This window comes from Polyodon spathula, chromosome 17 (assembly GCF_017654505.1).
Source record: "Polyodon spathula isolate WHYD16114869_AA chromosome 17, ASM1765450v1, whole genome shotgun sequence".
NCBI classification, from domain to species: domain Eukaryota; kingdom Metazoa; phylum Chordata; class Actinopteri; order Acipenseriformes; family Polyodontidae; genus Polyodon; species Polyodon spathula.
The window spans coordinates 11,571,740-11,700,226 of NC_054550.1; the positions used below are offsets into that span (position 1 = coordinate 11,571,740).

At 40.1% G+C, this 128,487-nt stretch overlaps 1 protein-coding gene across 2 annotated transcripts; it reads left to right on the top strand.

Moving 5' to 3' along the window:
* Positions 1–59,239: 59,239 nt before the first annotated feature.
* Positions 59,240–121,460, top strand: hrasb (HRas proto-oncogene, GTPase b). Of its 2 annotated transcripts, none has more exons than XM_041276736.1 (6): positions 59,240–59,482; positions 100,484–100,622; positions 106,592–106,770; positions 114,107–114,266; positions 118,864–118,988; positions 120,570–121,460. In XM_041276736.1, the coding sequence occupies exons 2-5, from the start codon at positions 100,512–100,514 to the stop codon at positions 118,981–118,983; spliced, it is 570 nt and encodes a 189-aa protein (XP_041132670.1). In that variant the 5' UTR covers positions 59,240–59,482; positions 100,484–100,511; the 3' UTR covers positions 118,984–118,988; positions 120,570–121,460. The 2 variants fall into 2 exon arrangements, with proteins under 2 accessions (XP_041132670.1, XP_041132669.1); XM_041276735.1 differs by having other exon boundaries at positions 59,241–59,482; positions 100,481–100,622.
* Positions 121,461–128,487: the final 7,027 nt, after the last annotated feature.

Sequence of the window (128,487 nt, forward strand, 5' to 3'; positions counted from 1 at the left end):
CTGAAAAAAATAAATCACAACGATATCGTGCAAGGAGGAACGTGTGAGGAGAGTACTAGATAAGATCATTGTTCAAGCACTGTAAAAACAAACCAGCCTTAATCATTTTACTCTCAATTAGTCCCCCAATTATTTTAGTCTATATTTTCTTCCAATTTAGAATGTCTAATTAAGTTTCCTCACTGGCCCAATTCCCCACAACACTCAGGCGAACTGAGGGTCAGGTCAGTGGATGTCCTCAATGTCCCACGACCACACCAATTGCTTCTTACACCCAAGAACTGGAGAGCGGATGTCAACAAGCTACCGGCCTCTGGAGAACAAAGTCCAGCTCTGCAGGTGTCTGCTTGAGCTCACCAGGCGCCTGTCCAGTAATGGCATGTGTGACACATGACTGTCGTTTATGATTGGATTATTCAACCTGGATTATATGAAGCTCTACCTCCTCATAAACCACTGCCTTGGACCCTGTTTATGAAATAGATTTCAATTCCTAATAGCTGTTTGTATTGGACAATCAAATGTACCTACTGCACTGTAAAATTGACAGTATGTGATACATTAGAAAATCCTACTATAGAGCTTTGCACTGCCAGATCTCTCCCCAAACGTAGTGATTATTAACTCCTAAGGTTAGTGTTTTCAGACCTGCATCTAACCCGCGGGTAAGCAGCTCCACCACCTCTGAGCCAAACTGCAGGAGGTCAGTGAGCCAATATACCTGTATTGAGGTGCCAGGACTAAATCGGCCCTCAATCACACCTACAGTACTCATTATCAGGGACCAATCAATGATTGATTGCAATCAGTAACAGGTGGAAGTGACCATATGGCCACAATATCTACAAATGGGTTAAATGTTTCAGAACCCCCTGCAGTGTTTACAAGAAACACATTACTTTATCTTTGCTGTGTCCCGTGCCGTGTTGTCCATATCACAGTAATACATTTTTAGACATTTTTTTTTTTTTTTATCATTGGTAAACCAACTAGGGATTTGTTTCAGTTTTTTCCCACTAGGGAACATTTTCCAGGAGAAAGAATTTTCATCGCAGTGTATCCAGATCATGCTCCCTCCTGCAACAATGCTGGTGCTCTGATTGAAGTGAGTGGCATATTGTAGGGACAGAAAAACAACATTACGGCAGGAGGGAGGGATAGATACACTGTGACAAGAAAACGTCTTTGTCCTGGCAAATGTCCCAGTTACAGTTGGGAAATGTATTCATAATACTGTTTAGACTTATGATCTGGGGATATAAAAAGGGATGTCATTCAGTCATGTGATTAATGTTGGACGAGAATCACATTTTCAATTATCGACAATCAGCTAAACATTATCCTGTTAATCACAATTATCTTAAATCCTGTTTTTGCGAATTGTAACTTTCTCTGTAGTAAGTAGCTCTTTCTCTCGCACACTGCCTTTCACGTCCTGGCTTTTTAAATATAGCTACATTTAAAAAGTGTGCGAGGCCCTAAGTGCAGGGTCCAGAACATCAAACAAATGCTACAGTAACAACAGTTTGAAGTTTGTATATAGGTGCACCATGTAATAATATGCACCTACATATACTAACGTTAAGATACGGTAAATCATATTAATGATATTAAAATGTTAATGAATACTTGTTTCAGTTTGTTTGTTTATATATTTCACAACTTCAAAACTTTAGAATTCCAGTCTACTTCAAACATATCACATATTCACTTTTTTCTAAAATGACCACGCAACAGTAGGCCTATTGAAAAAATACTCTAATGTCTGACTATGGGTTCTGACAGGTCGGCGGTGAGAATAACCAGGCAGAAATAAATACATAAATAAATAATAACAACAAAAAAAAACCCTCTTTGACACTCTGTGCAATGCCACTTTTCACCCTCCCGTCCCCCCTTCAATTAGTTTTTAGTGTTTTGTGTTATAGTAATTTTTAACAAAATGTGCATACCCCCTCATATCTAATCACACTCATTTGTAATGTTTTGTAAAAAGGAAATTCTGCCACATCTCTCTCATCCATGGCAAGACTCCTAGCAGCCTGTAATATTATCTTAATTTTTTCTTACAAGTAAAATAACACATAAACAAGCATGTACTTATAAATAGGGTATTTTAGATGTTTTAAGATGTATTATTATTATTATTATTATTATTATATTATTATTATTATTATTATTATTATTCAGAAATTATTATTTTACTGGGTACAGAAATAAATAATATTCGTCAGAAATAAAATACTTGGTACAAATAAAAATGTTAATTTTTAGATTAATTGATACTATTTGAATTTTGTACAGATAACTGAGGTATGTACATTACAACGACCACGATGGTACCCATGGGCTCGAGATCTTAGCATCGTAGTATCGTGGACTGCATGCATGTACATTTCTTGTGTAAGTCAGTCTCGCTGTGACATTAGAGTCTCGACAGGTCAACTCCGTCCCGGGGATTTTCCCCCTAAAAGGTTTATATATATATATATATATATATATATATATATATATATATATATATATATATATATATATATATTTTGACCACTTTTTTAAACTTTTAAATTGTATTCCCTGCCTCAAGATGGCTTCCCATGTACCCGTATGAACCTCTCAGAAATGCAATTTAAAAGTTTAAAAAAGTGGTCAACATGTAAAAACAAAAAAATTAAAACAATACACACACCTTACATAAACAGTAGCAACACATTGGAACATTTAACACAATAAAATAAAAATGTCCTTATGTACCCTTTAAGCTATTCATTTATTCATTGTCGTGGCTTACTGTGACCTCTCTCTCTCTATCTCGCTCTCTCTCTCTCAATTCAATTCAAATGTGCTTTAATTGCATGACTATATTACAAGTATTGCCAAAGCAAATTATAACAATACAGCAATTAACTGGCTAAACATTACTAAACATTTCCCTCTCCCCTTATCTCACCTTCCCTCTCAAACTTTTCACCCTCCCTTTCTTAATCTTCTTCCTTCCTTCTCTCCCTCTTCCCTTCCCTCTTTCACCCTCCCTTTCTCTCTACCCATACGATTCCCAACCTCTATCCCTCTCCCTCACTCTTAGTTGCATAGTTGCAGCCCTGTGATGGGATTGTGGTGTGACCTGTTCCTTCTCTCTCTCTCTCTCTCTCTCTCTCTCTCTCTCTCTCTCTCTCTCTCTCTCTCTCTCTCATTTTTTATTCATGCCATCTTTATTGTACGGTTTTCGTAGTCCAATACGTTGCTATATAAGAACTAATACAACCCTGGTACTACAATTATCGAAATGAAATATCAAGTTTATGAAAAGCCTCTCTATAATTGTCATGCGACCATTCCACAACAAAATAACAAAACTCTTCAACAGTTTACAAAACAAAGCGCTGAAAAAGAAAGCAATCTTGCACTCACCCCTTGGTGCTACTATAAATCATATAAAGAACCGCTTCTCCAAATCCTCCACCTGAAGCTCTCCCTGTAGACGTGGGCCAGGATATGACACGTTCCTATTGAAATAACGAGGGTCTCTTTTTGTTGCCATGGATACGGATGCTTTGAATACGAAGGTCAGCCAATGAAAACGCCCTCAATTGTGCTCTCGCTTGAAGTCATGTGACAGCACTGTGTTGTTCTGGAAAAAAAGCATGGTAATTCACAAGGGAGAAGCTCAGCAGCCTGTCATTGTTCTCCGGGGAACAAACGCTATTCACTGCTCGCCGCCCTCAGCAAAGACTTTTCATACGTTGTATCTGGTAATAATGGCAAACAAAAGTTTATCATACACAGAAAATAAACTACATTAACTAATCTAAGCTAAAACTATCAGTAAGAATACACTGTGTAACAAAAAAACAAACAAAAAAAAAAATTGTTCCTGGGTAGTAAGTGTTATTTCAAAATACAAAATGAATATTTCTATTGAATAAAAACTAAAGTACTAATCCAATAAACTAGTATAGTGAGTAGTTTTCCGAGATTTACAATTATACTGTAAATACAGTATAATTGTAAATCTCGAAAAACTACTCACTTCTAAATCTTTTGTAGTCATCTTTGTATTACTTTAGTATAAATACATGTTAATTTGGATTCATATGTTGTTTTTTTCTGACTTTGTGTGAACGAAAAGACACACATTTGCCCATTTTCCTATTGGAAATAGTGATATTTTGAAATATCACTGTCCTGGTCACAAAAGCAAAGTTTGTGGGGAATAATAGCCATGTTCTATACTTTTGAGGCATAAGCAATTAGGAAATAACGCTTACTACCCAAGAACAAAAATTGTGTTACATAGTGATATCAATTGTATTTTAGATTTTGTAAGAATTGCCATCACTGATCCAAATCAGATTATTTTGAATGCAGAACTTCAATTGGGTCTAATGCGTCTTGATCTGAAATGATAAAATTACACGATTATCACCACGTGTTGATCTGCAATGATTATGATTTATTTTATTTTTTTCCCCGGAGGGGATGGATTTAAGTCAAGATTGTAAATCATAAGTATAAGTCATAATAAATAAGTGAAAACAACGAACGCACCTTTTAATTCACATATCTTTCATTACACCCCTTATTTATAAAATGTGTAAAACTCCGATCAGATTATGATATCAGAATTAGCAGGACTGCTGTTAAAGGTAACTGCATGGAGGCAAGACGATGTACAAAATTTGTACAAACTGCATTTTCACTTCAAAGGTGTAACCTTCTGGAATTCTTTACCAGACGACATTAAAGGTACTCATGAATTAAAATATTTTACTTATAAACTAAAACAAATTAAAAATTAAAACAAAAACAAATCTGTGATCTCTAATTGTAAATGGGCCTATACTAGTTTATTGGATTAGTACTTTAGTATGTTTATAATTAATAACTGTGGTATATTAGTAGATTTTGGCATATTGTTGTACTGCGATTATGAAAATCGTCTGGGAGGTATTATAAATTTGAGCTTTTTTCATTATTACAACTAGGCATTTGCTTGGATGGAATAATTGCATTATGTTAAAGTTATTTAAAGTCAATTGCTAATTGTGCCCTTCTGTTAATGTTACTTTATTTGTATTTGTAGGGTGTGGTTAAGGAGAAAATTAGCACCGAGTTTTATGAGTAGTTTTTATTCAATAGAAATATTCATAGCTTACAATGTCCTCATGCGGATTGGGTAGCCTTCTGCAGTACAGAGAACTACAAAGGAGTCGCCTTTTCATTTGATATTTATAGCCACAAACACACTGCACCCCAGACAACTCCTTCTCATACTTCATACCTGATAACAGGGATGTACCCAACACAATGTTCAAGAACACTTCACTATGCAAGTGGAAATACACAGGCCAAGCACTTCCAGCCCCGAAAGCAATGAAACCAATTTCAACTATCTGTGAAGTTTTACCCAATATATCAAAACATTTTCACAAACATTCTTCCCTTTTGCTGTCCATATGTAGAACTTACAAGCTCCAGCAGTTAATACACCCCCACATTTCCTGCAACACTCATTCAACTCTGTCCATACATGTAAATCGGCGCCAGCAGGCGTCACCATCAAGTCACCTCCTCTGTCCTGTCTGTGTATTTCATTCCTTCCAGGTTCTGACACCGCCCACTTCGGCCGTCTCTGTGACAGGGTGAAACACATCTTATGATATGTCGCGAATGTTTAACTTGTACATTATCCTTGCCAGATAAGTAAGTACATCTTAAAAATTGCGTTAAATTAGACACGGCTGTTTAGGGTGGTTAATTCCAAACCTATACAGTAAAACACCCCCATACTACCTCTATGTACAGTATAACTACTCTACTAATAAATAAGAACATTCAACACACTATTTAATATTTGAGAGATAAATGTTCAGATTTATAATATATTGTATTTTCCCATTGTGACATGATGAAATGTTTTTAATGTGATTAATTCCAAAACTGTACAGTAAAAAATCCACACATTACCTCTACATAGTGTACAAACTCTACTAATAAATAAGAATAGTCAAAACACTATAGTATCTGGTGCTCAGGAGGTGGTATCTGGTGCTCAGGAGGTAGTATCTGGTCTGCAGGAGATAGTATCTAGTGCTCAGGTGGTAGTATCTGGTGCTCAGGTGGTAGTATCTGGTGCTCAGGTGGTAGTATCTGGTGCGCAGGTGGTAGTATCTGGTGCGCAGGAGGTAGTATCTGGTGCTCAGGTGGTAGTATCTGGTGCTCAGGTAGTATCTGGTGCGCAGGTGGTAGTATCTGGTGCGCAGGAGGTAGTATCTGGTGCTCAGGAGGTAGTATCTGGTCTGCAGGAGGTAGTATCTGGTGCTCAGGTGGTAGTATCTGGTGCTCAGGTGGTAGTATCTGGTGCTCAGGTGGTAGTATCTGGTGCGCAGGTGGTAGTATCTGGTGCGCAGGAGGTAGTATCTGGTCTGCAGGAGGGAGGTAGTATCTGGTGCTCAGGTGGTAGTATCTGCTCTGCAGGAGGTAGTGTGTGGTGCGCAGGAGGGAGGTAGCATCTGGTGCGCAGGAGGGAGGTAGTATCTGGTGCGCAGGAGGTAGTATCTGGTGCGCAGGTGATAGTATCTAGTCTGCCGGAGGTAGTATCTGGTGCGCAGGAGGTAGTATCTGGTGCGCAGGAGGTAGTATCTGGTGCGCAGGAGGTAGTATCTGGTGCTCAGGTGGTAGTATCTGGTGCTGCAGGAGGTAGTATCTGGTGCAGGAGGTAGTATCTGGTCTGCAGGAGGGAGGTAGTATCTGGTGCTCAGGAGGTAGTATCTGGTCTGCAGGAGGGAGGTAGTATCTGGTGCTCAGGTGGTAGTATCTGGTGCTCAGGAGGTAGTATCTGGTGCTCAGGTGGTAGTATCTGGTGCTCAGGTGGTAGTATCTGGTGCTGCAGGAGGGAGGTAGTATCTGGTGCTCAGGTGGTAGTATCTGGTGCTGCAGGAGGTAGTATCTGGTGCGCAGGAGGGAGGTAGTATCTGGTGCGCAGGAGGGAGGTAGTATCTGGTGCGCAGGAGGGAGGTAGTATCTGGTGCGCAGGTGGTAGTATCTGGTGCTCAGGTGGTAGTATCTGGTGCTCAGGTGGTAGTATCTGGTGCTCAGGTGGTAGTATCTGGTGCTCAGGAGGTAGTATCTGGTGCTCAGGAGGTAGTATCTGGTCTGCAGGAGGGAGGTAGTATCTGGGTGCAGGCAGGGAGGTAGTATCTGGTGCTCAGGTGGTAGTATCTGGTGCTCAGGTGGTAGTATCTGGTCTGCTCAGGAGGTAGTATCTGGTCTGCAGGGAGGTAGTATCTGGTGCACAGGAGGTAGTATCTGGTGCTCAGGAGGTAGTATCTGGTGCTCAGGTGGTAGTATCTAGTCTGCCGGAGGTAGTATCTGGTCTGCAGGAGGGAGGTAGTATCTGGTCTGCAGGAGGGAGGTAGTATCTGGTGCGCAGGAGGTAGTATCTGGTGCTCAGGTGGTAGTATCTAGTCTGCCGGAGGTAGTATCTGGTGCTCAGGAGGTAGTATCTGGTGCTCAGGAGGTAGTATCTGGTCTGCAGGAGGGAGGTAGTATCTGGTCTGCAGGAGGGAGGTAGTATCTGGTCTGCAGGAGGTGGCATGTGGTGCGCCGGAGGGGGCGTGTGGTGCGCCGGAGGGAGCGTCTGGTGCGCCGGAGGGAGCGTCTGGTGCTCAGGTGGTAGTGTCTGGTCTGCAGGAGGGAGGTAGTATCTGGTCTGCAGGAGGGAGGTAGTATCTGGTCTGCAGGAGGGAGGTAGTATCTGGTGCGCAGGAGGGAGGTAGTATCTGGTGCGCAGGAGGGAGGTAGTATCTGGTGCTCAGGTGGTAGTATCTAGTCTGCCGGAGGTAGTATCTGGTGCTCAGGTGGTAGTATCTAGTCTGCCGGAGGTAGTATCTGGTGCTCAGGAGGTAGTATCTGGTGCTCAGGAGGTAGTATCTGGTCTGCAGGAGGTAGGTAGTATCTGGTCTGCAGGAGGGAGGTAGTATCTGGTCTGCAGGAGGGAAGTAGTATCTGGTCTGCAGGAGGTGGCATGTGGTGCGCCGGAGGGGGCGTGTGGTGCGCTGGAGGGGGCGTCTGGTGCGCCGGAGGGAGCGTCTGGTGCTCAGGTGGTAGCGTCTGGTCTGCAGGAGGGAGGTAGTATCTGGTCTGCAGGAGGGAGGTAGTATCTGGTCTGCAGGAGGGAGGTGGCGTCTGGTGCGCAGGAGGTGGCGTCTGGTGCGCATGAAGGTAGTATCAGATGTGCAGGAGGTAGTATCAAAGGGAGCTGTAATATATATAAATTTTTAAACACACTTGTAATAAAAGAAAACAGATGCAGGGGAAGAATGCAGACTACATACATATCTTTTAATTATATTATATATATAATGGGGTTAAAGCTGTTTGCTGTGTTGCTTAGTATAGGTCCTATACACCCATCGGAACTATGCAGGCCCATATATTGATGATGTGGTGGTTTTTAGCTCTACCTAGAGAAAGTGCCTTGCTAGACTTTCGGACGTCCTACAGTCTCTGGGGAAAGCAAAGCTGACAGCTTGTTTGGGTAAGTTCTCATTTGGCAGAAAAGAGACCCAATATCTGGGCTATATTATGGGTAATGGGTGGGTAAAGCTGGTAACCTCTAAATTCCAAGTCTCAGGTGAGATCACTATTGGGTTAGCAGGCTATTACGTCGCTTTATCGCAGGGTATTCCACCCCAGTTAAACCCGTGATCAATCTCATCTGTCAAAATGCAACACATTTTGTAAAGTGGACAGGTGAGTATCAGTGGACCTTTGATATGATAAAGAGGTGAATGTGCTGAGCCCCTGCCCTAATTACACCAGATTTCAGCAAGGAGTCCTTCCTTTAGACTGATGGCTCTGCCGTTCAATATTACTTATTGGGACTTTCCTTCCTCCTTGTTATGGACCACACCCCTGTTAAGTGGTAAATACGGTGAGGGACACGTACACCCGGATAACTCTGTGGTATCTGGCGCTGCAACCCTTCGACTTCCAAGTGAAGCATTGTGCAAGCAAAGTGCACTAAAATGCAGATTTCTTTTCTTGGGAGGGGGGACGGTCTGGGGAGCTAGGGTTAGCCAAGTGTTCCTTTGGCTCCACTCTGAGGGGTGGGATATATGAACAGTTGAGAAGGAATCTAAGCTGCAAATCTACCTCTGACCAGGAAGTGCGGTAGGTAAGGTTGGTGGTACGCTCTCTCAGAGATGGCCCGACTCGATGGTAGGACGGAACCGGAAGTCGGCCATCTTGGGGAAAAGGCCATAACAAGGACGAGTTTGGCAGTACAAAGGGGACGCAGCTACATGAGTACAGCCCCTTACGCTGCTAACAAGCTGGAACACTGTTTTTTGGTGTGCTGTTTTGTTTTGGCAGAAAGAGATTTGGAAGAGAGCTGAAGTTGCGGAGCCTGCACAAATACGCAGAGCACCTGCACTGCCATAGTACAAGCCACCAGCACACTCACCCAGATCACCTTTCCATGCATCGGGATTACAACTGTTTATTATTTGAAAAGTGTTTCTGTTTGGGACTGTAACCCGCCATTTTGACCCCCACGTCATTGCTGGTAGTGCGCTACAGATGAATGTAAGCAAAATCCATTCTTGCTTGTCCTTGAAAAATAATATCATCATTGCAAAAAATAATGGGTTCTGTCAACAGACCTCGAGAATGACACAAGTACATGTAAAGTGAGCAATGGCTTATTTTGGGGATCTGAAATTTGTGTGATTAAATTGGCAGTTTAAGAAATATTTTACCCCAACCAAACAAACTACTCCCATAATTCCTAAACACATTAGAATTTAAGAAATAATAAAATAAACTTTATAAATTCAATGACAAACATTTCAACAAGAATTCTTTGAAAAAGACAATTACACTGCAACTATACACAGATTGTAAGATAATAGAAATATAAGTTATCTGGTCACAGTTTAGAATCAGAATGTTTATTTGGAAAGGAATTGTTCCTATACAGTGCCTATAGAAAGTCTACACCCTCTAAAAAAAAATTTCACCATTTGTTGCCTTATAGCTGGGAATTAAAATGCATTAAAATAGTTTTTTTTTAATTTATTTATTTATATACACATCCTAACCCACAACTTCCAAGTGAAAAAAATATTCTAGAAATTTGTAGAAAATTAATTAAAAATAAAAACTGAAATAGTTTGGTTGGATAAGTGTCCACCCCCCTTGTAATAGCAATCCTAAATTAGCTCAGGTGTAACCAATCACCTTCAAAATCACACGCCAAGTTAAGTGGCCTCCACATGTGTTAAATTGTAGTGATTCACATGACTTCAAGATAAATTCGTCAGTTCCTGTAGGTTCCCTCTGCTGGGTAGTGCATGTCAAAGCAAAGACTCAACCACGAGCACCAAGGCAGTTTCAAAAGAACTCCAGGACAAACTTGTTGAAAGGCACAGATCAAGGGATGGGTATAAAAAAAATATCAAAGGCCCTGAATATCCCTTGGAGCATGGCCAAGACGATTATTAAGAAGTGGAAGGTGTATGGCACCACCAAGACACTGCCTGAATCAGGCCATCCCTCCAAACTGGATGACTGAGCAAGAAGGAGACTGATCAGAGAGGCTACCAAGAGGTCAATGGCAACTTTGCAAGAGCTACAGGCTTTTATAGCCAAGACTGGTCAAAGTGTGCATGTGACAACAATATCCCAAGTACTCCACAAATCTGGCCTGTATGGCAGGGTGGCAAGAAGGAAGCCATTACTCAAGAATCCCATTTGAAGTATGCAAAAAAACACCAGGAGATTCTGTAGCCATGTGGCAAAAAGGTTTGTAGTCTGACAAAATTAAAATGGAACTTTTTGGCCTAAATGCAAAGCGTTATGTTTGGCGCAAACCCAACACAGCGCATCACCCAAAGAACACCATCCCTACTGTGAAGCATGGTGGTGGCAGCATCATGTTATGGGGATGTTTCTCATCGGCAGGAACTGGGTCACTTGTCAGGATAGAAGGGAAAATGAATGGAGCAAAGTACAGAGAAGTCCTTGAGGGAAAACCTGCTGCCCTCTGCAAGAAAGCTGAAACTGGGACAGAAGTTCCCCTTCAGCATGACAACGATCCAAAGCACACAGCCAAAGCTACACTGGAGTGGCTAAGGAACAAAAAGGTAAATGTCCTTGATTGGCCCAGTCAGAGCCCTGACCTAAATCCAATCGAAAATTTGTGGCATGACTTGAATATTGCTGTCCATCAATGCTCCTCAAGAAACTTGACAGAGCTTGAACAGTTTTGTAAAGAAGAATGGTCAGATATTGCCAAATCTAGGTGTACAAAGTTGGTAGAGACCTCTCCTAACAGACTCACAGCTGTAATTGCTGCCAAAGGTGCTTCCATCAAGGATTAACTCAGGGGGGTGGAGACTTATCCAATTATGATCTTTCAGTTTTGTATTTTTAATACATTATTTTTATCTCAATAAAACCTTTTTCCCCTGAACAGTGTGGAGTATGGTGTGTAGATAAGTGGAAAAAAATCCTCATTTAAATGCCTGAAACTGAGGCACTGACATAACAAAATGTGAAAGAAGTTCAAGGGGTGCAGACTTTCTATAGGCTCTGTACATCAATAAAGGTTTTAATAATAATAATAATAATAACAACAACAACAGTAACAACTGGTACGAGTGTTGGAAGCACCAGCACTGTACTTGTTTTGTGTAGCGTTTGTCCACCCTGTTTGTTAGTGTCTGTTCGTTTTGTTTGTCTGTCTGTTTTGGCCAACACGTTGTTTTCTTTTACAAAGTGTTTTTGTCTGTTTAAACCGTTTATTTTACAATAAGCATACTGAGCGCCACAGCATCTTGGTTTCACCTGCCAGTACTGCCTGTCTATGGGTGTTCCTTTCTGTCCTGAGGGCACCCCGACAGCAAGCTTGGTCACAGTGATACATTTACAAATACAAGGAGGATACAAGGAGGTTGTGGTCTAGTGGTTAAAGAAAAGCACTTGTAACCAGAAGGTCCCTGGTTCAAATCCTAGCTCTCACACTGATGCTTTGCATGACTTTGAGCAAGTCACTTAACCTCCTTGTGCTATGTCTTTCTGGGGAGATGTAGTTCACACACCCTGGCCTCTGCAAGCCAACTTGGATAAAGGTATTTGTTAAATAAACATAATGAACTCCAGTGCATTTGTAATTAAGCTTAATTTGTAACCAATTACTTGTTCCTCCTGTTATTTAGTAACAAAGCAATAATATAAAAACTGCAGGATTGTGGATCTCAATAGTGACCAATAATGCTGGGAACTTGGCATATTCAGCTACCATTGTTTATTTTGAAACCCTGTTCTCATCCTCAATTAAGATCGTTGATACACTACAACATTAAGTCAAAATAGTCAATAATATATATTGTTCTTTTTTAATATATACCATAAAATTGCTACTGTGCTGACTGCATTGAAAATATATATATTAATAAGAAACATCCACTTGAAATCAAAGATTGCTGTATATCCCAGTAGCTCATCCATTCTGAGTGCAGGCTATCAAAAAAAAAAAAAAAAAAAGAAAACAATTTGCCACATTTTAGGCCTGCTTTTCAGTAACATATGTGAATGCACAAAGGCGCCTCAAACTGCAAATGTAATTGGGGTTGCAGACCTAAATATTCAGCAGCCCTGAGCCAGCCCCTGAGGCAGCCCTGGGCTAGCTCAGTAGTGTGAACCGGGTCTATGTTAGTTATCTGTTATTGTTATGATTGACTGCGACAGTCTCTATATTGCTCTTCTTTTACTATAAAGAAGAGCAAAACTATTGAAGTTGTCTTTTAATTAAATGTATTGTTTGAAGGAATAGTTAATTCTGTAATTAACTCATTTCTATGGTGTACTGTATGTAATTAACATACTGTATTTCAGCCTGTGGGAAAATCAGAACCTCTACTTATGTTTTATTATCCTTTCTGGAGATGCATATCCCTGATGACGGGGATATAGTGGAGGCGGGCCTACATATCTACAGTACCTCTGTTACACATTAGAGTTTTGTATACTTTATGTGGAGAACCACTTCCTAATCACAACTTACTCAGTGTAATACTGTGTCTGTCTTTTCAGCCATGTATTTTACCGCTTCTCAGACTTTTTCTAACTGGGACCCTTTTTGATGTGACTTGGGTTTGCCATGGCCCCCTTTATTTTTGAAAAATAGAAACATTTAATATACTCTGCGCAACTAACATAATATTTCCCAAAACATTTCTATAATGATACCAGGCACTTGTGCTGCTATACAAATAAGTAAGGTGTGAATCTTAAAGCTAGCTACCAATGTTGAGTCATCTTCCTCTATGCCTTGTATGTTTCTTTTCTTGTACATGCAAGTTGAGAAAGTAATTGAGCTGTCTGGCTGAGTCAGCTTTATAATTGTGGTTATTGTAATAAGGGCACAAAATGTACATAGACTACAAACTCGCATTTTTCAAAAAAGTGGTGGAGGTGGACAATAGTAGAGCTAACTTAAAAGGATATACCATCTACAAATTGATTTCTGTTAGAGATTTTCCATTTACTAAGTTGCTGTGGGTGGGTACAGTGTGCACCCCTAGTGGTCTTTTCTAAAACCACCTCACTTCATAAACATCAGATGCAGCCCCCATGATTTAAAAAATGATCTAAGCAGAAACAGCAATAGAGAATTATACAAAGTACACTTAGTGACTGGATATTTTGACTTGCAAGCTTTCTAATTGAGTAGTGTTCAAGAGAAATAAGAAAAAACAAACTGGTCATCACTGTGGTACCAGTCATTTAAACAGATAGACCATTGACTATACAAAAAAAGTGCTGTCTCTTCTTTTTTTATTATACAGTGCCCAATTATTTTACCCTAATTTCGAATGTTATTTTCCCTCACTGCTCACAACAGCTCAGGAGAATGAAAGTTCAGTGGGTGCCCACTGCTCCCAATGCCAAGTCTCTAAACCCAGGGGCTCAGAAATGGATGTTGGTGAGCTACCAGCCCTTGGTGGACAAAGGACAGCCCTGAAGATGCCCCCATCAGGTTTCTGGCTAGTTGAGGCCATAGTGGAGCGGTGAGGAGACTCAGTCCCTGCTGATTTTGCCTATGCAACACTCCATGTGAAATCTCCAGCAAGGATTGGCGACCTTACACAGCCAGATTGCAAACCTATGCTCTCCTAACTACCTCCCCTAAGTCACCCTGCAACCACGTAGCCAGGGATTTACCAGGGGAGGCACTCAGTCATAGCCAGACACGCAGGTCCTCTAAAACTTTGTTCCCTTGTTGCTGGGAACGAAGCTGGTCATAGCCAGACATGCAGTATCCCTAAAACTGATACTTTGAGTAATAATCACAACACAATATTTAAAGACTTACCTGACCTCTCAGTGAAGTCTATAAGTCTCTTTATCTCCACCACTTATCAGTTCACATGCTGGCCACATTCTGAGAACAAACTGCTAGACAATTTGGAGCTGCATGGAGAGGCAGAGCGTGGGTGTCCAGTATAAATGACAATGTTCTGAAAAATGTTTAGAAGCTCCAGGTACAGCACTTTGAGGCCTTATAGGCTTTAAAGGAATGGGCCCTCCCAGAACTTTAAATCAAAGTCAGAATTGGCCTTGCTTGAAATGGCCCTGCTAGAAAGATTTTTAAAAAATCAAGTTTGCAGTTCATGGAATGATTTTCAGCTGCTTCCCAGGTGGTAATTAGTTTATTCTCCTTTATAAAAAACACCTCCCGAGAATGTTAATAAACAGGGAAACAGTAGCTATACAATAGGTGTTGTTAATAGTGTCATCTCTCAGCTATGCTTTAAACAAGTGGAGAGCAGTATCTGCTTTCTATATAATGTACAATATTTTAACTTTAAAAATAAGAAAATGAGGTATTCCTCCTGTTGTTCCATTCATACCACCAGCCCAGAACTGCTGCCAGCCATGAATTGAGGCCAAGATTTCCCACATAGGCCCCTCATTAAAGTATGTACAGATGCACATGGCGCCAGTAGCACACACTGCATCAAAGGACTCATACTTGCTTGCTGGGTATGTTATTGCCAGTCCCTTTGTCTTCCTTTCTTTTTGTTCTTGTTGTTTTGCTGTGTTGGAGCCCTACTGGACCATTCAATTTTTTTTATAGTTTAAAGATGTAATGCTGTTTTTAAGTAATACTTGTAGCCTTGTGTCTTATGGTATGTGAATGTCTTTTTGGTCAACTATACAGGTCCAGTGTGTGCTCTGGACATTCTCAAGACATTGAAGCACCCATACAGTATGATGTATGGGCTAGTGCACTTCTCATCAGCAATAAGGTGCACAAGTCTAGGCAGAACTATGTGCATAAAGAACATTCCTTCTGCTGCCTGGAGCACAGTTTTTCGGGTTGTAAATCATTAATATTTATGGCTGTCTCAGAGATGTTGAAATATTTCTTTGCTGCGCTCTTACCTTCCTCTTCTGAGCCCATTAATCCTCAACATTTTTAAAGCATGGGTGCACTACAACAATATTTAGATAACATTGAAGCTGTGTTTATAAGAACGTACTGTATTTTGAAGAATTCTTTCTTTGGCCTAAACCCATGCAGATAATTTGGTACATACACACATTAGTACAAGGCTCCTATGTTCAGCAGGCTCCGAATAGTTGATTGATCCAAACATTTTGTCAAGATGGGTCTTAAAGGATCCCAGTGGTTTAGCATCAACAATACACTTAGGTAGCCCATTCAATACCCTCACCAGTCTGTGTAAAGAACTGTTTGCTACCCTCTGTTCTACTGTAAGTCTATCTCCACTTATTTTCCGAATGTGGACTCTGGTCCTAGTTTCTGTATTGTACTTAAAGTATTAGTCAGAGTGAAATATGTTTTAGAACAGATATCATTAATTACTAGTGTCATCTCAGATGTGCTTTATTTGACGTCCTGTTATTAAGTAATAACAGGATGGCTGACCTACAAAGAAAACAATGGGAGAGCAGTGTTCCACTGTTTATTAATTTAAAATTCTAGTGGATATTTAAATACATGTATTTGTACTGTTCACGATGCCCAAACATAATTTATAATTAAAATAAATAACCACAGACTGTGAAAAGTTTTTGGTAACATCAGTGCAAGTTCTTGTGTCATTACAGAGCCTGTAGAACGTAGCCTCTGACACTGCATAGCGTACCCCTTTAAGAGTCAATAGTTGGCAAGTACGGTAAAGAGACACAGCTATTATCCACCTGTGGGTAGTCAATGAAAGAGAGAGAGAGAGAGCTGTCATACTCCGGAGTATGTGTATATATTTTTTTATATTGCAATGATCTCATTATGTCAGAATTGCCTTCCACCATACTCTCTTAATTACAATGCTGCATTGAGGTCTGTTGTAAAGATAACTGTCGATTTGTATCAGTTCTTTACTGGTGAAAGAGGGTTGTCCACTGAAACAAAAGTAGAGACACAGGAAATCTGATGTTGTAATACCGCACAGGTGCCTGAGATGAGTTTACAAAATGTTAAATGTCTACAGTAGCTGCTGCTGGGGTACCAGAAATGATAACTCCTAGGGTGGGGTAAGACAGTAAGAACCACGTGACTATACCAGCAATGGTGCAGCACATGGGCACATATACACTAACTGCAGTGCAAAGAGAGACAAACGTGCAAAATGAAATGGATGGAAATCACAGCTACATTGCTGCTGTCACTTAAAGGGAGGTCCAACTGCAGGAATCTTCAATGACAGCCTCCATACAATTCCAGTGGGATTGATTCCAAAACCCCTAAACCAGGGGTCCCCAAACTATGGCCCGCGAGCCAAATCCAGCCCGTGCAACTTTCAATATCAGACACGTTAATATGGAAAAATTCTCTAAAAAATGACTCGGATTGAAAGCTATTAGATCGAAGCACTCTCACACTGCTAAGAACACACACAAGCAAGCAGGAACAGAGACAGAACGTTCACAGACACGCCTCTTCTAACCTCCATTCCCATTGGCTCAGCGGATAAACTTGTAGCATGCTCCATTCAAGTTGCTAGGGCGGCCAACCAATGAAAACACGCTCACATACAGGCAGTTATTATATACAAGCATACTTGCAGAATACTACTTATACTGCAGGTGAATACAATTATATAAATCAGATTAACAACCAGTGTCGAATATGTCATTTTTATTTTATAAATTTAAAATAGGTTCGCTTTATTTAGTAAATTAAAATAATTCAGAATATAAATATATTGCTTTGGGAATCTTTTTTTTTTTTTTTGTTTGTTTCCTTCATGTTTTCACCAGATTCAGATGGAGATACATGTGGTGTTTTGTTCCAACTTGTATCTCTGGGTTGATTCTGGGATCTCATCATATTCCAAAGAAAGTTAATAGTATAATGTCAGTGATAGTTTTTAATACAGCAAATATAGTAAAGAAATTAGTATTGACTACTTTAAATATATCAGTAAACTATAGTACATACAATTAAAGATGCTAGTTAAACTATAGTAAATTATGCATTATTAGCTGTAGTTTTCAATATAGTAACTACAGTAAACACATTAGTATGTTCACACTATAGTAAACTACTATAATTGAAAGTGTAGTATAAACTGCAATTACTATCATGCACAGTATAATAAATACTATAATGGTAAAACTATAGTTTCCACAAAAATACAATGGTAAGTTGTAGGTAATTGTGATAAAACTGTAGTTTTACTATAGTACTTTTTTTCTGGGCCGGCCTGTAAAGGTGAGTACAAATTTGTACATGGCCCTTTGGTAAAAAACTTTTGGGGACCCCTGCCCTAAACTAATCACTATACTAACATGTTTCTGCAAGTTCCCGTCACACAGTCCGTCATGCTGTGGATTCTTCATATACATCAATAAAGGTTTTAGTGGTGTATTTACAAATGTATACATTTTGCAATACAAGGAGGCTGTGGTCCAGTGGTTAAGGAATAGTGCTGATAACCATGGAGGTCCCTGGTTCAAATCCCAGCTGATTCACTATATGACCCCAAGCAAGTCATTTAACATCTTTGTGCTCTGTCTTTCAGGTGAGATGTTGTAAGTGACTCTGCAGCTGATAGCATAATTTACACACTGTATTCTCTGTAAGCTGCCTTGGACAAAGGTGTCTGCTAAATAAACAAATAATAAGTAACGTTTCAGTCATTTACTTTTTATAAGAATTGCTGGACTTTGCACCTAACCATATAGGCAGAACAGGGCGGCAAATTGAAGGGGGGGGGGGTTCACGTAGGTGTGGTGTCAAACAAAATCTGGTCTCCCTGGGAACAGGTTCGTGGTTGTTGTGCCCTTTGCTCCTCAAAGGATGCATTGAAGTTCCTTGTTTTCAAATGGGTTGGGGCATTATTGGATTTCATTTAATTACCCTGACAATGATTCTTATAAAAGGACGTTGCTAATATAGGACAATCGAAATGTTTTACCGATTCTATATCTCTCAAATTCTCTGATGACTGTCCTGGAAATCGCTAGATTTGTAGCTAGTTGTTTTTTTATTATTTAGTAATCACTAGTTATTTTATTATTTTCTCCCAATTTGGCATATCCAATTATTTTTAGGCTCAGGTCACCGCTACCACCCGACGCTGACTCAGGAGCAGCGAAGACAAACCGACCGCTTTTTTTTTCACACTGCAAACTCACAGTGCAGCCACTTCAGAGCTACAAAGTCGGAGCCGAGGGCTGCATTGTGTTCATTGCAGTTGAGATCATCAACAGCAGTATTTGTAGAATGCCATTCAACTAGTTCCAACGCTGTAGTGCTGTGTGAAAGTATTTATCAGCCACCAGATCCCGTCAAGTCAGTCACCTGGTACTGCAAAACTTAAATGTCTAGGCTATCCAGCATATTTCTAAGAACAGTTTATGGGAAAAGCATTGCAAGCTGGATGATGTCTTTGGCTACTTGGTTGAAGAATGCATATTAATTTCAGCACAATATTTAATTGGCATTCTTTTGATACTTTTCACTGCCATCACATAAGGTATAGGTATATGTCATTCGATCTGATTAGGAAAACTGAAAAGAAATACAATATAATATAAAGCAGATTTAAATGATTGTGTCTTTTATGCACAGTGATTTATTTTAAGCTGTGATCTAATAAACAGGACCTCTAGCTTCTCACCAGAACCAGATTTATTTGTACTTTGCTCAGAAGAGTATCAAACTCCAAACATGCTTCATCCTCAGGGGTCAGGCTCTCCTCTCTCCCACAAACTGCTGCCTGCAGGAATTATAAAGGCTAAAACACATGAGCATAGCAGTTGCTAATCAAATGAGAGTGGGCTCCCTGCATATGTTGAATCAACAATCACGAATCTGTCTTCAGCACCACAGGTGATAATTATTATTGTTTCTGTATGGAAGCATATACATTAATTTAGACAATCTGCCACAATGATAATTCCTGTTGGTATGTAATGGATGGAGTAATAATCTGATGTATGATTTAAGATGATCTGAGCAGTTTTAATGCCTTGTCCGGGTAGTTTGTCTTGGTCCAGCTTTTACCCACTCCCGATAATAATTAGAATGGTGCCCGCCCCAAATATGTCTTCAAGTTCTTAGCTATCCACCAATCATTGCTGATGTACATGTCATTAGAAGGTAGGGGGCAGGTGTGTCCTGTGCTGAATCCATTTGAAGTGTCAAGCTGTCAGTTCTTTGTGAAAAATAAAACCAAGCTGCCAGCAGATGGCGATCACAGACTGGGAATATTAAAGACAGACGCATAGCTGTGCAACCAGGGGAGCATCAGAGGAAATGTTTATGATTGTTTATGAAGGTTCAGAAAGATTTATATCTATATTGGACTTTATAGGCCAGATTCAATTTTTTTTTCTAATGCAAAGTTTGCCTAAACTTTTAACTTTTAAATTTCAACTAATATTGATATATACTGGCCACCCGAAATCAGGCCACCATTTGGTCCTGATCAGTCTGGACACCATGTGGCTTAGACTCAGCAAAGTGTATTCTGGAATGTTAATCCATTAGCATCTTGAAAGTAGTCATTGTTATTAGGGTACTAGTGCAGCATTGTTGGGTAGAAATAAAGTATGGCATTCTTTCAGCTTCCAGAGTAATCACTGAACCCAGGGTGTACAGGAGGACAGGCCCCACAAATATCCCCCATATTTAAACTAGGAAATGTATTATTTTTACCAATTTTCATCTGATTTAATTTTTATTTTTTAATAATAACTGATACATTTGACACTGATACTGTCAAGAGTGAAAATAAATTACAGAAATATGAAGCTACAACCCATTTATTAAAAGTAGACCCATATCACTGAAATTAGACAAATACATGATTAATAAATTACAGAAATATGAAGCTACAACCCATTTATTAAAAGTAGACCCATATCACTGAAATTAGACAAATACATGATTAATAAATTACTTGAGACCCCATTTTAAAACTTTTTTTTTAAAATTTAAAATAAATACATTCTGTAGTACAAGGTGTAAACAAAGCATTAACAAAAACATTTATTATATAGTCAGCATTTTAGTTTTTTTGTTAAAGTTCAAAAAATCTTTTTAAGATACAAAGTAAATATTTTTAAATGATCTGATATAAAGTTTACAAATTCAGATTTATTAAAATGGACTTATAAAACACAAACAAAATGTACGTGCCGTTCTACATGTTTAAGACCATACTGCAATAAACAACATACATGATGTATAAGTATAAATTGAATGAACCCAACCCCCCCAAAAAAATTGGCTTGGCTTTAGAAAAAACCTTGACTTAACTTCAATACCCAGGTATCCATTATGGTACTATTAAAATATATAGTTTAGCAGTACTTTTAATAGTCCAGGTTATTCTTTCTCATACAAATCACAATTGAAGTGATCAATGTGAATTACTGTTATCCCACTTTTTTTATCTTGTGAATAATCGCTATACACAAAGAACAAAAGTTGTATTAAACCCTCCAAAGTAGAATGCTACCTAGTCAAACAAGAAACAGTTATCTCCTGTACTGTCAAGCATCGACACTCTTCAAACAAGGGGTTTTGCAGTTTAAAATAGTGGGACTTATTAAACACATGCACCAGTTCCTTCAGTTATTAATAAAATTAAAAAAAGAACCACTAACACTACTTGTGACTGACATGAAACACCATTCACCAGTACACATGTCCTGCATGGTTCTGCAGGGAGGACCTGAGTCTATACTGAACTAAAGACTTTTGATACTCATAAATAGAACAAGCTCTGTATAGTCAAAACCCTACAACTAGTTTAAATACAACCAATATGTATGTGATATGCAGACAGTCCACAATGTCAAGATGATTTGGAGACAACCGCAATAGATTACACTTGAGCTTAATAACTTACTGGTTTTGACAGATTTTGTTAGCTACAAAGTGGGTCTATCAATCACGGGGGAAGATGTATATTTCTGATGGTTTACAATTTAATAAAGGGTCGATGCGCAGCATGAGAACTGCATCTGTATGTAATACACATCCTACTGAAAAGTCAACATTGACTCACAAACTACAGATGTTAAGAAATAAATGGATTAGATCACACAATATAGCATATCCATTGTTCATGATGCTGAGACCTGCATTTCTTACTCTTGACCCCGTATTCTTTTTAGTGTCATCACAGTCTAAAACAAGCCAGCATTACGAGCCCCCTTGTTCTTCTTGCCTGCAGGTTGTTGTGTTCTCTTAGCTGGAGTTAGTGTTTCCCCGTCCAGGAACGAAAGTGGGTCTGTTAGGCAATGTCTGTAGCGGAGCCTTTGCTGTGAGTGGGCGGATACAACGCGGTACCCAGGGTCTCGCAGGTGTTTTTACAGAAGAACGGTGATCAGCTGATGGGTGTCAGTGGGTTTTTGAGGGCTTCTGTCAACCACAGTTCTTTAATACAAAAAACAGCCATATCAATTTGACAGTAAACACTGGTATAACTGGCTCACCACCGCATAATAACGTCACCAACACAACATGTAATCCACATGGCTTGAAACTCACACTTGTCATATTCACAGTCCTTGGCTTTAGAACTACCTTCAATTAAGTACATGATCAGGAGCCAGTGATGTTAAATAAATTGCTCCTCCTTTATACTGTATATCCAAGCTCCTATTATTAAATCAGTACAGACTTAGGTGTGACCTATTCATGTTGTGATGCGAATGCGATCAATTCAGAGCAGATTTACCAGGCCTGAGTGTTCAAACTCCTGGTACATGGGCATTTGAATAATATACTGTGACAGAAATACAATGAGTTCTGGTTATAAATCTCCCTCTCGACATGTGAGGGTGCTAAATAGCGAAAGGAAAAGTATCTGGACGGGCTGGCCTGACAGTTCGTTTTCAAGGTCGGGAAGTCGGTCAGCCTGGATGGAAGCGAGACTCTGTTGCAGGAACGTATTGACCCGGAAGGTAAACAAGGTAGCAGCTGCAAGCTATAGACGCAGCTTAAATAGTTTACCAAGGGATCATGTGGGGTAGCATAAAAGGGGCCAGAGAAATGCTAATCTTTTCCTTCGCTTGGGGTTTACGTTTTAAACCTGGAAGGACTGAGAGCTGCAGTAGAAACTGCCGAGGAATATTCTTGATTGTTTGTTTGCTTTGAGTTTTAGTAATTGTCTTGTTTATTGTATCACTAGATGGCTAAACATATTCCAGAGCTGTCGCTTTTGGGCCAGCACAAGCCGGAACTGCACTGCATGAGCTGTCGCCAAATAACCTGTTATCACCCACCACGAGCACTACTACACGCACCTGGGACTGGTGACTGTGTTTTAGTATTGTGGGGCGGATGACGTTTATTGGTTGGGAATGTAAACCCATTTGTTTGGCTCTGCGCATTACACATTGTTGTGTATTGCTGCAGCGTTTCTTTTATTGGTCACCAGAGCTTGTAACTACAATTAACACCACTTTCCTACCAGATTACAATTAACACCACTTTCCTACCATATTACAACTGTCTGTGATGCCTTTTGCACCGGTTTAGGGCGAATGTGAGTTTCAAGCCCTGCAAACAGAATGGATATTACATAGCAATAATTTTAAACTGCATTATTTTGAAAGGAAGTTGGACACTTTAATTATTAATTTACAACAAATAAGTAACCTTATAAAAGAATATACATTTAGGATTTGTAAATTGATAGTCTTAATTTATTATAAGAACCTAAAAAAGACTGTACCACTGCCGGGTGACTCTTAGTTTTAACATCCATAAATATCCAATACAAAACTTATAACAACACTATACAGCAGAGTAGAATGTTAGGTTATTATCATAACTCTAGTTCCCTGAACTAGAAATGTAACCATTACCGAATGGGTATTTACCTCCTAAAGACATGAATGTGACAGAGAGCGAAGGTATTTGAGTTGTAAATCTCCTTCCCGTCCATAAAAGGCGCTGTGTAATGTTGGTTGTATGTTTTCCCCTTCACTGACGGACTTAACGGTAGGTGGAAACCAGAAGTCAGCCATTTTGGGAAGCTGCAAGTATTCTAAACAACTCCATTGCAGGGTAAACCATGATGCTGGGCTGACTGCAGGGATGAGTTTGGTGGTACAAAGGGGATGCAGTTGCGTGAGGACAGCCCCCTTACGCTGAATGTGAAACCTGAGCTGGAGAGCTGTTTTGTTTGTTGTGTTTGTTAAGTGTCGTTTGTCTTGCAGAGGAGGACTAAGGGCCAGGAGCTGCAGCCACAGAGCCAGCACCACACCTTGAGCACTACCCTCACTGCACTGCACAACACAGACACGCACCACGTCCTGTACCAAACAGCTCAGTTTTCGTGCATGGAGCATTGTGGCTATTGTAGTGTTGGACTTTTGTTTTGGCACTGAAACCCGTTCAACCTTGCCCTATACCATTGTTGGTATAGGGTTGGATTATTATCATTTTTGATTATTATTATTATTTCTAAACAAAGTGTAAAATAAAAAACTGACGTTTTTTCACTATAAAGTATTGTTTGGACATTTCCTTTATATCCACACACCACTCACATCCTGACAGAGCCTGTGACGCCGTCGCATTGTATATGTCCTTGACAGATTCACCCCAGAATAAAGCCCGTAAAGTTGCAAGGCCCCCTGTTGAATGAGCTTTTTTTGAGGGAGCAAATTGGCAAGCTCATAGGCAGTCCTGACCGTGTCTGCTAACCACTTGGATAGCCGCTGCTTAGACAGGTCTTGATCATGGGACTTTGCCCCATAGCAGACAAAAAAATGTTCAGACTGCATTCAACTTTCTGTCCTGCCAACATAATACGCCCGGGCCCAAACTGGGCAGAGCATATGGAGCTGTCGCTCCCTGTTAGACTGGACAGGAGGTAGATGGAAAGTCTTCAATTCCATAGACTGTTTGACATGGAAAGCCGAGATAGTGTTCGGCAAGAAGGCACGATTGGTACGGAGCATGACCTTTGTCCTAGCCTGTGTAAAAAATAAGCAGGCTTTCATGATAGAAAATGCCTGCATCTCACTCATCCGCTTTAGTAAGCAAAAAAGCCGCTTTAAACAATAACAATTTCAGCTCAGCTGAATGCATGGGTTCAAATGCAGGCTTCATGAGTGCGTTAAACACCACGTTTAGCCTCCAACGAGGGACTAAGTCCTTCATAGGCGGACGAAGTCGCCAAGCCTCTGTAAAAAATTGCCTCGCCAGTTTGTGAGCTCCTGGGGAGAGAATCTTGACATGGCAAGCTGAAATAGCTGCCAGATAGACCGTTAACATGGAGGTGGATTTCCCTTCGTTAAAAATGTCCTGCTTGTATCTATACTGGGAACACGTGAACACTGCCCTAGCATTCTGTAGGGCGTCAATAACCCTGTTTTATGACTAAAATGCAGCCACTCAGGGGCCAGACCCAGAGTTGCATGGGTCAGGATGCCATAAGGTCCCCCGTGCCTTGCTGAGCAGGTCGCGGCACATCGGCAGTCTCCATGACTGGACACACAGGAGCTGCATCAGGATTGAAAACCAGATTCTCCTGGGCCAATAAGGGGCTATATGGAGCAGCTTGGCCTGGTCCTGCCTGATTTTCTCCAGGCACAGTGGGAGCAGCGTGAGAGGTGTGAAGGCATATAACAGATGCCTTGGCCACTGGTGTGCCAAGGCATCTATTCCCAGTGGTTCCCTGTCTTCTATTATGGAGAACCAGCAGGGGCAGTGGGCTGATTCCTGGTAGGCAAAAGGGTCTATGTCTGCTCTCCTGAACCTCTGGGTGAAGCCTACACTATGAGCTGCTGGGTACTCCCCTTGACATCCGCCACCCAGTTCATCACCCTGGGCAGTTCTGCCAGAAGTGAGAGGAGGTTCTCGTGTGTCCACAGCAAAAGCTTGCGGGCCAAACGATAGAGACTGGGTGACCGCAGGCCACCACTGTTGATGTAGGCCACCACTGTTGGGTTGTCTGTCTGTTTAAGCACTTGTCTCCTGTAAAAAATTCTGCAAAGCCAGGTAATCTGCCTGCAGCTCTAAAACATTGATGTGGATACCCTGCCATGGGGGGGATTCCACACATCTTGAGTACCCCGGACATTCCACACAGTGCCCCAGCCCAGGCTGGATGTGTCCATGGTGACGACCTTCCCTCTGGTAACACTGCTCAGCACAATGCCTAGGCATAGATGGGCCGTCTGTTTCCACCAAGAGAGTGCTCTTAGACAGAGGTGGGACACTGTCAATAGGCAGTCATGTTCAATGCTGGCTGGAAGACTCTGTGGTTCAACCAGGCCTGCAGAGAACGCATGTGTCGGAGACACAAATGTAGGATCTGAGAAGCTGCTGCCATCAGGCCCAAAAGTTTCTGAATTTTACTACCATGATCCCTCTGTTGTGCTGAAAGAGATCCAAACAGGTGGCTATTCTCTGCACTCCAACAGAGTGGCAAGCATGGACCTGGAGACCAAGCACACGCTGAGATAGGAGGCTGTCTGGGAAGGTGTGAGCTGGCTCTTCACATGATTCACCATATGGCCCAACTGTTGAAGATGGCCAGTGACGAGTTCCATGTGGGCCTCTCCCTGTTCTGGAGACTTGGCAGATATTAGCCAGTTATCCAGATAGTTGAGTACTCTGATGCCTTTGAGTCTCAATGGGGAAAAAATAGCATCCATGCACTTCAAGAAGGAATGTGGAGCTAGGGAGAGGCAAAATGGCAAGACATGGTACGCGGTTCCCTTAAAGGCTGGTTTAAGCCTGTGTGCTGGTTTTATGGGAATGTGAAAATAGGCGTATTTGAACTTACTTGATTGACTGCAACAGCCATGGCATTGTCAACATCTTGAACCGCCGGCTCAGATACAGGTTCAGCTGTCTGAGGTCAAGTATCGGTCTTAGGCCACCATCCCGCTTTGGCACTAGGAAGTACGTGGAGTAGAACCCTTCCCCCAGCTCGAGGGGGTCTATCATGCAAATACCCTGTTTTTGCAGCATAACTGCTATTCCCTGAGACACCACAGCACCGGGTCTGTGGATCTGTGACTGATGTTGTAGTCACGCCCCAAAAGGGAGGGGGGCTGTGCTGTGATTGTAGTGAATAGCCAGTCTGAACAGTAGTAAGAATCCAGATGTCTGTGTGCACTGACGCCAATAGTCCAGATGGCTCCCTAAGTAGGGGTCCTGGGCCTGTGGCAGCAAACTCCTAGGGCTTAGCCTGTACCTTCTGTCTTTGTGCAGGGCGGTAGAATTTTTAGTCTCTGTGGCGAGCCAGTCCCGAGCATTACCTGTGGCAGCGGGGCAAGCTGGCTGTGCTGGTTTTTAGGGCTCCTGGGTCCTAGGGGACCGTTTGCCGTTGGTTTATGTGCCGGAGGTGATCGCTTGGGAAGCAAGCAAACCAGCTCCTTAGTGGATTCGTCCTCTGCAGGACCAAACGTATGCCTTGCAGTGACCGGGGCATCCAACAGCGGTGCTTTGTTCCCATCAGGCACCCGTGCTTGGGAAAGCCAAAGCTACCTGGGGGAGGCTACCAGAGCAGCCAGGTTTCTGCCTGCTCACCCTCGCGCTGGCCGGTCTCTGTGCTGTCCAGGGCCTCCGGGCTGATCCGGGCCTGAACGAGCGAGAATGCTGCCTTGAGGAGGGCCTTCCTGAAGCTACAGACTCATCTGTGGAGAAACAGGTCTTCAATGAGCACCTGCAAGCCAGAGCAAAGGCTCAATCCAACAACACTTCTCAACCTTCTTAATGAAAACAATGTATGATTATCTGTGTGCCTTAATCCAGCTAGGTCAATGAGCACAGAAAAAAACGGCTTGATGGCACAGTAGGTTTCTTATGCCTTGTACCACTGGAAACTGATTCTGTTGCTCCAATATTAAGATGTATCCACTACAATCAATAGCATACATTATATCTGAAGAGATTTTTTTTTTAATAAAAATCAGGGATTTATATCAAGATATTCACAGTAGCTTCACATTTCCTTTTCATATATATATATATATATATATATATATATATATATATATATATATATATATATATATATATATATATATAGTACAGGATGTAGCAGGACAGGGGGCCTGCAAACCAAAAAATGGTATGTTTATGGCAGGGACAGAGTTAAAATCTCCCTGCCAAGGTAATTACTTTGTTTAATTGTTTAATTATCACCTGCACCTGGCAATTATAAAAAATTTGAGCCAGGTGCAGCATATAAAAGGAAAGCAGTCAGTGTGCTCAGGGCTGCTGCTGTGGACTGTAGTTCCCGAATGGAAGTCGTAAAGGTCTGTGTAAAACATGTTTGGTTTTATAAAAATCTGTGTGTATTGTTTTGGTGTTATATGTCAGGCAAACAGCTTAGTTGTCCTGTGTGTTAGTCAGGGATCTGCATATGTTTACTTAGTGCTCCAAATAGGAGCTAGGTTTTTGTTTATTTCATTTTTGTTTATTAAAAGTGCGCGAGCGCCAAGTCTCACTATATATATATATATATATATATATATATATATATATATATATATATATATATATATATATATACTGTCCCCTTTTATGATGTTTGCAATCACTCTACACAAATACTGTGTTTTATATGTATATGTTAAGGTGCTTTCTAAATTCATGAGTTGCTCTTCAGTTCTAGTTGTCTGCCATAGATACATTTCACTAAGGCTAGGTCAGCCAAAATTCTAGATGTAAAGCTGGGTCCACACCTGAGTTATCAGTTGTGCAACTTAGTTGCATGCAACAGAGTCGCTTATATGTGGACGTCCCTGCAACCAGTTGCTTTAAGTAGCGGGCTCTACTTTCCAAGCAACCTCCTGAGCGACTTCTGTAGACATAGGCAATCACGTGGAAATTCACAAACTCTGACTGGTTCTTATAATGCTGACTGCACTGCTTGCATATCCTGTCATAAAGAAGAACTCGTTTTCTTTTGCAATTAAAGGTTTTATTAAGTTTAGCAGTATTTCGAATGATTGGGTCTCCATCTGTAAAAAGTTTTGGTACTTTTCTTCGTCTTCGAGCCTCATTTCCTGAACAAGGACATAACATCCCCCATGTTTCTGCCGACGCCTCAACCACGGTTTTGTCCAGCTTTTACGTGGCTTTGTATTTTCTTTAGGGTTTTATAGCATTTAAAATAACAACAGTTGAAAAAATAATTAAAGCCAACTCTTCCTCATTAATTACTGGACACATTACGACCTGACCAAAAAAAGTATCACCTCATTTGTCAAAAAATAAATACATTTCTAAACTTGTAGATGCAGGACAAAAAAAAAAAAAAAAAAAAGTGTCAACTCAGTTCAACTCAAAACCAAAAAAAACTACTTCACCTTCTAGATGGAATAAACATGTAAAATAAACCTGTCGCCTTCAGTTATCATAAAAAAAATTAAACTTGTAAACGCGGGAACTTTATTGCACAAGTAATTGCACAGATGTAGACACAGCAATTTCGGGAGCAATTGAGTTGCGCAACTGATCGCTCAGGTGTGGACCCTGCTTAAGAGACAGCACACCTAATGACCTGACACTTTGACTCATACTTTAAGTTTTTCTGACAATACACAGCAGTGCTGTAGATGGTGCTGGTCCTTATTAAAGGCTCGTTCACACTGGGCCGGCACTGGCAATTTTGTATTTTTTCATTTCCCATTATATAGATTTATCTATGTCCGATTATAATCATAATTTGATAAATAAATTAAATAAAAACAAAACAAACAAAAAAAACTAAAGCAAAACAACAAGGTCAAAACACTTCAATTTGTATGTATTATGATAAGCTGGTGGTGTGCTTCGGGCTATCACAATGGCAGGGGCAAAAATATGGGCCGTTCAGGAGGTGCAGTAAACTGAGGCCCAGGGTACATGGGATTAAAAACACTCAAATCGATTTGGTTTTCACATTCATACTTCTTTGGTATATATACTACAGATAGAGGCTGTATGCATGTAAAATAATGTAAATGTACAACAAACCTTTAGCACTCATTAAAAAAGTGATCACTTACAGTTAATCATCTGTACCTCCCATCCAATAGACTTTCTGAATGCAATAGCTGCTTTATATGCATTTACAAATATATAGAGTTCTGCAAAAAAATTGATTGTCTAGGGGCTCCCGAGTGGCGCATCCAGCAAAAGTGGTCTGTAGGAGTGCAAGATGCGCCCTGTAGCCTGGACGTCGCCAGTTCGAGTCTGGGCTATTCCACAGCCAAACATGGATGGGAGTTCCCAGGAGGGGAGGGGGATAAGGTCGGCCAGGGTGTTCTCGGCTCACCACGCACCAGCAACCCCTGTAGTCTGGCCGGGCGCCTGCATGTTAGCTGCCCGGGAGCTGCATTGTCCTCCGCTGTAGCTCTTGGGTGGCTGCAGGGTGAATCCACAGTGTGTAAAGAAGCGGTCGGCTGACGGCACGCGTTTCGGAGGACAGCATGTGTTTGTCTTCGCCGCTCCTGAGTTAGCACAGGGGTGGTAGTAGTGAGCTGCGCCTAAATAATAATTGGCCATATCAAATTGGGAGGAAAAAAAAATAAAATTGGCAACGACTAAATTATTAAGAAAGAGAAAAAAAAATTGATTGTCCATATGGTTTCTTGGGAAAAAAAGTAGTGCTTTTTATTTTCTACCTTGTCTTCCACTGCTGCAATGCTTGGTCAGCGTGACTAGTACAATGGAGAATCGCCAACATGACAGTCACAGGGGGCAGGTCACCCAGGGGGGCTTCAACAATACCCCCCCGCCAAAACTAGTGCTGGATTTAAAGCCCTACGCTAAACCATATTCTGGGGGCCCCATACATAGTATGGTGAATGCCGTTATTGGCATATTGGTAAATTAGGTACCACATGGGAGCGATAATTAAATCTCACTGTTGTTAATGATAATTATAATTGACATTCTACATTCTACTGGGGTTAATGCATCAGTGGCTTTGTTAGTTTAGCAGAAAGTCCAGCAACCATTACATATATAATAGCAGAAGATTATTATACAGAATCAGTGTTTTTTTTTCAAAACCTGTTTGTAGATCCCTTCTCCTGACCAGTTCAACAGAGTTGTAATCTGAAACAAGCAAAACAATCTAGTTTAACAAAAAAGGAATAACTTTTCTGACTGTCCTTTACTTCTTTTTTGTTTTAAACTATCAGTAAGCTATAAAGGGAGAGAAAAATACGCTACTTACTTAAACCATCGTTGCCGGCTGCGGACATCCATATTTGAATCCTCCTCTCCCAGTTGTGTACATTTGAGACAGGACAGGTTTTTAAATGTGCCCCTAAACTGAAATAAATAGTGCGTAAATTGAGCATCACTCATACATTTACAGTCACTTTATAATGCAAGCTGTAGCTAATAAATAATGTGGCATTCAGGCACCTAGTCCACAGGAGCGGAACTTTGGTAGGACAAGCAGTTCTCTCCAAGGAGGTAGAGGGTGTGGAGAATTTGGTATTGTACATTAGAAGGAAGCTGCTTGCGCGGCAGACTTACCAGGTATTCTGTAAGTAAGCAATAAACCACGAGAGGGTAAGACAGTAAGATATGTCTTACTGCACAGCCTGGTGTGGGTTATTACGCTTCTAAATTGGCTTTATGTTTATTTTATAAAAGGAAAACAAAAAACAATAACATTTTAAACTTTAAATTAAGTTTTATGTAATGTATCCTTCTGTTGGTGCAAAACAGTTCCTATACTTTGTCTTTAGAAGCTACACATTTCAGAAATAACATGCTATTGCTAGGTACATTTTATTTATTTATTAGATATTCAAGGGATTTTCTTTAAAGTTTCAACACAAACTTTTTGTTTTTACATATAAGTTATATATATATATATCATATATCGATATATATATATATATATAATATATATAATATATATATATTGTGTTATACACTCTGGTAAGTAAAGTTGATATTTGAAATCACTGTTTCACAATAATCGTGCTCTGCACATTTATTTCTTATTCCTCCAAACGCACTGCCTATGTTTCTTCTCAACACTAGATCAACTTTTCCAGAACCTCTCAGGTGGTCAGTGCGGCAGTGTGGCAATGTACCCTGCCCCTGTTAGTATTTTGTGTTATATGTCGCGTGTGGTGTGTAAATGTTGGTGTATAGGTATTAGTGCACGGGATATAAATGGGTCCGTGTACCACAAGCGATTTAAAATGTATATTTGTATTTAGGCACGAGGATTGCACAGCACTTCACATGCAGGTAAAATATAATAATATGTGAGCATGGAAAATTGCACTTAATTAATTCATGTGCAGTTGTACTGAGACTCCAATTGAATGATTGATTAGCAATCAAGTCTCGGTACAGCTGCAAAAAAGCAACATGTTTTCACTCACTCAGGGTTGTATGTTCAGTGAGTGGAGAACAGGTGTGGAGAAGGAGAAAGTAAAAAAGTAAATTAATTCAAGCATATAATTGCTATTTTGTGCTGGAAGGACCAGCAAGATACTTTTGTTTGATGCGTTTGTTCGGACCGTGTTTTGTTTGTCTGTTCGTTTGGTGTTAATCCGTTTTGTTTGTCTATTTATTTTGGCATCAAGTGCTGTGTCCTGTGTTTTTTCTTTCAAACCTTTTATTTTCTGCTTTTTTATTAAATGCTGAGCGCAACTAAGCGCTCAGCTTCACCAAACTCCACGTCTCTGTCTGTTCTTCTTTTGGTCCCTGTTTCTAGTATGACGTCACCCACTACAGTCGTCTTTGTGACAGGCAGTCATATCAGTCAACCTGCTCACTGCATTATAACACACTCTGATGTCTGCAATTACTGTTATGTATTTAACTTTGTATACTATTGTGACAAGGTAGCTGAGTGGATGCAGGTGCAGAGGTGAAGCAGTGCAGTAATGAAACAAACAGAGACTTAATCCGGTTTGGAAAAGAGTATTTTATTTGTAATCCCAGTTCTGGTGACCAGTAACAATAATACCAAAAACAATAACGGGTTTTGCACACCCAAACAACAATGAACACTCGTATCCGCCCCAAAATAATACGTACACAGTCACCAGTACAGGGTGAGTAGAGTAGTGCTCTTGGTGGTTGTCACAAAGACGGCCGGAGTGGGTGACGTCAGACCAGAAATAAACGACGAGAGAGGTGGAGTTTGGTGGAGCTGAGCGAATGGTTTCACTCAGCATTTAATAAATAAACAGAACAGAAAATAAAAAAAGGTTGTACAAACAAAAATACAGGACACGGCACTCGTCGCCAAAACAAAAAGACAAACAAAACGAACTACACAGACAACCACGGTGAGCAGATATTTTACTTATTTACTTTACGTTATTACCTCCATCTCCAATCCCATTCTCCACTCACCGAATACACAGCCCTGAGTGGGAGAAAACATGCAGCTTTTATGCAGCTGTACCGAGATTCGATTAGCAATCAATCATTCAATTGGAGTCACGGCACAACTGCACGTGAATTAATAAAGTGCAATTCCCCGTGGTCACATATTATTACATTTTACTTGCACGTGAAGTGCTGTGCAATCCTTGTGCCTAAATACAAATCTAAATTTTAAACACTTGTGTTACACAGACCCGTTTATATCCTGTGTACCAATGACTATACACCAACATTAACACACAACACAAAATACACACAGGGGCGGGCACTTTGCCACCGTGGGTGATACAGTTTAATTCTCTGTGACAATTAGAGCAGTGATGTTCCGGTTTTAGTGCTGGCCCTTGGCGACAACTCCGGAAATGTGTTAGCCGTATACTCTACCAACAAGATGATTATTACACAGACAAGGAACAGATTATGATTCTTCATACCCTTTTATTCTGTCACACATGACCCCTTGGTAAATGAGTGCAACCGCCTCTTCAATCTGCGGCTGCCACGTCGTTTCCCTTCCAGGTCAATATGTTCTTGCAACCGAGTCTCGCCTTCTTCCAGATTGGCCAACTTCCCAACCTTGGGAAAGAACTGTCAGACCAGCCCGTCCAAAGAACTCGTTGCTATTCTCGCTGCTTAGCCCCATTGTATTTCTGTCACATATCCCACCGCTCAAAGTGGAGCCGAAGAAACACTCGGCTGAATCTGTCTTTCCCATTACTCCCCCCTCCCAGGAAAAATAATCTGCATTTTGATGGTCTTTCCCGGTGGTATATGAAGGTATGCAATACTGGATACCACCGAGTTATCCGAGCATTGCTATCCTTCATTGTGCTTAACCACTTGAGTGGGGCATGGTCTGTGACGAGATCAAATCAATGCCCCAGCAGGTAGTAGCCCATTTAATGGTCAAAAACTCCTTTTCGACAACGGAGTTGTTGCACTCCCGAGGTAGCATCTTTTTACTTAGATACAGTATTGGGTGTTCTACTGTCTACCTTTTGGGACAAGACAGCATCCAAACCCACATCTGATGCATCGGAGAATGAATCTCTTGGTGAAATCAGGTGTGATACGGGTGGGGGCCTGGCACAGTTTACTCTTAATAGTATCAAACACCCCCTGACACTCAGCTGACCATTTAATTGAATTTGGAGCACTCTTTTTGGTGAGGTCGACTAAAGGGTTAATCACTGTGGCATACTCTGGGATAAAGCAGCGGTAATAACTGGCTAATCACAGTAGTAACCTCATCTGAGTCTTCGTTTTGGGGGTCGTCGACATTGACTAAAGCCTGGATTTTGGTGACCACAAGTCTCACTCTTCCATTTCACACTAAAAATCCCAAATATTGAGTCTCTTAGCAAGTGCACATTTCCTCAAGTTAGCTTTTAGCCAGGTTGCCCTTAGAGACTGAAGGACAGCTGTAACCCTAGCCAAATGCTCTCACCAGGTGGAGCTGTAAATCATCACATCATCAATATACGCTGCTGCATATTCATGATGTGGATGTAAAACCTGGTCAATCATTCTCTGAAAGGCAGCGGGCACACCATGTAGTTCAAACGGCATGGTTTTAAAGTGAAACAGCTCTTCTGGTTTTGCGGTTTTCTCTCTAGAACTGCGGGTTAAAGGAATCTGCCAGTATCCTTTTGCCAGGTCCAGAGTCGAGATAAACCTTGTCTTTCCCAGTCTATCTAGAAGTTTGTCGACCCAAGACATAGGGTACACATCGAACTTGGCAATAGAGTTTACCTTCCAGAAGTCCACATAGAAGAGATTGCTGCCGTTCTTCTTGGCCACCATGACAATCGGACTACACCACTCACTCCTGGAAGATTCAATCACCACAAGTTTGAGCATGTCCCATACCTCTTTGCGAACACTTTATCAACATTCTGGGATCAGGTAAGGTCTCTCTCGTACTGTGACACCTGAGGGAGAGACAATGTCACATTCAACCATGTCAGAAAAAAACATTGCTGAACTCTCCAATAAGCTTACGCATTTCCCGTTGCTGATCTGGAACCAAAATTGTTCCCCCATCAAAATGATTTTTGTGCTAAGAGTCTCTTGACAGGGGCCTAAATCATCCTCCACATTGCATAGGGCTATAAATAAGATCTCCCTTGCCTGCCAGGGCTTTAATAAATTTACATGATAAATTTCACATTCATTACAGTAATTGGGCTGTCTAACTTCACAATTCACCTTTTCTATAGCCCAAATCACTTCATATGGCCCCTGCCATTTAGCACACAATTTTGATTCTGAGGAGGGAAGTAGCAGCATTACCTTGTCTCCTAGTCGACGTGTTCGAATTAGTACATTTTTGTTGTAATGCTGCTGTTGCCGGTGCTGAGCTGATTTGAGTTTGTCCTCGGCCAACAACTGACCAAATCCACGTGATCTCTTAGTAGGAGCACATGGTTTACCGCATTTTTGGATGAGCCTTTGTGCTCCGCCCACCCCTCTCTCGACAGGTCGAGGATGACACAAGGCTGTCGGCCATACAAAAGCTCGACCCTGTTGAACTCTGCGGCACCTCTCTCACTGTGAAAAGGAGGTAGGGAAGAAGCGATGCCCAATGTTTTTGCTCTTGCGTTACAAAACATCTCAGCATCTGCTTTAAGGTCTGATTAAAGCGTTCCACCAAACCGACCGTCTGTGGATTATAAACAGATGTCCTGATGGGAAGTATTTTTTATATTTTATATACCTGCTGTGACGTATTTGACAAAAAGTTGGTCCCATGATCAATCAAAATCTCCTTACTACTCCCTACTCTCGCCCCAATCTGTAAAAATTCTGTGGCTATTGCAGCAGCATTAGTGGACCTCAATGGAACTGCCTCCGGGTATTGTGTTGCATAATCTACCACTACTAATATATGCATATACCCATGGTCAGAAGGTAGTAAAGAGCCCACTATGTCCTCTGCAATGCATTCAAAGGGAGTGGAAATAATCGGTAGTGGAACCAAACGAGCAGGGCGCATTCGACCCGGTGCTACTCGCTGGCAGTCTGAGCATGTGGTTACATATTTCGACACATCAGTATGAAGACCTACCCAATAGAATTGAGACAATATCTGCTCCCTTGTCTTGTCAGCTCTGAGCTGCCCCGCAAAAGTGATATCATATGCCAGCTTCATGACCTCAGTCCGACAAGATGGTTAAACAAATAATTGTGTTACAGGCTGTCCTGTGCCCACGGCTAGATTTACTCTATACAGTAATTGCTCCTTGATACTGAAGTGAGGATATACTAGCGCCCCAGCGCCATCAACATCCTTACCTTCAATAGACCGGACCTGCCCCCAAGCATGCACTAGTGATGGGTCACTATGTTGGCCACACACTATGTCCACGCATAAGTACCACATGTCCGGTATTTTGAGAGGGGTTGGAGTAACCTCACCCTCTCGGTCACACTGCGTTCCGACTCCTTTTGACTGCCGTTTGTTACTATCCGAGAGCTCTCCCATCAGACCCCAGACTTGTCTCAATGATGCTCCCTCCTATTTTGCGGTCCTTCTCTCTTTACTTGTTTTTCTATAACGGAAAGGAAATCACCAATTTGTTCCCTTTTCTTTTTTTCGGCCACGTTTACGTGTGTGGCTAAGACTGCCATTATTTGCATCAATTCTTTGAATTTTGGCCAGTCTCGGCCCAGAATAACTGGGTATGGCAACCTTTCCGCCACCTCTACTACCAGGTGACGTTTTATCGGTCCTACCGATAAATATACTTTTAATGTGGGGTATGCCGCCGTGTCTCCATGGATACAGGAAATGGCTATCTGACCTCATGGCCGCCACGACACATCGCCCAAGAGAATTGTTCTGGTATGGCAACGGGGCAGGGGCAGCACCTCTACCCCAGCTGGAGGCCAACCTTGGTCTCCTTGAAGAGGAGGCAAAGGGGCCCATTGGGGTCGGTGGTCTCAGAGGTCTGGATCCCGGGACTGACGGTGGTGGTGGTGGTGGTGGAGGAGGAGAGAGAGGTAAGGTTCGGCTGTTCCAAGGGGCAGGAACCGATAATATCCCGGTCCGGGAGGAGACTAGGGAGTCCTCAAAACCCTCGGCCAGTTTCACAGCTTCTTCCAGGGTGTCAGGGTTGTGGCGCCGTATCCAGGCTTGGGTATCGGCACTTACCATATGGCAGAACTGCTCCACAACCACTGCTTCCCCCAGGTTGGTTTTCACCCTGGGGCATGTCTCCGGGGATCTTCGGTACTCCCTGAACCGTACCCAGTGGATCTCTGCCGTAATGTTGAGGCGCCGGAGAATGGTCAGCTTGACCTAGTCGTAACTGGCCGTGTTGAGGTCGTTCATAGCCCGCTAGGCTGCCTGAACACAGCCATATTCTTGAAAATACGCATCTAGGTTTTTGTCATATGCTCCCTTCATTGTTAAGATCCAATGCAACAGATCTCCACCCCAATTGCAGATCCTGCAGATGTGCTTCTGTGCGTCTCTCTTCCCATGTGTGTGAGCCCGGCCACCCACTTGCAGGTTTTAGAAAATATCCCAAACAAACACCAACCTCTGTGGGCGCCAATTCAGATGGGGGTCCTACACTATAGCTTAATTCGGATCTGACCACAACAGTAAAACAATTATAGCAATTAATAAATGCTTAAGTAGTAAATAATGAAGATGATTAACAAATGATTAACAAAAAAAGAATTACACATCTTTTTGGTGTTTCTGCCATAAGAACCCACATCGATAATTGTAAAACCATAACTGCCAACAACAAATGTTAAAAAAACTATGGAAATAATCCCTTTATAATTAAAGTAATTTGACCCAGATAGCGAGGGTGCTTCCCATCCAGTGCTCCTAGCTCACAGTTAGGAAAGTTCCACTCTTTGAATCCCTCTGCAATGAGAACCACTTGATGATGAACCACTTCTGAGACCGCTGATGTTCCCATCCTGTAACTGAAGGCTATTGTTTTAAAATAATCAGCCATTAATAAGTTACTACAAAGGATCATAAATACTTCATGTAGCAATAAAGCATTTGATTATTTACAATGTTTATTTCTATTTACTTTTGCAGTCGAAGAATTCTGGGATAAATAGAAAGATCAGCAAGATACATACATAAAAAAAACAGAGCATTAAGAAAACTAAAAAGTGGAAATATTTGAGGCAAATGCAGCTTCTACTTCCACTAAAGCAAGACAGGGAGTAGGATTTTTTTGTTTAGACACATGTTCATGGCATATTTTCAAAAACAAAGTGATCATGGTAATTAATTACGTCACAAGTCCCAAAAGAACAGGCAACATGTTTCCGAAGAATGTGTTTTACAGTCTTTTACATATTTTTGTGGTATCTGATGATTACATTGCCATAATAATAATAATAATAATAATAATAATAATAATAATAATAATAATAATAATAATAATAATAATAATAATTTCACAAATTCACATCAATGCATACATTACAACCTTGTAATAGTTTTTTTTTTTTTTTTTTTTTCTGTTACATTTATCATTACCTTAAACAGCTGATCTCTTACGAGAACTGATGGCTTCTCTCTAGTTGGTATTCTTTTTGTGCAGCTTTAGTCCCACCATATCAAGCATCTCCTCATTCTGAAGTACTGGAGGAATCTTGCCCTGTCCAGTTTCAGTTCTTGAACTAAACAGTGGTAATCCCAAAACCCCTTTCTTTTTTTTTCATGTACCCACTTTCTTCTTTTTAGTTTTGTTTTCTGTTTAAGAACATCAGCAGTAAAGCCTCTTCATCAATTGGGTAAATGTTTTCCCGCTCCCTTCTCTGCTAAAATCTGCAGTGTCTATAAACCCAAAACAATTGCTTGCTCTGCGTGGCGCCCCAGTGAAAAATTCTGCTTGGGGGGGCACACTGTCCATGCCACCTGAGCCTTGTCCAGTGTGAATGAGCCTTAATTCTTTGGCTAGCTAGCCTATTTTACATGTCTATGACAGGCAATCACAACTGAAGAGCAGCTCTTGAACTCATTGTCAAAGCATCGTAACACAGACTTAACAAGCAATAGAAAGACAACATTTGAGTAATTGCAATAAGAACCACTTAGAATGATAGCAAACACCGTAACAACGTATAACAAAATTAATTAAACTTAGTTTTAAAGTTGTAAGATATTTACTCTTTAATCAAGGAGTGTGGTAAATTGGACAACAAAAGCCTCAACTTCAGTAGTTCTACATAAAATCATGTGTTCCTAACTAGGGTTTATGTGTATATATATATATATATATATATATATATATATATATATATATATATATATATATATATATATATATATATATATATACGATATATATAATAATATATCATTATATATATATATATATATATATAATATATATATATGGACCCTGCCTTCCATACTGCAATCCCTACCTTGGTTGTCAGCATCTTCTGTCGAATTGCTGTCTTTGATCGACTGCTTTACAATCATCCAGTCCTAATTAAGTTTACTACTGTGAGGTGCAGCACTGTGATCGGCAGGGATGTCATCCAAATACTTCGTGTGGGACCAGTTCATTCACTGCGGCTCTATAGCTGTACCCTGAGAACTGCAGGACTGCATGCAAAACAAAATCAACCAGTTTAACCAGATTAGAGGATATGGCATTTATTTCCATCTGTTTGTTACTGATATGCTCCATTATTCAAATGCACCCCCGCACAACCCAGATTTTGGAGGAACAGAGTAAGGACAGACAGATTTTAATCTTGTAGAATGTCCACAAAAAAAAGGAAAAGCCATAGAAGACTACTGTATAGTGTCTATGAAATATTAGAATAAATATTATGTGCTATATATCTTCAAAATATTGATGAAACAATCTTAATGCAGTTAAATTTCTAATTCTCCAGTATGAAACATCTGACTTCATAATCGTTTCTCAATAATCTGCAGGTTTACATTATAGCTCCTTTTTATAGTTTCTTTAATGGTCAGTGCAAGTCCCTGCAGATTCAAAGACCATGGGTTCAAGCCCAAAGGAAGACAAAACAGTGCATTCAGATGGTAAATAAACCCTAGCCGTCTTAAAAAAAAAAAAAAAAAAAAAAAAAAACACAACTGCAATAGGAGTTTATCTCTGGGTCCCCCTGCTGGCAAAGATATGGGTACAGTACCTACAACAATAAAAGCAAATTGAGACATGTACAGCTGAGGCCACTGTTAACTGTGGTTCTTGATGTCAAGCAGACAAATGTTTCATCAGTTTAAACATTTTTTAAACTGAATTTTTCTCCATATGGTAAGTGTAAATCTCACCCACCATTATTATTTTGCACATGCGAATGGTCAGGATTATGTACACCAGTGTTTGTCAACCTGCAGTCCGACACCCTTTGGGCTTCCAGGGCACATCACAGGGAGTCCTACCTCACACTTCTCAAACACATTATTTTTCCACAGCCATAGGAAATTTACCAAAAAGAAAAAAAACAAAACTAGTATATCCAAAACTATAAAGTAAAACTAAATCAAACATTTTGAAAGACTCCTAGTCAAAACGTTTGCTAAAGTTTTTAACTTGAAATATATTCTGGTTTTACTAAAGAAAATAATTAGTAGTACACAGTAGCAAAACTTTTAGATGGAGGAATATATACGTTTTAAAACACAAAAAACTACGTTTTACTTGACGGTATGAGTTGACAATTCAGAAAGACTTGAAATTGTCAGGTAAGGTGAGGTCTAAAACCACAACAGCCATGGTTATTTTCATGGTGTTATAGAATTATATGTAAATTGTAAAAACATTTAGCATATATATATATGTGTGTGTGTGTGTGTGTGTGTGTGTGTGTGTGAAAGAAATGCCGACTCTCGCCACTAGTCAGCCTAGTTTTCCCTAACAGGAACGGACCACTCGGGAGATTACAGACTGTGAGTACTTTTTATTTACAATATTTACAAATGCAAGAATTGTCCACCAATTGGAACTGGCCCTGTGGGTGGGCAGCTAACTACCTCACTTCTTGAACCCTCTCTAGGCTAACAAGACTGTTGTCGGTAGACAAACTTGTTCCGCTGGCGAGTGGGAGGATGGCTCCCTCTGCTGGAGAGCTGAAGTGACGTAGGTAAGTAGCTGTGTGGCTTTGGCCCACAAAAACAGGTAGACATATGCCGTTTTCCCAGAGAACCAGCCCAGAACAGCGGTCCCTGCACCTGGAGATCGAGGGACATCCACCCGGTGCACTCCAGAACAGTGTGTTGGGTTACAAATAAACAGTCCTTTGTATAACCCCACCCGGTTGTCCTGTGTGTTATTCCTGTCCTCCTAATCCTGGTTAATATCCACACTTTAGAAAACAGTGACGCGATGCTGTGCGTCAGGCCGTGTTTGGTTTCACTGACAGAATACAAAGTCCTGGTCCTACGCTGGTTTGGTCGCCGTAATATAACTTGTTGTCAGCAGACCAAACAAACAAAAATAAACAGTTCAAACAAAATACTCATTTCAACCAAAACAAACAGTTTAAACAAAACACACGGTTCAAACAAAACAAATTGTTTAAACAAACCAACTAAGCTTTCTAGGACTAGCCATTCAAGTATTGCGGATCGTACTTACTACAGTATCTGGAAGTTGGAACAAATGAAAAGCATGCCAACAAGCCTGGGAGCATCTCCCCACTGCAACAATCCAGAGTGTTCTGCCTGCTTCCTTTTATATTCCAGGCCCCGCTCCTCCCTGTGAACCATTAAAGTTGCTGTCACATTTTCTGGATAAAAACCCCACTGTTGAAGGATCATTGGTAAGGCTGTGAATCTGAAAAAAAATGAAGACCAAAGAGCATTCTACAGAAGTTAGAGATAAAGTAATACAAATGCATAGATTAGGGAAAGGGTACAAAATAACATCCAAGTGTTTGGATATCCCAGTGAGCACAGTTGGATCAATAATCAGGAAGTGGAAGCTGCATCACCCCACCCAGGCACTGCCAAGAAAAGGCCGTCCCTCAAAACTCAGCATTCAAACAAGAAGGAGACTTGTGAGAGAAGCCACAGAGAGGCCAACAATCACTTTGAAGGAGCTACAGAGTTCACTGGCTGGGAGTGGAGTAACGGTGCTCCAGTCAACCATAGCAAGAGCTCTGCATAACACTGGCCTGTATGGGAGGGTGGCAAGAAAGAAGCCGTTACTCAAAAAGTACCATCTGAAAGCATGTCTGGAGTTTGCCAGAAAGCATGAGAGTGACCCAGCTGTGATATGGGAAAAGGTTTTGTGGTGAGATGAGACCAAGATAGAGATTTTTGGCCAAAACTCAAAGCGCTATGTGTGGTGCAACCCTAACACTGCACATGCCTCAAGACACACCATCCCTACAGTGAAGTATGGTGGTGGCAGCATCATGCTGTGGGGATGCTTCTCATCAGCAGGGACTGGACATCTTGTTACAATTGAAGGAAGAATTGATGGAGCAAAATACAGGAAAATACTGCAAGAGAATCTGCTTCAGTCTGCTAAAAAACTGAAGCTTGGAAGGAAATTCACCTTTATCAGAATATAAGATTTACCTGCACTACAAAAGATACTTCATATCAACCATCAAATGTGAAGGTAGACCCTGTGAGACCATCAGATAGTTTATCATTCACACGGTGGAAAATCGAGGCCAGCATATTTTTCTGATGTTGGGTCGGAAATGTTTTAAACAAGCTGAGTCGATTAGATGCATTCCTATGGATCTTTAATTAATTGGAACTGCTCCCGGGGGTGGATTATTTGTGAAACTTTCCTTTCTTTAACAAACTTACTGGTTTCAGGGCAAATAAATGGCTGGTTCACACCCCTCATAGTGATTTGTATACCTAGCTAAGATGTATCCATGACTGCTCAAACAGTAATAAATTACACATGTCAAACATTATTTTATACCCATTTACACCAAAAGAATATCCCATGACTTAAATCTTAATGGCTGGACATAATTTGGATAATTAATGCTTTATTAAAATAACGTAGTGTTCTCGATCCATCTGGAAACTTTATTAACAATTTGAAAAACTGCTTCTACTATTGTTTGAATAACTTTAGCTTTTTTCCTGTCCACAATATTCTCTAAGAAGTCTGTCTAAAACATGGAAAATAAATGTAATACTGACAAATTCCCCCCATCAATTTGTGTAAAATAATAAATGAAAATATAGAGCACATCAGAAATCCATTAACACTGTAAAACAAGATTAGGTCAGAAAAGCCTTCTTCTCTTATGAGGTCTTGCTCTCCTAAGTGCAGAGAGAAAAGCAGATACTGAATCCCCTGTGAGGAATGAGATGCAGTAAAAGCTGATGATCTCATCCATAAGCTCTGACTTATAACCTTGAGGAAGGTTATTTCAAATCATAAAGATATCAGCTAGCGCACTCACTGACAAAACATGCAACTTCTTCAGAAATGTTAATATTGTGCTGAACCTTTAAATGTTTGTAAATCAATTTCAAACATGTGCCGTAACACTGGCAACAATGACGGTACTGATTTGATGTCAGGTATTTGAATGGTTACACAGGAGTAAGTGACCATTCTTTATGATTACCACATTTAAAACCACGTTTTACCACGTTGAAAATCTGCAGCACATCTGTTCTCCAGAGTAGTCATCACTTTTGAGACTGTTTCTTGTGAATCATCAGTAAGGCTGTATTTCATGGTTATCACGGATTTCTGTGAAATTTACCCATTGCCATGTAATACAGTCAGCATTCGGATATCTGTTAGTGTATTTTCATTTGCAAGTGAACTGTGACATTAGGGCCTCATCGAGCACTATATTCTGCAATTTTGAATACTGACTTTGGATACTGTTTCAATTCTGGAAACTGCATAGTTGTTTTTTTTTTTATTCTTATTTTTTAATTTTTTGCTAAATTGCCTTACATTTTATGTTGAATGCAGTTCTGTGCATGGGTAACATTTTGAGTTAAATATTTGTTATCACTTAAAAATAAATACAGCAAATGTTTGCCTTATTGACCTGGTACATTGCATTTAGGAACCTGACAGTTGGCTTAGGTTACTTCTGGTAAATGATTGGTACAGAGCTGCACAATTTCTTTAAAATTGTCCAATACAAGAAAGAAAAAAGAATGTCTTTAAACATAAAAAAATAAAAACTATTTAGCATCTACTGTTTTTCAGGTAAGTATTTAAATATTTAGGAACACATGTTGTACAATAACTAGGGAAAATGCTCATTTTGAATGTTACAACGCATTATTTTTTTTTGCTTTTTCATTTCCTGACATAACACATGCACAATCATCCTCAGCAACACGGTGTGACTGTGCACAGGGAACGTCCAAAATAATGACCATATTTCAACATCGAATTGTTCTGAAACTGATAGGGAGATAGAGTTTGTGGCTGAATTTGACTTTCCCACTCAGTGGTGTGTAGATGATTGTGCATGTGTTGTGTCAGGAAATGCAAATTAAATCCAAATACGAAGGATGAAAAAATGCAATATTTATTTTTTTAGGTCGGATCATCCTGAAAGACCTCATTCTGAAAGGAAATACACTGTTTCCAAATCTCATTAGGCAGTTTATTTGATACGTGTCCATTTTGCAAACATTCCGAATCAGCAGGACTAAATATCTGAGACTTTGGGGACGTCTATTGAAATAACACAATGCTGCTACAATTGTGGGTGGCTCCCTTCATTAGTTGGAAATGAGAACAACTCTGTCTTGGTTTTCTTTTCCCTGCAACCACTTACACAGCACAGACTTTTTTTTTCTTTTTATTCAATGAAACATTAATCACAGTAATACATCAAAGTACAACATGCAAAAGAAACATGTACAATGTGAAAGATGTCTACTGCACAAAACGAAAGCACATACAAATTCCTTCCTTATGGAAAATTAGACAGACCATGTTTGTCAAACAGACTAGTGTGTTTCCACATGGAGGTAATATAGCTTACACAACGCTTCATTGGGCATGCGCCAGTACAACTGACAGTACGTTTTTTGGGACTGTCATGGGCTGGAGTGCCTTTGGAAGACTAAGCATGGTTCTGAAAGGGAAACTATGCCTTATGCCTCAAGAGTAAAGTGCATTTGAGCAATGCATGCTGCCAGTGCTAACTTATGGATGCGAAACCTGGACCCTCAATGCAAAAATGACTCAAAAATGACAAACGACTCAAACGAGTATGGAAAGATGCTTGCTGGGAATAACAAGAAGAGACAGGAAAAGGAAGGAATGAATGCAAACAAAATTAAATGGCAGAGGGCCAAACATGTAGCAAGAAGAACAGACCATCGCTGGACCAAGGAGATACTAGACTGGATCCCAAGAGATATAAAGCGACCAAGAAGAAGACCTCCAGGAAGATTGCAAGATGAAATTAGGAAACACGCTGGAGCAACTTGGATGAGGAATGCAGCAGACAGGCTTTTGTGGAAGAATCTTGAGGAGGCCTTCATCTAGCAGTGGAATAAAAAGGCTGAAGATGATGACGATTATATACACATACATACACACACAGTATATATAAATTAAAGGCAGTTTAATCCTTTCTAAATCTATAGTGGGACCCCCACCTTCACATCCAAATAAAAAATGTGTTTCTATCAAGCCTGAAATAGATTTTATATTACTGCCTGGACAACAGTCCTTTTCAGGGGGTCTAACCTTCAAGCACCCTTGAAAAATATGTTCCGGCAAGAAGTGTGTCGATATAGCTGATATAGCTGACAGGTAGACCTTAAGTGTGGAGGGAGATTTCCCTTCATCAAAAAGGTCCTGCAAAAATGGCAGGGTCCTGCAATTGGGCACATTTGGAAGACACCCCATCTGTAGCCGTCTCGCGCCCCTGGCAAGTGAACTGCTGACTGAAAGCAGGTCAGATGAACTGCCCGCAGCTCCAAAACATTTATTTGGAGACTCTCCCTTCGGGGTCTCCACACGCCCTGGCCGTTCCAGACAGCACCCCAACTAAGGTTGGACGCGTCTGTGGTCACCACCTCTTTCCTCGTGATACTGCTCAGAACTGGGCCCAAGCACAGATGAGCTGGTTGTTTTCCCTATGAGAGAGCTTCCAAACAGTGATGAGGCAATATGAGCAGGCAGTGTCGATCCACAACAAGGTGAAGGACCCTGTGGTCGAACCAGCCTTGGGGGGTGCACATGTGCAGGAGCCCTAAAGGGGAGAACCGGAGATGCGGCTGCCATCAGGCCCAGAGGTCTTTGGAAGGTCAGTACCCTCACTGCTGCACTGGGCTGAAAAAGCTCCAAGCAGACAGTTAGCCTCTGGATCCTGTTGTCCGAGTGACAATCATGTTTACGGAATCGAGGCGTATGCTGAGACAGACAACCCTTTGAAAGAGCTTCACCCAGCTTTTTAAATGGTTCACCATGAAGCCTAGCCATTGGAGATGGCTGGTGACCAGTCCCATGTGCAACACTGCCTGTGTGCTGGTGACTCTGCACATATCAGCCAGTCATTTGGGTAATTGAGCACTCTGATGCCTTTGAGTTTCACAGGAGCCAGTATTTCCTGTGACTGGTTTTAAAGAGATGTGAAAGTAGGTGTCCTTGAGGTGCACCATAGTGAACCAGTCATCTGACCTGACTGCTTGCAACAGTTGCATTGTCAGCATCTTGAACCTTTGTACTCTCAAGTACAGGTTGAGATGTCTAAGGTCGAGGATCAGTCCGAGACCACAACCTTGTTTCTGCACCAGAAAATACCTGGATAAAACCCATCTCTTTCGTTAAGAGTGAGCCATTGCAATGGCTTGTTTCTGCAGCAGGGCCGATACCTCCTGAGACACTAAAATAGTGTCTTGAGGGTTTGTGACCATTGTTACAATCATGCCCTGAAAGGGAGTAGGGCCAAAATGAACGCTGGTGGGAACCATATCAAAGATGTGTTTGGGCTCTTTCTTTGTAGGCCAAGTCACCTGCAACTCCATGGTAGCACATTTGATAAGGGATGTGGACAGGGAGGGGCTTACTGTGGGAGCCAAGATAACAGATTCTGAGTCCACAGGTGGAAAGATGAATTCTTAGGCATCCATGTCCTCAGATGCAGCAAGGGGCAGGGTGTCCTCCTGCACTGGTGCTGGGTCAGGCAACGATTCTGAGACAACGTGGGGGGTGAGAGGTTCACAGAGGGACTGCTGCTGGTTCACAGCTTCCAAAAGCTTTTCCATTTGCCCCATAACCAGGTCTGTATTCCTAGAAGGCCTGCTATGGCGGCTTCTGTCCCTCTTCCTGGGCAGAGGAGAGGGGAAAAAGAGGAGAATCTAGAGGATCTTAGTCCTGATCCTACCCTTACAGGGTCGCTTCCTAGCTCCCAGTGTAACAGGGAGGGAGGACTCTCTTGAACGCACTGCAGGGAATGAGTCTGGAGGCTGCGTCAGTGTCAGAGATACATAACGGTCCCTAGAACAGCAGACCAGCCTGTTTTCTAGTGTTTCTCTTCTTGTGCTTACAAAAATGAGCACAGGACACACAACAGATGTCGTCTTTAACTGCTCCCTCAGCATATTCCCTTCCCAGGCTGGGCTTATTCTCTGCTGGAATGTTTCTTTTGCAAGCAGAAAGGGTGAAACCCAGGCATACTGCAAGCTTGAATAAACAGTTCAGCCGTGCAATTTATATGCTCACAAAAAAACAGACAGCAACGCTGACTGTTCTGTACACAGAGTGCACAAGAATAGAACTCTGGTAACGGCCTTGGTGCCAAACCGCATTGAACCAGGTCACTGGTGCCGATTCTGGTATGAACCAAACGACTGATACTTACCTTGGTACCAATAAAGGTGACTGGTACCTATTTTTGTACCAACCAGGTCACTGGTACCAGTTCTGGTACTGACTGGTACATACTTTGGTACCAACTTGGTCACTGGTACCGACTCTGGTACAGTAGAAGTGTCCTGGTACCAAACTTGGTACTGAATGGGTCACTGGTACCGACCGCAGTACCAAAAACAAGTGAGTGGTACCGGCCCTGAATAGGGTTACTGGCACTGACTCTGGTACGGTACCAGCTCTGTACCATGAGAAGTGGTGTGCAGGTGAAGGCCTGAAAGAGCCACTGGCAACTGCAAGCATGCACTGTTAAACAGATAGCGCCTGCTAATTAGAAAAAGCTACTAGCCTTCATTGGCAGTGACACAAAAGCAGACACAGCAACGGCAAAGGGACTCCCTGAACATTCTCCAGTCAAAAAAGCTCCTGCTAATTACACAGCACAGTGTAGTTAAAAAGCCATTAATACTGGTAGTGTCTCTGTACCACAAACAGCGACTAAAAAAAAAACTGACAGCTAGCGCAGGATACCATCTGTTTACAGAGGCAAACATAGTACAGGCAGACAGCCTATAAGGTGGGTTTCTGAAAGAAAACAGAAAATAATTAAAAACGTCCTCAAGATTATATATAATACTTTATTTACACTGAACAAAAATATAAAAGCAACATGCAACAATTTCAAAGATTTTACTGAGTTACAGTTCATATAAGGAAATCAGTTAATTTAAATAAATTCATTAGGCCCTAATCTATGGATTTCACATGCCTGGGAACACAGATATGCATCTGTTGGTCACAGATACCTTAAAAAAAAGGTAGGGGCGTGGATCAGAAAACCAGTCAGTATCTGGTGTGACCACCATTTGCCTCATGCAGCGCAACACATCTCTTTCGCATAGAGTTGATCAGGCTGTTGATTGTGGCCTGTAGAATGTTGTCCCACTCCTCTTCAATGGCTGTGCGAAGTTGCTGGATATTGGCAGGAACTGGAACACGCTGTCGTACACGTCGATCCAGAGCATCCCAAACATGCTCAATAGGTGACATGTCTGGTGAGTATGCAGGCCATGGAAGAACTGGGACATTTTCAGCTTCCAGGAATTGTGTACAGATCCTTCCAACAGGGGGCCGTGCATTATCATGCTGAAACATGAGGTGACGGCAGTGGATGAATGGCATGACAATACGCCTCAGGATCTCGTCACGGTATCTCTGTGCATTCAAATTGCCATCGATAAAATGCAATTGTGTTCGTTGTCCGTAGCTTATGCCTGCCCATACCATAACCCCACCGCTACCATGGGGCATTCTGTTCACAACATTGACATCAGAAACCGCTCGCCCACATGACACCATACACGCTGTCTGCCTTTTGCCCGGTACAGTTGAAGCTGGGATTCACCCGTGAAGAGCACACTTCTCCAGTGTGCCAGTGGCCATCGAAGGTGAGCATTTGCCCACTGAAGTTGGTTACGACGCCAAACTGCAGTCAGGTCAAGACCCTTGTGAGGACAACGAGCACGAAGATGAGCTTCCTTGAAACGGTTTCTGACAGTTTGTGCAGAAATTCTTCGGTTGTGCAAGCCCACAGTTTCATCAGCTGTCCGAGTGGCCAGATGTGGAGGTCCTGGGTTGACATGGTTACACGTGGTCTGCGGTTGTGACGCCAGTTGGACGTACTGCCAAATTCTCTAAAACGACGTTGGAGGCGGCTTATGGTAGAGAAATGAATATTCAATTCTCTGGCAACAGCTCTGGTGGACATTCCTGCAGTCAGCATGCCAGTTGCACACTCCCTCAAAACTTAAGACATCTGTGGCATTGTTGTGTGACAAAACTGCACATTTTAGAGTGGCCTTGGTGATTGTCCCCAACACAAGGTGCACCTGTGTAATGATCATGCTGTTTAATCAGCTTCTTGATATGCCACACCTGTCAGGTGGATGGATTATCTTGGCAAAGGAGAAATGCTCACTAACAGGGATGTAGACAAATTTGTGCACAGAATTTGAGAGAAATTAGCTTTTTGTGCGTATGGAAAATTTCTGGGATCTTGTTTCCTTTGACAATGTAGACGTTTTGATGCTGGTGATGCCCTTATAACATTTACCACAATAAATTTGCACAGTAATTCTGCAGTTTTCCCATGAATATACTATGCATTTAACCTTGTTTAGCATGGTTTGTCATGCTTTGTTTTTTTTTTTAAACGTGCTTTACTGTGCCTCTCGTGCTTTACAATGCTTATGTATGGTTTAACTATGCGCTATTGAACTTTGCTATGCTTTTACTATAATAAGCTTTCATAAGGATGTTATCAAGCTTTGAGTATCATCATGAAACAAGCATTACAAACCACCCAAACACAATTCCTGTGTTACAACTCTCATACTGTCATGACATGTGAGATAAATTATGCAAAGTGTTAGATGTGTGAAGATCTACAGTCAAACCCATTTACAATGTACCTGGGATATAACATACACACTGATATAAACAACCAGTATCATGGAACCGAATAAAATTGCATTAAATCTTGTTTAAATTCTCCTTTTCGTACGTACTCTGATCGTGCATACTTCCTGTTATTATGCATGTACCACGATGGCACGCAGTGGTCTGTGCTGTGCAAATACTGCATACTCATAGGCCAACTTCTTGCTGTTTGAACTTGACCTTGCACTATATTACTGTAATTTATGCAGTATTATCATGGCCAGCGTTAAACCATCATCAATTTCACTTAAGAATAAACTGTACATTATTGGAGAAATCTTAAAGGGACGAAAGCAATCAGAATTATGTTGTCAAAGAGCTCAAGTTTAAAAAGCAGCCTTGTCCACATTAGAGCAAAAAAAATCAACAACTGAGTTCAAAACCGATTTACCTCAGCCCTAGTCCATCTATGGAGCGTCATTTGTGCCAAAATTATCCAGCCATTAATTTGTCAATTTGATTGTCAATTCACAAATTGGTGAATTTGTCCAGCAATTCGTCCATAAATTAGTCAATTAATACAGTAATTCATAAACGTATTTGCTAGTTCATCTAAGAATTCATTAATATGAAAGCTGTACGGACCTGCAAATTTCCAGTCAACCAGACGAACTTCCCTGCAAACTTCCCAACAAACAGACAAACTTCCAACTGTCAATCTCGCACTGTGCCAAAAACGCTGCAACTTTTCTAGCCAATGGGAACACACACTAATATTTTAACCAATGTAAATCCAGCCTCACTCAAAACTGCTTCAGCCAATAATATTGCAGTTTATTAGAAGGGTGTTTCAAAAGACATTCTACTGTAGTATGTTAGCTCTATGTATGTTAGGTGTGCTTGAAATTAGGATGTTTGGAAACAGAAATCATGCAACTGCATTATCTCAAAGACCTAGCTTATTACTGTACAGTATGTCTACAGAACAGCAAAACAAGATAGTAAAGGGTGCTAAGAGTACAGCATAAATGTGCAAAAAACATGTGGTCATATTTTACCAGATTAGGCAAAAAAGTAATTTGTTTGGTTGTTTGTTAATTTATAATGCATGTATAGTAAATTGCTGCCTATGCAAAAGGATTACAAAAAATAAAACACAGACTGCATCCTTTTTGGGGTCCTCATTCCAAAAATACTCTGATCCTGTCTGTCTGTCACATTCTACATGGTGAATATGATAGCTGCCTTGATTTAGCACTAATCTGCTTCCAGACTCTTATAGATGTTTTGAGTTGCAATTGGCTGTAATCCAGTAAACTCTATTTTAGATATTTGACCCTTTAAGCTATTAAGTAATTATTAAGTGATTGTGAGGGCTCTTTGTATGTTTGTGCACTGGTGTTGTTTTGTTTTTTTTATCTTAACCAGAGCACAATCACTCTGTAAACCTCTCTCTTAAGCAATTGTGGAAAATTTTGAGTTTTTTTTGTAATGTGAACCAAAACCCATACTTTCAGAGGTGAAAGGCATAAGAGGCTAGAGAATAAACCAGCTGTGCCACTTAGCTCCATAAGTTAAAAAAAACTACTTTCTTGATGATAGAGAAATATTCCATGACTGTTTATTAATATATCCCCATTTTTTATTGCTGTAACTGAAGATCCAGCTAATGAACGCTGCAGGCAAAGGCCCAGCTTAGGAAGTGTACCCTGGACGGGTGGTAAAGTGCATCAGGAGCGCCAATGCATTGCTCCCTTTGGGCCCAAGATTGGTAACTCACTGAAGTTTCTAGTCTTAAAATACATTTGCTCCCTTCACTGAAATATATTTTACTGTCTACCATTCACTGAGCCTTTTGTCTCAACATAATCTAAATCAGACCAATGCAAAGTGCCAATAAATCAATTCTCTCAGCAGCTTAATGGCCAGATACCACTCAATGTACTCAGCTGGCCTTATTGTCGTGAAAGCAATCTTACAGAAGTGGTCTTGTGGCATGCCATAGCCAGCTGATTTATAGGCTGTCTGAATAATCAAATGAATGTGAAATCTGTCTTTTTTCCCCAAAGCAAAAGGACAACAATGCTTCTGAAAACGTGGGATCTAGTGCACATGATATTTAAAGAGAGAGTTGTTTAAACTCCTGTTTGTTAATGCATTGTTATTACCAGGTATGTACAGTATATGTTACAGATATGTACAGTATATGTTACAGGTATGTACAGTATATGCATGGGTGAGTTAGTCATCAAGGTGTTGAGTCCTATACAGTTTTGGAAGGCAGTTACCTAATACGTCCATGTAATCATTTCATACTGTATGTTTTTTTCCTGTTATTAGTCATGCTCGGGTGCATTTAAGTGGAGACACTCAGTACCTACACTATAAATGAAAAACCAAACATCCACTTAACACCTACATTGTTTAGGACTGATGAGGCAAAATGGTTTTAAAGAGATTTTTTAGAGAATAGAACAGTTTTCTGTTTACCAGCTTGTCAGGAGATAGATGCTTACCCAGTAGCAGCTCATTGTCTTCATATACATTTGGACTTGGGTTCCTTACAGCTGATCCACTGAATTCTGTTACCCAGACTCTGGCTATGCCTGGCCTCATGAGTGGCTCCTGAAGAGATTGCATTGCACTGTTACAGCTATTGGGATATAAATGAGGGTTGTGTTAGTGATTACAGCCACATTTACAATAGAAGTAAATGTATTTTGAATGTATTCTGTGGTATTCTAGTCATTTGTAGATGATCCATACTGGATAATAAGCTATCTCTTCGTAGCTTACTTAAACCTCATTATTATCCATGCATGGGATTTAGAGGAGGCTGTATGTCAGCCTATACTAACATTTTTACCTAGAACTCATCAAATTGTGATTAAACTTGATGTAGACATTCTGTTGTTTAGGGTATGAAAACATTTTGTAAGTTATGTCCACGAATTGGTTGGGCTATTGAAAGCTATATTCTTCAGAACTGTTCAACAATATTTTATGACACTTAGACACATGTCTGTGAATACACAAACTTGGAGTTTAGGTCATAATAATCAACTTTTTTGAGTACTGTAAGAGGCTTGGGGACTGATTTTATGATGAACTTGTACACATACACATGTAATGGTGATATAGATACAATACCGCTTTTTGTATCTTTAAATATGTACTGCATGTAATCTATATTGCTCTGACAAACCTTACCAAAAAATACCAGGATAACAGTGTAGTACAGACATGTGACAGAGATCGAATGATTCTTGGTGTTTGATCTCCCTCTCGACCTATAAGGGCGCTGTGTACAGGGAACAGAGTACCCTGGACTAAAGGCATGACAATTTATTCCCATGGGTAGGTGGAAGTCGGCCTTATAGAAAAGGGGTGGAGCTACAGAACCCAAACTCAAAGACCAGGAAAGAAAACGTCGTGGCATCCGCGGATTGGAGTAGCGGATGAGCTCGTTAACCAAGGGGCCATGAGGGAGGGTATAAATAGGGGTCGTAGCGTAAGTGATTTGTTCTTTTGTAAATGCTTAGAAACAACCTGAAAGGAGACCCTGTGTTACCAGTTAAGTGAGTGTTGTGTTTTGTTAGTTTGTCTAGTAAACTGTTTGTTTGACTGTTTTTCCAAGACTACTAACACCTATCCGGAGCTGTAGCCGCAGGCCAGCATCAAACCAGGACACCACTACTTTCCCTTTGTTCACGGAGAACTGTCTTTGCACCATGAGCACTAATATCACTCACTGTAAACTGTGTTTGTGTTTTGTGTTTCGTGTGGGTGTAATAGAACTGGACTTTCTGGTTACGGGTCAAACCCGGGGATTATAAATACCAAGTGATACACGCCGCTGTATCACTCCAACATCATTATTTACAGTTGTTTGCCGTCAGGCTCTGGACATTGAAAATCTCAATAAACACCCTTGCACCTGTATATATATATAATATATATATATATATATATATATATATATATATATATATATATATATATATATATATATATATATATATATATATATATATATTGGCACACAAAGAAAAACACAGTTTTACTTAACAATAACTATTTGTTTATTCAGAAAATGCTGTTCTTTTTTTGTCAAGCAACAGCTTAGACAGGTTTCCAGACTAACTTTTTGCCTCAGGAGCCAATGGCTTAGGCCAAAAAAAATTGGTCGCCAAATCCAATTGTTGGGTACCACTTTAGGAGCAAGTTGGTTGCTACCATATTCAACCGCTTAAAATACAACAACTTATTAAGACACTAAAGCAATACTAAAACAGAGACTTATGTTTGTACTCACTTGTTTGTTGTCTCATTTTGTTGAACAGTGTTTAAACTAACTGCGATCAATTGGTTGAAAAAGGACGAGAAGCTTTTAGAAATACTGATAAGACTGCAGTGGTTCAAAACGCAAGATGTAGACAGTGGCACTGGAACGATTTTTAAATTGGGGGTGCTGAAAGCCCTCACACCCCTACCACATGACCATAATACCCGACTAACCTTAGGGTTAGGGTTTGGTTATTGTTATGAAATAAACTTTGTTATAGTACCTAAATGTATCACCCTTATCATGTGATCAGGCTGTAGCATATAATGCGTCTATTGTTGCGCACGCAGCATACCCTGTGGTAGCCTTTGTTCTGCAGCAATACCCCTCTCAATACACCTGGTGTAGAATCAGAATGTGGTATGCATACCTGTTTAACACCATAAAATTGTACACTGTTGTTGTGACTGACTACTGCACAAATCACTACGAACAAGACAAACTATAGATCGCCAACAAAATCGTACATGTTTACAATGTTAGATAACCAAATGTGTGGCTCATCAGTTAAAGTCACATACATTTGCTGAATTGTGAAAAATATTATGTTAAAATGAACTTTAAGGGCCAAACTCAGTACCGCGTTCAGATGGTCATTTTCTTGTTTTCTGAGCTAAAATCATTTGCTCATGCCGACAGCATTACATGGTGTACCACATTTTAATGCGTAGCACAAAATAATACCACACCTAGTTTAGCACACTCTTTAGATAATTATATATCGATAGAAAGAGATTCAAGTTCCCTTTCAATTTGAATGACAACCATTACTAAATGGGAAGAGACTCTCTGACCGTCAATCTCTGAGCAAATAGACAAAAGCTGCCCTATCAGGGCCCTGCTATGAGGAGGAAGTCCCACCCACCTCCTGCTGAAGAGGGAAGTCCTCACAGTAGCACATCGCCATTTTCTCTCTGAGACAGGTCGTACATTGCTTATGCTTTTACGTATCGAATTTGGCTAATGTGTTGGATTTATCCACAAATTAAAGATTAATTCATAATAAAAATCTCGCTCAAGCATGTCTAAAAGAGTGCCCTTGCTTTATTCTCACGTCAGTTTTCTGGCTAGAGCTGGTTTCGACCCCTCTAAAGAGAGTAGCGAGCGGCCATTGCTCTTTTCACTACACGAGGCCTTGTGTAATTGTTACACCGTGTGAGAGCTGTTGTGGTGCTATAAGGAGACCCCGCGACAAAAAAAAAAAACAGCTCGGGCCTAGCGCCCCTCTCAATCCTCGGGCTTTCCTAGCGCGGCTGCGCTTGCACTCGGCGACCACAGCGATTAAATTGGCTGCATACCCCGGCATCCACCGCGTTTTTTCCCGCCGATCGCGAGGTTGAGAAAACAGCACCTACACGGTCCTGACTGACTCAGCACTGGTATAAACATCTTCTGCACCGCATACAGCTCGGCCCCGACCGTGCCTACCATTGACACTGACCTTGGAACAGGTCCACTCAGCGGCAACTGTCTCGGCATCGACAGCGCTTTTCTCTGCGCCGTTTCCGACTCCGATTGTTTCGGCACCCGGGAATAGCTTCGAGGCTGTCTACAGCCCGGCTCCAACCATGGTACATGTTGGCATTGAACTCGGCGGCGATCGACTCGGCTCTGCCCATTCGGGAGGCTCATGGGAGGCTCCGTAACGCCCTTGCCACACGTGTTGCAGAAGGAAGAGTTCTGGGACCTAGTGCAGCATGCAGCTGCAGCCACGGACGTTCCCTGGCTGGCAGAACAAGAGGGAAAGGGGAACCGCTTCCGCCAGCAGAAAGGGCACCCACAGCATGCCCTCCCCCTATGCCAGGACTTTCCTGAAACTGGTGCACTCCTCCTGGAGCAACCCAGCATCTGGACCCTCAGCCTCCAGAACAGCAGAGTCTCTGCTTCTTACTGCAGGAGCCCAAGAAGTGGGCATAGGCATATTCCCCACTACAATTTTGGTGCAAGGTTCCACCTTCAGCAAGGGGGATAAAGACCAAACCTGTCCGTCCAAGCCTTTCAGAACAACAGATGTGATGCTCAAAAAAGCTTACGCATCGGCAGCGGTGTTGCCCCGAGCAGCAATACCATGACAATTAAGTGAGCTTCATGTGTTGTGCATGTATGGCTTTCACTGGAAGTGACTCGCGGGTAACATTAAGAATAAATCCATCCTTTTTGCCAAAGGCGGTATCCTCATTCCATATTAACCAATCAATGGTTTTGGAAACTCAGACCCCCCCGCACGAGTCAGAGGAGGACCACAGACAACACACGCTATGCCCAGTTCGGGCTCTGCGCTGTTATTTGGATAGGACGGCGTCCTGGAGACAGTCCAACCAGCTTTTTGTCTGCTATGGGTCCCGCTCTAGAGGTCAGGCCCTATCGAAGCAACGTCTAGCAGACTGGGTGACAGATGCGATACACTTGTCATATGAACAGACGGACTCTCCGTTACAGGGGGACATTACGGCCTATTCTACCAGGGGCCTGGCGACTTTGGGGGCTTTCCTTCATGACGCCTCCTTAGATGAGTTATGCAATGCTGCTACATGCACAGGTAGTCAGACAATTGTGCGTTTTTACCGTCTTGATGTGACAAACCGAACGAGACCATCTCTGGGCTCTAGAGTTTTGCAGGCGGCATGCCCTTAGACGTCATGTGGGCTCTGTTGCTATCGCCGTGGGTCTGTACTGTCAGTAATCTGGTACCACGACAGCTTTGGTACAGCTTTCCCATTCGGTAATGGTTGTCATTCAATTGAAAGGGAACCTTAGGTTATTACCATAGCCCTGGTTCCCTGAAAGAGAATGACAACCATTACCCTTCGAGGTTGTGTCCCCAGCTGACCAGCGTGCCCCCAACTGATTTCGAAAGAAAATGGCGATGTGCTACTGTGAGGAAGTCCTTCTTCAGCAGATGGTGGGCGGGACTTCCCCCTCACAGCAGGGCCCTGATAGGGCAGCTTTTGTATATTTGCTCAGAGATTGCTAGTCAGAGAGGCTCTTCCCATTCGGTAATGGTTGTCATTCTCTTTCAGGGAACCAGGATTATGGTAATAACCTAAAGTTTTACACATTCCCACCCACCAGATCACCACCTGTCCCGGATGAGCCTCCCAGAAATGCGGTAGCCTTATATTTGCACAATTTAGCAAGGAGTGCTGCTGTCGTGTTAATATAAACTTGTCAAATGACAAATATTTCATAAACAATAGTGTACACACGTTGTTAAAATTAATTTAAAACATTATTATAATAACAGTAAAATGCGTATCATCGTGTAGTAAGTAAGCATAGCAAAAGCCCAGGCAAGCATGCTGGAATAACTGAAAAAAATACTGTGCAATATATTTACCCTGGTAAACGAAGGGTACCGGTAAATGGCTGTAACGTACAGATACAGATGAAACTTGTATTTGTGTTCAACTCATCAAAGTATTACGAGCAAACATAAACATATGCATTCGCTTAATATTAAATAACATCGCATTTTTTCATTAATTCTGAAACTTTCTACTAAACTTTTATTTTTTGAAGTTAATATTTTAAGAAAATACACTCAATGCAAATGTAATTTAAGTTTGCTTACCTTCAGAAAATAAATGACTCCTTATTTATACATTTTATTCATCCAATAAAGACCCAAACGTAACTCGGCACATAGTTTGGTTAGCAACGGGAGAAGAGCTTCCTGGAGACACAGCAGAATGCGAAAGGAATTATGGGCATTGTAGTTTATTCGCTCAGACTTGAGGGCTCTTCACCGATAGTTTCCTTCAAATACTTATTCATGACGTTACATCTCGTTGGATCTCCCATTGAAGGCTTGGGGATTAATTGTCATTTTTAATGAAACTATACATTGCCATTTATTATTTATTATGCGCTATTATGTACACACATCGAACATGGTCTAATTTGATAGCTCATAACATACATTTAAATGTGTAGAGGATGGTATTTTACTCACTTATCAGTACATGTTTAACATGGCAGGCTAGGTTTAAGAACGTCCCCCTTTCATCAAAAATTACTACCTCTTTTTTTTTTTTTTTTTTTTTTTGATGAGAAAATACGTGTTTTGTAAAGTTACATTTTACTCCACATGTAACTATTCGTTTTATAATAAATACAGACAGCTGGTGTTAACGAAAGTTAAAGTATACTATAGAGCGAGGTACATTTATTAAATAAAAAAAAGCAAAAGATAAAACGGCAACTATATGCTGACTGCAATTTGTTTACATTGAAGTAGCATTTTCTTGATACTTTAAATAAACTCTTAAGTACACCTTTGTAAAATTGTTTTGCAAATTATTATTATTATTATTATTATTATTATTATTATTATTATTATTATTATTATTATCATTATTATTTCCTTGTGTAAATTCTGATCAAGTTGTTGTTATTAATTTAAAAATAAGTAATGTTATATTCCATTATTTTAGTTCTGCGATATATTTTTTAGAATCTTTTCAAACTACTCTCTATATAACCACGAATATTAATTTTTGGATTGTTTTAACTTGACCAAAAGCAAATAACGTTTGGTACATGTAGCAGATTTTGACAAGGGGGCAAAATGTGACGCTTATATACGTCATATTTTGTTAACGGTAGCAAATTTAGACGAAGTAGCAAAAATTGGTAAAGTTGTTACCAGGATTGCCACCCATTTGGAAATGAATACTTTGTACCCGCGTTTTATTTGGAAAAGCCCTGGCCAATCAAATCTCAAAGGAACGCTGGTGTTAGCGGCTCGAGTGATGAGTTCACTGGGCGGAGATGAAGTGCAGCCTGGGCGTGGGCTGCCTGCAGTATTTACACAGCATTGTAAGCGACGGGTTAATGAATGATCAGTCATTGGAAAATTTCTGGGAAAAGTGCAAGCAAGAAAATGCAAAGTGATATATTAAATAAATAAATAACAGCAACATATCGAAGATTAATAAAATAACCATTCAGCCGCTGGATTATTCCATTTGATTCCAGCTTCCAGTGGACTGCATCTCTTTTACTGCTCAAGACGGTGTGGTAAGTACATACTGCCCGTGCTTTTTCTGGTTTACAAAGTCAAGACGACCCCAGTATCTACGCTATTGTTGAAATAGAAACAATATGAAGTTGTGAATGTATGTATGTATGAATGAGTATGCCTGTTAATGTATGAATGAGTAGCGTTGCAATGCCTGTTAATTTTATATATATATATATATATACTATAGATATATATATATATATATATATATATATATATATATATATATATCGGCTTATTTCCAAGTTGTTCGCAATGAAATACACAGTAGCCTATGGATGCTATGGTATAGTATGAATCGTTTTGTCTATGGCGTTCGCTATGATATATAACCAGTGTATTTTAAGAAGTCCAAATTGAAACTTTCTCTCGTAGCTGTGTTTTGCCTGGATTGTAGTCACAATTAAGCGAAAAGCTTAATTTGATTCAAATTATGTAGACATTTAATTAATTAACCATTTTACGTTGTAGCCATTGCGTGTTATATTTGCAGAAACCATGTCTTTTTGTTGTTGTTTTGCTATGCATTGAAGCGTTTCTTTCCTGACAGTTCGTATTTTCCTCCTGGTTGTTGCTGACACGACACGCAGCACAGATCCAACGGGCTAGGGTGACGCCCCGGCAGAACAAAACCGAAACCTTTCAATCGGGATCATGCGGAAGTAGCATTCCTATACATTTCATTTATTAAAAATAAACTCTTACTTTTAATATTGCAAAGCACATTTTTATAAACGGCCAGTGTTATTATTTGCAATGTAAATCAAAACAACGCTGATATTAGAGAGTGTTGTCCAATCTTTCCAAACTGCTTCTACATTTTTTCTCTTAATAATAAAATGGTAATTAATCATAGTCAACAAAGAATGTATGTATTTTGTAAACTGATTGAGCTTTTACTAAAATAGTAGCTCTTTATCGTATTTTTTTCTGTAGGAAGCGACATTATTATATAAAGGAGCTGTCATGATTGAGAAGAAACCTCATGAATTATTTTTGTTGACAGTTTTACCACTTGTTCAATGTAAAATATAGCTAATTTTAGACAGTAACAATCCATTCATTCCAAAATGTGTATTACCGCAATATGTGATTATGAGCTGGAGACCTTTTTGCTTATTTCAGTCCAGTAGTATGATGAAGTGCGATTTCAGTAACACAACAGTACACCACTGGTTATGAAATTATGCCTAGAAAGGTGAATAGTACAGGTGATTCAAGAATGGTAAATTGTATTTAATTCTTTCACATTAGAAATTTAGAATCGGATCATTCTTACCATTAAAATACAATTACTACAATTAGTGTGGCCTAGCAAATGGATACAACGACTTCTCGCACACAGAAAATGGAACTTTTTTTTTTCTAAAATTTGATGTCACCACACTATACTTTTCAAGATTTTGGAACTGCGCGTTCCAAGCGTGCAAGGAATCGTACGCCTTTCACCAGACGTATTGTTTTAATTTGAAAATGTATATTACAGTGTAGCTATTGATGCTGATGATCGCAAAGTAACCACAAAACACATAGTAATAGAACGTAGTTCAGAAAATAACCTTCAAAGGATTCAGTAGTGATAGCCATCGGCAATTTTCCACAGCACAGTAGCGTCGTGGTACAATGCATATTAATGGGAACATTTAACAGATAATTTCATTTAACCATCCTTGGAGATAAGGGGGGAAAGAGAGATGTCGAGAAGAGCTCTCCAGTTACACTTGCTGTAAACGCTGATGGCCACTATTTCTGTAATAGCGTTCTTAACCCTTAGTCGTTTTAAGCATTCTCAATGCGCGTTTAATTGATAGAACAGTTCCGAAGTATGATGTCCAAAATATTAGCATCCGTACTACCTCTTCTTCTTCTTCTTCTTTTTCTTTTTTTTTTTTTTTTTTGTAAACAGCTATTTATGCTTCAAGGAATTATTTGTTTTGTAAGGCTTATCATATCAGTGAATGGCCATATAGTTTTCACTGTGTCATCTTAGGAAAACAAAACCAAGCATCAGAACCGGGTTATTAAAATACACAGACGGGATCATGAATTTCTTACTAAACCCAGACTACAACCTAGATCCAAAACATGTTTTATTTTTAAAGTAACCTTCTTAGTGACTCCTGTTCCCAGTCTCTGTTCAACAAGGCCAATACAGAACATATTTGTCTTCAGCCCTGATTTGAATAAAAACCTTGTCATGCTAGTTACTTAATTCTTTGTCAACGTTTAATGTTTATATTTTTGTTTTGTAATAAAACTACCCCTTTTTCTTTGTCTAAACTTAAGGCATACAACTAAAGCCCCTTTTACAATGGCACTTCTACCCGCGCCCGGACTCTGGTCCCAGCGACCCCCCTCTGGATTTGGGGTAACACACTTTGACCCGGGTTGAGCGAGACAAAATGCACGACAGCAGTTTGTGAGCAATAACAAACAGCCACACCTTCGCTTCCGCAAGGAGCATTTCTGTTTAGCCATATTTTAGTTGATTGAGACACAGCATGAACCAGATTGCAGCAAGGATGTAGAAACATTTAATCAACATTTGGGCCGACTGTTAAATGCTTCTGGGGCATCGATACACACATTGTTTACTTGCGTCTGTCACCCAGGTAAACCCGGCTTTATCAAAAGCAGTGTGAAATCGCTTACACAACCCGTGTTTATATTGTAATCTTGACATTTTCTATTGATCGATTTAATCATCCGATCTATTAATCGAAAATGCACACTTGTTTGCCAGTACTGAAAGACAATTGCAAGTAATACAAAGTATTCACATAATGCTATTGTAGCAGTCCGATCGGTGAAAGAAAATCACTTCCAGACAGGCAACGTGTATTCTTGTGTCCCCCAGATATACAGTAACTTGATTATGCCTTTTCCAACCCTACAAACAGGAATATGAACTGACTGAAATAACACACTGACTACATGCTTGTACCACAACCTTCTACCCATAACTCCTCCACCATCCCTGCAAGCACTGCGGCACATAACACCACTCTCTTAAAGCTACAACAGATCATAAATCATTAGAAAATGATTCAGCATCATCAGCCAATCAGCTTCCAGCTATAGCGGGCATTAATACACAGTACATGCCCGCTGGAACGTTACTGCATCAGCGTGAATCAAATTTGAAATCAGTCTGCTCAAGTACTGTCTTTTTCGTTTTGACTTGCTGTATTTTTAAACAAAGACACAATTGGTCCAAATTAATAATTTTATCCACCAAAACCAGCCAATCAATACTTTGCATCCATGAAAGCAACAAATCATGTACAGGTACAGAATTGCATGCAAAGAACTTTACTCACTGACATTTCAACTGAGGCAGTGTACCTCACTTGTGTTCACAGAAAATCAAACTGGCTGACTCAGAACTACTCTCACTCACCTTTGTGCAGCGACACAAGAGAATTCCAAGTCAGTCAGTTTGATTTTGCTTGAATACAGCAAATGATGTCTGTTTTTTGCATTGCTTTGCGACTTTTGCAATCAGTTCAAATGACATACTATATACCAACACCTTATGTGATGGCAGTGAAAAGTATAAAAAGAAGAATGCCAATTAACAATAATGTGCTGTAATGAGTATACACGTTTTTTAACCAAGTAGCCAAAGCACAGCGAGCTTGGGAGACATCGTCCAGCTTTCAATGCTTTTACCACAGATTGTTATTGGAAATTTGCTGGATAGCTTAGATGGAATTTATGCAGTAACAAGTGACTGACTTGATGGATCTTAGACGTGATCTGGTAGCTGATGAAAAATGAATAAATAGATAATATGTATGTGATGGCTAATATATTATAATATGGTGACATACTGATACAGTTATTTTCTTTCAGTCTCATCGGGGTAACTTTCCTCTTCAAACCCGATATCCACACCACGTCGCTGTGAAAATGCACCCCATGAGATAGCGCACCCCTTACATAAGAAATACATTTTTCCTTTTTGTTTTCTAATTGTTGATACTTTTTATAAAACATTGAATACGACATCTAGTTTTGTATACATTTATAGTCCATTTTCTGACACGAGTATAAAGTTGTGTGAATAAGCACACTTACAACAAAAATATATGCGGGAAAAGCTTGCAAAGAAAAAAATGTACAATATGTGCTTGTTTCTTCTTCTAGTTTTAAAAAGTTAAACTGAAGGTTTTTTCCATCGTCTCCCCTTACATTGCATGACGTGCACATGTTAAAGGCACACTGCTGCGCTGAAGGGCTGCACTGTCTCACGGGGTGCACTTCCACATGCTACATCGGCTTTGTGAAGACAAAGGGCTGATTTCCCCGTATGTCATTCATAAGGCCTATAGTACTGTGCTTTTAAAACTTTACATTGATGACGAACTTGATCCACACTTCTCTCAAATCCTCCTTCATGATTTTTTGCACCATCCTTTTAAACACTTCTGGACATCTCTGTTTCTTGCCATCAAGCTGTTTCACGACTTTAAAATCCTTAATAAAGGTGATCTCTCCTCATCGGACCAAAAGTATCTGCGTTTTCTCACATGTGATGTCATGTTTGTTATTGCGCGTAACTGTTGTAGGTTATGTTTCATGCTGTTTGCATGGCTTTAAATTCCACTAGTATTCCGCATACTAATGGCATATGCCACCTCCAATATGCAGAGGTGGAATATTCCTCAATATGCTGTTTACAAGGCGGAATATATATTCAGATTATTCAGTATTCTGAATACTAGTGGAATATTACTGGTCATGTAAATGCACTGATTGTATTTCAGTAGTAATCTGTGCAAACCAGTTTCTTGTCAGGTACTACCCTGTAGCGTGCTGAGCATGCAGGACAGGTTAACCAAAACATAGTTTTATCGCAGAAAGTACTGCACCATATTTAGCCATTTTTATAGCTGTTTTGGCTGCCACTGTACTACCATTGAATGTTTTCTATAGTTCAGGAAATTTGCAGCATTGAGCTTCAATGCAGCCTGTGTACTGGCCAGTTACACGAGCCTCTGACCTGCTATGCTAAGGCCAGACTTGGATCTTTTAGTCGATCACCAAGGTTAAAGAGGGAAGAGTGAAATGATCAGTGTTGTGTGAAGCACTGCCGCTGCATATCCTGACCCCTGTCAGTTAAAAGCTTTGAAGCACAAATGCAGATGAACCTGGCTGTTTGAAGACACTCGCTTGTGCATGGGCTCCGGTTTGCACCCAGCCTCCATTCAGGTCACACATATATTCTTGTGCTGTTACAGGTAGTAGCAGGAGCTCACAGAGTGGGCTTTATGGGGATGTAAAGAGACACATACAATGTTACAGAAGCCACTGCAGCGTTTACAAGAAAGGCATTACTTTATCTTTGTTGTATCCTGTGTTATCCGCATTGCAGCAATGTATTTTTTTTTTATTCACACATCATTACTAAATCAGCCAGGGAATTTTTTTCTTCACCTTTCACTAGGGAACATTTGCCAAGAGAGAGATTCTTTTTTCTTCTAAACGTTGCAGTGTGTCCAGATCATGTTCCCTCCCTGAACAACACTGCAGCTCTAATTTGAAATGAGTGGCTGGGACCCAGTTTGATCGGGGAGGCCCAGTCAGCCTACCAAGCCCTAACTAATGAAGATGCCCTTGATTACGACCAAGTGAAGCAGGCCATTCTCCAGAGACTAGATATCACAGAGGAGATGCACTGTCATCGGTTTTGGGAATACCAATGACCCCCATGACTGCGACCTCACGTGGTGGCGCAACAACTGGCAGACCACGTGACCCGGTGGCTCTGCCCCGGCACCAACAACGCAGAAAAAATTACAGAGCTTATAGCGATTGAACAGTTCATAAAGGTGCTGGGGCCAGATACCCAGAACTGGGTCAGCCACCACCGTCCCAACATGCTGAATGCATTGGTCAGATTGGCTGAATGGTTCAAGGATGCCCTGCCAACCCCTCCAGTGGTTACTACATCTGCCCATGCCTCCAACAAGCTTCAACTGGCGGGACCACCACAACTCCTCACCCCCACTACCCATGGACCAGCACTGCAACGTCATCTCATGGGCAGCCTTCTTCCAACACAATGGAGATCAAGGGCGACCCCCAGCGGGATAAGAGCAGAGCACCCCTCCCCGTTGTTGACCCGGCAGCGGGACATGGAGGCTCTATGGGCGCCCTTTCGCCCCACTTCTTACCGGTGCCAGGAGGTCGGCCACTTCGCCAGGAATTACCCAACGGCTATGGAATGTGATGTGACCTCCCATTATGTCCTGACAGCACCAGTTAAGTCCAGGGGTAATGATTGGGAGGGGCCTTGTATTGTTAATGTACGGGCTGGTGATGTAAGTACCCACGCATCAGTGGACTCAGGATGTGGGTAAACTCTAATTAGAAAAGCTCTATTGGCAGGGGTACTTTGGTGGTCACGTAGGGTTGTGGTCATTTCATGTATCCATGGGGATAACAAGGACTACCCCCTCACTAAATTAGATTTGACGATTGGATGTCATACCCGCTGCGTAATCGTGGCTGAGGCTGAAAAGTTGCCATATCCAGTTATTTTGGGTCAAGACTGGCCACATTTTGATACTAAAGCCAGTCTTCGGTAAGACCTTGGGAGCAGCGGCAGAAACTATTGGGGATATTTTTCCGCTGCACACTGATTTGTTCCATTCCCGATTTCACCCAAGAAAAACAAGAAGAGAGCGAAGGGTTGAAAAAAAGGAATGTTAATAAAACAAGGCTGGGGTTTGGTGGGGGAAACTTCAGAATCGGTCAAATGTAAGAGAAAGGGGATCAGGACTCAGTGTGACCTGCAGGGGCAGGTTACTGAGGCCCCCAGTGCTGAAGCTACTTTACCTCCGCTCGATATCCTGAAATTCTGGGACCGAGATGTGGACCTAGCGTTGGACAAAAGAATGACCCTTTGCTGGGGGCAGGTTCGATCTATCTAGGGGAAGGATGTAGAGGATAACCGGCCACTAACATAGCCTCACCACATTATTGTCAGGCACTTACTGTATAGAGTATCCCAAACCACGAGCACAAGTCAGATTGTAACACAATTGCTCGTTCCCCAGTCTTTTCGACGTGAGATCATGCGGTTGGCTCACGATGTCCCATGTTCGGGCCATTTAGGTGGCGTTAAGACTCGGGAATGAATATTGGCTCAGTTTTATTGGATGGGAGTTTTTAGTGAGGTGACATGATATGTAGCGGAGTGTCCAGAATGCCAGCAAGTAGTGCCGGGGCGGGTTCGTCCGGCCCTGCTGGTCCCACTGCCTCTGATCTCAGTTCCCTTTGAACGCATTGCTGTGGATACAGTGGGTCCATTGAGCCAGTCTCACTCAGGATATACACATATTTTAGTAGTGGTGGACTATGCGACCAGATATCCAGAGGCAGTACCATTGAGATCCACTAGTGCTGCAGCAATTGCTCGAGAGCTAGTACATATTATAGTGAGAGTAGGGATTCCAAAAGAAATCCTCACTGATCACGGAATAAACTTTATGTCACAGTGTTTAAAAGAATTATACAAATTATTGCAAATTAAGTCCATTCGAACCTCCGTTTATCACAAATGTTCATATCTCCCGCAGGCAATCAAGGACTCTAAAACCATATTTTTAAGAAACGACTAAAAACACGTTTTTACTTGTTGGCATTCCATCAGAGTTAGGTTTTTATGTAATTTGGAATGATGTATCGCTTTGGTTTATACATGAAGCTAAAAATATGTATTGTCTGTGTACCTTACAGCTGTGTTTTTACAGTGAATTTTGTTACTGTGTTTTATATTGTAAAGTGTTTTGAGATGGTCTGCATTCAGGTGCTATATAAATGAAAGAATATTATTATAATATTATATTTATATTTGACACCTAGGAAATGCCGAATAGCTATGTTGAGATCTCTGTCGTCCCAAACTGAGACATTGATTCAAGCTTTTTGTTACCTCAAGGGTTGAATTATTGTAATTCCTTGTTTGCTGACCTCCTGGTTGCAGCCAGAATATTAGTTACACATGCCAAGTCTTCCTGTCACATTTCCCTGGTTTGAAGATCACTACCTTAGCGTTCAGTGAAGCATTGTGTAGCATTTCATTCTCAATCTCCTTCACTTTGGAATTCACTTCCAGGTTCTATTTGGAATGCTGAGTCAATGAATATTTTTAAATCTAAGGTCATTTAATAGCGAGCAGTTTAGCGCTCTTTTCAGATTTTTATATTTATGTAAAGCACCCTGGGATGCTTGTACGTGAAAGACGCTGTATGAATGACATTAATATAGTATGGTATTTTAGTACCAGTCTCCAGTGAGGGAGAACATGATATACAGCTGCACAGAGCCTTTGCCTGGGGTTGGCACATTGGCACAAGGTGTGAACTGGAGGTTGGTAGACCTTCAGTTTCAGCCAGAAATTGACAAGCATGTAGTCAGGAGACCACATGGTTGGGCCATTCCTAGCAATAAACGGACCAAAAATGTGTTTGTCAGCAAAGCAATGGTCAGCTGATATGGGGTGGTGTGTTGTAATGCTGGTTACTGTCTAGTAAATTGTCCACCATCTCTTTGAAAAAATGCAGTCCAATTATGATAATTTACAGTCATTTTAAAACGAGATATCTGGTACTACACTAGGTTAAAAAAAATCTGTTTACAGGCCTTGTGTTCAGAATGTGTTGCACTTTCCTGGGTCATTTTACCTGGAGAATGAAATTGTCCCCACCCCTTAAGGGCTTTCTTTCCTGCCTGTACCCAACCAGCAGCTTCCCCAAATGACAGAATACACTGCTGGTGTGAAATGACCTTGGAGGTGCAAGGGTAGCAGACTTCCTGGCAGGCAAGGCAAGCAAACAGAGGCCCTTTTACTGAGTGTAGTACCAGATGTCGGCTTTTGAATAAAAATGTTTGCTATGTTTTTCTTTCCAAACTTCACATTTGAGACCTGCATCATAAATAGCGGTGCACAGGTAAGATTTATATAAAAAAAGATTGTGTTAGCTACAAACACTTTAATAGTTCATAACTATATCTGCACATATGGGCTTTCATAACCATGAAAGGTAAGCTAATTCATTTATTGCTAATTCATTTATTGCTAAGAAGTCCAACAGGTTTTTATTTCTTCCAATATTTGCCTTTTAAAGAGCAGTCATTTCTTTGTAGATTGGTATGAGTCACCGATCAGCTGGCATTTATACATGGCTTATCTTTGAAACATTGGCTGGGTTTCCACGCAGCTTAGAAAGCAGCACACACATACCAAGCACATTCCACACGTTACTGGAAGTGTATGTGTAAAACCTGGTATGACTAAAAAGCTGCACAATTAACCAAGGTATTTTTTTTCGCATGGAAACATGTCCAGAAGCTGTACTTTCTGTTTATGAGACTTCAGCACTGAAAATTGTGTTTGTGTCGTAACCTCGTGCAACTTTCTACTATAACTAAAGGCAGTACCACCAAACAATCATTTATTACACTATGTAACACAATTTTTGTTCCTGGGTAGTAAGTGTTATTTCCTAATTGCTTATGCCTCAAAAGTATAGAAAATGGCTATTATTCCCCACAAACTTTGCTTTTGTGACCAGGACAGTGATATTTCAAAATATCACTATTTCCAATGGGAAAACGGGCAAATGTGTGTCTCTTCGTTCACATAAAGTCAGAAAATAAATACAGTATAATCGTAAATCTCGAAAAACTACTCACTTCTAAATCTTTTGTAGTCATTTTTGTATTACTTTAGTATAAACACATGTTAATTTGGATTCATATGTTGTTTTTTTCTGACTTTATGTGAACAAAAAGACACACATTTGCCCGTTTTCCCATTGGAAATAGTGATATTTTGAAATATCACTGTCCTGGTCACAAAAGCAAAGTTTGTGGGGAATAATAGCCATTTTCTATACTTTTGAGGCATAAGCAATTAGGAAATGACACTTACTACCCAGGAAACAAAAAAACAAACAAAAAAAATTGTTACACAGTGTTATCTGCTGGAAGTAGCCCTCAAGCATCTTTACACAATTTTTTTTTTTTTTTTTTTTTTTTTTTGTGACACCATTTATACAGTGTTTCAGATTAATGTTGTTTGACTTATAAAAAGTGCTTTATGTTTCAGTTGTTTTTATAAGCAAGGTTGTAAATAATACTGAAGCTACTACAAATAAAAAGTTACCATTTGCAATAAAAATATAAATAAAAAGCCCTTTGCAAAGCACAGAAAGATATTTTTCTTTCTTACACTTTTGTTATCTTCATGATTGGTCATCTGACTTTTCTGCCCCTTAACAATACAATGCAATTCGTTATACACTAGCCTTAAGTATCATCTATCATGGGTAACTACCAAGGAGAAAAAAAAAAGTTTGTACCAAAATATGTATTCAAGTAACATAGTTCTGTTATTGCTGTTGGCTACCAACACCACCAGGCGTGAACTACTACCTACAGAGTTCAAATAAATCTCTTAAACCTAATTCATTGATCAATATTTGTTTTAAAAGTCAATTTGACCAGCGTATTAAATACAACAAATATTATAATGAAAGGACAAACAATTGGATATAAGTCATAGTTGTATTCAGGAACGTCATATAACGCATCTACACAACTGAAACATTGTAAATAAACAGACATTTGAACAGAAATGTGTTTATATACAAAATATTACACGCATCCTCAAAAAATGGTAAAAAATGAAATAAGCAAATATTTCAAAATAAATGTGTGTGTACATACATGTATATCACGTACATACAAAACTGTACAACTGAATCAATTTTTAAAAATAAATGGGTTTATTTTGCCTACATACAAAGCGCATATACACAACCAAAGCTATGCATTTATACACAGGCATACTGTAATCGAAATTACATGAATAAATAAACAATTGAACAGAATGGGCTTCATTTACAATTGTTTACAAGGTCTAAGTGCTGCATAAATCACTCAAATCCTTCGCTTTTCAAAATATGCAGTGCACTTAACCACAGACTGTCTTTGCGCATTCTGCTCAGCTATCAACAGTAACCCAGGCTTCTGGCACCAGATGTTCCATGGGCATATAGTAGTACAATGAAAGCTTCCACTTACTCCAAGGGCATTGACCATGGATCATGTTGGTGTCCAGTCTGCTTCAGAGCCAGATTGTCATTGCCCATCTTTGCTGCCAAAGAATCGATGTTTGGTAAAATGTGCAGTAATTCCAAACACTGCTTTGTTGTCCTGCGTCTTAACGATCCATTTGTAGTATGTATTGGTGTAACAATTAATTTAGTGAATTACAGTAACCAGTGCAGACAGACAGTCTGGCTCTGTGATGGGCTATCAGGAGGCTCACTGAAACAATAGAAATGTCAACAGACTGCCTGCTTGTGGAATGCAGACTGATAAGAGCAAACTTCAATACATGTCTGCTAGTCCCGGCTGATGAATACAAATAATATGTTTTATATATATATCGGTCAATTTGACCGCTCCTGGTCAGAATAGGTATGACAGTATTTTATCTTGCTAATTTTTGCAGCTATGCGAGTCTTTCTTTGTCAGGGTAATTACGTACTTTAGGAAAAGTCAGGAAAGCCAAGCTCCGTATCTTAAACACACACACAGCAATTTAAATTTAAATTCCAAAAACGGTCAAAATGACCGCCTCGATCATTCTAGTGTTAAAGAGTAAGTAACAGAGTTAAAAAAAAAATATATAGCGTTACATGTCACCTCGTGCTGTGACAACTGTTTAAATAACGCATCTGTAATGTCTGTTTTCCTTGTTAACATCCTGACGTTTTACACCTATAGCTTTAAAATTTGTTTCAATGCTCGTTGCAAGATGGCTGTTGTTGTGGACTGGAGTTTGAGATTAGTCCTCTAAATCACTGCAGGGGTTTAAAAAAAAAAAGTGCTCTGGCTTTTCTGTTCCGTAGCACATCATGGATCTCGTTATTGCTGTGTTACCTGTTTGACAATGTGGGCAATAATTCCTACACTATCTGCACTAGAGCAGACATTTTGAAAATAACTTGAAACAGACTTTAAAATTATGTGTAAAAAGTTGTCAGGATGTTAACAATGAAAAGAAAAATTACAGGTACGTTATTTAAACAGTTGTAGCAACATGTGAGAAAAAGGTGAGACTTGTTTTTTTTCCATGGAAACTGTCTCAGTTTAGTCAAATGTTGGCATATATCAAGACTAGGTCATATTTAAGACCACTTAGTCCTCTTTCAATTCGAAATTGCATTTCAGAGAACCAAAAAAAAACTACTTTTAGCACACCGAGGAAAGCAACCAATAGCAGCAGACTCACTCACAGTAAATTTAGACTTGTAGCTACAGTAAACAGTTTACAATTCAGGGACAATCACCTGGACATGTTTACTTTTGACAGCTGCTCTTTCACAGAAAAGCACCTGCCTCTCATCTTCCCAGTTGGCTTATTCTTGTTTTGTACTGTGCAGTATGCCCTTTTAGTAAAATTCAGCACTCCAACTGGTTCAACAGTCTTTGCAATTGAAAGTGATTTATGTTTTAAAGGGCCGACTGTGTTCCAGTTAATCTTGGTTAATATAGACTGCCACAAATTCAAGGATCTCACAATTAATAACTATCTGAATGATGGATGTATTGTTAAAATGTATTTGAATTTTAATGGTATTGTTTCATACCATTCGTGAACCAAAACAGTTGTTGAATGTCTTCTGCACTCTATCCCATGCTGCACTTCTTCTTGGAGTCCTTGTAGGATAAACAGTTAAGAATGTTTAATATTTTTGACAATTGCTCTTCCTGAGTGTATTTTTAAAAATACACATTTCATCAGAAAAATGTTGAGAAATAATGAATTCAACATATTTATAATAACTCTTCACGCATTGGCTTGCATTATGAGTACATTAAATTGTAGTTTTTTTTTTTTTTTTTTTTTTTTTTTTTATGTTATTAAGAATTATTGAGTGTTTAATAGTTATGGACAATATATCTGTATTGCTTATTTGAAATATTTGCATATCCTGAATCGGTAAAACAAATAAAGAATTAAGAGATTCTTAAAATAAGTAAAATTATTGTGATAATGGACCCTATTCAGAAAGCATTACGTTTTAAGGAATGTTTTTTTTAAGGACTGTTTTTTGAAGAGCGTTTATAGAGACTTCTTAAATTTAAACATGCTTTGAAAAATAACATTAGACTTCTAACCCTCAAACAGTTGAAAAGGGTTAAATAGTCCCAATTTTTTGTCACGTGTAATTTACTTTTGACCCTAAAATGGGTCGCGTCAAACCGTGATCCGTTGTTAGGAATTTTAACAGCCTTAAAATTCCCTCATAGTTTTTGTGAGCATGGCCTGAAACCGACTGTGTGCATTAGGGTACGCCACACTCCTGGGGGGGGCCAGGGAGGTGCTGGGGATGGGCTGACACAGAATCCCAGGTGTGAGGAGGGGGGGGGGGGGGAGAGGGTGGAGGGACGGGGGACGTTGAACGCCTGAACTTCTAAAAAGGGAACTGCGCTACATTCCACTGTTCTTTGTCTAACTGGGGCGAACCACGTAGAGCGAGAGAAAGAATCAGCTGGGATCAGCTACGTCTACAAATTCACTAGGATTTCTCGGGGAGAATGCACTAGCCAGTACAGTTAGAATGATGTCTTCTATACGTCTGTGTTAAAAGTCACTGCGTGTTAACTAGGACAACTGACACACGTACGATTTTAGAAACGAGCCACAGTATAAACAGGGGTGTGTAGCACGGTGGGCTCCTGGAGCAGGTCCCTCCTTTCAATGGAGGTAGCCAGCTTTTATTTTGATTAGCTGTGTTTTGTTTGTTTTATTTTGACTATTTTGCATCTTTTATTCCTTTGTGTGTGCGCCTGTTTCTATACCATTGTTGGTACAGTCACATGGTTTACTACTTGCCTCACTCCACCATAGCTGCTACCATTGCTGGTATCCTAATGATGGCACCTTGTATTTACATCAAAAACAACTGCAACAGAAAAAAAAGAAATCTGCATGTCAGCTTCGCTTCCGTGTGTCTGCAGGCCCTATGTTACTAAAGCAAAGACGAGGTAAGAAAATGGCGTTAAACATTGGTTAGCATTCCTTTAAATGGAAAAACTGTTCAATCTTTTTTTTATTGACTTTTGACAGTTTGTTCAGTATTTAAATGAATACACAACACTTGAGCATACAGGTATGCCAGAAATTAGTTTAAAAATGGAAATACATTTGGTAGAATATATTCTTTCAGAATGAGAACTGTATTGGTGGTAAACTAATGAGCTTCATTATCACAAATATGAAATTGATTTTGTTGGCTGCAACCACTTGCAGGAATACTTGACAAATAAAAAACGTTACAATTCTGCTTTTCTGTCCTCTACTTTGTATTCTATAGTACTTTAGCCTTCAATCTTTTGTATTTTCTTGTGCCTCTGTATCCCAGATCAGTCCATTAGAAATGAGTTATTTTACCCACAAGCACTCCTTGATGATTAGGCACCAGGGAATTGAAACCCCTCCGTATGCTACTTGTAATGTTACCGTAGCATTTGGATGGTGGAGTCACTAAACAATTATCAACAAGATTCTAGGACTTCCAGCATGGGTATTAAAAGAATTGTAGCTAACAAAATAGTTCCTTGCACATCTTTTCAAAGAAACACATGTAGTAGAAAACATTCCAGGCCCAATCTTCGAAAGGTTTGTGCACCGCGCAGATGGGTATACACGTCGCAATTGGCAGTTGTGCTGAAATTTTGTCAAGTTTATTGAATATTTATATATATATATATTTATTGAAAACGTCCTTTTGCGCATCTCAATCCATTCTTTGCTGTGCAGAAATAAAATGTATGCATCGCGCAATATGGGAGGATTGGCCAAAAATATGAGTGATCCTGGTATATTCGAAGGTATGCCAAGCACAAAACTAGGTTTGTGATGCGCAGAATAAGGATTGTAAAAGGACTGCATTAACTCTGCTTACACTACAGACAGGCAACAATGGGAAATATGGGTAGCATGCAGCGTGTCCGTTGACATTTGGATGTGAATGATGCAAGGCACACCCAGCAACAGCAACCCCCGACATAGGCGAAGATATGCTGAAAGGGTGTACCGGCCTCGGCACACATATGAGGAGCTCAGCAATAAGCAAGTCCTGTCCAGGTATCGTCGCAACCAAGACATGCTGACTCATCTATGTCACATGCTGCATGATGACCTGGACAGAACAAACCTGCACAGTCATGGCTTGTCTGAGCAATTGGTAGTGTCTGTCTGTATGTGTATCCCGGCTACCGGGACCTTCCAGAAGGTAGCAGGTGATACAGTGGGGATCACCCAGTCACCTGTGTCCTGCCACCGTGTTGCTGCGTTGTGCTGGGATTAAATTCCCCAGTACCAGAGCAAATGGAGGAGATACTGCAAGGTTTTTATGAGGTCGCGCACCTGCAATGCGTGGTAGGTGCAATTAACTGCACCCATATTGCTATCCGGGCACCTGTTCCGGTTGTCCTGTTCTATCAGGATTCCAGTTGTATTCAGAATAGTGGGAAATTTGAATAGCTATTCCATGCCATGTAAGCAGGGTATTCTGAATGAATCCGTCCGTATTCTGGATACCAGTATTCTGAAAATGTGATACCAAATACCCACTTAGTATTAGGACACTATCGGAATACTATGTCGTCGTTTTATAATCTGTAATATATAAGACGATGGCTTGTGTGCCCAACAAAGCCTTTGCAAAAACTGTGCACAAATATATTAATACTCCCAAAACTGACCCCAAACTGCTTGACGACTATGCAATATCGTCCTATTTTTTTTTTTTTTAATTTTTCAGTTTTTTAGTAGATCAAATTATATATATATATATATATATAAAATATAATCCTTTATTTAACTAGGTAGTCACCTCTTTTATGAGTGAGACCTAGCCAAGCAGGTAGCAGCAAGTCAAGCAAGGCATAATAAGCAAAGGATTCTTTACCAGCCTTATTATGCACATTTGGGATTTTTAAATGCAAAAAAGAATGAGATCTGAGGCTATTGTTACTATGGGAAGCTATAAAGTATTCATTTAATTAAGTATATTCACATAATTTACATTGAATAGCCTTGTATATCAGAATATACCAGTGCTTCAACCTGCGTAAAGCCAAAGAAGTCCAGCCTACCAAATCGTATAATATACAATGATGAGTATTAAATCTTGTATTTGTATTGTACCTCAATGCTGCATGATACAACGAGTCCAGTTTACTTAAAGTTGATGGTGATGCAAACCTATATACTGCATCACCATAGTCAATTGATGGTGATGCAAACCTATATACTGCATCACCATAGTCAATTTGCGGCAAAAACATACAAGCAATAAGCCTATTTTTTTTGTTTCCATAACATATATAACTTGTTCATGTCATAGTGACGTTTATAGCATATTCCCATGCCCAACAGACGAGTGTGGAAACGTGCATTCACCTCTGTCCGGCACACTGCCTTCCTTCTGTTTCTTTAATAGGGTCCTATTAGCATATGGTAATGCATTGGTCATTAGAAACATGTGATGCAAATGTATTCTAGGTGGACATTCAATATGCACATAGGGCAATCAAATTTGAATTGGGTGAAAGCCCTAATTCGTCTGAATATACCAATATCTGCGCGATAATTGCAATGCGCTAGTTCCAATAACTGCGCATCGCTGGCTCAAATAGTGTCACAGTAACAGTCCACTCTGGAGTTGGGTACAATAGTACAAACATACAATAGTACAGAACCCCCCCCCAATCCAGATGGGCGGATCAGATGTGTTTTATCACTGTATTTATATGATGGACAGTGGTAGTGTGTTTACATATACAGTTATATGTGTTCTTCACTGCTCCATATGCATATCGGCATCCAAAGTGTGCCATCAAAGTATGGAAATGAAGATTGAGAGAAGGATGAAGAGGGAGGGGGATCCTGCACGTTATCTTTGCTGTGTGTTGCTGTGTGTTTGCTGTAAATTAATTGCATAGATACGTGTGTATATACATTTTAAACACTCGTGTTACACAGACCCGTTTATATCCCGTGTACTAATGACTATACACCAACATTAACACACAACATACAACACAAAATACACACAGGGGTGGGGAACTTTGCCACATATACCCCCCCTTGTGCAAAGCACACATGGCCTCAATGGTCACCTCCCCCCTTAAAATCCCCAAAGTCTCTCTGAAAGTCCTGAGCCAAGAACAGGGACTTTAAGAAGTTGATGGGCGGCAATGTCCATTGATGGCTGCTACTGGCCATGCTGTCAGCAGATGTGCTGACAGTGGGGTGAATCTATCCCCCGCTGTACCACTGGCAGCAGAAATGCTGCCAATGGTGTGGCTGCAGTCTCCCTCGATCGGACTCCAGACCGGCCCATGACATCTCTCTGGAAACTCTGCTACCTGAGCTGCAGTTCCCTTTATCACTGCCTCTAGGTAGCAGAGGACCAACTCCACACCTTCCTCCAGGGTTTTAGGTGTGTGCTCTTGCTCCCAGGCCTCCCATTGCTCCCTGTCCATCAGCCACAGGACCCGGATGGCTATGGCCATGGTCTGGGCCTCCAGCCTCGCATTCTCATGGATCCACTCCCATAGCCTGACGCAGTCTTCTGCCATTGCCCTTTTAATATAGATTTTTTTCTCTACAGTACTCCTCCTGGCCTGAGTTTTGGAGGCGCTGTTGTCCCGGTTCTGACACCACATGTGACAAAGACAGCTGTAGTGGGGACGTCAGACCAGAAGAAACACACAGTACTGTGAGATGAAATGATAAATGGATGCTCTGCTGCGCAGTTTATTATTATAAAATAATATCTAATCTGCGTCTGTTGCGCGTTTTATTATTATAAAATAAAACAGTACAAAACCCATGACACGGCACTTGACGGCAAAATAAATAGACAAACAAAACGGACTAACACTTAAACCAATAGTGCGCTAGACAGACACGGTGATTCAAAACAGCGGTTATATATTTACGTTTAGTTATCGTTTTACTTTCTCCTTCTACACATCAGTCCTCCACTTACCCCTCACACAACCCCGAGTGAATGAAAACATGCTGCTTTAATGCAGCTGTACCGAGACTTGATTGCTAGTCAATCATTCAATTGGAGTTGCGGTATATCTGCACGTGAATTAATAAAGTGCAATTCCCCGTGCTTGCATATTATTACATTATACTTGCATGTGAAGCGCTGTGCAATCATCATGCCTAAATACAAATATACATTTTTGTGGCAGGCTGGCGAGTGGATAGAGGCCCAGAGACAGACTGCAGTTCAAAAAAAAATAACTATTTTATTATAAATAAACACAAAAATGAAAGGGCACAAGGGCCAAAACAAAACAATTTAAACACAAAAAAGATAAAAAGCAAAACTTACAAAAATAACAGTTTCCAGGCTGGGCAATGCCTTCACTGGATTCAAACTTTCTAAACAACCCAAAAAAAAACCAACCTGCTTCCTCAGCTCCCTCTCTCTCAAATGAGAAGCAGAGGCCTCCTTTTATATCAGGTGGATGGGCGCTGATTGATCGTTAATCAACCTAATCAACCCCAGCCACCTGAACATAATAAACCCAGGCAGGTAGGGGAAGTTAACCCCATCCCTGCCAATTTAAAGGGCAGAGCTTTGCTCTGCCACACACCCCCCCCCATGTACAACGTACACCGGCCGCAATCGGCCAACTCCCCCCTTCCCCCCCCCCCCCCCCCCCCCCTCCCCCCAAGAGTCCAATTATGTCCCTTGGGTGGGCTGTTATGGTGGGTGGTGGTGGGCGGGGTTGATGTCGGAGCCCCCAAGCCTTCTTTGGTTGAGGGGGCCCCGAATCTCCAAGGTAGCACGGCGACGGCGGCCCGGCTCCCTCTGGTGGCAGAGGCGGCGACGGCGGCCCGGCTCCCTCTGGTGGCAGAGGCGGCGACGGCGGCCCGGCTCCCTCTCGGGCTCTGAGAGCGGCGGCGGCTCCTCCCTCTCGGGCTCTGAGAGTGGCGGCGGCGGCTCCTCCCTCTCGGGCTCTGAGAGCGACGGCGGCGGCTCTGGGAGCGACGGCAGCTCCTCCTCCCTCTCTGGCTCTGGGAGCGACGGCGGCGGGCTCGCGACGGCGGCTCCTCACCCCTCTCGGGCTCTGGGAGCGACGGCGGCTCCTCACCCCTCTCTGGCTCTGGGAGCGACGGCGGCTCCTCACCCCTCTCTGGCTCTGGGAGCGACGGCGGCTCCTCACCCCTCTCGGGCTCTGGGAGCGACGGCGGCTCCTCACCCCTCTCTGGCTCTGGGAGCGACGGCGGCTCCTCACCCCTCTCTGGCTCTCGGGAAGGCGACTCACCCCTCTTTATTGGAGTGACCGGGGCATCTCCCATGTCTACCGCCAGGTAATTAACCACCATGAGGGCAACCTCTGGGAAGGAGGCCGGGTGGTGTTGTTCCTCCCACTGTTCCCACCTCTCCCCATCTCGACGCCACAGCGTGTTGATAACTATGGGGAGATCGTGGACGAGGTCTGCCTCAGGGTGCATCAACCAGTCCCAGATCTCCTGGGACGGTGGTGAAGGTGGTGGTGCTGGAGGTAGTGGGGTGGCCCCTGATGCCCGGGGTGAACACGGCACCTCTTCCTGGGCCTGGTTGTAGGGGCATCCTGCCCAGTTGTGGCCGTCCTCCTCACACCGGCCACACCAGTTTGCCGGTGGCACGTCTGGGCAGGACCGCCAACGATGGTCCTCCTTCCCACACCAGGAACACCAGGGGAAGAGGCTGGCCGGGTCCTCCAGCGGTGGCTGCAGCAGCTTACATTTCTTCAGCTGCTGCTGCTTTTCCTGCCTTTGCCGCTGTCTGCTCTTCTTTCCCATTTTTTTTTTTTTTTCCAAAAAAAAAAAAAAAAAATTATCCCAAAAATTCCACAAAACAAAGCAAAAATACTGCTCTGAGCCTCTAGGTGGCGCTATCCCACTCTGACACCAAATGTGGCAGGCTGGCGAGTGGATAGAGGCCCAGAGATAGACTGCAGTTAAAAAAAAAAATAACTATTTTATTATAAATAAACACAAAAATGAAAGGGCACAAGGGCCAAAACAAAACAATTTAAACACAAAAAAGATAAAAAGCAAAACTTACAAAAAATAAGTTTCCAGGCTGGGCAATGCCTTCACTGGATTCAAACTTTCTAAACAACCCAAAAAAACCCAACCTGCTTCCTCAGCTCCCTCTCTCCAAATGAGAAGCAGAGGCCTCCTTTTATATCAGGTGGCTGGGCGCTGATTGATCGTTAATCAACCTAATCAACTAATCAACCCCAGCCACCTGAACATAATAAACCCAGGCAGGTAGGGGAAGTTAACCCCATCCCTGCCAATTTAAAGGGCGGAGCTTTGCTCTGCCACAATTTTTTACACAGAACCGTTTATATCCCATGTACCAATGACTATACACCAACATTAACACACAACATACAATACAAAATACACACAGGGGCGGGCACTTTGCCACAATACGTCATACACCCATCTTGTGACCCATTGCTTTATTTGGCTATTCCATAGGTTGCTGTGCATTACTTTTGAGAGGTGGTCAGCTGCAGTTCGGAGAGCCAAACACCGACTCTTACTGTGAAAGGCATGCTAACGTTTTCCTAAAGTCAGACCCGTGAATCAACCAATCAAAGACCTGTATTTTCGCTGCAGCAGTCCAATCATAAGTTAGCTGAGGCGGGACAAACAGTTCTGTTAACTGTAATTTCTGTCCATTTTTATGCAGCTGTCCAGTCTGCTGAATGTCAATATTGCTAATTGAGAGACTGTTCATTTATTTAGAAATCATAGTAGGCTACAATTAACATTTTAGGAGAGTATTTAGAATTAATTATTATTCTTTCAAAAAAATGGCATAGTGAAAAAATCCATTCTGGCAACACCTTACAAATTGGGCTTAATCATGATGTTCAAATGGGTGAGTAGAATGAATAACATAATGCATTTCTGTGTATTGTGTATATAAAAATGCTTGATTGATGTTTACTTTGCAGGTGAATGACCTTGTTACATTTACAAATCAGAGAGTGTGCTACCACAGTAGACTTTGTCATGGCACAACTTATATAAAAAAAAAAAAAAAAAAATCAGAAAAAAAGCCAGTATCCAAAGCTTTTTTTAAAATTTTACTTTAAAAACATACAGCTGTGTCAGATCAGAAAAGAAGAAACCTATATAGTATTTCCTTGTGATACAATACTGTCCATATTCAATAAAACAGTGGCGTTATCAGTTCATTAATTTGAAAACTCGGCACAAAGCTATGGAGCCAATTGTGTATTTGAATGGTCCGTATGTATGTGTGCACGATATATTGTGTGGTTTCGTCTGCTGTCATATCGGTACATACTGTGGCGACACCAATGATAGCAGCTTGTTGAGGTATTGCCATTACTAATGGTTACTGTCCATCATTCTGCATTCTCGCTTGGCTGTTGTGTGCAGTTGCTATATTAGTAGTGTATGCACAGACGATTTTGTGAGGACAAACAGATTTGCGAATTGCTCAAAAAACTGCTATATTCCAATGTTGAGGAACTGCTTTGTACCATTTTGGAATAGCTCTCATTTTGTGCCAAAGCACTATTTTTTTGCGAGGCACAAATTTAGCGAGGGGATTGCTCAAAGATAGAAGATCAGGCACTACATCTAGTACTACGCTGGGTTAAAGAAAATGCGAGTGTTATTCTGATTCTTTCAAAACTGCACATTTAAGACCTATGTAGCTAATGGAAGTGCAAAGTGGCTAACATTTATGGAATTATTTTGTTAGCTACAATTACCTTAAAGGGCTATGGTGTAGGGAAACCTACAATGAGAGTATAACTACACCTTCAGATGTATTTAGGGCACCTATTATCACATCAAAAAGGACATTAAGAGAAAGTTCAGAGAAATGAATAAGTTATGAAGGTAGGTTGAGGTATGTGTATATGTTTACTAGGGATGCCTTCTGCTCAGGAAGTCTTTCACAGCTTTACGGCCTTGATCATAGGAGCGAAAGTAGCAAAAAAGCAACAAAAAAGTGAAATAAAAAATAACTCCCTCTTTTAGCTGGGATCAAAAGTGGCAAAAGAAAATTCCAAACTACAATAAATCTACATAAACAGTCCTGGTAAGAAATACTCTGCAAGTAGAGGTACAGTCACGCCAATGAGAAAACTGAGCAGTCCAGTGTCTTTCTTCTACAAGTCCCAGAGTTCAATTTAACAGATTACCTGGGTTAGTGCTAACCACTCTACATTGAAAACTAGTGACAAGGATGAGGCACTAAGTTTATTACCCCCCCCCCCCCCCCCCCAAACCAAGTAAATCCCTTCTTTTATTTCTCTTTAAAATGACTAAAAACATCACGCAACATCATCATCATCATCATCATCATATATGTCCAATTAATTTTGCTCTATCCAGAGCAAAATTAATACATTAAAAACAAATCTCACCAGCAAAGTAAGAAACTAGTGTAGAAGTGTAGAAAATTACTGTCTCTTACTGTCTCTTAATTAGTGCTGATTATAGATTCCACACATACAAACAATGCAATGTTCAAATTAAACACACAACTGAAAAGACAGAAAAGATCAATCAATCAATCAAACTTTGATGTATATAGCTCCCACTACACATTTTCATGTCTCTGGGCACTTTACATCATCATAGAACAAAAGCCCTATCAAACAACAAGGTTTTACTCTTCAATTTGAACATGGAGATGGAGGAGATGCCTCTGATATTCTTAAGAAGGGAATTCCAAAGCACAGTGGCTGTATGACTAAACGCCTGAGCGCTAAATGTAACGGTACGACTAGGAGGGACCTCGAGGAAATCAGCCTCATCAGCACGAAAATACAATTTGAAAGACATTAGCATTGAAATGTTTAAACCCCAATTAACACGCTAATAAACTTTTGCATTTGACTAGGAACCCTTTCTCATCAGATATTCCTTTGTGGTGCGTTGCACTCTTTACTCCTCAGGCACTTGACTAAAACACAGCTGACACATCCAGAAGATCGTGCTGACTGTCTCACAGAGCCGTCACATAAGGTGTATTCTGTAGAGACAATCCAGTTTCTAAATCAGATGCATATCTCTGCAACGTGAGGTCCTCGGGTAGTTCTTCTCTCTCATGGAGTAGTTAGACCAGACACTGCTTTCAAACACAAGGTGTTCTGTAACACTGGGCTGTATACAGATTATGGTGACTGCTGTGCTAGGAAGTGCTCCTTATAAATTAGTCATTCTTTCTAGTTGATGCAGCTTTTACTTAGTGTTTGTGCAACGTGTATATGGAATAATGCCTTTCAGTTTACCATATTAGTCACCTCTGATTGCATATCTAAACTGATCTAATGTTGTCTCCTTGATTCTCTGATGCCACTGCTACATTCTCTGGGATAGTTTCTTCAACTGGTCAAGCACCCACATTTCTGGTAATTCTCAGATTCTACTTTTTGGGCAAATAATTACTGTAGGTATTGGGGTTAGATGATAATGAAATCATGATTATCTTAAGAGCAATGGCTCTGATACTTTTTAACTTTAACTGTCTGTCAGAAACATGATTTATTGCTAATAATATGAATGACCAATTAAAAAAAAAAAAAAAAAAAAAATATATTATATATATATATATATATATATATATATATATATATATATATATATATATCTATATATATATATATATACACACACACACACACACACACATACATACAGTGGCTTGCGAAAGTATTGACCCCCCTTGGCATTTTTCCTTTTTTGTTGCCTTACAACCTGGAATTAAAATTGATTTTTTGGGGGTTTGTATCATTTGATTTACACAACATGCCTACCACTTTGAAGATGCAAAATATTTTTTATTGTGAAACAAACAAGAAATAAGACAAAAAACCAGAAAACTTGAGTGTGCATAAGTATTCACCCCCCCCCCCCCCCAAAGTCAATACTTTGTAGAGCCACCTTTTGCAGCAATTACAGCTGCAAGTCTCTTGGGGTATGTATCTATAAGCTTGGCACATCTAGCCACTGGGATTTTTGCCCATTCTTCAAGGCAAAACTGCTCCAGCTCCTTCAAGTTGGATGGGTTCCGCTGGTGTACAGCAATCTTTAAGTCATACCACAGATTCTCAATTGGATTGAGGTCTGGACTTTGACTGGGCCATTCCAAGACATTTAAATGTTTCCCCTTAAACCACTCGAGTGTTGCTTTAGCAGTATGCTTAGGGTCATTGTCCTGCTGGAAGGTGAACCTCCGTCCCAGTCTCAAATCTCAGGAAGACTGAAACAGGTTTCCCTCAAGAATTTCCCTGTATTTAGCGCCATCCATCATTCCTTCAATTCTGACCAGTTTCCCAGTCCCTGCCGATGAAAAACATCCCCACAGCATGATGCTGCCACCACCATGCTTCACTGTGGGGATGGTGTTCTGGGGGTGATGAGAGGTGTTGGGTTTGCGCCAGACATAGCGTTTTCCTTGATGGCCAAAAAGCTCAATTTTAGTCTCATCTGACCAGAGTACCTTCTTCCATATGTTTGGGGAGTCTCCCACATGCCTTTTGGCGAACACCAAACATGTTTGCTTATTTTTTTCTTTAAGCAATGGCTTTTTTCTGGCCACTCTTCCATAAAGCCCAGCTCTATGGAGTGTATGGCTCAAAGTGGTCCTATGGACAGATACTCCAATCTCCGCTGTGGAGCTTTGCAGCTCCTTCAGGGTTATCTTTGGTCTCTTTGTTGCCTCTTTGATTAATGCCCTCCTTGCCTGGTCCATGAGTTTTGGTGGGCAATAAATGTGCAGCTGTGAAAGCATGTGTTGATAGGTAACCTCCCAAAACATGATCTTTTCATTAATATATGACCTCAAAATAAGATAAAATAAAAGTGAAATGCTGATGGACCCACTCGATCGCCGTGATAGGCCATTGTAAAAACTGGTTTGACTGTGACAGCTTGTTACGAGTGCAAGAAAAAAATTCTTCAGTGCAAAAAAAGAGTTTGAATAAGGTATAATGTTCATTGACAAAAAATCAGAAGAAAAAAGTATGTTTTGTGTGCTTTGCATGTAAACAAATGCAAACACTATAACATTAGTTTTCCAGAGCCTGCTCCTTCTCCACACTTGCCCCTCAGTGGTGGAAAGCCCTACCCACGGATATCGGGACTTCCCAGTTCTTGACCACCTTTCGGAGCCTCCTCAAGACACACCTGTTCAGATAGCATATGTAAACCTCACAACTCTTGACTATACTGGACTATAAGGCACCCAATTGTACCAGTACTTGCATTAGCTTGTACTTGCATTGAACTGCTCCACACCTTGCCATACTCTACTACTGCTCTTAAGTATAACTACTTCCTGTATCTTGTATTTGATTTACTCTTATAGGTATCCATATTCATGTTTTTTGTAACTGCTCTTATTTGAAATCATTCTCATACATTTATCGTACTTACTACGTGCTCTTACTGTACTTTACTAGTATAAGCAAATATTTTTACTGCTTTCAGTCGAACTCACTCTTAAATGTAATTATTTACTGTATTCTTTATTCTGCCATTGTTTGAATTATCTGCTACTGACTTTATTGTACTATGTAGCTGCTCTTATCTGAAATGTGATATTTTATAATGTATGTTTTACTTATCTGTAATGATATTTTAAATGAAATGTGAAACTTTGTACTGTGATATTTTGTAACAACTGTAAGTCGCCCTGGATAAGGGCATCAGCTAAGAAATTAATAATAATAATAATATAATAATAATAATATAATAAATAATAATAATAATAATAATTTACTGGGAATATAAGCAAATGCAAAAAATTTTTACATGTGTAGATTTGAGTTACGACCCTGAAGGAGCCAGTGATACACAGCGTCATCCACACAACGAAACTTTCACACCCTCATTATCATGACTTTGGATGGTCCACTGCTGTCTGCGTCCCTGTAAAATGTACACAGCTTTTCTTTGATTTCGTCATGTGCCAGTTTTGCTTCTTGCTCTCACTTTTCAAGACATTGTGTTATATTTAGCTTTGTATCAACAGAAAGAAGAGAAAGAGAACCACGTGAGAAGTCGCGCGGTTCATTAGCTGTGGTTATTTGGAGTTCTGCTGTATATAGATAAGGCAATCCTGAAGCTTGTCCCAGTAACTGTTCACAGTAAGCTGTTCTGCCTGAAGCAGAGTGGTTTGAGGCAAGATTCAGTGACTTTGTAATAGTAATGTGTGCAAATCTGTCTTTGTGAAGTGTTTTGTAATTAAATCGGGGGTCCCTAACAATGCTATAGTTTGTACAGTTTAGTGTGTATGCTATAGAAAGCATATAGATATATGGCATGACAGCAAACCTAGTTTTATTATCATCTGCTGTACAGACAGAGCTGGCAGGTTTGTGGTTAATTATAAGCCACAACCGTATTTTCATGTGCTGTTGGGCTGTATGACTGCTGGGCGCTCATTTCAATCTGAGCACCAGCATATTTGAGGGAGCATGATCTATGAGAATGCGTTGGGGAGTAAAATGCTGCGATATGGACAACACGGGATACAGCAAAGGTGAAGTCATGTGTTTCATGTGCCTACAGCAAAGGTACCAAGATACAGCGGATCATCTACAGCATGTTTTAGAAAAATCTATATTAAGCAGACCAAGTGGTTGAAAGAGGATGTTGGTTAATAGGCCTAATAGAAACAGCAATAGCAAACAAGGGGAATTATTGAAAAAGGGCTATCATAAGATATTAGAGAACTTGTGTTGTTCCAGGTTAAAGTATTTTTGCATGAAGATATTACAGTGTTCTGGCTTGCATGTCAGCTATTGCAACATTGTTGCTTCATCATTTAGTGGCAAAGGGAAAATGAAACAAGCTCATGGAAACTTCTACCGTAGTTTGCTGAAATCTCTTTGCCTCAACCTGATACTTGTCCTTGTTGCGATGTCTGCACAGAACTCCACACAAAGGCATGCTGTAGCGGATTTTAGAACCTTGTCCAGAACCTTTTGAAAGTGAAGATATGATATGATGCAGCAGTGAAGTTTTAGGTCTTTATTTATTTATTTTGGTGCCACTGTATATAGATCAGGTGTGATGGTGTTTATTAATAACCAAAGATGTATTTATCCCTCCACATCGGAGGGGAGATTTACTCAAGCTATACAATAAAACAAAGCTGGATCATTTACACTAGAGAATGTCGCAGTGCAGAGGAATCGCCCTGGATTGCATTACCCCTACAGATACATACATACATAGGGGATATAATCAAGGTAGATTGTCTAGTACTTTAAAATGCTCTAAAAATCCAGCTGAGATGTAACCCAGTTGAGTATATATTGAGTAAAACCCCATGTCAAGTGTCTAAATGTAATGACCAGTTACTTGTGCAGTGGTAAATGTAGAACACTCTGTTCTCTTTCTTGGATCAATACATGCTTTGTGACTAGGCACCAAATGGATCTTTTGTAGTTATTCTTAGGTTAGTGGACCAAGTTCCCTTTCATTTTATTTAATGCATATTGTCATTTATCAGAAGCAGAGGCTGGGAATATCAGATGTCAGAGTGAGGATTATCACTGCAGTCCCAGAGGCATCAGGAAGCTCTGCGCCGGCTCTGCTTTCAACCTTGGGGTGATGTCATCCTACTACATAATTAAATTCCCTCAACAGCTGGGGAATCATATATACAATCAGTGTCCTTTCACAGTGGTTACTAAATTAAATCCAATTGTGTTAACCTAGTATGCAACACCTGCCCTAATGTGTTCCCTCTAAACCAGGAGTGTCAACCTCAGTTTTACCAAGGGCCATATCTTAATTTAACGTTTGATTCGCAGCCCACAAAATGCACACCTCTTACATATACACATGCATTTTAATAGGTGATATAGAAAACGCATGTTTATATTCACAGTTTTTAATACATACACATGTATGTTATATATGACTTATTAATTTAAAACACATGTTATCTATCTTACCTAGTTGCTGCCCTGTGCGTTCTCATTTACTGAAGAAATCTGGCATTTTTTTCGTGAGACAAGCTTGTCAATATCGGGATTCATGTTTTGTGCTGAAACGATCTTCAGCACAGAGTGTAGATACTTGTCATTCAGGTGAGATCTTTGAGCGGATTTATTAATCTTCATCAGTGAAAATAGCTGTTCGCAGAAGTACATACTGCCAAACATTGATATGAAGTGTGCAGCCTGAATGCAGAGCTGTGGGGATGTGGCTGGAAGGAATGGGTAAAACTGCTCACCCGAGACAGAATCAAGCTTAGCCTTCAGTGCACTATTGCACTGTAATTCAATAAATTCCATCTGGATGTCTTTGCAGTTTCCACATCTACACCAAATGGGTTTGAAAAAAGCTGGAACTGGAACGGCTACTTGCGAAAATTAGAAAAAATGGTACTCAAATTCCACACGCAAAACGTTTAGTTTTGCAGCAGACTCACTACCAAGAAAAATAAAATCCGCCATAGAATCACATACAGCTTGGCACGTTAGGAATGGGAAAGGTCTCCTTGCTGCATGTGTTTTTCCCACACATGTAACTTTAGCTGAAGCCCTTTAACCCCGTCATACATTTCAGTTATGACTTGTTTACAGCATTGCAGTTTCACATTTAAATTGTTGAGCTGTTCAGTTATATCTCAGAAAAATCCCAAATCATACATATTGAGCATTAACCTCATCAAGCAACTTTTGAAATTGACGGTGATTCAAACCTTTTGCTCTGATGAAATTTATTATTTTCACAACCGTGACCATTATGAAATCTATTTTCAGCACCTTCCCACACAGCACTTGCTGGTGTAGAATACTGTGGTATGTTATGTTGTTGGACGATTCACCTCCTGTAGTTTTTGTGCACACCAAAGCAACAATTTTATTCACCACACGTGGGAGGCGCTCCGTCTGTTGTCAGTCCAACTAATTTCTCCCACTGTAATTTCATGTTGTGCGTACAATTCTCAAGCTGTTGAAATATATCGTTTGCTGTGGTAGTGCTGTGCACAGCTGCAACATCCAAAAGCTCTTGGGTAACAGTGAAGTCTGCATCAATACCCCAGATAAAAATAGATAACGCAGCGGTATCAGTAATATCTGTGCTCTCTTTTTCTCAGAACAGACTATTTCTGTGACTAAGCATACAGTCTTTTACAAAAGCACCCTCAGAAAAGTGATTTGCCTTTACTGCCGCATCACTTTCACTTTTTGCCTTTTTAAACATGTTCTGCTGTAAATCAAGGGTTCCTTTTAATTCGGCCATCTTTTCTTGCCTTTGCTTTCCTTCAAACTCGTCATATTTCTTTATGTTTCGTTTCATAGTGGCGCCTTAAATTGAATTATTTCATCACCGCAATACTTCTCTTACATACCAAGCAAATGGGGTTTACAATACTGTACATTCCCAAAAGAACACTGGGTAGTGGCAGCATTTTTCTGGGTTTTGTCAATGTTGGGACGAATATTCGGACAGAGTGCGTAAAATGTGTTCTGTGCAAAAATGATCATATGAAACAGTTTATAACTCTGTATCAATCACGTAAAAAATGCTTAAATAAATAGCACACTGTGCAAAAGAGTACTGTTTCTCTCCTTTTTTTTAAATAGTTTAATAAGGTCTCAGGTTCTTTTACTGTTGGTGTTATTCTTATGTTTTCCAGCTAATAAATTCAAGAATCTTGATTGTTTCATTTTTGAAAGAAAAGTTTAAACGTGATAAACCCAAGTTTTCCTCAGCAGTAGTTTTTGTTTAAAGATTTATTTTGATAAAACAGGAAAGTGAATAATTTCCTTTAGCTGCTGTAAGTGCTGACAGTTGTGTCTTGCTGTTTGCACAGTGTAATGTGTTCCGCCAACTTCCCTGTTGGGTAAAGCTGTTCCTTGCTTGTGGGTGTGTCTGTACAAAACAAGTGCATTTTAGTGTACTCAAACATTTGTGAAGTGTACATCAGATATTCTGGTTGACGTCAATCCATTTAACAAGCAGCTGAGTCACCTCGATTGCTAGGAATCCCTGTTTACAGACAGGCACAGCAGTAGAAGGCTTGTGCCATGTCTAACCCTGCAGCCGGATTGACAAAACGTGTTTGCTGTTGCTCACCGTCTACATGGATTGCTGTCTGCTTGCTATGAATCCCCTTATGCTTTTCCACAGACTGATGAGTAAACCCCCCTTCCTGTGCCTGGCAAACATAAATAGAATGGCAGTATTTGCAATCAATCGATGAGCAGGGTTGTGTTGCACCACGTTAGTGTAAAACACTGTCTCGCAAGATAGCATTGAAAGTCAAGAGCCGCTCATGTGTCATTGTCAGCTGGCTCCAATCGGATGCTCTTATTTTACATAATGAAAAAATAAATCTTAAGCACTGTCTTTGCCAAGTGTGTGTTTAGCATCTCAGATTGAAGCAGAACCTGTGTACACCACCAAGCCTGACGTCAGGCATCCTCAAATATGCAAGCTGCGTACCCTAAATGTTCAGGGGGAAATAAAAAATCATAGGAAATGGTAGGGATAAACAGAAAGTAGTCATTGTAAATTTAAGGATACCATAGCTAACTCAGTCATGCTAAACTGTTTGAAACAGTCAAATGCTTTGGCCTCAGGTAACAATTGTACTTTAGTCTCAATTCGGAACCAATCTGGTGCTAAATAAACAGTGAAGCAGGAGGATGTGTGAAAAATTGCCAAACTCATGTAACAGACATACAGTTGTACTGAAAAGTCTACCAATAAAGTCTACACCAATGAAAATTTCTAATTTCTAGAAATTTCTTGAAGTAATTTTAGGAAAAATCTTTTGTATTAAAAGTTTTGCTTTTGTGGATGAGGAAAAGAGGTTACAAGAAATAGATGTCTACAATTATTTATTTCAGCAATTTTTTTTTTGCAATACTCCAAAAATGCTAATTCTTAGCTAGCTGAGGCACCTTTAGCAATGATAACCTTTTTAAATGATTGGGTAATTTGCAAATAACTGTCAGTTGGGCTGGAAGACAAAATCTAAAAAAAGTTTTTCATTTTTTATTTTTAGAAACATTTTTCTGTTTAGCATTAGATTAAATTTTAGATTAAATTTTGTTCATTTTATATAGATTTTTTTCTTAATTTTTACAAATAAACTCCTTAGAATCTCATAACCGACACAATATAAAAACCTATTAAATCTGATTCTGATGCAAAAAAGTATTATAAAACTGGTATTTCTTGAATATAAACGTTATTTTTTAAATTATATTTCAGGTTTTATATCATAACCAACACCCCTTATGAATTTTAATACATAATCTTTTTTTTTTTTTTTTTTATGAAACCACCAATTATAATTTATAAACAATACTTACATAAATATTAAGCATTGTCAGTGTAGAACATAACTATTGCATTATTTTTTACTTTTTCCTGATATATTTTGCATAAATTGTCTTTTTCATATAAATATCGGTTATGAATGATTTGGTGTCAGATATGACATATTGGTGTTGGTTATAATAAAAATAAAAAAAACAGACGATATGCCTTACAAATACAATAACCAAATTAACCTGAATAAAGCTTATTTTACTAGATTTATAAACAAATAAGACTCGCTGTATTTCAGGTTTATTTGCTAGCTCTTACATAATCCATTTACATACATAGACATAGGACTCTATTCTGATGACCTGAGTGCAAACGCATTTAGATAGTAGGCTGCTGCATTGCATGAAAAGCAAAAGAAAAGAAGCTGCATGACGATTGTAAGAGAATGAGGAGAGAGTAATGACACACCTTTATGGTAATAGAAGACTACAATATTTCTGTTTAATATCCTGTTTTGTGTGCTGTGGACATTAAGAAGTATACTTGAGTGTTTGGTGCCTATGTAAAATAGAATTGGAGCTTGCAGAGGGGATACCCCTCGTTGAGTTTCTGCAGAGAAATAAGCTGCCCAACACAATTTTACACCTTAAATTCAAGGCTAATTATCCAACATAAATAAATACATATGCACAGACTGAATAATAAGCATGCGAATAAGAAGCTTGCTAAATATACGAATCCAACTTCAGCCTTGTGTATTTTCTTTTGTTTGGGGGATTTTTATTAGATTTTTTTTTTAAATGTTTGCTTGTTTTGTTTTTTTTACCCTATTATTACTGCTTACTCTACACTCTGCAACTTAATGTTCAGTCTTGGCTACTTTGTTGTGCCCCTGGATTTGGCAAAATATCGTCACCTTGTTTTATTCATATATTTTATCATTGGAAATTTACAACGAATATTGTTCAGGTTCTTAGGTTTTGTATTTATTCATTTATTGCAAGTTTGCTTCTTTGACTTCCTCGTTCTATCTGCGAGTTACTGACAATATCAACGTTCCCGATTGCGACGTTAAACAAACCTGCTTTCGGCAAGTCTTAACGCAGTGCTATATCGGGACCCCTCTGCGCAGTCATCAGAATCACTTCGGCTAATATGTTAATGATGCCACGCCCCAAAATGTACAGTGCCGTGAAAAAGTATTTGCCCCCTGTCTGTATTTCTGTAATTTTTGCATATTTTTAACACAGAATGTTATCAGATCTTCAACCAATATATAATATTAGATAAAAGGGATCCTGAGTGAACAAGTAGCACAAAAATGTTGATACTTATTTTATTTATTTATTAAAGAAAGTTATGCAACACCCAATGCCCCCGTGTGAAAAAGTAATCACCCTCTTAGACTCAATAGCTGGTTACGCCACCTTTAGCAGCAATAACTGCAACCAAACGCTTCCTGTAGTTATTGATCAGTCTCTTACAGCGCCGTGGAGAAATTTTGGCCCACTCCTTCATGCAGAACTGCTTCAACGTTTGTGGGTTTTTGAGAATTAACTGCTCGTTTTATATCCTGCCACACCATCTCTGATGTAGACTTGTTTGTGTATTTTGGATCATTGTCTTGCTGCATGACCCAGCTACACTTCAGCTTCAGCTCACGGACGGATGGCCTGACATTCTCCTGTAGAATTCTCTGATACAGAACAGAATTCATGGTTCCTTCAATGTAAGTAGTCCAGGTCCTGGTGCAGCAAAGCATCCCCAAATCATGACACTACCACCACCATGCTTGACCGTTGGTATGAGGTTCTTACTGTCGAATGCAGTGTTTGGTTTTCGCCAGACATAACAGGGACCATGTTGGCCAAAAAATTCCACTTTTGACTCATCTGTCCATACAACATTGTTCCAAAACTCTTGAGGATCATCCAGGAGCTTTTTGGCAAACTTGAGACGAGCATTCATGTTCTTCTTAGTGAGCAGGTTTTTTCCTCCTTGCTACTCTACCATGAATCCCATTTTTCCCAGTGTCTTTCTGATGGTGGAGTCATGAACACTGACCTTAGCCGAGGAGAGAGAGGCCTGCAGATCTTTGGATGTTGTTCTAGGGTTCTTTGTGACTTCCTGGATGATTTTACACCTTGCTCATGGTGAGATTTTGGCAGGACGGCCACTCTTGGGAAGATTCAGTAATGTCCCAAACTTTCTCCACTTGGACAATATGGTTCTGACTGTGGTTTGGTGGAGCCCCAGAGCCTTAGAAATGGCTTTGTAACCCTTTCCAGATTGATAGGCATCAACAACTTTTTTTTTTCTGGAGGTCTTCAGGAATTTCTTTTGATCGTGGCATGATGTGCCTCTAGAACCTGTGTGCTGACAACTTCACTCTGATGGTAAGGTCCAAAGTTAGTCAGATTTATATTGGGCAGGGTTGGCCCAAATCAGGCCTGATTGTTAACCAAAGTATTTAAACAGCTGACCCTATCTATTCCTTTGATTGGGTTGAGTTAACAAGGAGGGGCAATAACTTTTTCACACATGAAGATTGCATGTTTGATTACCTTGCACACCAAACAAATGAAATAAGCACCAAAAGTTGGTGTCATTTTTTCTCTCCAGACTCCCTCTATATACTACTACAACCCACAAAAATATCTGACCAAATTCAATGTGAGAAATGTGCAAAAATGCAGAAAATCAGACAGGGGGCAAATACTTTTTCACGGCACTGTATGGCGACATGTTGTTGCTAGGGCAGGCGCTCTCTCTTGTGGCACAGAACATGTCTGCAGAATACCATTTTACTGCAGTCGTGTTTTCTATGTCTCCGCTCCATTCATGCGCCTCAGAATCGGGGGGCAAGCTCTGTTCACGCTTGCAATCTCATTTCCGCTGTGGTCAGAATAGACCCCATAGAGTTCAACTAATATTTTAATCAACTGCTTTTCTGCTTCACCACTACAATATGTTTCCCAGCATATTTTTTTCTCTTCTCTCTGTACCCTGTACACTTCTCTGCATTATTTTTAGTTTTCATGGCCTGTAAAATGGTAATAATATTGTAAATCTACCTAATGGCAACATGCTGCCCTTTGAATTACCAATAACCTCTTCCTTTCTGTAATACAAATGATGAGATTGTTCAACTAAATTTAAATTGGTTCAATAACATACAAACAAAAACATTGAACAACAAATAATTGATCTAAGGATTGAAACAAATAATATGATTTAAACAATAAAATCATAACCGACACAAACTTCTCATAACCAACATATTTTCTGTTTGAAGAAAAGTGTTGGCTATGAGATAAATGTCAAGGTGTCTGTGGCAGGCTGGCGAGTGGAAAGAGGCCCAGAGACAGACTGCAGTTCAAAAAATAACTATTTTATTATAAATAAACACAAAAATGAAAGGGCACAAGGGCCAAAACAAAGCAATTTCAACACAAAGAAAGACAAAAAGCAAAACTTACAAAAATAACAATTTCCAGGCTGGGCAATGCCTTCACTGGATTCAAACTTTCCAAGCAATCAAAAAAAACCAACCTGCTTCCTCAGCTCCCTCTCCCCCAAATGAGAAGCAGAGGCCTCCTTTTATATCAGGTGGCTGGGCGCTGATTGATCGTTAATCAACCTAATCAACTAATCAACCCCAGCCACCTGAACATAATAAACCCAGGCAGGTAGGGGAAGTTAACCCCATCCCTGCCAATTTAAAGGGCAGAGCTTTGCTCTGCCACAGTGTCGGTTATGAGAAATTCCACCATCTTGTCCATTTTAACAAACAAGGCAGTAATTTTTGTTGCTGTACAAACTAAATTAGCATTGAGAACAAAGTATTTTTTTTTTTAAACATGTCCATATTTCATTAATATTTCGGTTTCAGTTTTTTCCTTGGGTGTTGGTTATGCAGTACAACAGTGTAGCAAGTGGCACTTCGAAGTTTAATATGAATATTTTTCAAAAAAGACGAAGCAGTCTTTACCTGTGTCTGTGGTGTTCACTGACATGAAGCCTTGACCTTTCACCTCATTTAAAAAAAATTATGTGGAAAACCTGGGGACACTCATAAAGTGTCTTATAAATAAAGATTTTTTTTTTTTATCTCTAAAAGCTGCAGATTCATAGAGTGTTTAGAAGTCAGAATTAAAAGTAAAATCCAGTATTTTTGATGTTTAAATATCTAAAATAGAACTCTGAAAATCAAAACTGTAGTTCGGGGACAGGGGTCAGTTATGAGATCTGTAGTACCATATATAAAATTAAAAAAAAAAAAAAAAAAAAAAATCAAATAAATACATAACATTTTTTATTGTGCAGAATAGAGTAAGAACACATATTTACTTAAACATATATAACTTGTAAATATCCATAATTTGTACCATATAATATGACAGCAACTGACATAGTTATTTGCTAATTGCACAATTAGGATATTTGTCAGTGAGGTTTTGGAATGATTCTTTAGTGAGTTTTGACCAATTTCCAACGCAAAATTGTTCCAGTTGTTCTTGTGCACAGCCTTCTTCAACTCATACCAAAGAGTCTCAGTCAGATTTAGATTGGGACATTCAAAAGGCCAATCCAAAACCTTGATTTTATTCTCCTTTAGTCATTCTGAAGTAGATTTTGATGTGTGTTTTGGATCGTTGTTGTGTTGGAATGTCCAGTTGCACTTTAAACCAAGTTTTGTAGCGGAAGGTTTCAGATGATTGGCCACTATCTTTTGGTATGCTATGGAATCCATTTTAACACGTATTGGAACTACATTTCCTGTGCCATTAGAGGAAAAACAGCCCCATAGAAGGATAATACCACCTCAGTGCTTGACAGTAGGTATGGTGTTCTTTTCTTTGTATTCCTCATCAGACTTTGTCCAAACGTAACGACTATCGGCATGACCATTTAGCTTGATTATTGTTTCATTACTCCACAAAACCTTTGACCAGAACTCGTCATTCATCATTCAAATGCTGTTTTGCAAAATTTAAGTGATTTGTCCTTGCAACGTTTTCCTAAGAGTGTTTTTTTTCCTTGGCCTGCAACCATTGACACCTTCACCATGCAATACTATACCTATGGTTGAAATGGAAACCCCAGTCCCATTTGCAGCCAATTCACTTTGAATGTCTTTTGCAGTAACAAAAGACACAATAGTTGAAATTGGGATACTCAAATGCTTGGAAATCTTGTATCTCTCTCCAGCTTTATGACAATAAATAATTTTCTGCCTAAGGTCTTCAGCTAGCTCTTTACTTTTTCCAATATTGACTTATTGGTAATGACAGCAATCATCCTATGCCTAACCCTTTTATACTCTCTAAGAATGTCTCATCACTGTCTAAAAGTGCTCTCTTGGTGGAAACAGCTGGCCGATCTACACCTCAGTGAAGCACTGGGCAGTGTCACCAGAATAGAGGTTGTCACCACGGACGCTGTGTGGAACGCTCATCCCTCATTACAGCAATGTTTTAGATCTGCTGGCAGAATACCTGGCCTTGAAGAATTTTTTGTACATGTGATTGTCTTCCAGACAACACAACAGTGGTGGCTTACATCAACCATCAGGGTGGCCTTAGGTCGCCCAGTCTCCATCGTGTGGCCCGCAAGCTTTTGCTCTGGGTGCACGAGAACCTCCTCTCACTGTGGGCAGTACATCTGCCCGGGGTGACAAACCTCCTCTCAAGGGGAGTCCCCAGCAGCTCAGAGTGGAGGCTTCACCCTGAGGTGGTGAGCATCATCTGGGGGAGTTTTGAGAGAACAGAGGTAGACCTCTTTGCCTCTCAAGAATCAACCCATTGTCCCTTATGGAATGGAAGGTGCAGCATGCTATTTCCCATGTTATAACTGTCAACAATTCGATCCACAACACAAAATATTTCGAGACACATTGCAAAATATTTTAAATATAAGCATTCAAGTTCATTGCCATCATCAGCTGCATAGATTAACCATTCAGCAGAATGTGTTTTAGTATTGCGTTAGTGTCTTAAGTTGTTCTATTTTAAGCAGCTGAATATGGTAGCAACCAACTTGCTACTGAAGTGGCACCCAGCAATTGGATTTGGCGCCCAAACTGTCTGGAGCCCTGATTTGTAATTTTGTTTTAAAGAATAAATAGGAAACCAAAGCAAAACAGGCCATGAAGCTTATTGGACCAAAAGTGCTTCACCAGTGTTATTGCAAACACTTGCACAAGCAAATGAGACAATTGTGTGATTTTTATGTTTGATGCTAAATGTACTGTATCGTGGTATGCGTCGTATCGTGACCCTCGTATCGCGATACGTATCGTATCGTGAAGACGCTGCTAATACACATCCCTAGTGTGGTAGGTTCCTGGTGTGGCAAACTTATTTATTAACTTTGTTTTGTTTTCTTTATTAAATCTGACACTAGGGCTACCATTACTGGTACCCTATTGGCAGCACCTGTGTTGTCTATTAAATCTGCACGCAGATGCGGCTTGTCAACACCCATGCTTTGTGTCTGATGCCTTATTTATCAGTGATGACCCTCGTAGTTAACATCAACCTGTTGCAGTGCCAAGTCACCAGCACAGGCAGTGTTGTAAACGGGACTGGTCACCAGCCACCTCCAACTGGTAGGCTTCACAGTAACACATTCTAAAACTGGCTTACTCCCTTTCAGAGGCGTGTCTCTCTCAGCATAAGCCTCGATTCCACAAACATGATCGCCACTCTGTTGGATGACAGGATCCAAAGGTTAACTGTCTGCTTGGAGCTTGTCAACCCAATGCAGCGATGATGGTACTGACCTTCCAGGGATTCTGGCTCATTATAGCAGCAGCATCTCTGGTTCTCACTTTAGGGCTCCTACAAATACACCCTCTCCAAGCTTGGTTCAACCACAGGGTCATTTACCCTGTCTTGGAATGACAACACTTACTTACAGTGTCCTCTCTCTTTCATGGTGGAAACAACTAGCTCATCTGAGCTCGGGCACAGTTCTGGACAGTGCCATGAGGAGAGAGGTGGTGACCACAGAAGCTTCTAACCTAGGTTATGGCGCTGTCTGGAATTACCAGGGCTAAGGTGTAGGCATGTGGAAACCCCTTGGGAGGGTGTCCACTAAATGCTTTGGAGCTGCAGACAGTTCATCTGGTCCTGCAGCAATGTTCCTGGGAGATAAAGTGGTGGTTTATACAACCACCAGGGCATTCTCCAATATCCAGGTTTCAATCATGTTGTCTGGGTGCTTTTGCTATGGCCTCACGAACACATGCTTTTAGTAAAAGCAGTTCACCTGCCAGGGGTGAGGAACTGGGCGGAAGACCTTCCCTCGAGTATGGGCCCCCAGAGTTCAGTATGGCACTTCACCCGGAGGTTGCAAACCTCATCTGGGAGAAGTTTTGGTGTGAAGAGATACATCTCTACCCAGGAGTTCACCCACTGGTGTTCCCTAATGGAGAGCGGTCACTCTCAGCATAGAAGCACTGGCTCACATGTGGCCCTGACTCTGTTCTGTGCTTTTTCACCATTTCCACTGCTTGCACTGTGCTTGGAGAAGATCAGGCAAGGTTGGGCTTGGGTGCTTAGTAACCCCGAAGTGGCCCAGGAGGACCTGTTTCTTGATACTGGCACATGTCAGCCACTGGAGTTTCTGGCCTGTCACTACCTGCTGAGTCAGGCGTGGGGCATGCTGTGGGATCCAGACTCAACCGGTCTACAGCTCTGGGTCTGGCCCCAGAGCGGTGACATTTGAGTCACCTTGGGTTATCTGACAGGGTCATTGTCACCCTTCAGAATGTCAGATCAGCGTCCATCTGCTCCCAGTATGGCTACAAATGGGGTGTCTTCACCGACATAATAGCAGGAGCAGACAGGAACTCAGTAACTGTTTTGATGTTGGGAGAGGCTAGAGGCAATCTAATCCTCTGCTAAAGCCATGCTTAACCCTATATTTGGGCTGACATAATTAACAATATTTGTTTGTTGTTTGGACTTTTTCCACATTTTATCGTTGTTGGGTTTTTGTGGGTTTTTTTGATAATAAAAGCTCAAATATTGCATCTTGGACGTCTTGCGTTGCTTTCAGCTGTTGCTGGTACCCAGGGTATCATGTAGTCCTCATTTAAAGGATATGGTACAGGCCGGCACGCTGACAGAACACAGCTACTGAAAAGCTCTGCTTCCTGCCAGATAGTCTTCTACAAGAAGCACCCTAAACTAGAAGTGTGTAACTAATTATGGAGTCAGGATCTTGCAGTAGAATGATATCTGCTGTTAAACCATAACTTTAAACAAAAACATCTGGTTTCACAGGCCCAGATTAGCACTGGTCGTGGACTACCTTCCCTAAATTAACATTAAGTAGTTCAAGAATAGCGCTAATCTGGGCCTGTGAAACCAGTCCTTAATCATATATTCTGAGGAACTTTTATGGAGGGGACCAGATGGTACTGCTGGATAATTGGTTAGCCTTTTGTACCTTCATCTCTTCCATCTGTTGTTTCTTAGGTTTGAATCCATCTCGGTTCCCAAATGCAATGGTCAGAAGGTCTCTGTTTATTCTTTTGGTCCACATCATGAAGCCACCACACAATTTGCAACACAATTCTAAGTCTGACAGGCCCAGTCTGAGTGACAGGGGATGTTCAAGTCATATAGTCATGGCCATAACTAGCTATGAGGACACAGAGGTCGTGTCCTCGGTTGTTTGTTTTGAATCATCAATGCTGATGCGCATGTAAAAATTCTGGTAAAGTTCAAAAGACTCCTTAATTTTCTCTGTTGGTTTGCTGTGTAACATAGATTTGGAGCTTGAATAATTTACTACCAATCAGTCATATAAATACTGCCAGCTATAGCTTGAAACCTGTTTGACCTCAGTAGAATGTCAGCTATGACGCTGCAGATAGTTAAAATTATTGTTGTAGATTAGAGTAAAGCCATACAAAATGTCAAATATAATGGACAACAGGTTAGATTTATGCAATTATATAATTTTCTGTTACCCTGTTAACTGCGGTACACACCTAGACATTTGATTCCCATGTGATTTGTAATCACCAAGTGCCTAAACTCAGATAATAAAGAGACCTCACTTACTTCAATAATGAATGGCTTGGTACAACAAGGCATACTGACCTATTGAAGTTGTCATGTTTGGAACTGGAAGGCAGAAGCATTATCAGAGTGCTTTCAAAAGTAATATATATATATATACTGGATATATATATATATATATATATATATATATATCTATATATATATATATATATATATAGATGAACCCCAGTTAAAATATGTATGCAATGCCAACCATTGATCTTTTTTTGGTAAATAACTCATGCGTGTCAAATAATCCTAATGATACTAGATTATTTACAGCAATTCCACACTTATCGTTTATTCCTACGTCAGGGATGGGCAAATGTGGCCCCTCCTGACCAGATTTTTGTATCAACATGTCTGATTTTTTAATAGAACCAAACTGCTCCTAAAGCAGGTAACTAGTTCTTTTAATGTGTCTGCCTTTTGTAATTGTGAAATGGGTTCCATGAGGCTTGTCTGAGAGATCTCCTCCTAACTGCCTGTCTCCTCTTCCCCACCAGCAGAGAGAAGCTCTGAGGCCAGCCTGTGGAAATGACGGAGTACAAGCTAGTGGTGGTGGGAGCTGGTGGTGTTGGGAAGAGCGCACTAACCATCCAGCTCATCCAGAACCACTTTGTAGACGAATATGATCCAACGATAGAGGTATGTACAGTAACACTGTGAAGACAGCCTGACCTGTACAGTAACACTGTGAAGACAACTTGATGAGCATTTGGGCCTTCATCAGTGTTTGACTATAAACATAATATAACATTACTTGCAAATACGATGAAACCTGCTTATTATTGACATGTGTCAGAGAATTTTACTGTATATTACTTATTTTAAGCAAACCTGATTTAATTTACTGTTTTAGTTTCTGATAGACATCAAAAATGTAAATCAAGTAGGCTATATTATGTAGCATCCAAGTTTTCAGAGGGTGTTTAGTATATATATATATATATATATATATATAGATAATATATATATATTTATATTTTAATATCTTAGATGTGGTTTGTAGTTCACAGCGTGTTGGTCGTGTTCCAGTTCATTTACAGTGTCTTTGGAACTGCAGATGGTTCTCTTAATACTCAATACAGGGGTGGCCTAATATTGAACATTGCCTTTAGTAGGAGAATAACAGGATTGAAATAGTGATCCTAGTTTTTATTTTACTTAAGAAAGCTGTGTTCGAGAGAAACATTGTTAGCATCTGTTTCTTCTCATGTTTTTGCTTGCTGTAAGTAACTCGCCCAACTCTTCAAAAGAAAAATGCACTAAAAACCATTGCCTGTATTTTTCACCTATATGGAACTGGACAAGTGAAGTCACTTTATAACGAGTCTATTCTAAAAATGACTCTTTATTAAACTGACTATACAGCAATTGTTACTGTATTAATGGCCACAACACCATTCTTCATTCATATATATATAATTTTTTTTTCACTAAATATTTTATACTTTTTATTGGGGTATACTATGGAGACAGAAAACTACAACTCACACAATTATCACAGTAATCACGTAAATGATGTTAAAACAGCAGGCAGAAATGCTGTTCTCTGATTGGTCGATTACACGTTCCACTAATTAAAACATTTCACAACATCACCGCTGCTGGAGCCTCAACACAAAATATCTATAATGAAATATGAATCTGCTAGGATAAATAGAAACAAAATGGAGATGGGGAAAATGAAGAAAACTGGGACTCCAGGCAATAAAAAGATATGCAATACTAACTCCATTCAATGTGAAACGATTGAAGTGTACAAATCATTCAATAAGATTCAACCTCACTGCTGTTCATATTTTTGCCAAAGCTGGGCTTGAAACACGGTATATAATTATCCATAATTGGTCACAAAAATAAGGCATCCATCAGAAGCTTGTGGCAAGAAAGAAATATTTGACCCCATATGGATTCTGGCAGTGGCAGTGGACCAAACAAATTCAAAACGTCCTTCATCCATACTGGAAATGGCCTGGAGCAAAAAAAACAGAGGCTAATACCTCCCTCTACACAAACATCTGCCCCGTCCTCTCTCAATAACATTTCAGCAATCGTCTTTTTAGCAACTGTTATTGATAATTAATCCAAATATTCTCCAGTAGTTATTATTTCTGTTTGTAATATAGTAAATATAGTTCCTCTCACTCAAACATTCTTTGTTAAAACAGTGGCAGGACACACCAATGAAAATCATTATCAAGGGTGGGAATGCCTTATTAGTGTGTTGGTAAGCAACGATGATAGATGCTGTTTTCTAATCGAATTATGGTACAGGGTGTTGTGATGTGTCTCATAGTGCCTACAGCCATTGTGATATTTCAGCCACTATTTTACCATCATTCCTAATTATTTCCCCGTTTCTCCCTTGTTGGTAAATCTTCTCTCACATGTTTTTGGTTTTGTTTCTGTTTTTTCTACCCCTGCACTCTAAGCATTTCTTTCAGCCAAATCAATTGTCTACAGAGAGAGAAACCAAACTTTTCCATAGCAAAGGCACTGATCCTGTTTAGCTTAAATACCTGTCAGAAACACTTTATGATGATTATACAGTTATCAGTATGTTTTCAATGCAAAAAATAAGCTACAACTGTTAAACACACAGTAGTGCTGAATTATGAAAAACTAAAGGAAACGTATTCAATTCAATGACAAAACATTGCAACTAGTAGTCTTTCTCAAGATATGAGTCATTGAGTTGCTTTAGTATTTATAAAAAATGTAATCTAGACTAAACTGGGTTAGTAATATCAGGGCTACCTCTGAATACAACACGTGTGGTGGAGTTGAGGAAGTGAACTTCAGACCACTTCCAAAGAACAATACCGAATCTAAAGAATGAACCCGATACATTTAGCCTCTCTGACCTTTTGATCATTTTTTAATTTTATTTGTTTCTACTCTTTAGAAGAATTCTATTTCATTGAGAGGAGGATCCTGGATGTCCACTGTGGACCTATTATTAATAATAATAATTATTTTTAATCCAATATGAACCATATTTTCTTCGAAGTAAATATATTATACAGATTGAAATAATAAAAACAAATATAAAACAATAATTGAATTTGACTAATGGAATTATTGTAAGACTGTCTCTTTCTTGTATAGAGGGTCCTGCAGTAGAATCAGGAGACTCGATTGGGTTCAAAGACGGTGTTTTATTAAAACGAACAGTAATTTAAACAGTAGTGGTCACTCTAAATACATCTCCCAGTCTTACTCCCCTCTCCTTCTTCTTCCTCCTTTGTATTTCACTTTACTCCTCCCCACTCTCTCTACGGTGGCTCCAGTGGGACATAATGTCCAGCTAAATATTATAAAAACCTTTAACAGGAATAACTCTTACATATACTTCTCCCTCTGTTGGAAGAAACATCCTTGTTTCTAATTGTAACAACAAAACATCCATTAGTGAACTTTATCTACAATTATTATGCAAATAAGTGATTTATTTCAACTAGAAAAAACTAAGAAATCAACAAGAAATCAACTAACATGTTCTTTGCAGTCCATGTGGAAAAGAACGTCTCTTAATAAAGCAACAGGTCTTTAAGATAGTGAGGCTGTCGAACATCTTAAATGTTGTCCTCTGGCTGGCTGTAGAACAATCTGTAGGAACACTAGCAGGAGTAACCTGAGGTTGCGTTCTGGCTTGCCTCGTGGGAAGCAGAACCCGAGCTGGTTCTGGTGCCAGTGCTTGAGGATGTTTTTGGTATGATCCCTACAGAGGTGTTAATGAAGGAACAGCAATGCTGGTGCTAGGTGCTGAGGGGGCAGAACCTGGAGTCTCTGGAGAAGAACATTCAGACCATGGAGAATTGTACGGCTTCATGCGCTTGCAATGCAGGATTTTTGAAGTAGCCTCCGGATCCCTTAAATTCTGAAGTTCATAATTCTCTCCTGTTTCTCTGCTGTTGGCATCGATTCGTTTAAGTTCTCTGTACAGTCCTTTCCAATGCGGTGAAAGCTTATTATGAGCTTAGCTGAGTCATCAATCCACACGAGATCCCCAGATGCATATGGCTCGTGACCCACGTTCTCGTCATGATGGAGCTTTTGATTTGCTCTAGCTATGTCACTGTTTTCAGTCAATGTTTTAAAAGATCAGTGTAGCGTCCTCACCAATTGTCAGTAGAATTTAGCCCTTTACGTGTCACTCCATTGAAGTGCAACCGCCCACCTTGTCTCTTCTACAAGGTTACCGTGGTTAATTGTTTACCATATTTCATTCCATACATTTCTGCACGTGCTTTATCTCTTCAATCATTTTTGACCAATTTACTCTTGTATGATATTTCTAATACATTTTCATCCTACACCCTAGTCACTGCTTTGACCCACAAGGAAGTAAAGCAGTAGCAGACTTTGAAGACAATCATACTGAACCCATTCTTTAACCTTGTGTGGTACCATCATGTTTTAAAATTAAAATACTTGTTTACTATGTGTTTCTTTCAAACTGCACATTAGAGATAGTGAACCAAGTGCATGACAGGCGAGATCTGTGACTTATTTTGTTAGCTATAACCACTGTAAGCTCCCAGTAAAACCTGAATGGATCAATCTGCTGTGCAAGGGCTTATTTCCAGCTATAACCTGACACAGGAATGAAGCACTTGATTTGAAAAGGGTCTGAATGGCAGGGCTTACCACTTCACTCCCCCCACTGTCCACCTCATGTCATTAATAGCCCGAGCCATCCTTTTAAATCTGATTAAGATGTGCACACAGTGTTCAAAGTGTTCTGTTCAAGTCCATTACCAGTCATCATGCACCTGTTTGAACACTCATTAGAATGAATGGGTTTTGCATTTACTGGCTAGCTTTTCCCTGTTTTGCTTTTTACTAACCATAAAATAAATCACGTGACCTGGACAGTGTGCTTCCTCCAAGACCAGCATTTTGTCTTTGCACTCCCCAGAATCTGGTTTCTACAAGAAGCAAACATTGAGCCTCAGATCAACCAGGGAATAATTGTCAGAAAGTATTTCCTTTCGTATTGTAATCAATGCCCTTTTGTTGCATAGCATTACACTGTCTCAGCAGAGTCCTGTTATTAAATCTCTGGTTTACCTTGCGCCTAAAGTTTAAGTTACTGGGCATTAGGACTTTTTACATTCTGTGTCAGTGGCATTGCAATACTTAAAACCTCTTAAACTACAGGAGAGGATACACCATTAACTTTAATAGTGTGAAATAACCACAGCACTCTGTGAACCTATTCTGTTTATATAAAAAGTATGGAAAAGAAAATATGTTAATATACCGTACCTAATTTAAATGATCTGAATTTGGAGAATTACTTTCCTTACATTAAGCTCTGCATCTGCTTAGAAACTAAGCACCATTGTGTCATTAGATTTGAATGAATGCAAGATAGATTCCAAACTGAGATCTGGTATGAAAAATATTTACTGAGAACCACAAGTTCCTATATTATTTTACATACAGAACAATAAACTAATAACAGATAGACTATTCAGAATAAACAAAATTACACAGTTATTGGAATTTATACGTTTAATTTCAAATCTTTGTTTGCAGAAACTTATGTTTTTGGTGTTTAATTGAAGATTAATTTAAAGTAAACAGAGCTCATAAAAACAAACCCAGTACATCTTCTGTACAGTAATGTATTACTGTCACTTGGTAGATCTCACATTTTCCTACATGAAAGACACACACATTGTGTTGAACATGGATTTGATTTTTAATGGTATTTTTTTCATAGCATTTGTAAACAATAAAACTCTCCCGCTCTTTTTTGTGATGCACTTCCTGTTGAAGGAACATATCTGATACACCTGTTGCTTCTGGAGTCCTTGTTGGAAAAACAATTAGGAACATTTTGTTTTTCTTTCCTGAGTGCAATTTATTTTAAATTGAGATTTCTCTAGAAAAAAAAAAAGAACAAAGAAAACATTCTAATGTTTGCTATTTATTTTGGTCAAACTCCCAGACGCTAGATGCATTGACACTCATTTGAGAAACAGTCATTGCTTTTTCTATAACTGATGTGTTTTCAATGTCGACTTAATTCCTTCATGCAACCTTATGAAGTTAACTAGAAGTGTTGCATTGAAGTAGCAAGGAGTGTTTGATATATTCTTCACCAACAGCTTCAAATAAATTACAACTAAAAAAATCAAATTCACCTTTCTCGTAATGTATGCATTTTTCATATAGGAATATCTGAAACCTGCAAAATTCTGCCAGTGTTTGTTAGGTAAGATTTACTGGAAGTATTTTGTTTGCACCATATACTTTAAAAGCTTCATCATCTACCCCATGAGTTTCTTGCTAATTTTGCTACATTAGAAAAGCATGGGTGCAAACTATTATTTAAGTTACAAAGTACAAATCTTAGTACATCATATTATTAGCAACCATTGCAAAATCTGTTCAAACTAATCATACACTAGTAGGTTTGTAGTATTTGTGCAGTTTAAAAAACGAAAACCTAACAATACCTAACAATGTAGCATATTTCTAAAACACATAACCAATTTTTAGACTGTACAGTCATATCTTCCAAGCTGCTGATCTGCGATTCCCCCGTTAGAGCAGTTTGTGTTTAACAAGCTTCTTCCTCATTTTGTCTCTGCTGACAGGACTCCTATAGAAAACAGGTAGTGATTGATGGAGAGACGTGTTTGTTAGATATCTTGGACACTGCGGGTCAAGAGGAGTACAGTGCAATGAGGGACCAGTACATGCGGACAGGAGAGGGCTTCCTGTGTGTCTTTGCCATTAACAACACCAAATCCTTTGAAGACATCCATCAGTACAGGTCTGTATTCAGGGCTTCCCTTGAACTGACCCTGCAATGAAGGCTCCTCAGCAATTAGACTCAGAGCCACTATTCCAGCAATGCTCCATTTACCTAACAAGACACGAGCCTGACCCGTTATCATGTCATAATCAGGGAGTCTCTTAAACAACCATTTTTAATGAAAGTGTGGGGGTCCCTAATGGCTCACATCGTAAAGGCACAACGTTGTGGTTCATGGTTGTGAAAAGTTGAGGATTGTTTGCATTGGCTCGGTCATTTCAACAGATTAGGGGACTAAAATTAAAGGCATTGAGAAGAACTTCTAGTCTAATTTGCACACTGGGGAATGTTTGTTTTTGTGACTGTTTTAACACAGCCACATGTTTAATTGATTATAGGTTAACTGTTTAATGTTTTATTGAGCCAGAATCATCTGGTACTAATGTAATTAAATTACCAGGCAGGTAACAATGGTTGGTGTCTGTGTGAAGCCTAGTGCCAGGGAAGAGACCTGAGGGGAACTCGAGGAAAGGTACTGTGATACTTGAAGAAGCATATGGGTTGTGTGACTGGTAAACGGCTTAGCCGTCCAGTTGATAGTTTAAGGCCTTTCAAAGTTTAGATAGTACTCCTTGGAGGTGTTAGGCTTTTGTTTGTTTTATTTGATTTTGTGTGTAAATACAAATACAGGCACAGTCTTGTTGTTCAACATTATCTGTGGTCCAGTGTTTTTATGCAAGAAAGGTCCCGAAAGTGGCAGGCTTACCCCAGTTTGCCACACAACGCTCTTTAAGTCCTCAGCACTTCCTCCTTTTTGTTAATGTGTTTTCTGCTCTAAAGAAGTGCAGCTGATTTAAAATAGTCATAAAAAACAGGATTGCAAGGACTGAGGAAACCTATTCTTGGGAAAGGGGAAGACCCCTAGTGGCTAGAACTGGTAACTGCTTGATTTGTGACAGTGAGCGTGTAGCTTACTTTACGGCTTCAATTGGGAGTTTGCTTTGATTGGAACCTTGCTGCTGCTGAAGGAGAGAGAGAGAGAGAGAGAGAGAGAGAGAGAGAGAGAATATTGTTGTGTAGCAGACTGCAGAAATAGCATAGGGAAGCATGGAAAGCTAGAACAGGATGTCGTGAGTGTGGAGTATTGGCAGCTGTGATGCAGGGCGGGCGTGGCGGAAGTACTTGAGCGAGTGACTGCTTGATTTGCGACAGACAAAACAAGTTAAATTGCTTTAGCTACTGTACAGGTGGGCTCCTCCATCTGGGTTTTTTTTTTTTCTGAACACATTTTCTTACACTTCAACCTAAATTCGAAGTTATTCATCAAAATTAGTTTTTAAAAACAGAATTGTCAAGTTTTCTGCAATAAGTTTAACATGTTGTACATTTTAAGGTACCCGTAAATAATATAGTATTTTACACATGTACCAAATAGCATATTGGCAGTTTGTGCATGTAAACATGCATGCAAATTCAGTTTCGGATGTGAGTGGGCCAAAGTAATTAATAAGTGGCTGTTTACAAAAATCCTCTCATAAGTGCCTGTATACAGTAGATCCTCTCATATCCATCCCGGTAAGATAAGAGATCCTAAACCGATAGATCTGTAGCGTGTGTGATTTGCCTGTACCGTTACCAGCTGAAAGGTGCTACTAATGGAAAGTGATCACTGCGCATTTTATTATGGGTTTTAACAGTAAATTCAGCTCTTGGCAGGACAGAACAGATTCAGTTGCAGATAAAGCTGGGAATTCACTCTTTACATGGTGACACTTCACATAGCTGCTCAGCTTAAACATTAAAATTCATAAAATTACCGTACTATTAAAAGCTGAAACTTTTTTCGCCAACCAAGAGTTCATATGTGCACTTTCTCGGGTTAACACGCACGTCGTAAAAAACTGTCAGAGTGCTTTTTGGAAAGCTAATTTGTAAAATGCCGAATACTGCATTGCAGTGCTTTTGTTTTCTAATAATTTGCACTGGTTTTCTTTGTATAGTGTAGGTGCAGTCAGGGTTTTCAGTTACTTTTAAAGTATATGGCACTTACAAGGTTGTAGCTGGCACCCCTCATTGAGGCGCATAGCACCAAGGGGGGAGTGTGGGACATTTTTGAAAAAAGGGATTCAACTTGTGCATTCTGGCACATTTTTGCATGGTTTAAACATGTGCTAGACTAGTAGTGGTCTTGTAGTGTCTGGCAAAGTACTCCCTTAAGTCAAGATCAACAACAAATAAAAACTAACAAACAACAACAAACTTTAGAGGATCAAGGACCCTGCAACACAAGACTGGCTGAAAATGTGTGTGGCATTGGTGACCACACCTTTAACTGTGTAATGTTGTAATATGGGAAACAGCATGCTGCAGCCCCCATGCTTAGTGTTAGTGAAGTCCTGATCTGACAGCATGCAACACAGACAGCTCTTATGATTACATGTTCCTGTTTATTTTTTCAATAAAAACTCATTTATATTACAGTGAGTTCATTCTGATGTTAAATACATTCTCATATATTGTAGATATCTTCATTAGCACAATCTGAGAGCTAAATTTAAATTTTTTTTTTTTTTTTTGCAGTATTTTTAATTTGCAATTCCCTAAATGTTCCCAGCAGTACACTTCCTAATTACAATCCCCAGTATTTCTATGCATTCTGCTTTCACCTTTCTTAAAATGGTCATTTTGAGAAATAAACTTTGTTGTCTTATTGCATAAGAAATGTCTTAATTGTAACTCCTGGATCAATGCTGGTATAAATACAATTGAAGAAATTTTTACTGATACATCATTTCCCTCTTTATAAGGACATTCCAAGAGAAATTTACAATGATAATACCCGAAAAAAATTATAATAAAAGCAGCCGGCGCAAATATCATTTTAGATGGTGAGGGCTTATTTTAAAAGCCCTGGGATCAGTACCATAATGCCCGGTGTTAATAAAAGAAACTACAATGTAGTATAACGACTCCCTCTGAGATACGATATTTCTACATATCCGCTGGACCCCCTGGAACCAGTTCAATCAGTTATGACAAGCTCTGCTCTACTTTATTTGTTTTGACTCGTAGAAGTGCAGTAAATTTACATTTTGGTTGCTTCCAGCGCCTTGCAATTTTAATTATTTTCCTGATTGGCCCAAGAAGGCAGTGGACACATTGTCCACCCTGACTAAAGCCAGAATAATACAAAAAATGTAAGAAACTGTACCGGTAGTATAAATACATTTTTACATGACTATTACATTAAGGTCGCTGCAGATCATTTCAGATTCTTGCTGGACTGATCGTCTCCTGTGTGCTTAAAAAAGGGTGAGTGTTTGTGGGGTATTTATACTTGTAACCTTTTTTTATACAGCCTGTTATATTGATTTTATTTTAATAACTATAACTCCTCCCATTTGAATGTGAAAAATCAATTGAGGTCAGAGCATAACACCAAAGCTTAGTGTTTAAGTCCACAGCATTCCCTTCTGCTTTTTTTAACCCTTTGCGGTCAATTTATTCAGTGCCTGTCAGGCGCGTCAGGTCCAATTTATTTTCACATGTGCTGTTTATTTTACACGTGCTGGTGAAGAGTCATTTTTATTTATAGTAAAACAGGTTTAAAATGCATTGCATATCAACAGGACACTCTACTGCATCTCCAGCCCTGCCCTACCCCTTGTTCTCTGTATTTATCACATATCTCTTCATAGTAGTGCATACTGATAAATCCTCTCCTGATCACTCGTTTTATCACCAAACTCCTCAATAATGCTATCCATGTCATTATTTTATTACTACAACATCTCAAAAAGCTTGGCAGATGTCTGTGATATTCCGTGAGCGCTTTATGTGGAAGTAGCTATGTTGTTTGTTTATATCTGTATTATGTGGTGAAGGGACTATGTGTTTTGCTCGGATTCGCCTTCTTGTTTTTTTTCGGCTTCTATCGGTCTCACTGAAAGACCATTGAAAGGTTTTCTCGCCTTTTTCCGGAGAAACAATGACTAGAGACATGTGCTTGGCGTCTTTTTGATGATGCCGGACGGGGTCCGACATCGGACCGGAAAGTACAGATTGTAACGTCGGACCTGGTCCGCAGATGGTTAATGAATTTCCTGTTCTCTTTTGCCACTTGGTAGCGGAACTAAGTCAGAAACTAAGTCAGAAAAAACAGGATTGCAAAGCTGCCTCATTTTTACATTATCACAATCTGACAGTGTTGCGACAGGTGACTAGCTGATTATGACTACCACTGTATATTTATTATTTTACAAATAGTAATAATACCTATTGAGCCCATGTGTATTTTTAATAGAATTACATTTTACTGGAGAATATTGGGTTGATTATTAAGAACCGTGGATGCAGTTGTTTCACCTTGAATGGAACTACCTAGGGTATATTTGCCACATTGTTATTTTTTCCTACGTAGGCCTACACTCAATGGCAGTAGTGCAGTGCTGTTCCGTTGTTGCAAATGTAATTATACCAGCAATAGTAAAAACACATGTGAAATGAATACACAAAACACAGTAGCGAAATAAATATAAAAATGCCAAAACAAAACACTGTTACAAAAACATAGCTGACCAAAAGCAGTCTATCACTGCATCCATTATAAGGAAGATCCTGGAGCCTTCTGTACTGACACACTGTTTTCTATACTAGTGTGGAGTCAAATCCCCCAAGCTGAATCTATTATAAAAGGTTTCAGTTATCCAGGTCAACACGCGTGGATAAAGAGAACCGTATGTTTTTCCTTTGGTATTTGCTCACCCTTCACATATTTAACTCCTGGCTTGTAGAACACAGGGGTGATCAGAGGCTCCTTTGCATAGCCAGTCGCTCAACCGAGGCACGCCCATCAGCTGCTTAGGGATTTGCACGTCTCATACAGAGCGTCCCATTTCCTCCTGCAAAACCGTGCGTGCACTTGAGAAGCCAGCACTACACATGGCTTGAAGCTTGTCTGGAGAATCCAAAGTGCCAGGACTGAACTGCCTTCCTTGTTCTATTAAAATCGTGACAATGTGACTTTTCAACTGCCAGTTCCGCTTAATGTCTCTGTCTATATATGATGAAAAGTCACATGCTTGAATAGAATGAGGAAGGCTATTGTCCCAGCAGTTAGGATTCTCCAGACAAGCTCAAAGCCAGGCAAAGGCAAAGATAGAGAACAACGGTAATAACTCAGTAGAGAAGCAACAGAACCCAGAGCCACTCAAAGTGCTATTTGCTGTTTTTTGTACAAATTGGGATGATTTATTATGGCTTGGCTTGGGCAGGTGTAGGCAACATTATAAAACAAAGGTTGCTATATCCGAATCATTTTACAACACTGAAAGAAGCTCAGTAAATTCAATGTCAAATGTTTCAACTGTAACTCTCAATGTAAGACATGTAGCAGTCTATATAGCTAATGCATAATCAATAAATTAAAAGGTAAAATGAAAAAAAAATTGTGCAAAAAAGGATTATGGGAACTGCACAGCTTATACCCTCCAGAAAGGGGGTGCTAGAGGGGATGGAGACACTACGACAAGACTGTGGGTATCTGGAATACTGTCGAAGCCCAAAAAGAGTAAAAGGATTTTAAAGCTGTATTTAGTAATACATCTCATGGATCTAAAATTAATTAAATTAAATTAAACCAGGCAGTGAAAGTTAGTTTCAGCTGCTGATATATTTCACTGGGGTGGGGGAGGTGGGGAAAAGATTGCTCATGGGGGCTCTGAGCTAAGAGTGATGTAATCCTGTAGCATTTATCATGGTTAAAGAAAGCTTATCCTGTAATTGATAAGATTACTATGAAGTACCAATGAAATCGATCCTGATTCAGTTAGAGGGAGAGACACCTCAAGGACAAGATAGATGAGAAGAATCTCTAAACAGATAGCGAGATGTACTCCCATCGCATTTCATCAAGTGTTTTAACACTGTAGGAGGCCATGTTGGCAGCTTACATTTTTTTGTTCTTCTTGTGTGGTCCTCTTTGTTATCCCCTTAGCCAGTTTATGCCTTTATAAAGAAATGCAGGGATCACAAAGTGAATTCCAAAACCCATCAATGGTTTGCAGTGAATGATACTAAAGCACCTACAATCGCCACAAAATCAAGCAGTACTGTATTATGTACATGAATGCATTACAGAACACTGTGTAAAGTTTACAAAAAATGCAGCGTTACCTTTGCTATGTACTGTATTGATAAAATCATAGCATTATTGTATATTTTTAAACATACTGTCGACTTTTGTTCAGTTTCTAATCACACATCATGGGTGATAAATCAACCAGAAAATAAGTTTCTCAAATAAATTCTTCTAAGGATCGTGCTTCCTCCTGGACCAGCATTGTGGGTAAACACTGTGCATCCACTGCACTGACCCCTCGTGCCGCCGTATATGTACCCCCACGATCGGCAGGGGGGGTGTGGCCCCCCCCCCCCCAACGCCGGGGCCCCCCCCCCCCCCCCCCCCCCCCCCCCCAACTCTGAGTCTCTTTAAGGCTTGTACGAGGCATATCTGTATTTTAGAAAATGGATCAGAGATTTCCTTTAACCAAACTGATCAATATGAGGTCCTTCATCTCTGGTAAAAGTGCCTTGAATGTTATCATTCAAACTATGTTTAGTCTCTGTTCCTAAGGAATCTCAGAAGCTCAGTTCTAGTCTATAAAAGTTGTTTGGCAATGTAGACTAAGTTATGTTTGTCAGTACTGTAAAAAATAAATATGCAACACTGCAACCTTTAATAAAACACACATCACTACAAGTCTATTGATGTTTGCTATAGGTGCTTTTTGAGTATTACATCCTCCTAGTAAGCTACAGGGTTTCTGCTTGGTATCAGTAAATTTACTTGTACAAAAAAAAACCCAGGAAGCCGTGCATGTCCTTGGAATTTTAATTACGGCAGCACTTTTTATAATTAAGCCCCCACATAATTCAAATTTAAACTACAATAAGTACTGGTAAATAAGATTTTCTTTTCAGATTAATTGTATAGTTGTTATTAAATAACATGAAATTCCATGTATAGATTATTGCTCTTTTTTTTTTTACTGTTCCTCCAATGTGTAGAATGTTGTGAAATCAAATGATGACTCTTCCTTTTCACTATAAGTACGACGTTTTGCATCTGATTCAGCTCTTTCTGACAATCCTCCTGTGGGATGAAAGGAATATGGAACTGGTGTTATTGTGCTGTTTATAACCAGTGCTGTTACTGTTGACCTGGCAGTGGCATATTGCCTGAAGGCTTCTTTAAAGGTTACTTTGAAGAGTGGTGGTGTGTCTTTGACTTTTCATAGTGAAGTCCTGCTTTGATCCCATAAACACAGCCCACTAACCCCCCATGTCTTCACAGAGAGCAGATAAAACGAGTCAAAGACTCCGATGACGTCCCCATGGTGCTCGTAGGAAACAAGTGTGACCTGCCGGCGAGGACAGTGGATACACGGCAAGCACAGGATCTTGCCAGGAGTTATGGGATACCTTATATTGAGACATCAGCCAAGACCAGACAGGTAGGGACCTCTGTTATGGATGATCCATTATCCACAAATACATCTGTTACTCCTAACTCTATTCCATTTCATTTTCATCTGTCTGCTGCATCAGTTTTTGACAGAACTTTTTTCAGGTGAAATAGGATTAAGTGTAGCTAACAGAATAATTAAATAAGTCCCTACCATGGTCTTAAATTCACTACCTTGATCTTAAATGTACAGTTTTGAAAGACATATTCAACAAACTATCTATTTTAAAGCATGATATCATCTGGTACTAGTTTTAAAGTGAATGTGCCTGTTTACTATTTCAGAATCATTTGAGCCAAAATGAGAAATCAGGTCATTTGAGACCGAATGAGAAAAAAGTGCATGCTGAGTAATATTTACTGCATGGTTGTTTTCTGGAGGTTATACAAGGTGATTCATGGTTTGTAAGAGCATCGTGAAAACTGGATAGTACGTGCAAATAAAAACAAGACACTTGATGATGCACTGTTTGGCCATTATAGGGATCTTCAGGTGTAAAGAGGCTGGATGACTTCTTTTCTTCAGAACTCACAGTCTCTACTGAGAATTATGAATCTCGCTGTATAAACTCTGCATGCTTGATGTGTTGGTGACCATGACATTGACTAATAACAAATGATTGCCACATCACAGACTTGCATTTCTCTGTGAGCTTTTGTTCATGGAATTTATTTTTCTTAAGATTTTCTTGCACGTCCTTCATAAACAAATCCACTACTGTGACGTTTAAGAATGGTCTAAAAGAAACCCCTTTGTGGCAAAGTTCCCGCCCCTGTGTGTATTTTGTGTTGTATGTTGTGTGTTCCGTGAGTGGAGAATGGGATTGGAGATGGAGGTAATTGTAATAATAATAGTTAAAAGTAGAAGCTCACCATGTTTTGTCTGTATAGTCCGTTTTGTTTGTCTTGCAGCCTTTTATTTTCTGACTGTCTGTTCATTTATTAAATGCTGAGCGGTACCAATCGCTCAGCTCCACCCAACTCCACCTCTCTGTCGTTTATTTCATGGTTCCTGTTTCTGATCTGACGTCACCCACTCCAGCCATCTTTGTGACGTGGTTTTAGAGGTGAATTACCAGCGCCTCCTAGACCCAGAACAGAGAGGGAACCGTAGTGTTTTTTTTTTAAAAAAAAACAAAAAAAAAATTGAAGGCTGGAGAGATGGCTGCACGGACCTGGAGGAGCTCCTCAGTGCTCTGGAGGACCAAGGCTGGTGCCTTGCCTGCAGGGTGTACGGGCACGTGGTGGCTGTCTGCCCCTACCAAGAGGAGGAGGCGGAACCGGCCCAGGAGAGGAAGGTGAGGAAAAGGAGGGGCAGAAAAAATCTGCAGCAGCAGCCACAACAGCAGCAGGAGGAGGTCAGGGATGACAGTTGGGAGCTTTTTTTAAAGAACCTTGCGGCAGAGCTGTGCCCCGGCTGTGGGGCATATGGACACACTTTGGCCATCTGCCCCATGCAATATACAAAGGCAGAAGTAATGCCTGTGTGGGAGGAGCCCATGCGTCCAGCACCCAGACGGGTGGGACGGTGAGCGTCCAGTGCCCAGACGGGGGGACCATGGGAAACCAAAGCCCGAGGGACTGCTGTTGCCACCTCCACCAGCAGAGAAAGAATGTCTGCTGGCCCATCTCCACCAGCAGAGGGTGAGTGCCCTAGAGGAGAGGAGCAGGTGCTTCCTCTGCCTCCATCACCTTCCCCTGAAAATGAGGGAGAGATGCACCAGTCCCCTGTAAGTGAGGGAGAGCCGAACCAGTCCACCAGCAGAGGATGAATGCCTGCTGGGTCCCCGTCCACCAGCAGAGGGTGAATGCCTGCTGGGTCCCCGTCTACCAGCAGAGAGTGAATGCCTGCTGGGTTCCTTTTCACCAGCAGAGGATGAATGCCTACTGGTATCACTTCCCCCACCAGCAGAGGATGAATGCCTGCTGGTATCACTTCCCCCACCATCACGAGGAGAGGAGCTGGAGCTGCCTCTCCCTGCACCAGAAGAACCAGGAATAGATGCTGGCGGTCCTCAGCATCCCTTGCATAGGCTACTGAGGGAAGCACGGGGAAGAACCGCCCGGCCACAGTGACCGAGAACAGGGCCAACACCTGCACCCCAGCTTGTCCTGACTCCCTGCCTCGCTTCACCCAAGGATGCCTGCCTCGCTTCGTCCAAGGATGCCTGCCTGGTATCGCCAGCCTAACAATAGTTAAAAATAGAAGCTCACTGTGTTTGTCTGTATAGTATGTTTGTTTGTCTTTTTGTTTTGGCGTCTTGCAACCTTTTATTTTCCGACTGTGTTAATTTATTAAATGCTGAGTGGTACCAATCACTCAGCTCCACCCAACTCCACCTCTCTGTCATTTATTTCCTGGTTCCTGTTTGTGGTCTGACGTCACCCACTTCAGCCGTCTTTGTGACACCTTCGATATGGGTCACGAATCCTCTACTGCGCTCTGCAAGCCGTGTCATGTGCTACTGGGGGAAGCCAATCCACGCAACAGGAATTCTAAACAGTGATTTTTAATACCAAAAAGAGCCTCTTTAATAATAGTAATGGACAGTTTGTGTATTACTGAGTGAACAAAATCGGACCCGACCCGACCTGACGCGTCTCGGGTCCTCAGGTCCGGGCTGACCCGTGAAGACCTCTACTACAAAGAGACATTACACTTTGAGCTGTTGTCTTAATGTTTGGTACACAGCTGTATTCTTTGATTTTCTAACTGAAGTTCCATTACCAGTGTTAGCCATTAAAGAATTAACCCTTGCACTGTCACACAGCCTTAACCTATGTATCAATGATACAGTCCAAATGTTTTGACAGTGAGGCTTATAGGTAGTACACAGCTGTATTCTATGATTCTCTCAAAGTTCCGTTGCAGGTGGTGAACAGTGAGCATTAACTGTTTCAGTGCCGTATTCATATATGGAGAGGTTCCTGCCTCTTTTATGCAGCTGTGCCTGGGCTCGATTTGCTTGTCAATCGTTCAGTTGTGCTCCAGCACTTTCTTTTGGCAGGGGAGGCCATTACCCTTCCCTGCCAACCTAAATCAACAATGCAAATAAAATACATTTCAATAATAATAATACAAAATAATACAATCAACACAAGAGTGGGGTGTGCCCAGTCACAAAGCAGGATTCAACGATTCTCTCAATAAAGTTCCATTAAAGTAATGTCCAGTAAAATGTAACCTTTTCACTGCCACTTAGTTATTTTTGTTTTAACCTTTTTTTCTTACAAAAACTCAAATTTCTAGTTTTATTATAAGAACATAAAAACATAGGAAAAGGTACAAACAAGAGGAGGTCATTCAGCCCATCTAAGCTTGTCTGGTTCCTAGTAGCTGCATGATCTCAAAACTTTATCATATATCATTCACCTTTTGGAGTATTTGTTTTGAGCCCACTTAGGTTTTAATGTATTTATTCAATTGCACTCAAGTCAGGCTATGTTTCAGCTGATCAGAAAATACTAATACATTGAATACTATCACATGAAGCACTCAAGCCTCTGATGTCTAACCTGTCCACAGTGAAGTTTTAACGATGCTGCAGTGAAGAACTTTGAAGTCTGCTCAAAGTAAACATGTTACTTTAAAAGATTAATGCACTATTACAGTATTTTTGAGCTCCTCATAAAAAATGAAGACTTCTATAATCTTGTCAATATCATACTGTCTGTGAAAGTAGAGTGTACAGTAAATTTGTCACTTTGGCTTGATGACATGATTCTGCATGCACTAAATTTAGATTGCAATGCATGTCAATAACAACGACCAGTTGGCTTGTTTGTATTATTGCAATATTAGCAATGATCATTATTTCTATAACAGCCACCGTGTGCTTCTTATGTGAAACTCTGCATTGTAGTCTGACTCATAAAGTACTTCACTGATGAAGTCACCTTTTTTCTTGCTTCTCAAATTTATTTCACTCTCTGCAATGACACATGCACTAATAACATAAAAATGGATATGAACCTTAATCATGTCCCTGATTGGCTCACCTGGATAAAGCACAGCTGCATGGTGAGAGTGAGTTATATAGCCAGGGGAGTGCTGGTTTGTAATCTGGACTTTATCAGGATTCTTCAAAACTCTCCGAAAAGGTACATTTTGTATATACATTTGCCTTACTATGTTAGTAATTCTGAGTGGTTCTGTGATTTGGCTTCCTCATTTTCATTCGAGTTAAGTCAACTTTGCGATCCCCACCTTCTCTCTCTGTTGATGTCAATGTACATGATTTGAGTGGAATGAGGCTGTTCAGTCCTGGCACTTAGGATTGTCCAGACAAGCTCAGTGCAGCTCAAAGCCAGACACTGTTAAGGCTGATTCACAGAAACACAGGAGCAACACATTTAAGATCAACTTGGAATGATTGCAAACACCATACAATGGTAATGGCAATTTTTAAAAAGAATCTACATGCAAAATACAAATAATAATTAAATGTGAAGACTCATTTTGGGTCACAATTCAATTCCCAGCAGCTGTAGTCGGCTCTCTCCGTCCATAATAACCCAGTTTGGTTGCTTATAAAGACTGCTGGGAGATTTCATTAAACATTGTCCTACATTTCTGTTTGTTACAGGGAGTGGAAGATGCATTTTACACTTTAGTCCGTGAGATCCGGCAGCACAAACTGAGAAAGCTAAACCCGCCAGATGAAAGTGGACAGGACTGCATGAACTGCAAGTGTGTCGTGTCGTGATCACGGTGAGTTCAACAGCACTGTTAGAATTTATTTCACAAACATTCTTTATAAGATATGCCATGCATTGTTTCATTGAATTCAAGTTGGTATTTTCAAAGATTAAAAAAATATTTTGACTTCTATGCAAGTAGAAAATTCTTCACTTCTGCATCGTTCTACAGCATGTCAAGTCAAGCACCTATAGCATGTCACCAAAAGTAATAAATAAATAAAAGTAGTTTTAAATCCATAACCTGTCGGCGTACTGCACACGTTCCTGGTAGCGACTCACTAATCTAGCATAGCATCTTACCTGTTGACTGTCAGCCAAGAATTTGGACAAGTAAAACACATGCATAAAAATCATGGTTTTAAGAACATGGATCAGGCCTGCAAGGTTTTTATTGAGAACTATTTCGACATTTTTCCTGCTTTCGCAAAACCTGCAGCAATTGCGATTACAATATCTGTATCTTGTGTACCAGCAGAACAGGGTTTAGCTGTCAGAACAGAGTGAAGATCATCTAAAACACGACAATTTCAATGGAAGCTCCTGAGATTCTTAAGATTTTCATTTGGAAAGAGCATGAGTCATTTTTTGACTTGGATGCTAAAAGGAAAATTTTAAAGAACTTTTAAACAATAAAACTGTAAATAGTGATCTCTAAATGGTCACGCAAAATTAGCTGTGTTACCGGAGTATCCCAAACATTACTTTCTTTACTTTTCTTTCTTGCTGTCTTATTTTAGAAAACAATTGTCAAACATCAAAGGGCATTGTTGCTCAGTCGATACAGTATTTGTAAATCTAGCACAATGCCCTTAACTCCTGCACAGATTCAGGAGCAGAGAAGCTCTGCGCTTAATGCAAAAAATAATGGCCGATTCCAAATTTAAAAAAAAAAAAAAAAAATTTCCTTTGTTAAATCCTTTAATCCTCAAACGATATGATGCATCGATTAATCAGTGCATCGCCTCAACCTTCTATTGCACTTCCTGTTGTCGACGAAAACCATCCACACCATTTAGGTCTTTGAATTGCAGGTCTGGGGAATGGAATTTTTAAGCACAATGGCTTATTAACTGACTATTTTAAACTGTTCTATGACTAATATGTTGTTAATGCTTGCAGTAAATAATTAACCAGGAGCATAGTTAGGTAACTCATTCCATACCCTCATTATTCTCTGTGTAAAGAAGTGTCTCTTTCCGTTTTTCCTAAGTCCGTCTGTATTTAATTTCAAACTGTGTTCTCTGGTCCTGGTGTATATGCTATGCTTAAAATTGTGGTTTGGGTTAATTAAGTTTAATTAAGTCCTCCATAATTCTGCTTTATTCTAGACTAAATAAATACCGTCTTCATAGCTCATTCCTATATGCCCTGGGATTAGCCTGGTTTCTCAATCCAGAGCCACAGTGTCATTTTGGTAATGTGACCAGAACTGAACACAGCATTCAGGGTGCAGTCTCACCAGTGTGTCTACACTTTTGACTATATGACCCAGCATTCTCGAACGTACTATACAGAGGCAAAGTGTGGATTTATATTCTTTAGTAGCAGGAAAGATGTGTGTTTTACCTCAATCTTTTCTTTATCCATTCAGTTTTCAGGATATCCGAGGCATGGCTTACCAAGCAGTGCGAATGGACAGACCCAGAGGGAAGATGAAAGTGTATGTTCACGGAGGAGGAAGTCACCAGAGACTGTTTCCACTGAGCGGATGTCTCCCATGGAGATTCTCCAGCTTAGATCATGACTGCCACACAAACACAACAAACCACTTTCTCCCAACTTACAGAGCTACAGAGCCGGAGTGTAATCACACTTTAAATTATTATTGTATTGTCTGAACACTGGTCTTAACCTGCCTTTGGGTGCTACATTTTGTTTTTTTAAAGTGCTGGAAAATAGTGGTTTCTGAGTTGCTTTCCTGAAACAAGCAATCAATCCTATACTGAATAAATCGGACAACTGGGGCAATTGTTCAGGTTTGAAGTCCTTATTGGGGCTTAGTGATGAAAAAACAAAACATTCTAAACATCAGCATAAGAAATGATCTGTATTTATGCCCAAAAAAGCCATGATCTTTTTAATATTCATTGGACACAATTTAGATGCAGGACTTAAAGAAATGCATTTTTAATGCTACATAATGATCAGACCTGGTGTTAATTACAATTGTAATTGCATCATTTGTAAATGATTTCAATTACAATGTAATTGTAGTGAACATTGCTACCTGTGTAATTGTAATTTTAATATAAATACAATATAATTGATCAATTGCAGTTCAATTACACACCTATCCAAGCTTAATCATTCACAGTTCCATGTTGTGTTTTACATTGACTGAACATTCTTCTCATATTTTCAATCACTTTTAGTGACCCCATTTGTTTGAAAATACATTATGTTATATGTTTCTGTATTTCAACCTGCGATTACTGCTGGGTAGAATAAACATGTTAATGTGTGCAGCTATTATGTTACTTTTTAGTGTAAATGTAATTATAATTGCAATTACTGCAGCTTAACTGTAATTGAACAAAACAGCATTGTAATTGTAAAGAAGTATGCTGTAATTGTAATTGTAATTGACCCAGGTCTGGTCATTATAGCCTAAAACACTAGTGGATTCTGCTACCATTATAAACTGCAATTAAAAAAAAATAAAATGCATTTCTCCATCTATACAGTAATAGATGGCACAACTCAACAAATATCCTTGAGGTATTTCTAGTACTACACTAATTAATACACTATTTACTGTAGCTAATAGAAATGGGTCACAACTGCACAAAGATGTGGTTATAACTACTTTTCCAGATGTCATAAGAAAAGCCTCAATAGACCAATAGGACATGTTTATTTGATTCTCTGTCTCCATTGTGAAGTTCCCCTCATTTTAAATTCCTACTTAATTTTCAAGATTGTGATGGTACAGTATATGTGAAGGGCAGAAGCCCAGTTAGAAGACAAATTTACTTGTGTCCAATTTAAGAATTCTTAATATGTGTTCAAGTACAAGCCTTAAAAGTTGGAGGCCTGGATTTGACAAAAGTGAATTGAATTTGGTGCAATCAGCTTAAGCCCCAGTTGACAGTAGTTTACAAAGCCATTGCACTCAATCTCAGAATAAGAGGCCCAGGATTGAGTAGATATATATGCCGGTTAGCTCCCTTTTATTAGATAAAAAAAAATATTAAATCTCACCTCGTCTGCTAAACCACACAAAGTGAACTCCCAGTCTCCATTGTGCTTGGGTCAGGAGAACAAGCAGATCTCTAACCCAGAGACCATGGTACTATAGTCCTTTTTGGTGCCAAAGTTGGTATCCTTCCCCCATAAAACCCATCTCCAAATAAGCATTGTCCAAATTTCTCCTGGTACAGACTCAATATAGGCGTTCGAGTTTATGCTTTTTTGTTTGTAAGTAAACAAAGAAAATAATTTTGTAACGGTGATGTGTTACATGTGTGGGTCGTCACTGGATAATAATGAGGCAGACACAGAGCAATGGGTGTTGACACGCCACACATGCATGCAGATTTATTTCAAAACAGGCCTCAGGCCAACAATGGTAATCCTAGCACCGAATTTTATAAAGAAAACAAAACAAAGTTAAAAATAGAAGGTTGCCACACAAGATAAATGCTAGTCTCACTAAACCCGCTTCAGGAACCTACTACCCTACAACACCTCTCTATACTTGTCCCAGCATGCTTCGGTTGACTGTCTTCCAGACAGCCTTGGCTGGGCCATGCCTCCACGAGCACCGCCTTGGAGTATAATGGTTCTGTAGTAGTAGTTCCGACGGAGTGGGCACCCTCGTTCCTGGAACAGGTGGTGGTGCTGTGTAGGTGCTGGCTTGGTAGCTTCAGCTCCCGAATCCATAGACTGCCAACAGAAACAACGGTAACAAACACACAGTGCTCACCTGTGTCACATGATGGTTACATTAGCCCTGAGCTGTAGCCACATGCATTTTGAGCTCCGCGCAGCCTCCCCAATAATGCCTCCAGCCAATCTGGACCTCCCTATCAGCTCAGCGCCCGGCGAGCCTTTCTGCTCAATTGATCACTTAGCAACGCGTCTCCTGCTGCTTCCATGAAGGCACACATGCGAACTGCCTATCTTTTTATTCCCCTTTTGCTGGCTATGGGATAAATCTGCCTCCGGTGCACCATACCTCCCAAGGGTAGATCAATTCTACAGTGCCTACTAGCCACAAGGACTATTCAAACCACCTAAGCTAGATACCATCCTAGCTCCACCAGGTGTGACTACATCCTCCAGACCCTCAGCATCAGATTGTGCAGACCTGCACCCTTCCTGAAAAAGAGCTACACAGCCTCAACATGCAGCTTGCGCTTCAGCAATTACCAGCTGTATGCTGCAAAGTATCAACACAAGTTGTGTGGTCAGTTGTCTACTGCCCTACAGACACCTACCCCAGAGAATATTGAACTGGCCATGCAGTTAGCAGAGAAAGGCAAGAACGTATCCAAGATGCAACTTCAGGCTGACTGTGATGCTATTGATACCAAGGCCAGGCTGTGGCAAATGTGGCTGCAAGGAGGTGTATCCAGATGAACAGGCCAGGACACTGGAGTTACCCTTCCTGGGTGACTTGCTCTTTGGTACTGAACTCATGGACTGTCCCAGATGAAGGAGGCAAGACAGGCTATTTGATCCTGTTCAACAGGGGTGAGAGGTGCACCCTTCAATAGTGATTATTTTAATAGACAGATGTCTTTCAGGCATCAACCACACTGGCACGTTCATGCACTTCTTTCATTCTCTAGTAGAGTAAGGTGAGGCAAACAATATAGAATAAATTAAAGTGCATTGTTGATGTACTGGCTTGCAGACTTTCACATAACCAGACAATAGTTAATCAAGAATAATCACATAGACTAGTTTAACGAATCAGAGTATATATTTACTCCTTAGGTTTATCAAGTGATCGCAGATCTACTTCAAATCCTAGCTCATAGACAGTTCAGGCAGTCTGGTGTGTTTACAAACTAACAGCATCAATAAAGTATAAAACAGTATTTATTTATGTATTTATTTGACAAGGACAATGTACAATTTTGAACATTTATGACATGTCATAAGATATATTGCACCTACATTTAGCTATAAGCTAACTTTCATTGCCAGTCCCTGGACAAACACAAAAACGGGAAAAAAACTCATACAAATAAAGTAACATTTACAGAAGGGAATATAATCAAACATTGGATAAATAACCCAAGACAGCAGCAACCGCACATTCCCAAAAACAACATCACTCCAAAATACAATTTCATCACACACCCAATCCGGGTGTTATAATTTATCTCCCATATTTATAAGGGCTTTTTCTCTTCCATTTTTTGTCAGAAGATGTAATTAACCCTAAAACTCTGGTTTGTTTGACAGCCTTTATCTCTAAAATTAGTAATATACTTTTTGGTGCCAAGCTACTCCTTAAAACTAATAATATGCAGTACCAGGCTTTCTGACGCTTTTCCAAGAAAAGGATGTATGAGGTTTTTCCTAAAACTAACAATATATGTTTGTGTACCATGGAGTTCCTCTCACTTGTCAAGATACAGATATAAGAGCGAGGGGCCCTTGAGTTAGAACACCTGAGTTTCGCCTTGGTTGTTAAAAGATACTTTTCAGGTACCATGAAAATCCTAGTACTTTTACAGATAAGAATAAAAAGCGAGAGGCGTTTAGTCCTAAGTTGCAACTGCTGATAAGAAATTTATCTTCATGTGCATTTAAAGATGTTATTGAATTATGTCAGTGTTTTATAATTCACTGAGTCTCTCATTTAGGCTAACACAGATTTCTGCAATTATATTTCTGCTTTTTTTTTTTTTTTTTTTTTTTTTTTTTTTTTATAATTTTCTAAGTACAGAGCTTTACAATAATATTATTGCCCTTAACAGTTATTTTATTTTCCAATGGTCTTCCCAGCAGGATAGGAAATATTTTCTGGCTCTGTTCTTAAAGGTTCCTTAAAAGCCACCACAGGGTCTGAAATCCAGCACTGAGCATCACAGCTGTGTGTAACAGTCTCAAATACCCGATACCTGCAGGATACCTGAACTCTGTTAACAAGTTTCCCATATGATCCCATCTCACTCAGTGTTATGTGTAGCATCATCTACTAGTATTTCACTTTCCACTCTCATGTATGCATGCGTTGATATTAAGGCTTTGCAGATGACGTCACAGAGTCCACATCCGCCATTTTGACCGTCAAGCGAGTATCGTTTATAACCTCCAGCATTCGGAGAATACAGTAGTACGACAGTTCAATTAGAGAGACTATATTTTTAGTATGCTGGAGACTTGTTGTGCAGTTCAATACTCACATAAAAGAGGGCGGATACTCAAATAGAAGTTGGGAGGAAGGAAGGAGTTTCTTTTTACCGAATTATTGTAGAAGATGAATGTCGGAAGAAGTGGTTATCGGCAATAATGAGAAAAGATTGGACACCACCGCAGCACACATGACTGTGTAGCGAGCACTTCGCCTCAGGTAAGCTACGGTTATCTTACTGTCTGAAAAAAAATTTAAAAACTTCTTAAACTAAAAGTTTGTTCATTGACAAGAATGTAGGCTATTGATATATCTAATAATCAAGCTTATGTCGAATATCATGTTGAACAATGTTGAGTAGGGTTACCACCTTTAAAATGCATAAAACCCCAGCCCGCCAAAAAATAAAATAAAATACAGCAGTGCTTCAGAACAGCATCAGCTTCATCAGATTTTACAGTGAAGACACTGAAAAATTATACAACAGATGTTTATTTCATCAGTACATCTGTTCTTGGCATGTAGGTACCACACCATGGAGTCATTCACACAGCCAGCTCTGAAGTACTTGTAGCTGTAGTCTGTACACATATGTCACCAAGCTGTAAACTTGGAAGTTTTTCATCATTTTTCAGCAGTGTTAACAACACCTGAGGCACTGTATAAGGATCACATGCACCGATAACTGCTATTTTATTTTTATACCTGTCGAATTCCAGTTTCGTGAGGTGTCTGGTATGCTTGGTTCCTATATTTGTATCCCGAGACATAGTACCTGTACTGAACTTACCTTGTTTATTTGGATTATTTTCTTTAAATTCGTACTAGTACTGAGCTTGTATGGTAGTTTTGACAGCTTCGCGGCCATGTTAGACCGTCAAAATGGGGGACATGACTCCCTGGATCACGTGACTGCACAGGTTCACACTGTGTGGAGTTCATCAGACAGGGTAAGAATATGAAGATTACCTGTAATATAGTTTCTTTGTAGGATGATGAACTCCACACAGCTATATCTCGCCCTCCTTTCCACCCTTTTACAGTCTTATTTTTCTAAATTTGGACAACAATACTTATTTGGAGCACGGTTTTATGGGGAAGGATACCGATTTTGGTGCCAAAAAGGACAATGTTGCAATAATCTCTGAGTTAGAGATCTGTCTGTTCTCCTGACCTAGACAAAGTGGAGTCTGGGAGTTCATTCTGTGTGGAGTTTATCATCCTACTAAGAAACCATATTACAGGGAACCTTCGTAATCAGTTACACTTGCTCTTAGGCCATTTCACCTCAGCAGTGTCGTCATGTTCCTGGCTGAAAGCATACCAGTCAGCAGGGTAAGCAGCTGCTTGGTTTATGATAAAGCTGTTGAACGGGTGAGGAGAATCTTACCTACGAGAATAAATGACCAAGGAAGTGCAACACTGAAAGCATGGCTTGTTTAAAAAAAAAAAAAAAAACTAAGTTTTTTACATGTGTTGTGTTTATAATTATATATTGTGTATATATATATATATATATATATATATATATATATATATATATATATATATATATATATATATATATATATATATATATATATATATATATATATATATATATATATATATATATATATATATATATATATATATACAGTGCCTTGCAAAAGTATTCAGACCCCTGACCAATTCTCTCATATTACTGAATTACAAATGGTACATTGAAATTTCGTTCTGTTTGATATTTTATTTTTAAACACTTAAACTTGTGTTGGGAAATATTTTTAAGAAAAATAAAACACTGAAATATCTTGTTTGCATAAGTATTCAACCACCACACATTAATATTTGGTAGAGCCACCTTTCGCTGCAATAACAGCTTTAAGTCTTTTGGGGTAAGTATGTACCAGCTTTGCACACAGTGTCGTAATGATTTTGGCCCATTCTTCTTACCAGATTTGCTCCAGGTTGTTCAGGTTGGTTGGACGACGCTTATGGACCGCAATTTTCAAATAGTCCCTCAGATTATTTTGCAAGGCACTGTATGTATATATATATATATATATATATATATATATATATATATATATATATATATATATATATATATATATATATATACACACACACACACACACACACATATATATATATATATATATATATATATATATATATATATATATATATATATATATATATTCATTTTGTCATTGTTCATTTTTTTGGCACTGGGACCATTTTTTTATGAATATGTGTTTATTATAAAGACTGTGGTAATTGTAAGATTTATTTGTACATAGCATTACACCTCCTCTTACCACTGTTAACCTAATTATACTGTAATATAAACCAGATCAACCCCCAATTACACTTAGAAGTCTTATCATGCATGAATAGCTGTAAGTCCTTGTGATAGTGAACCATATCCATCTTCTTACTGTTCAATCCGAAATGTGCCGTTGATTTGTTCTTTTTTAATGTAAGTAAACCTATGCTTTAAAAACATCTTCTTCATTTTTTGAAACAGCGGGTATTATAGCCCTGGTACGTGTTCTGTAGTGCACACAGGTTTCTTAACTCATTCATAACTTCAAAATGATCAGAATCTGAAATGAACGGTTAGGCTGCTGCCCCCTGCAGTATACCATGTCTTCTTGACTTAGTTTCTTATAATTTACTGTACGACAGTGGCTCCGTTAAAGGTTTGAAACTGGATCTCAGTACCATTATAACGCAGAAGGCAATATTATATATTTACTACCAGTTATATTTAGTAAGTGTAACAGAGCAACAGTATATTAATACAGTAATCCATCTGCCTGTCACACATCCGGCGTAGCCATGTATCCACCATGATACCAAGCTCGTCAACAACGTTAATTTTTTAATGAACAGAGAAGATTAGTTCAGAGATTGTAGCTCCCACCAAGGTTTTCTGTGCTGCATGTGCTCTGTGTGCTGCCAGTGCTGGTAGTGTCACATGAGCTGTCATCAGTGTGTTGATATGTAAATAAATCCTGTTCGCCTGCCGGGTGTATCAGCTTCAACCTCTGTCTTGATCTCCTGCCTGTCACTCAGCAGCAAATGCACTCACCCATACAGCAGACGTTTACCCAGTCACAAGCATGTATACCCTGTATCTTTCTAAACAAGGGATTTAAGGGAGCTCCCTAATAAAAGCTGGATCTTAAAATAATAATTCTGTGAATACAGT

Excerpts from the sequence above, each read along its gene's own strand:
- hrasb (XM_041276736.1), top strand. The coding sequence starts at position 100,512 with ATGACGGAGTACAAGCTAGTGGTGGTGGGAGCTGGTGGTGTTGGGAAG. Across the intron at positions 100,623-106,591 it reads AATATGATCCAACGATAGAG|GACTCCTATAGAAAACAGGT; the intron begins GTATGTACAGTA and ends CTCTGCTGACAG. Across the intron at positions 106,771-114,106 it reads GAAGACATCCATCAGTACAG|AGAGCAGATAAAACGAGTCA; the intron begins GTCTGTATTCAG and ends ATGTCTTCACAG.